This window comes from Malus domestica, chromosome 07 (assembly GCF_042453785.1).
Source record: "Malus domestica chromosome 07, GDT2T_hap1".
NCBI classification, from domain to species: Eukaryota; Viridiplantae; Streptophyta; class Magnoliopsida; order Rosales; family Rosaceae; genus Malus; species Malus domestica.
This window is the reverse complement of record NC_091667.1, coordinates 28,879,743-29,023,921: the sequence shown is the minus strand read 5'-3', so window position 1 is coordinate 29,023,921 and position 144,179 is coordinate 28,879,743. Positions and strand designations below refer to the sequence as shown.

The following is a 144,179-nucleotide window of genomic DNA, read 5'->3' as shown; positions in this document are numbered from 1 at the left end:
AGTTTAGCCGGAAATGTCAATGGCCTTCACCTCAGGCTTCTTCTCCACCTCTTTCGGCACAGTCACAGTCAGCACCCCATTCTCCATCGCCGCCTTCACCTGATCAATCTTCGCGTTCTCCGGCAGCCTGAACCTCCTTACGAACTTGCCGCTGCTCCTCTCCACCCTGTGCCACTTGTCGTTCTTATCCTCCTGCTCCCGGCTCCTCTCGCCGCTGATCTGGAGGACCCTCCCGTCCTCCACCTCCACTTTCACCTCCTCCTTTTTGATCCCCGGGAGGTCCGCCTTGAAGATGTGGGCCTCCGGGGTCTCCTTCCAGTCGATGTGGGTGTTGGCGATGGCGGTTGTTTCCCGGGCGGAGGAGGGGATGTTGGCCAGAGTGCTGAAGCCCTCGAACGGGTCCCAGATGTCGAGAGAGAAGGGGTCGAAAACGTTGCTTCGTCGGCCGTTTCCAAAGAGACTGAGAGCCATGCGTGCTGGGTTTTTGCCGGGTATAAAGTTAGAAGTATTTTAGTGACCGATTAGTTTGAGATGCTTTGGATGATCTTTATCTGATGAGGCTCGGTGCGGACCGGGTGTATTTGTAGGTTTCCAAAGAAGATTCAGGCGTTTTCGTGGTTCTTTGAGAATTACGGAAAGTTCCATACTTATCCAGAAAAGAGAGAAAAGAGAGAAAACAGAGAGTTCTACAAGCTTCCATTGACTTCCTGAAACGCCCTTTTTTTTTTTTGAAAAATAAAATAATAATAATTTCAAGAACGGCAGCCCAGTGCTCTTGTCCATGAATAAATTGGGTTAGTTCCTTTTGAGCCCACCAAAAATAATTGGTAGTTAAAAAATCCATTGGACATTGCATCGACTCTGACTCGAGGCAAGTTGGAATTGCCACCATTGAAATGGAACGGTTCTGTTTATGGGAAGCAATATTCATTAGGGTGGGCACGGTTCGATTCGATACGGTTTTGAGTGAAATCAAAATTAAAATTGTAATTTTTTACAGTTTGATTTAATACGGTTTTGAAACCAAATCGTTTGATTTGATTCAGTGCGGTTTCAAATAGTTTTTTTCAAACCATTTACGTACAAAATGAAAAAAAAATTCTCTTTGACCCCCTCTCTCACTCTCTCCCCTCCTTCTCACAAAAAATATTAAACAAAGCATACAAACCCTAAGAGAGAGGTGTTACTGCTAAATACTAATTAGACTGCCGTCACCCCCCCTCCCCCCCCCGAGGCAAAGTCTGCAAGTATTCGAAAAGGCCTAACCAAATCAAATAGAGTTTGAGTAAATAACAATGAAACAAATTGATATATTTCTATCATTTTGTAACAAAATATTGTCAACCAAAATAAACTAATTTTTACAAATTAAGGTACCCTAGTCAATATCCATTTCACATTCATCACCTAGAAAAACCAATATTGAAGCCTTCAGTACCTTACCCGTCATCGGCGCCTAAGAAAAGTAATAATCGCCCAAACAAAGCAATTGAAGACAAAAAACATACATAACTGAATCTGATTTACATGCATACACAGGAACCAATATAATGAAAATGTTTTGTCCCCAGTATTATGAAAAATGTTTTGTCCCTAGTATTATAAAAAATGTTTTGTCCCCAATGCCAAATGAGACCGAGAGCAACACTGAGCAGGAAACAACTAATTAAATGTATGGAATGTAACAAACACCTAATTAAAACATAACATCTAATATGGTTATTCAATTAAAGGTTATTTTTATATTTGTGGTGCGGTTTGGTTTCGGTGAAGTTTTCAAAAGCTAAAATAGAAACCAAATCATTTTCCTACATTGCGGTTCGGTTTCAAAACTGCAAAACCAAACTGTTCGGTGAGGTTCGATTTGGTTCGTGTTTCGGTTTCAGTTTTCGGTTCCAAATGCCCACCCGATTATCCACACATTTTTAGGGTTAAAATCTAAAATTTTTCAGCCAGAATATTTAGGTTTTAACTCAAAAATAGCTTTTCTCCTCCAATCTTTCTGGATTAAATTTTTAGTTCGAAATTATTAGAGAATAAATTTAGGTTTTTTTTTAAAAATAAAAAATAAAAAGTATGTAGACTATTTGACACACCCCGATCTGGGATGTCCACTTGGACTCCAAATCGAGCTATATTGGCACTGACACACCCCGTCCCGAAGGAGGGCATGCTGATTACGTCACGTGACCCACTGGGAAGTTGCTCGTGAGTTCCCAGAAACAAAACTGTGAGGACGTGGTCGGGGCCCAAAGCGTACAATATCGTGCTACGATGGTGGAACGGGCTCGGAAAGTGATCCGCCCCGGGCGGGGATGTGACAAGCGGACACCAGGAAAATGACGAAGCCATAAAGTATAGTGATGTGGAAAATGTGAATAAATTTGACCCTAAAAGTGTCTAAATATAAGAGTGCGCTTGTGAGTGGACATGAACCCATTTCACACATGATGTCAGAGCACAAGTAAAGTACAGTAAAATTAGAATAAGAACTATACCATCAGGAGTAATCTACGATATCAATGTTTGCCAAAAATCCTCGTCGACACAAACATTGCCACTAAATCCTAGAAGGGTGAAAAGCAAGAGTGAGTGGGCCTAAAAATAAAGCTTTGTAAAAACCTTTTTGAAAACTTAAAACCCTTCACTGTAAAATAAGTATAGTTTCCAAATACAACATACTACGTTTAGTATGAAAATACTTACCATAGCCTTCAATACCTCAAATATGCAATACTTCACAATAATTCGTAAATAAGTATATAACTAACAGTAATCACAATATCTCATAGAAATAAACATATCATATCGAGTGCTCATCGACATATGCTGACACACGAGTTCATGCAGAGATATTCTAACATGAACATGACTAGGTGTAATAATAATTTATGCTTTAGTACTACAATCACATGAAGACTGACGTTATGCTCATCACATATGAGTCCTATTGCCTATAGCAATATAGGATATGACTGGCACCTACAATGAAACCAAAGTGAGCATATGGTGCGATGTAAACATACACGTGAAGCCTGGCCCTAGCCCGGGCGAGTACAAACACCAGTGTAGCACATGATGAGTAGATAACGTGAATATGGTCATGCCACAGAAATGTCGTAAATATAATTAAAGCATCCCATAATAGTATACATACTTGTGCATCTAGTAGGATTTATAATAATTTTCTAATTCTCATCAATACAACATTTCTTATAAACGTTAATTTAATTATGGCATCATATATATACACACACACAACGCATCTGAGTTCACCCACAAACGTTTTTAACACTATAAATACCCACCAAAAAGTAAAAGGACTAGGAAAAGGAAAGCCTTAGACAACCCCAGCACTCCTCCCCACCACCAACACTACTCACCGTATATCATGATATTCATGGATTCAAACTCCAACCCAAATACCAATTTGAAATATTTTCAACTGCCAATATATATTTTAGCTTATTTCAAATTAACCGATTGGCAAGTAATTCCCTCCAACCACTACGAGTAGCAATGAGATTGTATCTGCAGTGGGAGAGAGACAGAGATGCATGAAGCGACAAAAAGGTTCAACATTTTATGTAATTACATCAGGTTCAATTTCAACAAAAGAGGGGTAGTCGATCCACCCTGTGTTGTTAGTTTTATGAGGGTAAAATAGGACTTTAATATTTATATTGCTGCTCGATCCACCCTATTGTCTTATTTCTCCACCTACATTCTAACACTATTATTCCTAAATATAGTTAAATTCATTTTTAATATGTTTTTTTTATCTATTAGAGTCATGTTAGTTTTTTATATAACTGTCTCAACGAATTTGTAGTATTTTTTCATTTTCTATAACATCCTAGCTTTGTAGTCGTTTATTTGTCTGTTAGTTATGTCTACTCAAATTTTCAACTTGGTGTCAGCGTGGTTTTAATCCTTCGAGATTTAATCTACTTCTTTTGTTTGGTATCAATTTGCCTGTCGCCTGCATTCGCTGCCCCACCACCACTGCTGCTCAACCCAAGAACCACAAACTCGGATCGAGTTTGTCCTCACCCTCTGCACTCTCTCCGTCTGCTTGTACCCAAATTCGTTCTACCACCATTGCAATCTGAGGAACTTCCGCATCGTCGCCGCTCTGATATGCACTTCACCAGCTGCATCACCACACTATTTCCCGCACTACATCTGCACCCTTTGCACACCGCTCGTTTTGCACTGGAGTTGCTTTGATGCTGCACTTGTAAACAGAAAAGAAAAGGCAACGAAAGGAAAAAAAAAACAGAAAAAAAAAAGAGGGAAAAAAAGGAGGAAAGAAAAAAAAGAAAAAAGAAAAGGAGTAATGCTAAGGATTAAACTTGCAAACTAAATGATGTGTTATCCACCAATAAGAAATAAACACATTAATCAACACTTAAGTAATAATCTAATCATTAACTTTCATGTCACTTAATTTACAAAATTTAATCTACACATTTAGTCTTTTTTACATTTCTCAAAGAAAAAAAAAGGAGGAGGAAAGGGAGGAAGAAAGGAGGAAAAAGACAAAATGAAAATAGAAAAATAGTTGTTTGTTTTTGAGGTTTTGAGACCCACACCGGCAAGGAGACAAGGTTGGCGTTTTTTTTAAGTCTTTTAAGGCCCGCACACGGGCTGTTAGTTTGTTTGAATGATTTGGTTGCTCATTTGCTTGAATTGTTTGAAGTTTGTTGTTGCTTTTCTAACACAATGATTGTTCGAATGTGGATTGTTGATCACTACGTTCTGTACATGGTGAATAAACGTTTTCTTTTGTTCGGTAGTTCGCACTTGGCTATAGGGAAGTTTGCACTGGTATTGGTATTGGAATTGGCAATGATACTTGCACTTGCACTGGTACTGGCATTAGAATTTTGCACTAGCACTGACGTTGGAATCTTGCATTGGTATTGGCGTTCGAATCTTGTAGTTGCACTGGCTTTCGTATGAGAATTAGCATCTAAAGTTAGCATAATGGAATTTGCATCCATATCTGTTTGTTGGCGAACTCATGTTGTGTATCGTTTTGAGTTTAACGGGAGTGTTGAAAAATATTAGTAATTCAATTTATTTTAATGTTTGGTTTTTTGGGCCTAACCCATTAGTATTAGGGTTTCATTTCCTTGCTTATTAGGGTTATATATATATATATATATATGTATATCATATTTTGTAACCCCATACAATAACAAGTCACTCAGAATGTTGTCCATTCGAGTTATGTAACCATTTCGGCGAATTTGGAGTATTCTTTCTTTTTCCATAATATTCTAGTTTTGTATTCTGTTTGTTCATCCGTTTGTTATGTGTACTCTGATTGTTAGCATACAACTCCGAAGGCCGAGTCAGGGTTTCCTTGCAGAGATTCTAGTTATTCTTGATTTTATCTCTGTTTATTTATTTATTTTTCTCATCATGTGATACAAAATGACATTGAACCAGTTACAAGATAAATTCTCTCCATTAATGACTCTGAGATTGAAAGACAACTGATTCTAACGATAAAATGTGTTTAACCAAGCCATCCAAGGATTGGTACGACGAGCCACCTTGTTTGAAGCAAAGATTAGCTTTCTCCTTTAGCTTCAAGGCTCTTTCTCTGATCTCTTCCCCTTCTTTTTCCACCACTAGCTTTCTAATTGTTCTTTCAATCTCACCTCTCTCCATCCCATTCTCTAACTGTAACCCTACCTTCCAACCATCACTTGCAAATCTTGCATTCACCATTTGATCAGTAAAACATGGCATACAAATCATAGGGACCCCCTCACAAACACTCTCCAGTGTCGAGTTCCAGCCGTTATGAGTCCAAAACGCTCCAATTGCTGGATGGGCGAGCACCTCCTTCTGAGGTACCCATTTGACAATGTGACCCCTCCCATTCAAAGTCTCGAGAAACCCGCTGGGAAACGGCTCTGATGTTTGGACTAACCCGGGCCGAACCACCCACAAGAAGGGCTGATTGCTGTTGGCTAGCCCCCAAGCTATCTCTGAAAATTCAGCTTCCTTCATTGCAGCAATGCTCCCAAAACTAACATAGACAACAGATTTTGGTGCTTGAGTGTCCAGCCACGAAATGCAACTGCGGTCTATTGAGAATAAATCACTTGAAGAAGATGTAGGGTAAAACTTGTGAAACGGGCCTATTGGGAAAACTGGAATGTTGGGGAGTTCTTGGTTTATTCTGGCCAGTGCATGTTCTTCAAGGTCTTCAAAAGTGTTGAAGATAACTCCACATGAAGCTTTGGCTCCGTTTGACAGGCCAGATACTAGTTTGCTATATTCCTCTGTGATGCATCTGTTGATCAATGGAAGGTCTTTGACTTTGATAGGTGGAAACTCTATCACCGGCTCTTCTAGTCGAGACTCTTAAGACAAATTAAAAATACTTAATTAGTTCGTTCGATATGATAATGTTAGTGAGAAACATTTAAAGATTCAAACTACAGAAGCATCCTTGACTTATATTATAACAAGTGGGTGCAATAACAATTGAGTTCACTAGTTATTTTCCTTCAAAATAGGGCTTTAAGTGGTTTTGCCCATGAACGGTAGATTTGAGGGGATTATTTGTGAAGAACACAGTTGAAAGGGAAAATTATTTGTCCTACTGTGATGGTAAATAAGTTATATATAATTAGATTTCTTTTGACAAGGCACAATGTTTTAAACTACTCTAATCTACAAGGAGATACATTGAGTTTGGGTGCAAGTGAGTATGTACACTGTCATGAATAATTGGTCTAACTGATTAGTTCAAGCAACATGTAAAAGGCTAATAGCATATAATCATGAAATTTTTTGTCGGACTCATGGGTTTTACTAGATCAGTTTTTACTAGTGTGGAAAGAGGGTTCAAACTTGATGCAAAGAAGAGCGCTCACACTGTTTCTAGTTAACTTGGCCGCGTCAGGTTCTACCATATCAACCTTAGGCCTGAGGCAATTTTAAGATGGTACAAATTTACCATTAAATCTGCATCTTACCAACCAATTACCAAGAAAGAAAGAAAAGCAAGAAAACCAAACCTTGAAGAGGGAGGTACCCCTTTTCCCTCAGAAGTGAAAAGGCAGCAAAAACAGCAAAAGAAGAAGCACCCCCCGTCCTCAACACAATCCTTGGGATCTTAAGGCTGTCAGCAACAGATTCAGTGAAGAAATGGATAACATCAGAGATCAAGCAAGCAACTGGCTCGTCCGATGCATCCGATAACAACCTAACCAAACACTCCCTAAAAGGCTCAATACATTTAGCATTCAGTAGAGAAAGAAGGAGAACAAGATCCTTCGTGGCGGCCTCGGATTCGGATAAGCCGTCGGGGATGGAGTGGAAGGTGAAATGTGGATAGGTTGAAGGGTTGAGGGAGTTGAAGTGGGTGTGTATGATGGTTATGGAGAAGCCTTTCAAGTGCAAAATATTGGCCAGCTCTAGCATAGGGTTTATATGGCCTTGCAATGGCAGTGGGAATAGTACCAATCTCCTGCCCTTTCTTTCCTCCATAGTTGTAAGTTTGTCACTCTCTTCGTTTCTCCTCAGTAGTTACTCACTTATATCTTTCTCACTGCTTATAAGGCGAGGAGGACGAATCTCTCATCCTTCTCTTACTTGAATAGTTACGATTATGTTACATTAATATTTTATATTTATTTTTAGGATAAATTACATAATAACCTTTTAAATTTGAGGTCTATTACAACTCCATACAACATCTTTAAAACATTTCACTTTTATACCCATATACTATTTTATTTCAAAATAATACCTCCGTTAGATTTTTCATCTATTGGACTGTTAAATGCTGACATGACTGCCACATTTGTACCGATGTGACTGTCACATGGTAAAAAATAATAATTTTGTATACATTAAAAGGTCGTACCCAGTGCACAAGGCTCCCGCTTTACACAGGGTCTGGGAGAGGTGAATATCGGCTAGCCTTACCCCCATTTATGGAGAGACTGCTCCTAAGTCTCGAACCCGAGACCTTACCCCCATTATAATATTAACCCTATTTAAAAATAAATAAATAAAATAAAAAAAATAAAAAAAACACCCGAACCCATTTCCCCTTCCTTCCCCCTCACCTCTTTGCAACCCCCATTTACAAAATCCACCGCTCAGACCGCGGTTCATCCCCATTGAAACCCTCCCCAATCCACGCCATTCATCTTCTCCCCTCCCTTTGGCTTTTTTCAACTAGTTTTCTTTTGCAATCGCTAGTCCCACACCGTGCTTCCTCTTCTTCTTGATTTTTCTCCTATCCAATTTTCTTTTCCAATTTCTCCCAGAGATCTGAAATCCACAAAATGCTAACAGAAATGGCAGCCATCACCACCTCAATAAAAGAAACTCAAACCCACCAAACCAATCCGTTGGTGACGTTCTGGCAAAGGCTAGCAACCTAGTGGCGCATGCGCTGTGCAAGGTGACGTAGCGGCAAGTAAGGAAGACAAAGAGTGTGGCGAGGTGGTTGCCGGAAAAGAGGATGTTGCTGGGAAGAAGACGAGGTAGTGCAGAAGACCGGTGAGGAAGTAGGCGACGTTGCAATTGAGGACGAAGTTCCGGAATTAGGTCTTGCGGACGGCGAATATGGTCAGGGTTGGAGAGAATAGTGAAGTGGAGAGGACGACGACGGACAGTACACCCCTGCATGTTCTTTTTCCGCAGTCGAGCGCTCTCTCACTCTCACACGCCTCTCCTCTTTCTTCCTCCCTTCATTTCTCTCACTCTCACATCTTCTTCTTCACCTGAGGGCTTGCCCTCCAGTTCCTTCTTCGCCACTGTTTTGGTGGGACCCGCGCTGAGGGGTGCGCGGGTGGAGGGGATGAAGGGGTGGAAGGGATGGATAAAGGGTTGGAGGGGATGGACAGACAAGAAGGAAGAGATGGGTAAAGGGGTGGGGGTGGGATGTGGGGTTGCGGGGAAGGATTTCTGGGTTTGTGTTTTTCTTTTTTTTTTTTTTAATTTTAAATAGGGTTAATATTATAATATTTATAAGGGTAAATTACATAGTAACCCTTTAGGTTTAAGGTCTATTACAACCCCATACAACATCTTTAAAACATTTCACTTTCATACCTCAAGTACTATTTTATTTCAAAATAATAAATCCGTTAGATTTTTTATCCATTGGTCTGTTAAATGCTAACGTGGCTGCCACATTTATGCTGACATGGCTACCACGTGGCAAAAAAAAGTTTTTACATTAAAAATATTATAATATTAACTCTATTATAAAAAAAATAAAATAAAATAAAAAAAGCCCATACCCAGGTCCCTTCCTTCCCCCTCACATCTCTGCAACCCTTGCCCTCTCTTCCCTCGACCCACTTCTCCCTCCACCTCTCCAATGGCTTCCTCCTCCCTATCCCTCCTCTCCCCCCCCACAATGCCTCAAAGAGCTCGCTGCCGACAAGGCCGTCGAGTACGTCAAATCCGAAATAGTCCTCGGCCTCGACACCGACTCCACCGCCGCATTTGTGGTCTCCAAGCTCGGCGAGCTCATCAAAAATGATGAATTGAAGGACATTATTGGAGTCCCGACTTCCAAGGGCACGGAGGACCAAGCTCGCCAGTTGGGTTGAAGGCGCCGATAAGGTCGACCCAAATCTCAATTTGGTCAAAGGGCGCGGCAGAGCTCTGCTGAGGGAGAAGATGGTGGAGGCGGAATAAAATGGATCAACTAGGAAGGTCTGGGAACAAACAAGCACTGATGTATTGTAGATTGTAGAAAATTAGGTGAGCCGAGTGTGGATGTTACTTAGTAATGGGCGGTTTTGGATGACGAGATGCCCTTCTAATTTTCTATCCGACGGTGTTAATTTGTAAGTTGTTGCTTGTGCAAACAAGGATAAGTGTGAGAAGTTTGTGGTGGGTTTTTTGGATGGGAAGGAGGTGAACAGCTGGGTTTTGGGTGAGGTGGGGTGGGGGAGGGGGTGTTTGGGTTGCAGGGAAGGAGATGGCTCGGGGAAGAATATGGTTTTGTTTTTTTGTTTTTGTTTTTAATAGGGTTAATATTATAATATTTTTAATGTATAAAAAATTATTTTTTGCCACGTGGCAGCCACATCAACAAAAATGTGGCAGCCACGTTAGCATTTAACAGACTAATAAATGAAAAATCTAATGGAGCTATTATTTTGAAATAAAATAGTACGTGAGGTATGAAACTAAAATGTTTTGAAAGTTATGTGCATCACATATGAGTCCTATTGCCTATAGCGATATAGGATATGATTTGCACCTACAATGGATCCAAAGTGAGTGTATGGTGCGATGTAAACATACACGTAAAGCCTAGCCCTGGCCCGGGCGAGTACAAACACCAGTGTAGCACATGATGAGTAGATAACGTGAATATGGTCATGCCACAGAAATGTCGTAAATATAATTAAAGCATCCCATAATAGTACACATACTTGTGCATCCAGTGGGATTTATAATAATTTTCTAATTCTCATCAATACGACATTTCTTATAAACGTTAATTTAATTATGGCATCATATATATATATACACACACACACACTATATAAAAGAAAAGACCCACTCATAGATACTTGTGAGGTCGAAGATATTCGATGGTAATCACACCTAAGTATAATATTGGGTCCCATTAGTAAAACTCAACTAAAAAGATAAAATTGGGAAAACAGAGTGCATATTTGGAATCAGAGCGTTGAAATACACTAAAAATGGTCCTGGGTAATTTTAGTAGAAAGTAAATGAAAAGTCAACCTAAAAAGTCAACTGAGCCGCCGAGCCAGTCAACTACGCTAAAACTTCGGAATTTCACTAAATGGATGTCAAAAACGGACTCGGGGCGTCAAAATTAGCCTAGGAAGGCTTTCGAGAAAATTTCGAAAAAATCAACACAGGGAATATTCCAAATTCGGTTTTGGGAGTGGGTTGGGTCAGACGGGTCAGATCCCCGAGTTTGGGCCCGGGTCGGATCCAGGTTTGGATCTATTTTTTTCCTATCGGGTCGGGTTGACTCGTTTGGGCTTGCGAGTTGAACCCGTCGGAGCAAAACGAAGAAGAAGGCCAAAATTGCAGAGGATTACTGGAAAACTTTAAATAGCTATAACGGGTTCAAAACTCAACTAAAACTAAAAAATTAAAAATCAAAATGAAGTTAGGGAGATAAGGATTCGAATTACCCATTCAAGGCCCAGCCGTGAACGAAGTTGGCTGGAAACGGCTCGAAGCAGTCGAGTTCTCACCTGAAAACAGGGGAGAGTTTACCCTGAATTGATATGCATCAAAACTTCAACATTTCTCTCAAATATGGCAAGAATCATATACAAAATAGTGATCTAAAATGATTGACATCGATTTTTAGGTTTACCTTAGCCTGAATCGTGAAGGATTTGTCAGATGTTATTATGAACAGTGACAATGGCCACTAAGCACAACAAGCTTAATTTCTAGTTTTAGTGTTTGGACAAGGAAAGATAGTAGGAGTTGGTGGCTTGGATGTCTTTAACTTTCGCAGGAGTTTGAGAGCTGGTGGTCTCAGTTCTTCCACGGAAATGATATAAGGGTGTCTAAGAGCAACTCCAGTGTAGGAGCCCTCCCCCCAGGCTATTCACTATTTAATCCACCTAGTGAAAAGTAACTGTCCTGAATGAATAGTGCATTCCCCTGGCAATTGTCTTTTGCATCTCCACCCCTGCACTGAATAGCCCTGGCAATTGGCAATAAAATATTAGTATTTTTTTATTTATAAAATAATACATTATAATTTTATTTGTAATTTCGGATAAGATTTTTAATTGTTCTCGTTTCGCCATGTGTCATTATCTGAAAAGCCAATAGCAATAAAATTTTTGTATTTTTGTATTTATAAAATAATTCAAAAGAATTTTATTTGTTATTTCGGATAAGATTTTTAATCGTTCTCGTTGCGCCACGTGTCATTATCTGAAAAGACAATTATTGGTGATGGATTTCTGATAAGATTTTTAACCAATCACGTCGTGCCATGTGTCACAATCCGATTATAATCTTTGAGGATAGATTTCCACCAGATTTTTAACGAATGACGGCATGCCATGTGGCATTATCTACAACCTAATCCTTTCTTAATCCTCCATATAATCCACCATCCATCCTCATAAATCTCACACCAATTTTCTCAAGATCTCTATCATTATTCATAGTTTCTGCTTCCTTCTTCGCCAAAATCCCTATCATTATTCATAGTTTTTGCTTCATTCTTCACCAAAATCTCTATCATTATTCATAGTTTTTGCTTCCTTCTTACAATGTCTTCTTCTTCTTCTTCAAAGATGATGTGGGAAATCGATCAAGAAGAGGAAGAATTGTTTAACCAATCAGAAGGAATGATCAATGTTGGGGATTGGGCCCAAAATGAGATGGAAGATGATGACGAGCGTAGACGGAGAGATGACGAATCAAGAATGGCAGGAGCCTCACAATCCCGTCGAGTCGTTCAAGCTGTGGCTCATATATGCAGGCCCAACCGTGCTATTTGAGTAGTCATTTTGTTGGAAAAAAATTGGATTGAAACTTTGAGAGAAAGATAGGATTGTGGTTGAAAATAGTTGAGAAAATATGAAATTGTGGTGTAGGGTAGAAGATGATAAGAAGGTATTTATAGAAAAGTAAAATCAAAATTTTTTTTTGGATTTTTAAGAATTCTTTACATTTTTTTAAATTTTTATTCACCTAATTAATCTCAGCCGTTGGATTTAAAAAAAATTTAATTCCAACACTCCAGATTGTGCCACGTGTCACAACGGTAACATTTTAGTTTTTTAAACTGTTTTTTTTTAATTTACAAAGCCTAATAACGTGGACCGTTGATCTTAGATCAAACAGATGAAATTAAATGAGATTTTTAAATGTTTTTTACCGTTGGAAATCCAACGGTCTATAAAATATGACCGTTTCAATCGAACGGACATGGGGAAGCCACGTGGCTTCCCCAACGGTAACAATTAAACTGAGCGTCGCGGGCCCCAGGCCTGTTTTTTTGTCGGAAGACGCGCGCCCACGTGCGCGTGACACGCATGGGCCTGACGCAGCCCTTGGGCTCTCGGGTTGGCAATCCTCGACGGGCCTACTCCTCGGGCCTCTCCTGTCGCTGGGGCTTCCTAACGCTGGAGGTCATCCCCCCAGCAATTTGTTACTGTTTGGAGGCCTGGCCCCCGAGCAACCTCTCCCGCTGGAGGTGCTCTAAGAGAATGAGAGCTAAGGGAGAGCGAGATAGATGAAGTGAGGGAGAGAGGAACACGCGACAAAGAATGAATGGTGAGTTTGTGATGTGTGGGCCCCACGGGCCAAAAATAAATTATTAAAATAATAAAATATCTCACTAATAATTGTTAAAATAAAAATATAAAAATATAATAATTATGAGAAATAATAAATAGTAATTTTTACATAAGTATTATTTAGATTTGTAGTTCTGTAAAACCTCCAACGTAATTTCGATTTCGATTTTGCCTGTGCTTATGCGTTCATACCATCAAGTACTTCGAGAATACGGTAAAACAATGGCTCACACGAGTCACAAAATAATGGTCAATGGAAGTCAATAATCTCACCTCTAGGGCATTTTCGTCAATTCACACTTTTAAAATTTATAAAGTTGTAAAATTATGGACGGGTTGTTACACTATCATAATTTAATTTTGTAAACATTTTAACCTAAAAAAATTTAGATTCCGATAAATATTAAAAAAATCACTAAATCGTCGAAACAAGGCATTGCACCTAGCCGTTGATTTAATTTTGGACCATTAGATTTTATCATATTCCGCCTCACTCGTTCGATTTAATGTATTTATAAATTTAAAATTTAAAATTATATATTTTTGAATCTGGATTGTTGGTGATCCACGGTTCAATAATCTATGCCATCTGATAGAAATAAAGGAGATGGGATTGCATATGGGTGGCCGACAACCCCATCAGGTTGGGCCCCACTTCCCCTTAAAGTTGTCCTCTTTTCCTTGCTTTTGGCGTGTTGCCCTGCTTTTAGCACGTCCACTAGCACGCTCTCTCTTTTTCTCAGCACATCTACGCACACAATGGACCAGGAATTTTGACTCTGACCGGTTTCTTGTGTTAAATTTGCTCCAAAAATAAGTTTTAACGCAAAACTCAATTTTGGCTCAAAGGTTTGAGTGAGTTGGGATGGATTTAGAAGCTAAATTTTGAGTTTTATTCTAGAATTAGAGTGAGTCTTAGAAATCAAGAGATAAAGTTAAATAGAAATATGAGAAAAAGGAATGTGTGTGTGAGCAAAGTAAAAGCAATTGAAAGGATATGTGAGCTAAGTATAAGCAAATACTAAAATAATAGTTTCTTACCCAGTTGCATTATCCTTTAGAGCTCTACCCCATTCCAATTGCCAAGGGAATTGGCAATTGAATCCCCCAAAACACAAAACACCCTCTCCACCCTAGTCCAAAAAGTCGGGCTATTCGTGCGCCCATCCATTCTTGACCACGCAATAGAGTAAGAATTGTCCGTGTTTGCGCCTGAGTCTATACGACATCAGGCTGACGTCAACCACATTATATAATTTTTTGCATCATGCACATGCGCTTCACATGCACTAATGGTGGTCAGTTGCCCAAAACCCAAGCGTTGAGGCCACATTGGCGCACTCACCCCAATTGCCGTTAGATTTGCAACGTGCCAACGGCTATGTATCCTATTGTCCATATTTTTTCAAAAAAAATAAAAAAATAAAAAAATTATCTTTTTACTATTGGGCTCACGTGGCACAATATGGGTTATTAGATTGCAAAAAGAAAAAAAAATCCAACAATCCATATTAATTAGGTTAGAAAATATTAAAAAAACTAAAAATTATAGAATCATGATACATGGCGCTATAGAATTTGTTAACAATCTAATTGAAAATCTAACCACAAAATTATTACTCCAGATAATGACATGTGGCATGACGAGATTGGTTAAAAATCATATATGAAATTAAACATAAAATTAGAGTTGTGTTAAGCCTTGACAAAAAAAAGTAAAAAATAAAAAAAGGAGTTGTGTTAAGCCACCCCATTGTCTTATCACTATACCCACTTTAAAATCTAAATGCCAATGACAAATATCTCCTCTTATAAAATTACATTTAAGGACTTAAAATAACCACTAACATTTTGCCACATCAGCATTAGTTGAAATAGCAGGAAAAAAAAAGAAAAAAATAATTTAAAAATCAACCCTACTGTACAAACCCAACCAGTCCATATCCGCACGCCTCACTAACAACAGCGTCGATGCCATATTCTCCCTCTTTAAATTCTATCTATTGTTTATGTAGAACTCTATTCTACTGTCTGAGTCTCATAGGTCGACGCCATTGACAGTGACTATGGGTAAAGACAGACACCCGTGCCTGTTAAACCCTTTTCCTGCCCTGATCTCTTGTGCAGTAGCCAAACTAACTTTGTGTCAACGGATATTAGTCATGCTTCCTAGAGAATCGGGTTCGATTTTTACTAAACTTGCACTTTCCTCTTCTTTGAAAATTGGTTTCATATCATGTTAGTAGCATAAGCCTCTTCCTATAAGTAAGATGGACTTTTTCTATCTAAGAACGAATAGGGGAAACAACATTAATGTATTCCTTCTTCAATCTTTGTTGCCCCAAGCCAAGGAGCTTGCTAGCTCATCCCATGGTGGATTTTTTCTTGAGATAAATATATTTACAGATATTTTTTTATGGGAAAAGGAAAATACATTAAAAAGAGAAGCCCCTCACACAATAAAACAAAAGGGCTAAGTTTGCTTCAACAGGAAGACAAGCATCTCAGATCCCAAGATTATCCATTTTCAGCCCATTAGACATCATAGCGTCTGCAACAAAATTCACTTCCCTAAAAACATGCCCCCACTTGATATCTTGGAAAAACGAGGCACACCACCTGATATCTTTAATGATAGACCTCAAGTTCCAATGCGCTTCGCAAGCTCCACGAACAACATCAATGATAAGCTTTGAGTCTCCCTCCACAAACACATATGTCATGTTTCTCCTCCTAGCCTAGATTAGGGCTTCATGTAAAGCCATGGCCTCAACAACGTTGACGGTGGAAGACCCAAAACTCATAGCACCACCAAGAATAGGCTTACTATTCCAGTTCCTGATAATGAAACCTTTTGCAGCCAAAGAATTTGACACTGACCCGTCGAAATTTATTTTAACGTATGGGCATGTTGGACAATTCCACTTAATCAAATTATTTTCACTTGTCACCTGTGTATTTTCCCGGCTTTAAACATTGTCCTTGAAGTAGTCATTAACCGTAGCCATAGCACGAAGAAAAGCTCTACTATGGACAAACTTTTTGTTTATGAAATTGCTTCCATTCCTATCATTCCAAATTTGCTCGCAAATAGAAAGAGCTTTGCTTAAATTGCTTACAACATTCAAATGGTGAGAGAGGTTCACAAGCCATTCACTTATCCTGACATTGATATCAAAATTTGATAACGACAAATCAGTGGAACAACTCCAAACCTGCTTAGCATACTGACAGTGGATGAACATGTGATCAATATCTTCCTCTTGGTCATTGCACATGGGGCACTGAGTATTTATATTAGGAATGAACCTACTTAGCTTCTTTCTAGTTTGCAGTTTACCTTTAATGAGACTCCAGGCAAATAACTTTAGTTTGGGAGGCAAGACTTGCTTCCAAACTCTATTAATAAGGTTTTGAGCTAGGGAAGGGCCAAGATCCTCCATTTGAAGTCAAGTCGCAGATTTTACTAAAAACTTACCATTATTACTAGGCCCCCAAACAACTACATCATCAGAGGAATGAATAGGAATATGAATATTACAGATTTTATTAGTTGCATAATTGTCTATTACCTGATTTAACCTATTCTTATCCCAGTGCCCATCAACAATAAACTCAGTAACCTTGATTCCCCATTGGATTTGATGTCTTTGATGTTGGAAATGTGCCCTAAAACCAATCATATGATGATACTTTACGGACATTTCAAATGTTAAACTAATCTAGTTTAACATATAAAGGGCAAAGATTATTGTTTGAGCCGTCTCATATAAATGTTATATGCTTAAACGATAAAGTCCAAGGAATATGTGATTGGGAGAATGCAATCTAATGAAGTTAGATTAATGAGACCATTCTTTCGTAGACACATCCTAAATGTTCCTGATCATAGGATTACTAATTGGGCATTGACAGTCCGTTAAGATCAGTACGTACTGTGTCTTCTCTCAGGGAGAGTGACTAGTCTCGAGTCATTGGTGTGTGTGACATCAAGACAAGTACGTAGGTGCTCAATAAGAGAATGAGTTCACTGAACGTGATCAACGAAGAGTTCTTATATTCCATGTCACATGAGAACTCATGGTTGGGATAATGCAAAGTAGTCCTTTGACCTGAGGCATCACAGTTGTCTTGTGGTTAAGTCCTTAATCTTTGATTATGTCTAATTCACCCCCTCGGGGTGTCACGGCATCGTTGGGGTTAAGCCACTTAGCTATGGAGACAAGTGAATGCGCAACAAGGGATCTCTAACCTTCAAACAGTTGAGGGAGAATACTCTATGATATGATTTGGAATCTCTGGCCAGAGTATGAATGAGATTGGGGAATGCGTTCCAAATCACATTCAAGGAAATCATATAAGCAAACGATTCACATTGGATAGTAGACATGAGTAAATAAACTATCATACCAAACAATGTGGTCAAGAGTATTAGATTAGAGAAGGACCGTATTGCATTTGTAATCCCGAACTGAATAGGTTCTCCACCTCTTCTGATTAGCTTGGGTAACCATGATATGCTGCTAGGTGTCACTCATGGTTTGTGGAAGCCCTAAACGTGTGTAATCACTAAAGGGAGAATTGAAAATAGTTTCAATTCACAATCGATGTAAAATGGTTTTAATCGCCCACTACCTCGCTAAAAGGAACCTAATGGATCGCACACCGTAAAAGGTAGAGATTGGAGATTAAACGGAAATGAGTAAGAATGATTAAATGGTTTAATCATTTATTTATGGCAAGGATTAATTAATATGTTAATTAATCAAACGAATAAGTTCGTTAAAGACTTCGGGATAGTTTTGGACCTTAAGGCCCAATGGGCTTCGAACGTCAAGCCCATTAACTTAAATTGTATGACAATTTAATGAATAAAGATTCATTAAAGCCCAAAAGCCCAAACATCCCTAAATGGCCGGCCATATTAGATGAATTAGGGTTTTGGTTGTTTAGGTTACTTAAAGAAGTGACTATATAAATGACTTTATAGCCAAAATTCATTAGGGAAAAATTAAGGGTTTATTTTGGGGGAAAATTGGTGAGAATTGTCTCTCCATTTTCTCTCTAAAGAGGCTAACACCTTGGAGGGTACATCTAGCAATCCTACTACTCCAAGGTCACTCATTTCTTCTACAATCAAACCTTGGTGAAGAGACTTAGAGGTTCCCTATTTTGGGAACTTGGAGAAACCTATTTTTCCATCCAAATCCATGGATCTAAGAAGCAAGGAATGAAGGCCCTATCTCTTTGGGTGATTAGCCTTTGCTTATGCAAAGAGGAATCTACAAAGGTAATAATTTCAACTCACTTTGTTTTGAGTTGATTATTGGTTCACCAATCTACTAGGCTTTGAATTTCATGGGTAATGTTTTGTTTTTGAATGCATACAAGCATGATTCCGCCTTTTAATTGTTAATTGCATGCTATATGATGTTGCTCAAATGAACATGTTTTTCAAAATAAATCCTTCCAGTGGTATCAGAGCCTAGGTCTAGTAGTTGGTGAATCCTTTTGGGTTTTGTAGTTCATAAGTTTATGATTTAAAAGTTGTAATTGTTACAAGCTTTATTCTTGCTTCTTTGAATGTAAATTTTGTTTGAAAATTTGCCATATCAAATGTTGTAGATGTAGTTCATATGAGGATGAATATTGGAGCTAAAATTTGGTGCCATGATTTTAGGGATTTTCGGCCAAATCCAAAGGGTGATTTTATGGGTTCATGTTTGTCTTGTTAAAATGGTTTTAAGGTGACTTTTGGAACCCCTAAGTACCCTAGGATGTTAGCCTCATTTTGAATGATAAAAATTTGAGTTTTATTGCATGAAAACATTCATGGAGCTCTTATGGGTTTTCATGGATGTTCTTCATATGTTCTTGATGTTTTTGCCAAGAACACAAAGGTTTGTGTTTTGATTCAAAGTTTTGATTTATTTCTTAAAGTTTATGATATATGTTTTTCAAATGATTTATCATGTATTTAAAGTGTTAAATATTTGTATAAATGATGATGGAAACATCAATCATCAAAACATATATTAATTTTATGAAAGTATTTAAAGTGTTAAATATTTGTATAAATGATGATGGAAACATCAATCATCAAAACATATATTATTTTTATGAAAGGTGAAAGCACTACTTGATTGTTTTTGACAAAACTAATAAATCAAAACACCCACCACTCCTTTTTATCCCTAAAAACCGGCCACCCTAATAAAATTGGGTAATTTTGGGGCTTTTATGCAATTACATAAAGTTTTGATACTTTTGTGTATTTGTACTTTGACCCGAAAGTTTACGTTTTGACGTTAAGGCCTAAAAACGCTAAAGGACAAATTGTTTTGCTCCTTTAATGAAGTTTTTGAATTTATTTAAATTTTGGGTTCTAGTTGTATTTACATGAAGTAGTGACTTTTGTGTTTTTACAAAGTGACCCCAAAAGTTTATGTTTTCGCAATATGGCCCAAAAAGTTGTGGTTATTGCATGATGACCCAAATAGGATGAGAACAAAATTGTTTTGTCTCTTTAAATGAGAATTGGATTTTCATTTTGTTTAGCTCCACTTAAATCAATTTTATGGATACAAAAACCAAATGAAAATGTTGCATTCAATTAATTAGTTAAAGCGTTAATTAATTAAAGGATGATTATGAACCTAAGCCTAATATAATTGAGCTATGTGAAAGGCGTTTCAAATTTGTTTGAACCATGGGAATGTGTAGATTAGATTTTGGTTGTAATTTGATTTGATCAAATGTTGTAAAAGGGCATAAGTCCTTCTTTACTTTAAGGTAATTTGTTTTATGCAAATGTTGTAATGAGCATAAGCTCATCCTTTACTTTGAAGTATTTCTTTCTTGCTTTATATGATATGCATGAAAATGAAGTAATTGGGTCCAACGCCCCTAAGACAACACGCCTTAATGTGATTAAACGCGTAACTAAAATCAATCTCCATCCCTAGACCAAGATTCAACACAAGGCTCGTGTTGAATCTAAACAAAGGTTCATAGTCATCCTAAGGCCCTAAGGCAACTATATAGTCCATCAAATGAATGCAAACCTTATGTTAGTAGTAACATATACTCTTGCTTTAAAAACCATTTTTAAAAGCATAGTGGGAGTATTATGTACAACTAAAACAATCATATGGACCAATAGTTGTAATAGGACCAAATTGTTTTAATAGAGATTAAAATGTATATTGATATGTGATGAGACCTAAAACCCTCAACCAAACCAATATTAAGTTGATAAGCGGAGAGTGCTTAGAACACTCTTTCGTGGCCTTCCACCGTGGTAGGCTCCGATCGTTTGTGACTCGTACACCGGCTTCACCCTATAATGGGGGAGTACAAAGTGCGTGCTTACACTCAGGAGGAGTTCTATATACATACATGATGAAGTGAGGTAGGTAACGAGTTTAGCCAACATGATATAATTCTGAGGCTATGCTTGAACACCTACACGAACTAGGCATGGTGGGAATGACTTAACTAAGTACAATGACGCCAACATGATATAATTCTGAGGCATCATTTTCTAGAGACCAAACTAGATGGGTACTTGCAAGAGGTTGTTGCAAATGAGTAAGCGTACTCTCTCATTATTATTAACGCTAGCCAACATGATATAATTCTGAGGTGGGCTTGGTAGTAGTGAGTCTCCCATAACCTACTAAGAGTTTCATCCAAAACTCTCGAATTCCAATGAGGGATATGGAATTTGCCAAAAATAGTGGGTGGTGCTATTTTGATTTAAAGACCCGAATCAAATGGCTTAAAATCAATCAATCTATATTCGTTATGTATTTGTTTACCAATATATTTGCAAACGCTATCCAACACTTGACAAAACCGAATGTTTTAGTTTCCGGACTTGGTACTACAAAACCATAGATTGTCTTTAATGGCTTGTAAAAGTACCTAAGTAGTCTCATCCTCACAATCTTCCTATTGATAATGTATCATTAGAAGAATATGTTAGAAAAGGTCTATCATAGAGAGGACAACACTTTTAATGTCATAATTCTTCAATTACAAATTGTTGTATGAAGAAATAAGAGTTGCTTTGAACAACCCTTAGTCAATACAAACACTTAGTGCTTATTTCTTTGTTAATTGAACAAAGAACTTGAGAAGTAAGCACAAGGGCATGGACACTTTATGTGCCATGATTCTTCACTTACAAATTGTTGTATGAAGAAATGAGAGTTGCCTTGTACAACTCTTGAAAGTTTGTAATTATGTTTAGAACATAATGGTTGGTTGACAAAAATAGTCCATTAACATGGACTTATGATGATTTTGAATCATTAAGTGTTGAAGTGTTAAACCACTTAACGAGACGGAAACTAGGCAAGGACTTCACCTTTGTTTCCCTATCCTAATGGTTCACTAAAGTTTATGGTAAACTATGTAGTGAACAATAACCACATACTCTCCAAATTGTTTGATGTGTATAACACAATTGAAAAAAGGTTTCAAGAGAGATAGTGGGAGTTTAGGGACCATGACTAATGTAGTCAAAGGTGAAAGTCAAATAAAGAAGATAAATAACTCCAAGGGAACAAACTTTCTTTATGAAATGATGGACATTGGAAGGGGTATTTGCAAGAAATGTCTTGCAAGTGTCAAGAACACACCTTTCGAAGGTGTTGTAAATTGTTCTTGAATAGTTCAAAACAGTTGGTTCTTCTACTTGAATGTATGATTCCGTATTAGTAACTATGTTTTACAAATCGTTGTAAAAGTGTGACTAATAAGAAGTAGAAGATATATGAGAGAAGAAAATGTGCTTCACATACGGAACGTGAATAAGATATAGATCTCTGCGAAAGCAGATAGTACTTACTTCCTCGTATGAACTACCAAAGAAATTGGATTATAGTAATCTAATTGATTGTCTCTATAGTAGAGATGATATGGTAGTGTTAACTGTTTAGAATATAATGATGCTTAAAACCCAAAAGGTTGCAAGGTAGTGACTAATCCCAACTAAATTGTGATACCTCTAAAACATAAGTTACGAGTTGGTGAAACAAGGATGTTTTGGATCGTTAGATCCGGATCCAATACCTTCTTGTTAAAATTGTATAGAGGCGAAATGTTCGAATCTTTATTCTTTTGGAAAGAAGAAAGAATTACAAAGTTGTTGAGGTTAATTCACTTAGATGTTAGTGGCACTTGTCCACAACATAATACTACTCATGTTATATGACATTCACCGAATATCACTCTCGGTTGGACTATAGTTTATTTTGAATAAACACAAGTCCGAATACTTTGCAAAAGGTTTCAAAGAATTCAAGAAATGTAAATAGATGAGTAAGATATCTAAAGTATTTACCTCCTTAGATTTGATCCAAGGAAAGGTAACACTTTAGATGAGTTTCCTTGAAAGATATCAAGGAAAATAGCATCATAAGATAATGTATTTCTCCATTAGGAGAAGAACGAACTTGAATAAGATTTAGTTCGTTAAATGTTATCTATTACCCATATATAGGATATATACTTCTAAAAACAATATGATTGTCGATGAGAAGATCTTCCAATATTTTCATGACTCCATAAGATGTAGTTGGAAAAGAAAGACAAATCTTAAGCATGTTAAAGATTTGGGGTTGTGTGCTAATAAGCAATATTTGTTTGATAACAATCTTGTAGGATATCCTTAAAATAACTTTTGGATATCGCTTCTATAAACCAACTAACAAATGTTGTTTTGTTGGGTAGTTCATTGTAATCCTACAATGTGATTTGCCTAAGAGCAAATGAACGAGAGATAGAACTCAAAGAATGGGTTCTTTGAGAGACAAGGAAGTAATCAACAAATATAACAACCTAGTTCCTATACCTCAAGCTCCAAGGTAGTCAATAAGGATTTATAAACCGTCTCAGTTGAATGGTTTTGAACTCTATGACTATGTCATAGAGTTGCACCTCTTAAATCGAAAGAAGTAAGAATGAAAATCCTTATACACTGAGTGCATATACGATATATACTCAAGGAAATGGTAAAGTACCATTTGACTCGAAATAATGAAACCTTCATAGCTAATTGGTAGCTTAAGGTGACTACAATCAAAGAAAATGGTTGACTTTGAAGAAACCATCTTTGAGATAGTCTTAGTTTCAATTAATTCGAAGATTGCTAGCTACAACTAAATGGTGATTCAATGTTTGGACATTATTAAGATAGTCTTGATAATATATGTCTAAAACTATGAATCACAAGACATGTAAGTTGTAGAGATCCATCCATCATGGATCTTAGCAAGCTAGTGGGAGCTATTTGCATCTTATGAGAAAAAGATCAAATCGTTTGATTGCTTATAAAGATGTAAATAAATCTTTTGTTTACTAGGTTTACAAAAGATTAGTGGGAGTTAATCATGTTCCTAAAATTTAAAATATATATGATATATTAATTTTGGAAATGAAATGAATTCTTCTTCGTTAAAGTTATGACTTTAAGCATTCTATAACGATAGAATGTATATGGGAGACATTGTCTATATACATGGGATGTAAATCTATAATGATAGATTTTAGGATATAATTGGATTATATCAATCCCTAATAATAGACAAGAGATGCTAGGAAGTTTCTCATATGATGATAAACTTCAATAAAAAGGACAACTCTAGTAAGACTAAGGAGTTGTTCTTCTCAAAGAGAGCGTACTCTTTGACTCCCAAAGAAATAATGCGTAAATAGAATCCTTTATGCATACGCAGAAAGGTGATTTATGTATTTCATATTGTATGAAAAACATTGATATAAGTTGTACCTAGAACGGTACAAGACGATATCAGTGCAATCCCAGGATCAGAACCATGGCAACTGTCAAGTGAGTCATTAAGTATTTAAGAAATACTAAAGGATAAATTCCTCAAAGATCGAGGAAGAATTAGAGTAACGTAATGGAAGCGTAAATGTATTAGATTATGAATCTAATCCATCATTAGATGTTTCTCCATTGTGAATGAAGAGATAAACAGATATCTCTTTATTATGACTAAAGAGATATTTGAATGGAAACATTAAAGTAATGACTTTAGTGTGTTCCATTATGAATGCAAAATATATTGCCATATAAGAAGTTTACAACAATGTTGTTTGGATGGGAAAGTTCATTTATGAACTCTCTATTCGATTCCAACCAGAAAGTGTATGACACTAATGGGGCGATAGCTCAAGCCTGGGAATCAAGGTCTCATCAAGATCCGAACACAAATGAGAGACTGAACCACATGATTGAGAATCATGTATAATGGTGACGTTGTTATTCTCAAACGTTGTTTCTATGGATAACATATAGATATCCATTGTCTAGGCCTACTTTTCAGCCATTTATGAAATGACTACAGAAGAGGTATCATCACTGATGACCAATGCTGATTGACTCTAGTGCAAGTGGGAGATTGTTGGAAATGTGCCCTAAAACCAATCATATGATGATACTTTACGGACATTTCAAATGTTAAACTAATCTAGTTTAACATATAAAGGGCAAAGATTATTGTTTGAGCCGTCTCATATAAATGTTATATGCTTAAACGATAAAGTCCAAGGAATATGTGATTGGGAGAATGCAATCTAATGAAGTTAGATTAATGAGACCATTCTTTCGTAGACACATCCTAAATGTTCCTGATCATAGGATTACTAATTGGGCATTGACAGTCCGTTAAGATCAGTACGTACTGTGTCTTCTCTCAGGGAGAGTGACTAGTCTCGAGTCATTGGTGTGTGTGACATCAAGACAAGTACGTAGGTGCTCAATAAGAGAATGAGTTCACTGAACGTGATCAACGAAGAGTTCTTATATTCCATGTCACATGAGAACTCATGGTTGGGATAATGCAAAGTAGTCCTTTGACCTGAGGCATCACAGTTGTCTTGTGGTTAAGTCCTTAATCTTTGATTATGTCTAATTCACCCCCTCGGGGTGTCACGGCATCGTTGGGGTTAAGCCACTTAGCTATGGAGACAAGTGAATGCGCAACAAGGGATCTCTAACCTTCAAACAGTTGAGGGAGAATACTCTATGATATGATTTGGAATCTCTGGCCAGAGTATGAATGAGATTGGGGAATGCGTTCCAAATCACATTCAAGGAAATCATATAAGCAAACGATTCACATTGGATAGTAGACATGAGTAAATAAACTATCATACCAAACAATGTGGTCAAGAGTATTAGATTAGAGAAGGACCGTATTGCATTTGTAATCCCGAACTGAATAGGTTCTCCACCTCTTCTGATTAGCTTGGGTAACCATGATATGCTGCTAGGTGTCACTCATGGTTTGTGGAAGCCCTAAACGTGTGTAATCACTAAAGGGAGAATTGAAAATAGTTTCAATTCACAATCGATGTAAAATGGTTTTAATCGCCCACTACCTCGCTAAAAGGAACCTAATGGATCGCACACCGTAAAAGGTAGAGATTGGAGATTAAACGGAAATGAGTAAGAATGATTAAATGGTTTAATCATTTATTTATGGCAAGGATTAATTAATATGTTAATTAATCAAACGAATAAGTTCGTTAAAGACTTCGGGATAGTTTTGGACCTTAAGGCCCAATGGGCTTCGAACGTCAAGCCCATTAACTTAAATTGTATGACAATTTAATGAATAAAGATTCATTAAAGCCCAAAAGCCCAAACATCCCTAAATGGCCGGCCATATTAGATGAATTAGGGTTTTGGTTGTTTAGGTTACTTAAAGAAGTGACTATATAAATGACTTTATAGCCAAAATTCATTAGGGAAAAATTAAGGGTTTATTTTGGGGGAAAATTGGTGAGAATTGTCTCTCCATTTTCTCTCTAAAGAGGCTAACACCTTGGAGGGTACATCTAGCAATCCTACTACTCCAAGGTCACTCATTTCTTCTACAATCAAACCTTGGTGAAGAGACTTAGAGGTTCCCTATTTTGGGAACTTGGAGAAACCTATTTTTCCATCCAAATCCATGGATCTAAGAAGCAAGGAATGAAGGCCCTATCTCTTTGGGTGATTAGCCTTTGCTTATGCAAAGAGGAATCTACAAAGGTAATAATTTCAACTCACTTTGTTTTGAGTTGATTATTGGTTCACCAATCTACTAGGCTTTGAATTTCATGGGTAATGTTTTGTTTTTGAATGCATACAAGCATGATTCCGCCTTTTAATTGTTAATTGCATGCTATATGATGTTGCTCAAATGAACATGTTTTTCAAAATAAATCCTTCATTTGATTCTCTGGGATGAGATGGAAGAAAGGGTGAGGAAAAACCTAGTTGTGAGTCCAGAACAAGATGTCCTTGCCACCACCCACCTCATACCCTTTCTGATAATGTCTTTAGACCCCAGGATTCCTTTCCAGGCAAGCGAGTGGTTTTGTTTAGCTTTAGTCTCTAGAAACCCATCATGTCTAAGGTATTTTCTCCTGACTATATTAGCCCACCAATTATCCTTATCGAAAAGCACTCTCCAACCTAGTTTAGCGAGACACGCCTTATTGAAATGGTCTAGGTTCCTGATGCCTAAACCACCCGCACTATTTGGTCTACAAATTTTCTTCCAACTCACAAGGTTACACTTATGACTATTGCCCCAGAAAAACTGTCTACATTCCCTATTTAATTGGCTTGTTAGTTTATAAGGGCATTTAAAACTAGACATTACATGTTTAGGCATACCTGAAAGGTTTAATTGGGCGATAGTAAGTCTTCCTGCCTTTGAAAGGGTGTGAGCTTTCCAACTTGCAAGTTCTGCTTGAACCTCCTGATCAACTCATTTCCATTTAAAGGGTCATTCCAGAACACAATGTTGTGTATACCGAGATATTTTCCAATGGTGGTCTTATGTTGTATCTGAAGAATGTTAACAATTTCACTTCTTATCTGGTTAGTTGTATTAGAAGAAAAATATAAAGAAGATTTGTTGAAATTTATTTGTTGACCCGAAGCATTTGCAAAACAATATAAAACTTCTAAGACCTTCTTGGCACCCTTGGGAGATGCCCTGGCAAAGATAAGACTGTAACATCCCACATCGACCAACGGAAAGGGGGTGATATGCCTTATATGTACATGCCCACCTCCATATAGCACGAGGCCTTTTGAGAGCTCATTGGCTTCGGGTTCCATCGGAACTTCGAAGTTAAACGAGTTCGGGCGAGAGCAATTTCAGAATGGGTGGCCCACTAAGAAGTTCTCGTGTGAGTTCCCAGAAACAAAACCCTGAGGGCGTGGTTGGGGCCCAAAGCGGACAATATCGTGCTACGGTGGAGTCGAGCCCGGGATGTGTGTAGGGGCCCGGGCTGGGATATAACAATTTGGTATTAGAGTCAATCCTTGGCTGGATGTGTGCCGACTAAGACGTCGGGCCCCTAAGGGGGTGGATTGTAAGATCCTACATCACCCAAAGGTGAGGATCCTATAAGCCTTATATATATATTCCCATCTCTACCTAGCACAAGACCTTTTGGGAGCTCACTAGCTTCGGGTTCCATTGGAACTCCAAAGTTAAGTGAGTTCGCGGGAAAGTATTCCTAGGATAGGTGACCCACTGGGAAGTTCTCGTGTGAGTTCCCAGAAACAAAACCGTGAGGGTGTGGTCGGGGCCTAAAGAGGATAATATTGTGCTACGGTGGAGTCGTGCCTGAGATACGACAATTTGGTATCAAAGCCAATCCCTGGCCGGAAGTGTGTCGACGAGGACGTCGGGCCCCTAAGGGGGGTGGATTGTAAGATCCCACATCTCCCAGGGATGAAGATCATGTAAGCCTTATATGTATATTCTCATCTCTACCTAGCACGAGGCTTTTTGGGACCTTACTGGCTTCGAGTTCCATCAGAACTCCGAAGTTAAGCGAGTTCCTGCGAGAGCAATCCCATGATGGGTGACCCACTGGGAAGTTCTCGTGTGAGTTCCCAGAAACAAAACCGTGATAGTGTGGTCGGGGCCCAAAGCGGACAATATCGTGCTATGGCGGAGTCGAGCCCGGGATGTGATAGGGGCCCGGGCCGGGGATGTGACAGAAGACAGTTATCTGCAAAGACTAGATTATATACTTTGTAGCAAAAAATGGAGGAGACTAGGCCAATATGGGATTTTGGGGTATACGCTAACTTATTCAACTTCCTAATCAAGGGTTCCATACAAAGAATGAAAATGTAAGGGGATAATTGGTCGCCTTGCCAAATATCTCTACTTGCACAGAAATATCCATGAGACTCAGCATTAATATTAATGGAGAATGAGGCAGAAGATATACATTCCTTAACTAGATTTATCCACTTATGACAAAACCCAAACCTTTCCAACACACATTTGATGTAGTCCCAGTTTAGAAAATCATACGCTTTCAACAAATCTAGTTTGATAGCAAGCTCCCCGGTTCTGCCTTTCTTCCTGTTAAAACTTAAGAACAATTCATGAGCAATAAGAATATTATCCTATATTGACCTACCCCGGGCAAAAACACCTTGGTTGGGCGAAATACACACCTGAAGAATGGGCTTTAACCTAGTAATCATGATTTTCATTATAATTTTGTAACTAACATTACAAAGGCTAATTGGGCGATAGTTATTGACGGTTTCTGGATTCTCCACTTTTGGAATTAGGGCAATATTTGTATGGTTGATTAACTTGAGACTTGTATTATTTACAAAAATGTCTTTCACCATATTGCACAATGAAGGTCCCACCTCATCCCAACATTCCTGAAAGAAACTTGCATGGATGTCATCCGACCCTGGGGCTTTAAGACCTCCAATGCTTTTAACAGCATTCCAAATCTCTTCATTTGAAGGTACATCAGTTAACATGATATTTTGATAATTTGAAATGCAAGGTTTTATTACCAGAGTGATCAAGTTGGTGCGATCAGCAATAGTATTAGATCAATTGGTGAATCGTATTTTGAATTCCTACACAAAAACTTGCTCCAAGCCCTCACCTCTATACCACCAAATGCCATTACCATCTCTGATTTTATTGATTTCATTTTGCTTTCTTCTAATCGTAGCACATAATTGGAAAAATCTTGTATTTTTATCTCCATGCTTTAACCAGTTAGACTGGGCTTTTTGCGCCCATATCAGTTCCTCCTTAAGGACGTGAGCGTGTTTTTCATTGATTTGAGCCTCTAAGTGAACTTTCTCATGGAAATTGTTAGTAGGGTTTAATTTAGAGACATAATTTCCTTCTAGACACGGTCCAGCTCACTCAAAATTTTATCCTTTTTCTCCCTAACATACCCAAAAACCGTACGATTCCAATTTTTTTAACAAGAAAAGGGAAGGTACCTAAGCAACCCTTAAAATGAAAGAGGGAGAAGCCCCTCCCCGCATTTCCACGCCTTTAGAAACTGTTTAAACTCAGGATGAAGATTCCACATGGCTTCAAATTTGAAGCACTTCCAACTTCGACTAACTTGAGTACCAACGGTATCTAGAAACAAAGGACTATGGTCAGACCCCAGGATAGGATAGTTGTGGAGAAAGCAGTTTTGGTGCAATTCAAGCCAATAGGAATTGGCAACAACCCTATCTAATCTCTCAAAAATAAGCGAATCATCCTTGTGCTTATTAGTCCAAGTGAAAGGAACACCCGAAGCTTGTAAAGAAATAAGCCCATCATTGTTTAAAAAATTCACAAATTTTGTCATATGAGTACTAACACTTTGATTCCCACCCATTTTTCCTGAATGCAAGTAATATTATTAAAGTCTCCAAGCAACATCCAGGTCTTATCAACAGGGTTTAATGATAAAAACTCATTCCTCAAATTATCTTGGAGATATTTCTGAGGATAGACATAGACAAAAGTAGCATAGTACTCAATATTTGCACACGCATCTTTAACTAAAGCATGAATATAACTAGGAGAAGCAACAACCACATTTAGATTAAGAGCATTAGCATTCCAACAAATAAAGATGCCCCAGATCTCCCCTCAGGGTTAAAACCAAAAGATTGATAAAAACCTTCTAAAACAACCAACAGGGGCCTTGTCTACAACAGTCTTAGTTTTGATAAAACAAAAGAAATCTAGCTTAACCAAGCTATTAAGAAATTAAAATTATTGGTAAAATCAGGTCTTCCCATTCCCCTACAATTCCAAACAATTCCCTTCATCAATCTAACTCCTCAAGATAAGTGGATGGACCAGCCTCATCAATATCCACCTCGCAGACACGTTTTCTTGGACTCATCATTCCAACAGTTGGCCTAGCACTCACGGAAGCCGCCTCAGCCGCAAGCATGGCAGCAACAAAACTTCTCAAGTTCTCCCTAGCTTCAGACTCAACTCTCCCCACGTTTGACATCATTACATCCTGATTTTTTTTATTTTTTATTTTTATCAAAATACATATAGCATCAAGGAAATTCACCTTGCCTAGCCTAAGATCATTATTGTAATAATACTCAAGAAGAAAAAATAACACAACCAAATCATCAAACAAATGTAAATCAGACATATTTCAATTAGTTATGAAATTCAGATCATTTTGAGAACTATGATTTGCATTGCCCCGGTAACCCTTCTTGCTTTCACTTACATGCTAATGCTTCTCCTTTGATTTTCCAGCCTTTCTCCAGTCCTGCACGATATGTGCCTTTGCTACCCATTTTGGCTTAGGGCTAGCAACCACTTCTCTATATGACCTATCATCTCTAGAGTTGTCACCCATTTTTCTCTTGTCCATTTTTTTCTTCCATCTTGGAACAACCGTAGTCCAACCATCCTCATCAAGGCCCATGTCCTCCACACGTTGTCCAAATTCTTCAACCTCATTGTAATCCTCATCGACAATTGTAGCATTAGGAAAATAGAGCATCACATTCTTTTGCAAACTCGCCTTAACATCATCATCTACAACCACGTCCTCCGGATAAACGGGCGGTTCATCCTAAAAAACTTTGTCAATCATGAAGCAACCATCATCTGCTTTAACTTCAGAGCACACATGCCCCTCAAGCCTCATTCTCCCGCAGTAAAAACACACTTCAAATATCTTTTTATAACTAATAAGGATTGGGTAGTCAACCTCATGGTTAACAATGAGGACACGCTTTAGAGGGAAGCGTAAGTCAACTTTTAAAAAAACTTTGACAAACAGGCCATTTAAACCGAAAGTTACCTCATCCACTCTGATCACACGACCTATAGGCTGAGTAATATCTTTGATAATATTCTTCTTTTTGTATTGAACAGGGACTCGAGGTAGATGAGCCCAGACAACCAGCTTGGTAATGACGTCTGTGTCCTTGAAGTTTGTTGTCTACTGTTCCAAGTGGAAAATTTGACCACGAACGTACCATGGTCGATTTCTTATGATGAATTTCAAATCATCCTCATCCATGAATTCAAGCACAAACTATTTCCTTCCGAAATGGTCCAAGAATAAGGTGTTCTTCACCTTATTCTTCCATAAGAGCCCCAACTTCTACTTGATCAAACGGGCAACAAAAGGTTGACCGAACATCTTCCCCCTGAAAACCCTAGAAAACATATGCTCAACATTGATGGAAGACCATAAGTGGGTGTTTACACGAGTCACACCACGCTCCATGGTAAAAGTGCTCATAACCTTTTCAACCATAACCGATTCTTGACCAGGTTGAGGAACAGGAAATGGATTCTCCCAACTATGGATGTAGCTCTCAGAGCAAATTCTAGGTCTACGAGGATTGCTAGAGGAAAAATCAGCCAATTGAGGGTTAGACATTCTAAGAGAACCAAGAAATGAGGGATAAGAAAGCAGAAGTTTGATAGGAAGGGGAGGTACCACCGAAACTAGAATATATAGAGACATTTAGGGGGAAACCAACCATCAAAGCACACCAAAAAAAATAAAGAAAAACAATAAAAAGGAAATCGAAGAACCTACACTATAGGTCATAATACCAAAACTTAGCCAATTACTGGAAGTGGCAGCCGTATGCGTTAACCCAAAGTCTAAAACATCTTAAAACACCAACCTATAGCCAATGAGAGAACATAAAAAGAGGATAGGGAAGGCCAAACGTCTCCACGACCAGTAGCCCTAAACGAAAGTTAACCAATTCCTACACCCCAAGTAACGCCAGTTATAATTAAAGTTGCAAACAACCACCCCCAAGGCAGCAAGACAAAAATAAAAAAGCATAGAACTTGAAGCATCACTCAACAGCCAAAACCAGCATCAAGAACCATACAACCAAAACAGTAGAAAGACCAACAAGTAGTCAGTAAGCAAAGCATAACGAGAAAACCAAGATAAGGAACCCTAAAGACTCACAATGATTAGACAAACACCACCGATTAGCTACCACAATCATCCAAGAAATCGTTGGAAACCCTAAGAATGGGTGGCTTCGATCCGTTACCTTTGGTGCTCCGCCACCCCTACAGTTGTTTGGGATTTGTTCCTGGGCTCAAGAGGATGCTATAGGTGGTGGTGATCGAAGAAAATTGTTTCAGAAATGGGAGGATCGACGCCAAGAACCCCCGCACCCACCGGTGCGGTTTTCACAATTTCAAAGCCATTTTCATCAATTTTTGGGTGGAATAGGTAGAGGGAAGGTCATAGAGTGTTTCTAGGTGGTTGTTTGACATGGTTTGCCTGAACAATCGATGAAAAACTGTCAGAGAAAGGCAAGAAAACCGGGTCGGGTCGAGGGAGGTTCGAGTTCCCTTCCTTCTCTCCCTCCTCATTTCCCTCATTTCTTCATTTTCTGATTGGTCCATTCCCTTCTCCTTTCCCTCATTTCCCTTCTTTCCCTTCCATCACAACCGTCTTTCTCATTTCTCTTCTTTTCCTTTCATCTCAACCACACATGTGGCACATCTCAGACTCCAGAAAATCTGGAGTCTTCTAGATGAGACCAAAATTACAAAAATGTCCCTAACTTTAAATGTTAATAGCTCTTTCGTTATAACTCTGTTTCTTCACGAACGGTTTGTGCCTACGCGTTCGTGAGATCAAGGTCTATTCGAAAATATAAAGTGTGACCTTAAACGGTCTATGAATTTTAAATAATTAATTTCCAAACTTCAAACTTTGTAACTATTTTAATTAAAATCTAAATTCAAATAAATTAATATAAATTCCTATAAAATAATGTAAAATCTCAATAATACAAATACGTAGATCATAATAGTGAAATCTAAGAATGGGATTTCACATTCTTCCCCCTTTAAAAAAAAATTTCGTCCTCAAAATTTCCCGTATCAATTCCATGAAACAATTTTCAACATCCAAAGGTATAGGTACCTGGACCTACTACCTAAGCTCTAATACCACTAAAAGTTGTCATGCCCTGATCCTGAACTACGTCCAAAATTGACACGTGACGTCACCAAATATCCGTATATCTAACATACCCCGCCTCTGGGATATGTACCAAGCATAACACATGCCTCGAATTGCGTAGTAATTTTTCATATGCTTTTTGGCTGCATCTAACCTCCTCGTTAGACTGCCTACGTACCCTAAACAGGATCAAGCCATTCGTAGTTCACCATTCACTATACTCGAACATTCATTACATAATTCACCATTCCTCAACAATATACAATTCGGCGCATACAACATTTCAAGGAACAATCGACGAAGCGTAATAATAATCTCTAACCACGTTGGTCAACGAGTCTAATCATAATCATAACAACTACATCTAACAACATGCAATACTCACACCAATCAATAACACATACAATACAACGAAATGCAGGGCTAGAGCGACACGGTTCGGTTGAAGCCTACATTCAATAAGCTGTCTCAATAAATCAAATCCAATGAACCAATGAGTCACATAATGCAATTTCGGACCACTTAATGAAACCCATCAACATCGGGTTTCAGACCACTCAACGGAACCAAGACACCAAAGGGGATTCTAGACCATTCAACAGAATCCAAACCAAGATACGATTTCGAACCACTCAATGAAATCGCAGAATAAAAGGGATTATGGACCTCTCAACGGAATCCGAGTGGATACGATTCCAGACCACTCAACGGAATCGAGGAGTACAATGCATATGGAACAATGCAATGAAATATAAGCTAGATACGATTTCGGACCACTCAACGGAATCACAGATTACGAGGGATTCCAGACTACTCAAAGAAATCCAAACGGAGCAGGAAACTGGACCACTCAACGGAATCGCGGATCACGAGGGATTCTGGACCACTTAACAAAATCCAGATGGAGCAGAGAACCGAACCACTCAACAAAACCCCAGCGGATACGCAGTTCTGGATCACTCAACAGAATCGAGCGGAAGTCCAAGGAATATAGCAATGGCTCAAAGAAACAATACAAGAACCAAATACTCAATTTAGAAGGGCTGAACGAAACAAAAAGTGAAATAAGGAAACAAGTGTCGAAGCAACAAACCCCATGACAATGGGTTAACGGTCCACTTCTAGCCCTCACATTTCATCACATCATACCAATCATGCAAATCAACCACATTTCAAGTATGTTTGTCAATCAAATTTCATAAATATTTCCATTCACAATCAAATCATATAAATCAATGGCTAAAAATAAAAATAACAATTCAATAGAAATCACATTTAATAACCAAGTATAGCACAATATGATGCCACTAGTATGTAAATCAAGACAATCATCAAATGAGGTGGACACGTCATCACACCGGGCCCAATAAGCTCCATGGAATCTCAACAACACTCTAAGATTAGCGACACGCTAGAAGAACTCAGGCTAGTTGACTAAAAAGTCAACCGTCGATCAGGGTCGAAAGTAGGGTCCACAACCCTAGAAATCTAAACTGAAAGATCTACTTATCAGATTTCTGATCCGTAACTTCACAAAGTCCACATTATGCTTTTAGAACAACATACTAAAACTTCATTACGATCCAACGGTTGGATCTCCACCAATCACGAATTCAAGTGGCGGTCAACATTTTATTTTACAAACCTAGAAATCCAATTTCGGGAAGATCCGTACGTTAGATTCCCGATCCGTCAGCTCCTAATGTCATCAAATATTACGTTCTATAACGTATTAAAGTTTGATGATGATCTAACCGTCGAATCATCGATTCAAATAATGGTCAAGCAGCGTATTATAATGAAAATAGGTTCAAACAATCAAATCACAGCAAGCTGATATCAAATCGAAAATCAAGACATCTAATTTAGTTTAAAATAGCTTCGTCGGCCCACTGCCACGCACCGCCAGTGACGGTCGGCCGTCCCGACTCGTCTGAAAATTCAACTATTTCAAAAAATTACCAAAATTCATAGAAATGTAGATCTCAATGAGTAGAACAAGTTTCATACCTGTGACCAAGGCCAATTTTTCCGGGATAAGCTCCAATTTGACTAAACCCGCTGGAAACCCTAAGAATGGGTGGCTTATATCCATCACCTCTGGTGCTCCGTTGCCCTTACAGTTGTTTGGGCTTTGTTCTTGGGCTCAAGAGGATGTTATAGGTGGTGGTGATTGAAGGAAATTGTTTCAGAAATGGGAGGATCGACACCAAGAACCCCCACACGTACCAGTGCGGTTTTCAAAATTTCAAAGCCATTTTCATCAATTTTTGGGGTGGAATAGGTAGAGTGAAGGTCATTGAGTGTTTCCCAGGTGGTTTTTTGACATGGTTTGCCTGAAAATTGATGAAAAATCATCGGAGAAGGGCAAGAAAACCGGGTCGGGTCGGCCGGGAAGAACCAGGTTGAGGGAGGTCTTGGTTCGCCTCTTGCTCTCCCCATCACAAACCATGGGTGAAATTGCTCTTAGAAACAAGGCTTTTAAACAAGGAAATGACTATGAAAATCACCACATCACAAACCATAGGATAATCACACTAAATTTGTCTAAACTTTAGACAAAGAAATTTGAACTTGTATAAAAAGTGAAACACATTGCTCTAATCAATTTTGTTACCCCTAAATTGACACCTTCAATTATCAAAGAAAAAATTCCATGTGGAGGTAACAGCTGCAACGTGTTAAATATTGGGGTGAAATTGCTCTTAGAGACAAGGCTTTTAAACAAGGAAATGACTATGCAAATCACCACATCATAAACCATAGGATAATCACACTAAATTTGTCTAAACTTTTGACAAAGAAATTTGAACTTGTATAAAAAGTGAAACACACTGCTCTAATCAATTTTGTTACACCCAAATTGACACCTTCAATTATCAAAGCAAAAATTCCATGTGGAGGTAATAGCTGCAACGTGTTAAATACTGGGGTGAAATTGCTCTTAGAGACAAGGCTTTTAAACAAGGAAATGACTATGCAAATCACCACATCACAAACCATAGGATAATCACGCTAAATTTGTCTAAACTTTGGACAGAGAAATTTGAACTTGTATAAAAAGTGAAACACACTGCTCTAATCAACTTTGTTACATCCAAATTGACACCTTCAATTATCAAAGCAAAAATTCCATGTGGAGGTAATAGCTGCAACGTGTTAATATTTTTTATATGGACCAACTTTTTTTGGTTTATATGAAGTAGGCGGTTTTTAATGTAGAATTCTATAGAAAAAGGGCCTAATCGGATAAATAGTCCTCGTGGTCATAAGTTATTCAGAAGGTAACATTTGTGGTAAAAAAAAATCGGATTTAAACTCTTGTGGTCTAAGTCTGTTAGGATTTATACCCAAAATTGAAACTTCCGTCGTTCTTTCGTTAGTTTCATGCATGTGAGTGTCACATGTGAGGATAAGATGGTCATTTCATCCCCGGTTTTGCTTTTTGCCACGAGAACGCAACCTTCGACCTTCAGTTGAACTGGTGCATGATGTTGCAGGCTCACTGCTTTCCTCACCTATAACTGAAAAATTAGGGAACTCAATTTATTATTTATATATATCATCAATTATAAAATAGTAATTCATCCCTCCTTCCCTTAAGATGATCCTCAATCAAATACAAAGTTTGAAAATTAAGAGAGAGAGAAACATATTTTTATCAAATTCTTCACCCAACTAATTTCAGAAGTTCAATCCGAGTCTTTTAAACAAAACAAAAACCCAATAGCTCAAATCTCCGAGTATCCTTCAATTCGCTAAATAATTTGCAATCCAATTATTAAAATTATAATCTATTATAATTATCATGAACTAATATTAACACTACTCATAAGTGCCATGATTGGGGGATTTTGATCTCATTCATGTATCATAGATCAGTAAGGGCTTTGCATTCCTTGTCCATTTTACTCTTCTTAGCAGAAATCGAAAAAGAAAAAAAAACTCTAACCCTAAAAATTAACCCAGAAGAACAAATTCCAGTTACTTTTCAGCTTGAGAATTGCGATTCTCTTCTTCTGTGAGCTGCATGGATATCCCAAACCGCTATGCAAGACGCATTTTCTTCTCAATGGCGGTGGTTGTGTTGGTACATACGATAACGGGGCACCTCAGATTTCTTCACAAACTGCTGTTTGACCAACGGGCCACCCCGATTCCATGAAACCAAATTGGGATTTCAGGGCTTCTTTGGATTTGGGATAAAATTTGGGGGTTTGGAGTAGCTTTTGGAGGCCGTGGGTTCAACCCTTTGTGGCTGAGAAGAGGATGAAGAGGAAGGGAGTGAAGGTGAATGATCTAAACGTAATTACAAAGTGAGTAAAGGGAAGGATGAGGGATTTGATGGATGGTATGAATCGGGGGATGAAATGACCATTTTATCCTCACATGTGACACCCACGTGCATGATACTAATGGAGGAATGACGGAAGTTTCAATTTTGAGTATAAATCCTAACAGACTTAGAACACAAAGGTTTAAATCTGAATTTTTTTTTTACCACAGAAGCTACCTTTCAAATACCTTATGATCTTAGGGACCATTTATCCAATTAGGTTTAGAAAAAGTGTGACTAGACGTATTGAGTACGTTGTTGGAGATTTTGTTTGTTTATCTATTTAATCATTGTCCAAATTGTGGTCTTGGTCCCAAATTGACACCACGTCAACTATCAAAGAAAAAATTCCATGCGGAGGCAGTGTTCTAAAAATCAGTCTAGGCGGCCGTCTAGGCGTTCCACGGTGGCCACCCATCGCAATTAACATAGTCGGAAGAAAAATCAGCAAAGAGATTAAGCGAGCGTCGAGGCTGCCTAGGCGGGTGATTGGATGGCCTAGGTGGTGGTCTGGGCGTTTCAGATATTTTTTGCGCATCAGCTAGTTCTCTTTATGGGTTCTGGTTTTGCATTTCAAACCACTTTCAACGAGAGGAAGAAGAAAGAGAAATAAGTTTATCTCTCTTCACATTCACAAGACATCAGACCACCCAACCTTTTTGTTTAATTGTTTTTTAAATTGATTCCAATGGAATTGGGAAATGCAACTAACATAAACATATATTAAATATTCATGTGGTGCGCCCCACCTTCCTTTTCTGTTGCATATTATCCTACTTAAAAAAATGTTTTCAACATACTACAAATTTACACTACATATTTTGTCTTTTCTTTTAAGTTCACTATATATTTATAATCTTTGAAAATATTTAGTAAGTACTACAAACTTATAGTTCCTTAAACTTTCATCTCATATTATCAAATTCACCAAAATATTAATAATATAAAATAATATACTCAAATCCGCCTTGTCCGCCTAGGCGCTAGGCTCCAGCTTACCGCCCAACTAGCCCCTAGCGTCTTTTAGAACTTTGCTTGTTGTATATGTGTCATCCTACAATACTCTTCACTATAGTTATATGGCATATATGTTTAATGTGTTTTTAAATTTTGCACTTGTTGGATACTCTTTTTACATTTTATCATTCTTTTATTATCTTATCCATGAATTTCATACAAGGATAATTTTTTGAAAGTGTCAAACAATGGACGGTCTCTCGATCTAGTGCTAAAGCGTAGTATTAGGCTCTTGCCTTTGCATGTGCTGATTCTATTTGGATAATGGGTCTTTTGCATGAGCTTCGTGTACTAGTCTTTGAGCTAGTACTGATGCATTGTGACAATTTGAGTGCCACATATATGGTTGTTAATCCGGTCTTTCATGCTTGCACGAAGCACATTGATTTGGATTATCATTTCGTCCGAGAACGTGTTGCTTCAGGGACTCACCGTGTTCACTTTGTTCCTTCTGTTTCACAACTATCTAATCTTTTTACGAAAGGCTTGTCGAAGACGCGTTTTCAGTCCTTGTGTTCCAAACTTGTCCCTTCTCCGGCGTCAAGTTTGCGGGAGAGTGTAGACAAGGGTAGTCAGGATGCGATTTCATCACAAGGCAGTTAGGATGAGTTGTTATCATTTAATTGTATAGCTGCTACAGGACCCCTATATTATGTAGACCTCTCGGTGTATAAAGCCTTGTAAAGTTTACCTAACATTTAATGAGAATCTGAAACTTCACACTCTCAACAATCAATATCTGTCTCCCCTATCCACCACCATACTCTCTCCTGATCCTTGCCTCTCATCCACTCAAAAACCCAGCCACCAAAACCCATGAAATGATAAACTATTGTCTGAAGCTTCCCTCATCTACGCCTGCAAATTTTGATAGGGCATTCACGATATACCATGCCTCAGACCACTAACCCATTGAAACCTGTCCCCCCTTCCACGCCATAACCAAATCCTTCTCCAACTAAATAGCCAACCTATAATCATTTCTCTAGCCGGCCCCCAACCCCATCCTCATCTAGGTTTTCAATCAATCTCATCCAACCTAAACCCTAAAACCCAATAATATTTTGGTGCCAATCTATGTGGATGACCGTGGGTGTCCATAAGTTTCTCCATTGAAGCGGTTATGGTAGCTGATGGTGGTGCGGCATGTACATGTCAGCTAGCCATATATAAATAGGGGTCTAAAAGTGTTCTTATAAAAGGATGTATACGTCATTAACATTTTTATTAAAAGGTGAGAGGGAAATAGGATAATGGGATAGGTTTGGTAGCACTCAATATTTAATATTACGAGGAGAACTCTCTTAGAAAAGGGTAATACTAGAGAGATTAAATTTGAAAACTAAATGATGTGTCACCAATAGAAATAAGCATGCTTATCAACGTTTAAGTAATAAATTAATCATCAACAAATTAACGTCATTTAGTTTACAAAATTCAGTCTACAAATTTAGTTTCCCTAGTATCATCATACTTGGATATTCACCGGGAGTACAAAAAAAAATGACTCTTTGAAGTGCCCAATTAAATTTTTACACCTGTCATGTCCCAAACATCAGATATGCTCACACACAAACACCCTTCTTCTTCATCAGTGTCAACCCCTCAGTTCTCTGTCCACTCTGACCGTTTCTCTCCGACTACCACAACCCTAATTCCTTTTATTTTCCAGCGACCACCTCCGATTCTAATTTCTCCGGCAACTGCGAATCGACAACCTCCCGCAATGTACGTTGTCGTTGCCCGCCGATCTTATCTTTTTGCAGCCCCCCGATGGACGCCCTTGATTTACTCAAATCTGATGTTGTTTGTGGTCATAATCACGATCTTCAAGCCATGGTCAGAAAACAAAATCGCTGGGGTCCTGGGGAGGAAGATGGGGATGTTTGGATGAGTCATTAGCTTTGTTCAAGATTCTAAAAGACGCTAGGTGCTAATCGGACGGTGAACTAGAACTTATCACCTAGACGGCCAGGAGGGGACTAAGCAGGCTAGATGGATTTAAGTAATTTATAAAATATCATATCAATAAGTGTCTATTACACTTAAAAAAACCTATACTTGTAGTTGTAATGTATTGAGAAAATGTAAATAAAGTGTAGTGACCCTATTGAGTTTATTGGGGAAAATAAGACATATAGATTGCATGCAAGCATGCAAAGCATAATAGTACATCAAATATGAGGTTTAATAATAATTTGGGCCCATCAGCTTAAAGCCTATATATCATCACATATTCACTTCTATATACTAAAACTAAAATATAAAAAATAGAAAGTAAAAAAACTGCTTCTTTGAAATTAAAAAAATGCTTCTTTGACTTTTCTACCCTGCTACTTATAGTCTAGCTAGCCCCACAAAAAATTGCAGTGCATTAGTTCTTTTCGTAAATATCGAATCTGAGATCTGGGTTTGAGAAGAAAAAAAAGTATTTTCTCAGGAAAATTCCCCTTTACTTCTATGTAAATTTGTAAAATTGGGTTCGAAATTATTGTTATCTGAGTTTTTTATTGTTGGGTTATGAATCTTTTTATTTGGGTCTATCTGTTTCGGCTTCATAAATTGTTGGGTCTTTTTTTTGATCTGGCGATCGATGAATGGGGAGTACGAAGCTTTTGGGTTTGGAGGATGCACAGAGCTTCTGGGTTTCAAGTCTAAGATGAGAGCCTTTGGGTTTGCGCACAACTTCTAGGTTTTTGGGTTTGCACAAAGCTTCTGGGTTTCTGGGTTCGCAGAGTTTCTGGTTCCGCCTTGCACCACCTAGTACCACCTAAACCCTCCTCGATTTTGTTGACGTTTTGCCCAAAATCGCTACGGAATCTCACCACCGTGCGCTTAGGTAGCTGCTTGGCCGATTTTTAGAACATTGGCTTTGTTTGGTTACAAGATTTATAAAACTTAAGCTTTAGCAAGTGTCTTACTTACATTGGGCCACTTCAAAGGGTAAGTATTTTGGGTACTCTCTAGCGAGTACTCAAGTATTGTGTAGTTTAGTTTGTTAAAAGCATTATTGTTCTTGCATTTGAGGTCTCGTGTTCGATTTCCTATCTATGTAGTAGTAGTTTAGATTATTCTATTTTGTAAAAAACAAAAGATACACACCTTTTTATTTTTCTCTACACACCATTGTTTAATTATGTCAAACATATATTTGCTTGATTTATTCAATTTGAGAGAGAGAGAGAGAGAGAGAGAGAGAGAGAGAGAGAGAGAGAGAGAGAGAGAGAGAGAGAGAGAGAGAGAGAGAGAGAGAGAGAGAGAGAGAGAGTCAAAGGGCCAAAAATAGTGTGTTAAGGTCATCTCCAACCGATAGCTGGCCAGATGGCTCGTTTTAGCCCTCTGGCCCTCCAAGATTCTCCAAGATATTAATATTTTAATGAACAGTACAGGGCCATATTTGCCTCCGTCTCCAACCGAGGGCCAGAGGGCCAGAGGGCTCGTTTTAGCCCTGTCACAAAAAACCGTCTCCAACCGAGGGCCAAAGGGTCATAGGGCCAAACATAATTTATTATTTAAAAACTACAATTTAAATTCAAATCTAACGGCTAGGTGACGTCAACATGATGTCAGCTAGCCGTTGGTAGTTGACATCATGCTGACGTCAGCTAGCCGTTGGATTTGAATTTTTTTTGCTATAAATAGGGTGGATATTGGGCTATAATTCACACAACTTTAAATTCAATCTATTTCAATTCAATCTCTTGCAATTCAATCTCTTTCAATTCAAGTTTGCAATGAATTCCAACTTTGGATCTTCATCCAATTCCAATTGGGGGTCCTCATCCAATTCCAAATTGGAAACAAAATGGGCGCAAAATGAGACGAGAAGATGAGGAGTCTGATGAAGAAGCTGAAGTAAGGCGTAACACACAAAACAGGTCAAGAAGGGTATATTGATGGAGAGTCCGATGATGACCAAGAAGATCCAAATAGGTCAAGAAGGGCTCTAGCAAAAATATATGATGGGCCTAATTTGCCTTTCAATCCAAGAACTGGTAGTATCTCTATAAATGAGTATATGAGGCGCTATAGAATGATACGTTCTCGTGCCACAAATACGTACCTACAACAGGATCTTGTTGCACATCTTTGGGCCAAAAGAAGCATGGAGTAGGCTTTTAAGTTTTATGTTGTTAAATGTTTTTAAAAATGTTGTTTAAGTTTCATGTTGTTAAATATTTTTTTATGTTGTATAATTTGTATGTTGGTTAATGCTATTTAATGTTATTTCATATTGTTTAATGTTGTTTCATGTTACTTAATTTAATTTAATGTTGTATAAATGGCCTAGGAAAAAAATAGAATTGAAAAAAATTATGAAACAAATTTTGTGAAAAATAGAAGTTATAGGAAATAAAATATGAATCAAATTTTGTAAAATAGAAGTTATAGGAAAAAAATTGAATTTAAAAAAAAATTGAAACAAATTTTGTAAAATAGAATTGAAAAAAAATATGAAACAAAATTTGATTAATATGAAAAGGAAAAAAAAAAGGGAAAATAAAAAGTTTAAAAAAAAAAAAAAGGCCTAATAATACAACGGCTACTAGCCGTTGTATTAAAAAACATTCAAACTATCTATTAGTGTCGGTTATAACCGACACTAATAGTAGAACTATTAAAAAAAAAAAACCTGTTTAATGCTGTCGGTTTTAACCGACAGCAATAGAAAACATTAAAAAAAAAAATAAGCCAGCCCGGGGCTGGCTGGCTGGCCGAAAGCAGCCAGCCCTCCAGCCCTCTCCGATCCCGTGGGGCCCTCCCAGATTCCAGAGCCCTCTGGCCTAGCCCTCGATTGGAGACGGTTTTAGGGATATTTTCGACCCTCTGGCCCTCTGGACCTTTCGGTTGGAGATGGCCTAAATCATCTCTCATATAATATATTTGTCCCTACAACACTGCTTTCGACTTAAATCGAAAGTAGAATTTCCTTCAAATTATATACAAGTGAGAGGGTTTAAATTCATAGATCACGTGTGATATCAAATTTGACATTTTGCACGAATTTTATAAATCTCTCTAGCCCTTTGTTCCTATATTAGAGAGAGTGTGTTTATGAGGCTTTTGCTTGTCTTTACCAACGTGCTTATTATACTTAGAAGTGGGCATAAAAATCATAAAACAGCTAAACTGAATCGAATTGTGACAAAATAAACCGTAAAATTTGTAATATTAATAATTAAGCGACACCAACCTAATATCACATCGCTTTGTTCAGTCAATTGATGCAAAAATTTCTTATGTAAGACTAAATAATTTTATAGTGCGACTAGACAAGAAATAATTGAATATTGTCACATCAGTTAATATTTATAAAGTGGGTGTCTCAAGTACTCGTATGAATGTTCACTTAGCTAATTTTTTTTTTCTTTGTTTTTGTTTTTTAGTAAAATGTATGATGATGTATATTAGAAAAAGTCAATTATTTTATGTAATCAGCTTAGTTTAAGTGCTATGGGTAGCTTTATTTATTGGCTTGAGCGTGTTCGTTGTTGCTTTTGTTGATACTTTGCATTTTGCACATGTTTTGTTTATAAAATTTGTGTTCACCAAAAAACAAAACCAAAAAAGATACCATACTTTGAACTATTCTTGGTAATCGTTAAACTGAGGCAGGGTCAATGTTAACTTTAACGATGCACATGCTTTGCTAGTTCTAATTTGAAACAGACCAATTTGTAGTACATGTTGCACTAATTTATGTAAATGTTGTTGGAAAATATTAGTTTTAGGTATTTTAATGTTTTTTTATTGGACTTATCATTTTAGCATTAAGGTTTCGTTTCCTTGTCTACTAGAGTTATTTTAGTTTTTTATATAACTGTCTCAACGAATTTGTAGTATTTTTTCATTAAGATGTGCTATCCACACACCTCTTTTTACTTCTCACACACCCCTTGTTGATTTTTGTCCTTTGATATTCTTCAATTCATCCGATCCGACGGTCGAAAATTAAAAAAATGTGTAAGAAGTAAAAGAGGGTGTGTGGATATCACACCCCTTTTTCATTTTCATTAACATCCTAGCTTTGTAGTCGTTTATTTGTCTGTTAGTTATGTCTACTCAAATTTTCAACTTGGTTTCAGCTTGGTTTTAATCCTTCTAGATTTAATCTGCTTCTTTTATTTGGTATCAATTTGCCTGTCGCCTGCATTCGCTGCCCCACCACCACTGCTGCTCAACCCAAGAACCACAAACTCGGATCGAGTTTGTCCTCACCCTCTGCACTCTCTCCGTCTGCTTGTACCCAAATTCGTTCTACCACCATTGCAATCTGATGAACTTCCGCATCGTCGCCGCTCTGATATGCACTTCACCAGCTGCATCACCACACTATTTCCCGCACTACATCTGCACCCTTTGCACCCCGCTGGTTTTGCACTGGAGTTGCTTTGATGCTGCACTTGTAAACGGAAAAGAAAAGGCAACGAAAGGAAAAGAAAAAAAAAAAGAAAAAAAAAGGGAAAAAAAGGAGGAAAGAAAAAAAAAGAAAAAAAAAAGAGTAATGTTAGGGATTAAACTTGCAAACTAAATGATGTGTTACCCACCAATAAGAAATAAATACGTTAATCAATACTTAAGTAATAGTTCAATCATCAACTTTCATGTCACTTAATTTACAAAATTTAATCTACACATTTAGTCTCTTTTACATTTCTCAAAGAAAAAAAAAGGAGGAGGAAAGGGAGGGAGAAAGTGTTGGAAAATTAGTTATTAGTTTATTTTTGTTTATGGTTTTCTTGTGGAACAATGATATTAGAATTTTCTATATCCTTTAAGGGTTAGGATTTAGGGTTTATTAGAGTTTTCTTAATTATCAACACTCAACAGTATGCAAACAAAATGGAACGAAGTGCAATAATTATTATGCTCTCACATGTTTACAGCTACACAACAAGACTAGCTACTAATTAGGTATGAGTAACATCTGAACATGTTAATTAAAGAAAAAAACTTTCATTACTTAATTAAAAGGGATAACTAAAAGTGAAATAGCTGGTAGCCAAAAATTTAGAAAAAGCAATGTACGCGTGGATTTGCTAGGTTGATGTAGTAAATGGTTGGACCTATTAACCATAGTCATTAATGATGACATGGTTACTTAGTAATGAAGAATATAGTTAGTTGAAATGTGTTGGTAGGTTGTCATAAGGATAAGATTGGTTAGTATAGTTAAAAGGGTATTATTATAATTAAGTTATATAGCTATATAAGGGATTGTATAGCTATCATTTCCTTAAGTTCATTTTGTATACATTTTCTCTAATCAATCAATACAATCTCTTTTGTTTCTCTCTACCAATTCTTTCCCTTCCTTTGTACCAATCTTCATCTTCTGCAACGTAGTTAATATGGTATCAGAGCCGCCAGGCTCACGCCATGGATTCTGGTGGTTACACTTCTCATTAGTTTCATCTATTTCTATTTTTACTCTGTTAGAGATTTCGTTAATTTCTTTGGTCTTCCGCAATCGTTCAGTTCGTTCTGTAGTTTCTGGGTAAATTTTTGTTCTGGGTTGTGATCAGAGATCATAAATTTTCGTTGAGACCTCCCTCTCTCTCAAGGCTCGCGCGATCGATGCGACCTCCTTCTCCGTCGTCTCATTCTTGAAGAAATCGCTCTCCTGAGCAAGAAATTCCAACACCTTCTCCACTAACCCTAGAGGGACGCCTGCGAAGGCTTCGTGGGCGAGCTCTGTTCCTCGTGGCGCCATGGATTCGATAAAAGTTTGAGAATTTGAGCGGAGTCTTTCGATCCTGATTTTTCCGCTGTTATCGTCTTCAAGGGTTGTTGCAGAGGTGCGAAATCAGAGTGTTGGATTCTTCTGGGTTGCTCAGTGTCTCTGTGATTGTTTCAGGTGTTGTTATTCCTTTAATTCGAAGATTATAGTCACTTTTTTATTTCTGGGTTGCTAAATTCTCAAGATGTTAAAGTGGGATCTTTCTGATTGATCTGGGATATATGTGTTGATTTGGGTGTTTGTGTTCATCTGCATATATTGTATTGGATATGGTGATGTGTTGAAATACGAAGTTTTGTAGTCAAGAAAGTGTCAATATTTCCAGAAAGTGTCATTCTTTCTGCATCAAGAACGTGTGGGTACAAGAAAGTGTTATTCTTTCTGCATCAACAACGTGTGGGAGTTTCTACGATTCTGATGATCTGGTGAAGACTTCCGCTGGTTTGGGTGCTGCTTGAAGATTGGGTGTTTGGTGATCTGAAACGGCGCTGTATGGTTGTTTGGAGATTTGGTGGTGCGATTTTGGTAAATCAGGTGAATTCGTTTACTGGTTTTGTTTGTTGCTTATTTCTTGAAGCTGTGGCCTTTGATGTACTTTTGAGATTTAATTGAAGTGAAGATTTGGAGCTTTTTTGGTAGAATCTTGATGTGTTGATCTCTGCAAGTATTAGTTTTTTTTTTTTTTCTTGTATCTTTCCTGCTAGTATCATTCTCTTTGGCTTGTCGATTTAAAGAAGGAAGTGTCATTCTTTCTATGAATCTTGGAGTTTCATTCTCCTAAGTTGCAGTATGATTTGGAGTTTTATTCTCCTTGGGTATTTTTCTATGAATCTTGGAAGAAAGTTATGTTCATGGAGTGTCAGTCTCCTTATTTGGTATCTTTAGTAGAAGTGTGAGATTTGTGTTGTGGTTTGGAGTGTTATTCTCCTTGGTAGATTTAGTTTCTTGGCAGTGTCAACTATGGCTTCTCAGTTCATAGTCGAAAATTTGTTGGGTATGTTCAGACCAAGACCACAAAGCACAGCTCTTTCTCCCGCAACCATCATGTACTTTGGAACATCCTGTGCCATCACAGAACCACCACCGATAAATGAGAAATAGCCAACATGGCAGAATTGATGAACGACAACAGCCCCTGCAGTGTGAGCATAATCTTCCACCACAACATGGCCTGCCAACAATGTATTATATGATGTTGTTTCTGATCTTGCAATCGTGGGCAATATGACAAGATCCCATGATAAGATTGTTATTCCCAACAGTTGTTATATCACTCGACTTCGAAGATCGGTGGATCGAAGTATAGTTTCTTGCATTATACAAGAGCCGTTGCATGAGTGATCGACAAAGAAGAAGAAGTTGGGTGTGGAGAGAAGAAGAGTTTTCTTATGGCTCAATTTTCAAGGGGAAAGGCGGTAATTGGCACCCGATGATATTCATTTGTTTGGGGTTTTCTGCAGTGTTCTTGAAGCATTGCAGACATCTTGGTCTTGCAGTTCCAGATCAGTTTCAACGTTCTAGCTCGTTCAACCTTCACTTGGCTACACCAAGTTCAGTTTGAGGGGGGAGTATTAACCATAGTCATTAGTGATGACATGGTTACTTAGTAATGAAGAATATAGTTAGTTGAAATGTGTTGGTAGGTTGTCATAAGGATAAGATTGGTTAGTATAGTTAGAAGGGTATTATTGTAATTAGGTTATATGGTTATATAAGGAATTGTATAGCTATCATTTCCTTAAGTTCATTTTGTATACATTTTCTCTAATCAATCAATACAATCTCTTTTGTTTCTCTCTACCAATTCTTTCCCTTCCTCTGTACCAATCTTCATCTTCTGCAATGTAGTTAATAGGACCGATACGCTTGATCCCCTTGAGCCAAAGAGTTGGATAACCCCCTTTTGTCCGAGAAACACTACTCATACAATAAGTAGGGTTTTGATATCATATATAAGAGATAGCAGTACTAGTGAAAACCTGTGCCATCTCTCTTCCATCCTCCTCTTCTTCTGTCTTGCCGTTGATCTTGATCAGCCGCTGTTTGTTGTTTTGGCAACAGTAGTAGCAGAAGTACAAGTAGGTTTCATGGATGTGACAAGTAATGTTGGAGATGATGACGGTGGTGGTAGGGTTGGTGGATGGTGGTGGTGGTAGTATGATGACGGCAATGATAAAAGTTGGAGGATTCAAAACTTTAAAATTACCGTTCATCTGTAAAAAAAAAACTTGTTTTTCTCTATGAGAGCATCTTATGATTTTTTCCACGATAGAACATAAGAGAAAGATTACGTAATGATTAGGGTTTAATTATTGAGAATGAGTTTATTGATAATTTTTTTATTATTAATTTTATTTTATACTTGATGGTAATTATGCAATATAATAATAAAGATATTTCATGTTTAAAGTTAAGCTGAGTATAGAAGTTATACGAGTTCATAGAACTTCATACTAAATTTTCCTTCATAGATCTATTAAGCCAGGATGACACATACCATGACAATGACATCATCTCAATTAGTATGTGCTATCTACCTTATTGAGCTTGACGAAAATATATGGTTCTTTATATACTATCTACCTTTTCGAGCTTTACGAAAATGGACAAGGATTGTCTGCCCTCCTTGTTCTCGTACCCTTCCATGCCCTCCTGTTTGTGTGCTCACGGTTAAGCCACGTCAACATTTTATATTACTATTCATTTTTGTCTTATTATCTTTATAAAAAAAAACAATATAAAATGTTGACGTGGCTTAACCATGACCACACAAAACATGAGGGCATGGGAGGGCACGGGAACAAGGAGGGCAGACAATCCTTGTCCTACGTAAATATATGATGCTTGATAAGAACTTACATAAACGTATTTATCATGACATTTTATTTTTGTTATATAATGTTATGTGTAAAATTTTAAAGATGTTTTGCATTATTGAATTGAAATATCACAATAACGATAAACACGTTCTACGCAAATTACTCTTTTATAAATATCACGTGTATTTGTCCAATGCCATTCCAGCCTCTTTGTTTCATTTCACAATTGCTTGAATTACATAACTTGTTTTGCCGGATCAATAACTATGGACAAAAAGTTTGAACTTAAATCTTTTCAAACACCAGAAATTAAGAGAAATAAATAAAGAAGGAAGACCTTATTGTAAATTATGCTCTATCACCGGCTACAAGGACTTCAGAGGAGCAATTCACTATTTTTTTTTTCCAATTCTCCCTTGTTATGTTGGATTGAAGAGTTTTACTTCTTCTTGTATTTCTTCTTACTTTACTAGGTAATCCTTATGCTCGAAGTGATGTATACAGATCCAACCTACCACTCCAAATCCAACCGAACAATATATCATAGTCGAATGATGTGAAATGCTTTCGCGTTACTTATAGCCCATTGAGTATGACATGTATTGAAGAAAGAGGTGTTGGTTGATCTTTTTCCTGAACTTGTAAAGAGCTGTCAATTTTTTATTGCCGATTACTTCCTTAAATTTTTAGAATTGACCAAATTACCCCCTAAGTTTTAACTTTAGCCGATTACCCCCTGAACTTTTATAATTGAAAATTTTCTCCTAAATTTTAAAATTCAAACAAAAAGTGTGCGGAGTGAATTAGCGGAAGAGAAGAAGAAGAAAAAAACAATTATGTTGTCTACATTAGGGATAAAAATATCTTTTTGCAATTATAAAATTAAAGTTCAGGCGAAAAATTTGTTAATTATAAAAGTTTAGGGCGCGTTTGGTACGCGGGACGGGACGGAACAGGGTGGAACGAGGCGTTCCGTCCCGCGTTTGGTACGCCTAAAATGAGTGGGACGAGGCGTTCCACGGGACAAGTTTTTCATGATTTTTGGTTCCACCTCCCACCCCTGGAACGGGTTGTTCCACGTCCGTGGGACAGAAAACTTTAACATTTTAGGACAAAAATGCCCCTTGTCTTTTTCAAAATTTACAGCATCAAAATCAAATAACAAACCCTAAAAACTATTTCTCTTCTTCTCAGCCGCTGTGAACACCTTTGCAACCTCCCTCCTCATCTTCTTCCGTGTAGCCTCTTCACCTCTGCATCTCCCCTTCGTAACCTTCCTCCTCGTCTTCTTCCGTGTAGCATCTTCACCTCTGCATCTCCCCTTCGCAACCTTCATCCTCGTCCTCTTCCGTGTAGCAGCTCTACATCTCCCATTCGCAACTCTTCCGTGTAGCAGCTTTCCCTATCTCTCTCTCCTAGGGCTTCCGATTCTTGATTTGAATTGAAAATATGTCGTTGAGGCCGAACGCGAGGGCGGAGGTCCGCCGGAACAGGTACAAGGTGGCTGTGGGCGGAGGAGGGGCGGCGTCGGAGGGAGGACAACATGGTGGAGATCAGGAAGAACCGTCGAGAAGAGAGCCTCCAGAAGAAGCGCCGCGAGGGGCTTCAACCTCAGCAGTTGTCCTCCAGTCTTCACTCCTCCGGTCTGGATAAGAAGGTGAAACCTAATGTTTGATTTTTGGCTGATTTGGGGGTTTGATTGAATTGATTTGTAGGGTTTGTTAAATTGGGATTTTACTGATTAAGATGAATGTACGCTCTTGGTCACTTTGTGTTTTATTGGATTTGGATTGATTAATTGGTTACTGTGTTTATCAAATACATTCAATTTTAATTCAGGCGTTTAGCTGAAATGGAAGCTAATTTTAGTGCATACGATCGAAATTTATTGCCCGAGTAACTGTCGGTTTTAGGTTTGATTCTTTGGAGAGTTCATCAGACTTAAGAGTTGTGGGTAGGCGATTGTGATCGGTGCGGAAATAGTTTTACTCCTTTGAGCGGTTGTTAGATGCATGCTGATTACTGTAGATGTTGACCGTCATTTATTCATTTCCTTTGTCTTCTTTAACTTGCAGGCTGTTTGGGCACTGGGAAATGTTGCTGGTGATTCCCCTAGATGCCGTGATCTTGTACTTGGTAATGGGGCTTTGCTTCCATTGCTTTCGCAGCTTAATGAGAATGCAAAGCTCTCTATGCTGAGAAACGCAACTTGGACACTGTCAAATTTTTGCAGGGGCAAACCACAGCCTCCATTTGATCAGGTTAGGGTTTTTTAGTTATGTTTAACTTGAAAGATTCTGAACTTAGTCATTTAGGTGTTATATGGCTTTGGTAGTACCGTCTGTTGTAATATGTTGGCAACATAGGTCCTATTGTAGGGAAGTCAATTCAGGTTGTGTCCATACCAAGAATGGCTGTTTGAGTTTTTTATTTTCTATTTTTGTTTCAGGTTAAGCCTGCCCTTCCAGCTCTTGCTCGTTTGATTCATTCAAACGATGAAGAAGTTTTGACTGATGCTTGTTGGGCTCTTTCTTATCTTTCTGATGGTACAAATGACAAGATCCAAGCTGTTATTGAATCTGGAGTGTGCCCCCGGCTTGTTGAGCTTTTAATGTGGGTGCTTACAGTTCCCTGTTCGTATTTCTTCCCTTATTGTTATGTTCTGAAAATTCTGACCTTCCTAAGCATTGTTCCAGGCATCCATCCCCTTCTGTTCTCATTCCTGCTCTCCGCACAGTTGGAAATATTGTTACTGGAGATGATATGCAAACTCAGGTTGTTTGCTCTTTGGCTTTTTAGTTGTCTTGTTTCCCACATAGATGTTTATAGATGATATGTGGCTCAGCATGTTATTCTCTCTTTGGTTGCCCCTATAGAGAATGGTGAACATCTTTGCTCTCTAGACAGATGAAATGGAGCTAAAGGGGGAACAATTGTAGTTGGGCATAACAGAATTTTAAGTTTACTTGAATAACAGACAGATTTTCCCTTTGCCGTTGTAACATTTCTGTTTCTGCATTTGGATTTAATGAGCTGTTGTTTCTTCCTAGGTTATCATCCAACATCAAGCTCTTCCTTGCCTGCTGAACCTAATCAATACAAATCAAACCCACATTTAAGAATAATGACGACAAGCATGTTAATGAATAATGAATTTAAGTAAAAATCAGCTATACAAAGTATTACCTGGGCATAAAGCTTATTTTGCGATACATAAAACAATTCCAATCCAAATTCAACAAGGGCAGTTACATCTTCCAAGGATACTTCACTTTTCGCCTTGACGAAACTGCATAACAAATTATATATCCAACTTGGCAACTTCAATATGATTTTACAGTAACACTAACACATTCATTGCTTACAAAGCTCGAGTATATTATTGAAATGATGAACAAAAGTAATTCGGATTTTCAAATTTAACAAAAAACCAATTTAAATAAGCAGAATTTAAAACAAACCCAACAGCAAAACAAGAAAATAGTTCAGAAAAACCATAAATTTAACGAAAATATACAGAAAGAGAGTAAATTGAGTGAACTCACAGGTCGATAACAGAAACCCATTTGAGAGTAGCATAGACGGATTCAGGGTCGTCGGGTTTGTACGAGTTCTTGACGGAGGAGACGACCCAGGAGAAGGACTCCTTCTCTTTCTTCGACTCCTCGGCCACCGGTGGAGGCAGCCATGCATTGTAGAGATGCATACTTTTGCAGGATTTGCTCTGCGATTGGTGATCCGAATAGAAGGGGTGGCGATGAGTGTGGTGGGTGAGAGAATAGAAGGGGTGGCGATGAGTGTTGGGTTTGGAGGGTGAGAGAAGAGAGTGGAACGAAGAAGAAGCAGCAGTGGCGATGTTCTGTGCGTAAGAAGGGTTTTGGGTATTTTAGTCATTTTAATCTTTTGGTTCCGTTCCGTCCATGTGTTACCAAACGCAAGATGGAACAACCGTCCTGTTCCGTCCCGCGCGTACCAAACATAACACAGAACATCCGTTCCGTCCCGTCCCGTCCCGTCCCGTCCCATCCCGTCCCGTCCCGTCCGCGTACCAAACGCTACCTATAGCCCATTGAGTATGACATGTATTGAAGAAAGAGGTGTTGGTTGATCTTTTTCCTGAACTTGTAAAGAGCTGTCAATTTTTTATTGCCGATTACTTCCTTAAATTTTTAGAATTGACCAAATTACCCCCTAAGTTTTAACTTTAGCTGATTACCCCCTGAACTTTTATAATTGAAAATTTTCTCCTAAATTTTAAAATTCAAACAAAAAGTGTGCGGAGTGAATTAGCGGAAGAGAAGAAGAAGAAAAAAACAATTATGTTGTCTACATTAGGGATAAAAATATCTTTTTGCAATTATAAAATTAAAGTTCAGGCGAAAAATTTGTTAATTATAAAAGTTTAGGGGGAGTAATTGGCTAAATTTAGTTTATAAAGAAATTGACAGCTCCATACAAATTCGAGAGAAAAATCAACAAATATCTCTCGAAGCAATTTTTGATAAGAAAGTTTGGATTTGTAAGTTATCATTAAATTTGTTCATATTTCTTTAAAAAATTAGTCTAAAAATTAAGAGTAATACTAGATAGACTAAATTTATAAATTAAATGATGTGTTACTAATAAAAAATAAACACATTAAGGGTAATGATAGAGAGACTAAATTTTTAGACAAAATTTTGTAAACTAAATTACTCAAGCGTTGGTAAATGTGTTCATTCATATTGATGATACATCATCTAGTTTGTAAATTTTCTTTACAAATTTAGTCTCTCTAACATTATCCGCACATTAATTAACACTTAACTGATAATTCAATTATCAACTTCTATGTCATTTAATTTACTAAATTGAATTTGAATATTTAGTTTTTCTAGCATTACACAAAAATTAATTTACCTAGCATTATCCTTTACTAACATGGTCTCTTTTGTTCACATTACTTTTGGCCAATTTGGTCGTGGGGACGGACATAATTGGAAATTGATCATTCTTGTCCGAGTTTTAAAAATTCTGAATGATTCTTCGGTGAAGCTGTTTAATTTGAGTGGGTGTGTTTGTGGTTAAATTTTGAGATTTATATTTATGATTAAACAGATTTAGAAATTTAATGGTAATAAAGTGGTGACTGTTATCGTCATTTTAAGGTGATTGAGCTAAAATACTTTGCAGTATGATTAGTTCAGTTTTAACGGAAGGCAGAAGACTCGAGAGGACGATGCCTAACTTTTTGACTATTTAGAGTGATTGGGATATAAACAGTCGACATATATTTCTTTCTTTGATCTTCAGGTAGGATAATAAATAGACGACATATACGTCGTACTCGAACAAGATTCGTAATAATGGATTGGTGATGACCGCTCACCTATTTTAGGATTGCCGCATAACCAAAATGAGTGGAAAGCTGGTACTAGGGGTGGGCAAATGGGTACAGGAATCGCGGGTTGGGACGGGTAATCAAGGTCCGGGACGAGTACGGGCCGAGTCTTAATTTTGTAAAAACAGAACGGGACGGGGCGGGGCGGGCCTTTGAAGTTTTAGGTTCGGGCCGGTTCCAAAAATATAAGAACCGCGGGTACTCAGACCGGCCCGTTTGTATTACAATGGACGAACGAGATTTAAGATATCATCTCTCAATCCAATCCCAATCGTTAGTTTCAACCCTAGCCAATTCCGCCTCCCGAGTTCCAGAATCACCCTCAGTCTCTCGGACTCTCAAACTCTCCATGTCCCTTCCATCGACTCCAACTCTCAGACTCTCACTCACACTCACAGTGCTCACTGCTTACCGCCGTCGGGACCAACACAACACCACCACCTCCGCCGTCGCGACCCAACCACCATCGAGCTCTAACTCTCAGACTCTCACAGCGCTGTCACGACCAACACAACGGCACCACCTCCGCCGTCGCGACCACACCACCATCGAGGAACACTGCTACCACCAGTGGTCTAGTACCACTACCAACCATCATCCCTCTAAAATTTTGGTAATTTTGAATTAGGTTTTATTATTAATGTGAAATTGTGAGTATCTGGTGTAGGGATTTTAGGGGTTTTAATTTAGAATTTGTAGATTGATGATTGAATCTTGTTGCCACCATTTCGGATTTTCTTAAAATTTGAATTGCATTGTGGATTGATGATTGATCTGTTGCCACCATTTAGGCAGTGTAGGATATAGATATATAGCTATACTCTTATTTCCAAGGACCCCAAAAGTCATAGCTTGCAAGCAGAAAACCCTAATCGCTCTGCGATTTTGCATTCTGGGTTTTGTTTTGCTTTGCTGGGTTTTGAGTTTCTCTCTCTTCTGGTGGGTATCTCTCTCCATCTTCTTCGTACTGTTTGTTCAGGTTTAGGCCTCTGATAGGCCTCAATGTGCTTGCTATATGAAATCCCACTTACTATGGAGCTCTGAAATGCTCGTTCTAGCAGTGGGTCTTCTTCTTTCTTTGATTTTTCTTAGTCTCTGTAAACTTATGGATTTTTGTGGGTTTCAGAGAACGATTGGCATTTTGCTTTTTTTAAGATTTTGGTTATGGTATTATTCCCACTAAAAAGCTCTGATATGCTCATTACACTACAAAGCGATTTTCAAAGCTCTGATTCTGATATGCTTATTGTCCTTCCCTTTCATTTCCTCTGCAAAAAATAACATCTAATCCATTGGTGGAGCAGCTATCCTGTTAGCTTGAACATTGACAAAACCTTAGCTAGTTTTCTCATACTGCATGAATTTGAAGGGTGACACTCACACACCCAAGCACAGATTAATTAACTTAATGTGTAGCAGATGAATTACACATTAAACTGGTTTGCTACTGCAGATTGTTACTTGTGCTCGAGAGTCAGACTCTTAACGAGTCGTAGCCATAAGCTGGACTTGATATTTGTACATTTTCAAACCTTGTATATAGGACTGCAAATATATTACCTATGTCCTTCAGTTACATGATAAATTTATCTTAAAGAGTTTGAGTTTTAACTCATAATTGATGTAAGGGGATCTTCCTCATTGCAGGAATAAGGGGATCTTCTTCATTGCAATTGATGTAAACAAGCCACTTTTAGATCAAGGACCCTTTAATGTTGTTTTGCAATCTCTTCAAATTTTATTTATTTTTTTCAAAAAAAAAAAAGAAAAGAAAAGGGACATGTGGACCCGGCCTGAACCGGCCCGTATCAATCGGGCCAGGTAAGGTTCGGTTCCTATATTAGACAATGTAATTCCCGACCCGGCTCGGCCCGTTTCCTTTGAACCCAGGTCCGGTCCCTTCAAAATTAAGCCCGGCCCGGCCCGTGCCCACCCTTAGCTGGTACCACCTCACCAACCACACCAGTGTTTCACTATGAAAAAGTTTCTTTCTTATAATATTTTTCGAATGTTCTAAAAATTCTCATTGCCTCATATGCGACTTGACACTAAGCAGTTAGTCATCATTCTCAATTAATCTCAAAAAATTTGAAAATTAAGAAATTGCATTTAGACATGTTAATGCACTCGTTTAGCCCACCCAGACCTCGCCTGATTAGCGTTTAACGCTTTTTAGAACTTTAACTCTATGTTTTAACTATTCTATTCTTCCATAAGGCGCCGATATGAGTTAGGTAAATTTGCTAGAGGCGAAATTTAAATCCCTTCCTCCATCATTTTCATAAAAACGCCGGAAATGAAATTGTAGTGTAAGAAAGGAAACTACTTTGCTAAATGACATAATCCACATGAATAAAATAATTATTTTAACAAGCCCATAGCATTTGGAAATGGATCTTCTTCGGATCCCTTCCTCCTAATCCATCAAATCAGAGAATCCATGCTGTTGAAAATTGATCAAACAATTACAAACAGAGGTCTACTTTAAAAGTTATAATAACTTCAACCGTTTGATCAATTTTCAACGACACAAATTCTCTGATTTGGTGGATTAGGAGGAAGGGATCCGGGAGGATCCCTTTCCATAGCATTTGATGCTTGTGAGTTAAGCGGGTCACATATGAGCCATGACCATATGACTGTTCAAAGGACGTGTCGTTCATCATTTTACACATAATGTATGCTTTGGTTGTGAGACTGACATGTGTGCTTGTTTTGGGTTTATGCATGTACCACTCGAAAGATGCAGTTCTTGAAGGAGGAATTCTATTCAACAAGGCCTATGGAATGACTGCTTTCGAGTACCATGGTACTGACCCTAGATTCATCAAGGCCTTCAACCGGGGAATGGCTAACCACTCTACCCTTACCATGAAGAAACTTTTGAGATCTCCAAAGGCTTTGAGGGCCTCACATCCATTGTTGATGTTGGTGGTGGCACCCACGCTGTCGTTAACATGATCATTTCTAAGTACCCCTCGATTAAGGGTATTAATTTCGATTTGCCTCATATCATGGAAGATGCTCCCTAATATTTTGGTATGTTCTTCAATTCTAATAATGTTTGTAGTACAATTACTTAAAAAACATTCACCTTTACCTCGATCTTTCTCAACTTTGATTTCTCCTCCTCAAATATTGCTTATGTTTGTACTATTTATCCTTTATCCTGATGAATATGAGATCTATGGATGTTTGATATAGGTGAAGAGCATGTTGGAGGAGACATGAGCATGTTGGAGGAGACATGTTTGTAAGTGTTCTAAAGGGAGATGCAATTTTCGTGAAGGTGAGTTATTATGTATCAAAAAGAGAGTCGATGACTATTTTGTAGTAATATCAATTTCTTATTGAAGAAAGTTGAGGTTCCACCATAATATCAATTGGCAATATAGGGAGTAGTCTAAACTCTTATAAGTCTGTGTCATGTCTCTCCTCCCATTAATGTGAGACTTATTCTCAACACGTCCCCTCACATGTGGTGAATTTTCAAGTCTAACACGTGAACAACACATTGGCATGACGTGGGCCGCATGTCCCTCCTCCCATTAATGTGAGACTCATTCTCAACACGCCCCCTCACGTGTAGCGAATTTTTAAGTCTAACACGTGGACAACACATCAGCGTGATGTGGGCCGTGTGTGGCTATTAGGCTTTAGCCGTGGGACAACATGCTCTAATAACATAAAAAAAAGTTGAGGTTCTACCATAAAACCAATTGGCAATATAGAAAGTAGCACAACCCTTTATAAGCCCGTGTAAGATCCCTCCTCCTATCAATGTGTGACTCATTCTCAACACTTAAGCTTAGTTTCTTAATATATTTGGAACTACTATCAAATTGCGTATGCAATCTCACAGTGGATATGTCACGAATGGAGTGACGAGCATTATTTGAAATTTTGAAGAACTGCTATACCGCGCTACCCGACAATGGGAAGGTGATTCTTGCTGAATGTGCTGTCTTCCAGTAGCTCCGGACAGCAGCCTTGCCATCAAGGGAGTTGTCCATATCGACGTGATCTTGTTAGCTCACAACCCCGGCGGAAAAGAGAGGACGGAAAAGGAGTTTGAGGCCTTGGCTAAGGGATCTGGATACCAAGGCTTCCGAGTCATCCGCTCCGCTTTCAACACCTATGTCATTGAGTTTCTTAAGAAGAATTGAGTATAACTTTGCCAGTGGTATGCTGCTATCTCCATCCATATTGTTTGGTTTCTGATATGGTGATCGCATCTGGAATTTTCACCATAAGTAGATTTTCATATGTTACGAAAAAATAGTTATAATAAAGTGATTTTATGTTGCTTGTATGTCATAAATTTGGATTCATACCCATCCAATGGGGTCTAAAACATGAGAAATCTGGTGTACAGTAGACTGATCACGTGTAAGTGCTGCCACGAACACAAAATATTCAGGACCTTATGTATTTCTCATCACCCAAGCTTACCTGTCAATAGAGATCAAAATGTAAATTAAATTGATCGTGAGTGAGATTTTCTCAAAACGTAAGTTCGTTCAAAAGAAAAAACGTTGTGCTTACAATGTAATTGTAAATTCAAAATTATTGGATGATGCATGCCCTAAGTAATGGGATTTACAAAGTGTGTGGCATCGAGCCGTTACCCATATTGATAGAGCAAGGCTTTCAGTAGCTTCATTCTTCTGCCCTGAAGACGATGCTCTGATAAGCCCAGCAAAAACTCTCACAGAGAATGGATATGTAGCCATATATAGAGGCTACACTTACACTGAGTATTATAAGAAGTTTTGGACTCGGGACTCCAAGAAAGGACATTGTTTGGACATTTCAAGACCCATGGTTGATATTCATGTAAAGAATCAGCTTTTACGGTTTCAATTTTAAGGTATGATATGATAATTATTATGTGAATATGATTAAAGAATCGATGAAAAAACCTCATTTCTTCAATTTTCTTTAGCTTTGTTTGAATTTCAACAATTGGATAGTATTCGAGTTTGAATTCACTATCTGATACTTATAACCTAAAGTCAAAGATCCAAAATGCTATTTTTTTTACTTAAGTAATCAACCCTCAACAAAAAAGATTAAAGTTAATAAAATTGATGGCGAGTGTATGGTTTTTCAAAACATTGCACTTTAAAAAATAGAAGTCATACATAATAATATTTTTGTATTATATGTGTCTGGAGAAGATAACTTTCTTCCAAAAAAAAGAGACTAGGTTCCCATAGCTGTATCTGATCGCCCGTCTGCATGTTCAAAATATTAGATGAGACGTGATCGGTGACGTGATCCCCCTCGATTTCTCAAACCAAAGCCAATGTATAATGAATTAGGATTCTCTCTCATCATTTTTTTCATCTATTTTCATCATTTCCTCTCACGTTATCTTTTTTTATCTTTCTCTTAATATAAAAATGCACCCATTGACATTAATATATAGTAATATTTGATGTCAAGAAATGTTCAACCTTTTCACTGGATCATTGAAATGTGAATTTTCATTTGGTGTGATCAATGGGCGGAGCTAGAAATTTTTCACCGGATGGGCTAGCTTAAAGATTTAAATCTTTATAAACAAAGAAACTTGATACAATATTTTTTACAATATCAGCTAGCTTAAGAAATTTTTCACAAGATGAGCCAAGAACTTTCGTTATTCAAACAAATTCAAACTTGTACATGTATAAGAAGCGATGAGAAAAAAGATGTGAGAAAAAAAGATAGTTTGTAAACTGTATTATATAATTAAACCGAAATAATTTGAATCAGTTACTAAATATATGATGAACTACATTCGAAAATCAATAAAAATTACATGTAGAATTTTATTTTCTAACAAAAGCTACCTAGGCTACAGCCTAGGATAGCCCTTAATGTGGCTCCTTGTTTGGGTTTGATCCGGATTATGGAATAAAAGCCAACTCACAGGCTCCTTGACTTCTTTTTTTTTCAAATATCTTACATAGGAAAATGCCAAGATAATTCCAATAAATTGTTAATAGATAATTATCATGATAAAAAATGACAATATTATCTGTCAACAATAATTTGAAGTTATCTTAAGCTTCTCCATCCAACAACTTAGACTGCATAAGACAATGGTGTTTACATACGAGTAATGTTATACTTATCATCTATTTGTTGGTATCCACTAGTGTAAATATTTTAAATTGAAGATCGAATTCATTCATCCTATTCATATAGGATCAAGGAGTGTAGCTGTAAAGAATCATCAAAATCGGAGTTAAAATAACCGTTAAATCGTGATTTTTCTTTTTATAACCGTCGAAAGGTTTTGTCCCGTTACTTGATCTCTATATGTTTGTTTTTTACAATTTTTGGCGTATGCGATCTCAAAGTTTATACAAACATGTTTAACGGTTGGATCGTTGAAACTAGTTTTGTAGAATGTGTATCCCATAAAAACAATAGATTCACTAACACTTAGGAGTTTATTCCTACTTTCATTAAGTATAACAAGATTTTGTGGTATCCACTAGTGTAAATATTTTAAATTGAAGATCAAATTTATTCATCATATTCATATAGGGTCAAAGAGTGTAGCTGTAAAAAATCATCAAAATCGGAGTTAAAATAACCGTTAAATCGTGATTTTTCTTTTTATAACCGTCAAAAAGTTTTGTCCCTTTACTTGATCTCTGAATGTTTGTTTTTTGTAATTTTTGGCGTATGCGATCTCGAAGTATATACAAACATGTTTGACGGTTGGATAGTTGAAACTAGTTTTGTAGAATGCGTATCCCATCAAAACAATAGATTCACTAACATTTAAGAGTTTATTTATACTTTCATTAAGTATAACATAAGATTTTGTGGTATCCACTAGTGTAAATATTTTAAATTGAAGATCGAATTCATTCATTGTATTCATATAGGGTCAAGGAGTGTAGTTGTAAAAAATCATCAAAATCGGAGTTAAAATAACCATTAAATCGTGATTTTTCGTTTTATAACCGTCAAAAAGTTTTGTTTGGTTACTTAATCTCTGAATGTTTTTTTTTTTTTTGCAATTTTTGGCATATGCGATCTCGAAGTATATACAAACATGTTTGACGGTTGGATCGTTGAAACTAGTTTCGTAGAATGCGTATCCCATCAAAACAATAGATTCACTAACACTTAAGAGTTTATTCATACTTTCATTAAGTATAACATAAGATATCCACTAGTGTAAATATTTTAAATTGAAGATCGAATTCATTCATTGTATTCATATAAGGTCAAGGAGTGTAGCTGTAAAAAATCATCAAAATCCGAGTTAAAATAACAGTTAAATCATGATTTTTCGTTTTATAACCTTTGAAAAGTTTTGTTCGGTTACTTGAATTCTCTGAATGTTTTTTTTTTTGCGATTTTTTAATGATGCAATCTCGAAGCATATACAAACAAGTTTGACGGTTGGATCGTTGAAATTAGTTTCGTATAATTCGTATCCCATCAAGTTCAATGGTGTGTGTATATATATATATATATATATATATTTATTAAGTAGATTTAAATCTATTTATTATGTTCGTATAATTATTATACTTTTTAGGGGTATAAAATTTAATTTAAAATTATATATGTATATATATATATAATTATGGGAAAAAGACTGTTTACTACCCTCATGTTTCGTGGTTTTCAACATTTAGTACATCAAATTTTTTTTCATCCCAGAGTCATACCTAAAGTGTTAATTTTGGGACAGTTTCATACATCCATTAGTCAAACTGTTAGTTCTCCCGTTAAATGATGACGTGGCGCCCATGTGGACAATGATTGGGCGCCACGTGTCATTAAAAAATATTTATATTAAAAAAAAAAAAAACCATAATCCCCTTCTTCTTCCCTGCAACCCGCACCCTCCCCAGATTTTTCTTCTTCTTCTTCCCAGATTCGGTTTTTTTTTCCTTTTCTTTCTTCTATTCTTCTTCTTCTTCTTTCTTATCTTCAGGATTTAAAAATTAAAAAAAAAAATATGGGCTTTCACCCATCCCGACACCCTTCCTCCTTCTCCCTCCCCTCTCTTCCTTGCACCCATCATCCCCGCACACCCACCCATTCCCCTCCTTCTCCCTCCCTTCTCTCCTCTACAATCCACACCGAGCCCTCCCACCCCTCCCTCCGAAGCCACTGGGAGGAGGTCAAGCACCGTCGACACGGTGGTTATGGCGGAGATCGAAGGCTCCTTGAGGACCCATCAAGTCCGACGACCTGCAATTCCAGATTTTAATTTTTTTATACCAGATCAATGTTAGGGTTAAGGATTGGAGGGAGGGTGAGAGAGCTTCGTGTGGACTGCAGATGAGAGAAGGGAGGGAGAAGGAGGGGAATGGGTGAGTGTGTGGGGAGGATGGGTGCAGGGAAGAGAAGGGAGGGAGAAAGAGGGAGGGGGTCGGGATGGGTTTGCCCAGATTTTTTATTTTTTTTGTTTTAAATTTTTAAATCTTGAAGATAAGGGAGGGAGAAGGAGGGAGGGGGGGTCGGGATGGGTAGAATTTTATTTTTTAAATTTTTTTAAATCCTAAAGATAAGAAAGAAGAAGAAGAAGAAGAAGAAAGAAGAAAAAGAAGAAGAAGAACATAAGAAAGAAAAAGCTGGGAGGGTGCGGGTTGCAGGGAAGAAGAAGGGAATTATGTTTTTTTTTTTTTTTAATATAAATATTTTTAATATTTTTAATGACATGCGGCGCCCAATCATTGTCCACATGGGCGCCACGTCATCACTTAACGGGAGAACTAACAGTTTGACTAACAGATGTATGAAACTGTCCCAAAATTAACACTTTAGGTATGACTCTGGAATGAAAAAAATTTGATGTACTAAATGTTGAAAACCACGAAACATGAGGGTAGTAAACAGTCTTTTGCCCTACAATTATTATAGTTAATATTTTGGGGTATAATTAGTATAGTATATATAATTATTATAGTATATATAATTATTATATATATATAATTATAGTATTTTTTAGGGTTATAAAATTATTAAATTAATATTCTGCTTATCGTGTATCGTGTTACTCACGTGTATACCCGAACCAACCCGTTATCTTAACAGGTGTTTATCAGGTTACCCGATAACAACTCGATTCGTTATCGTGTCGACCCGAATACCTGTTAATTTCGTGTCGTATTGTATCGAATTATCGGATCGTGTCAGGAATTGTCAAGCACAGTACAACAGAAGTAATTTTTTTTTTTAAAACCAGTCCTTAAAAGGTAAGACCTGTGGGAGGCATGTGGGAGGCATGTGGGTGGGAGGCATGTGGGAGGCATGTGGGGTCCTGCATGGTGGTCGACACCTTGGTACCACATCAAAGGTGCTGGGTGAGCAAACAAATCCCTATATATTGCCAGTTAGTACACCCATCTCTTCTACCCTCATTCCTCCTTCTCCTCCTCTCTCTCTCTCCCCTCCAACACCAAATCCAAAAAATGGGTTCGACCGTAGAGACTCAGATGACTCCAACCCAAGTCTCCGACGAAGAAGCAAACCTCTTCGCCATGCAGCTAGCCAGCGCCTCTGTTCTCCCCATGGTGCTCAAGGCAGCCCTTGAGCTCGACCTCCTCGAGATCATGGCGAGAGCAGGGCCTGGCGCTTTCGTTTCTCCGGCGGACTTAGCTTCGCAGCTGCCGACCAAGAACCCTGACGCCCCCGTCATGCTGGACCGCATGCTGCGCCTCCTGGCCAGCTACTCCATCCTCACTTCCTCCCTCCGCACGCTTCGCGACGGCAATGTCGAGCAGCTGTACGGCCTCGGCCCCGTCTGCAAGTTCTTGACAAAGAACGAGGATGGTGTTTCCATTGCTCCTCTCTGCCTCATGAGTCAGGACAAGGTCTTTATGGAGAGCTGGTAATTACCATTCTTCTTAATTTATCATCCTAATTTGATCGTAAACAAACATTAATAATGGGTTTTAAATAGGTTGATCAGAATAAATTCATAAAAATGTTACTTACTGTGAGTTGGGCCTTGAGTATGTGATTGTAATCTATATTTTTAGGGGGTTATTAAGGAGACTAATTTGTTAAACTAAATTTGCAAATTAAATTATATATTATCAATAACAAATAACGGTAATCAATATTTAAATAATAATTCAATCATCACAATTATATCATTTAATTTACAACATTTAGTTTAAAAATTTAATCTTCCTAGCATTACCTTTATTAATAGAGTAGAGTAATGTTATAGATACTATCTATTTAATACATATTTTATTAGAGAAATGCTAAAATGACTCTCAAAGTGACACTTTCCATGTACTCCTTGCCATTTTACAGTTAACATTAATTTTTCTGTCAGCATTATAAAAATATTTTGTAAAAAACATAAGGTGACAAAGAGTAGAGTTGCCTTAACATTTCTCACTTAACAAACTATATAATGTGTTTATTGATATCTTGATTAACATGTTTATTTTTACTGGTGACACATCAAATCAATTATAAATTTTGTCTAAAAAGCTTATCAACCCAATATTATCCTTTTTACTAAGAGATATGACACGGAGATTCTATCAAAGTGAGATTTTTTATAAACTCTTTACCACCTCAATTTCCATTCATTTTTCGTACCAATATTATAAAATTTATGTCAAAAACATAAGTTATCAGAGAGTCCGTGGACAGTCTGCTTAACATTTCTTTTTGGGAAAGGCTAAAGAGAGTCTTCATAAACTCTTCGTTTTCTCATATTTTTTGATATTTTTTATATCAATATTATAAAATATTATGTCAAAAAATAATATGACGAAGATTTTGTAAGTAATTCCACGGTTAAAACATTCTACTTAACCTTTCTCTTTCTCAACTATTTTCTTCTTTGTTCGTATTACTTTTGCCCAATTTGAAGATATTTTTCAATGTGATTGGTACACGATGTGGTACACCAAGTGTCGCTATACAAATAGTAGAATATATGTGTTAAAAAGTTAATAACTTAAAAAGCAAAATTTTTCACCACTTACATAAAAACACGTGATGTATCATCTGTGTTTCCGTCACAATTAAAAATTTCTCCCCAATTTGGTTGTTGGGGACGAGAGATTTTTCAGTGTAATCGGCACACAAGATGGTATATTACATGTTATTATATAAATAATAGGATATATGTGTTAAAAAGTTAATAACTTAAAAAATAAAATTTCTCATCACGTGATGTACCACTCGTTCCTGTCACAATAAAAAATTTCTACAACACTGGAAATAGATCATTCTTGTCACAGTTTTCGAAAGATTCTTCTGTGAAGCCGTTTAATTTGACTTGCTGTTGCTCATTATTTTATTATTAATTTAAGTTTTGAAATTTATATTTATTTTAGACAAGATTTAAAAATTTAAATTCTTCTAATAAAATAGTGAGTATTATTATCGGTGCTATTCAACCTTAACATTTTAGAATAGTAGTTGGTCCAATCTTAATGAAAGGCAGAAGACTCGAGAGGACGATGCCAAACTTGTTGACAGACGACATATTTTTCTTTCTTTCTTCGATCTTCAGGTAAGATTAGTAAATGGACGACATATGCGTCGTACTCGAACAAGATCCGAACAACGGTTTGATGATGACTGGGCCACTTGTTTTAGGATTGCCACTTACCAAATTAGGAGTGGAAACCATCACTTCACCAACCATACCATAGTGTTTCAATGTCAAACGTTTCTGTTTTTGTTAATCTTTGAGGTGTTTGATAAAAAAGTCTCGTTTTTCAATTTTGGTGATTAAATATTTATTTATTTTAAAATTTTAATTAAACATTTTTTTTACAAGTTTTTTTTTTTGTCGAAATTTTTTTTACAAGTTTATCAGAAGTACGATTGATTATATTGATACGTTTGATTACCTATAATATAGATATATTTGCTTTTATGGTACATTTTGTTCCTTAGTATATTTAGAATCTAAACATAAAAAATCAATATGTTTATTTGCAAAATGTACTATAAGTTTTAAATATATTATTTTATAACTTACTAAAATTTTAACAAATTAATGAAGTTATTTTTCTAAAATTATTAATGACTTTTTTAAATAGAAGAAGAGGCTAATTAAATATAATAACAAAAATAAAAGGTTTCTCTTTTTTTAGTGACATTGAGAAATTAGTTAAATTAATAATTCTAATAAAGCCACGACTTTAAAATTCTTAAATTGTAGGAAATTAGTTGTTGGCTAGTTTAAGTAGATATATATTAAAAAATTAAAAAATGCTTAGTTGGCAATTGACCAAAACATCTCAATCGAATTTTGTAAAGGAACATATGTTTAATTTAAACAAGTTAGAAAAAAAATGTAGGATATTCTAATTACATCTTAACATTTTTCCTTTGTATGACTCCATTGTTTAACACTTTAATTATTCTATTCTTTCATAAAGCTCGAATGTGAGTTAGGTCAATTTGTTAGAGGTGATTTAAATCCCCTCCTCCATCATTTTCATAAGATGGTCGGAACAAAACTGTATACGCGAATATAAGAGGATACTGCTTTGCTAAATAACGTAATCCACATCAATACAATAATTATGTCAACAATCCCTTATTATTTGATGCTTGTGAGTTATGCGGGCATTGAAACATGTGATAGGTGGCTTGGCGTAGGTCACATATGAGCCATGCCCATATGACTGATCAAACGACGTGTAGTTTCGTTATTTTACACATACTATATGCTTTTGGTTGTGAGAGTGACATGTATGCTTGTTTTGGGTTTGTGCAGGTACCACTTGAAAGACGCAGTTCTTGAAGGAGGAATTCCATTCAACAAGGCCTATGGAATGACTGCTTTTGAGTACTATGGCACTGACCCTAGATTCAACAAGGTCTTCAACAGAGGAATGGCTGCCCACTCTACCATTACCATGAAAAAACTTCTAGAGACCTACAAGGGCTTTGAGGGCCTCACATCCGTCGTAGATGTTGGCGGTGGCACTGGCGCTATTACTAACATGATCGTTTCTAAGTACCCCTCGATTAAGGGTATTAACTTCGACCTGCCTCATGTCATAAAAGATGCTCCCCAATATCCTGGTATATTCTTCATTTTTGATAATGCTTGTAGTTCAATAACTTAAAAGCATTCACCTTTACCTCGATCTTTCTCAAGTTCGATTTCTCCTCCTCTAATATTGCTTATGTTTGTACTATTTATCATTTTCCTAAATGAATATGAGATCTATGGATGTTGGATGTAGGTGTGGAGCATGTTGGAGGAGACATGTTTGTAAGTGTTCCAAAGGGAGATGCAATTTTCATGAAGGTTAGTCATTATTTATCAAAAAGAGAGTCGATGACTATTTTGTAGTGCTAATATCAATTTCTTATAAGAGCTTAGTTGCATAATAATTTGGAACTACTCTCAAATCATGTATTCAACCTTACAGTTTATATGTCACGACTGGAGTGACGATCATTGCTTGAAATTTTTGAAGAACTGTTATACCGCGGTCCCTGACAATGGGAAGGTGATTCTTGCTGAGTGCATTCTTCCAGTAGCTCCAGACAGCAGCCTTGCCACCAAGGGAGTTGTCCATATCGACGTGATCATGTTAGCTCACTACCCCGGAGGAAAAGAGCGGACGGAGAAGGAGTTTGAGGCCTTGGCTAAGGGATCTGGATTCAAAGGTTTCCGCGTCATCTGCTCCGCTTTCAACACCTATGTCATTGAGTTTCTTAAGAAGATTTGAGTATAACTTTGGCACTGGTATGCTGCCGTCTGCATTCATATTGCTTTTATTTTGATATGGTGGTCGTATATTTTTCACCATAACTAGGTTTATATGTTACAAAAAAAAAAAAAAAGGTAATAAGAAAGTGATTTTATGTTCGTTGTATGTTATAAATTTGGATTCATACGCTTGCAATGGGGTGTAAAACATGAAAAAACCTGGTGTACAACGGACAAAGCATGTGTCTGTGCTGCCATAAAGAAAAAATAAAGACCTATCCTCTGTGAGAGTTTTTTTGTGGCCGTATCAGAGCATCGTCTTGTGGGCAGATGAATGAAGCTATTGTGAGCCTCGCTCTAACAGTGTTGTTAACGGCTCGACGCTAAATCCCATTACTTAGAGCATGCACCAACCAATAATTTTGATTTTACAATTACATGTACAAATTGACAATTTGAGATTCTCTCTATGCACAATGTTTTTTCTTTGTAAAAGAACTTGGGTTTTGAGAAAATCTCAGCCACAATCAATATTATTTAACTTTGATATCATTTATGGGAATGATTGATATTCATGTAAAGAATCACTTTTTTTTACGGTTTCAATTTTAAGGTATAATACGATCATTATTATGTGGATTTGCTTAAAGAATCGACTCGATGACAAAATCTCATTTCTTCAATTTTCTTTACCTTTGATTGAACTTATCACTATGGTTGATTGTTTTAGGGTGTCTATCAACCATTGGATAGAATTCGAGTTTGTATACACAATTTGATACTTATAACCTAAAATCAACGCTCTAGCGCAATTTTTTACCTAAGTAATCAACTCTCTCAATGGATAGATTTAAAGTTAATTAATAAAATTGATCGCGAGTGAGATTTCTTCAAAACATTCCACCTTTAAAGAAGCATAGACGTCGCACATGGAATTTTTTACCTCATGTTTTAATGTTAATTTTCGTGCCAACATTATAAAATATTGTGTAATAAACATGAGGTTGCAGAGAGTCTATGGAGAGTCCTACTTTTGAGAGAGTCTCCTTAACATTTCTCTTACAATAATTAAGGAGATGGGGGCTTCGAACTTGGCACGCATATAGAAAAAAATCTAACTCTATTCACTAAGATATTAGACCACATGCTTGCACACCTACTTGATACTTCATGGAGTTTGTATTTCAATTTTCAACAAACTGGTTGTTTCATACTGTTTTGAGTAATTAATTTGAGCAAACATTAAGATATAGTAATATTCGATGTCTAGTAATGTTCAACACTTTTGTTTGGATCATTGAAATGTGAGTTTTCATAGAATTACCTAATTTGGTGTGGCTAGGATTAATTTTGAAATTGATTCTAATTGTTCATGCGTATGAGATTCATAAAATAAAAAAGGCAAGAGAAATGTTATAGGGGTTATCTTAAAAGTGAGACTCTTTATGGACTCTCTGTCACCTCATGTTTTTTGCACAACATTTTATAATGTTGACATGAAAATTGACGTTAAATTGTAAGTTAACAAAAAGTCTCACTTATAAAATAATCTTCTTAGCATTTATCAAACGGCAATAATCAACTCACCTGCACAACTTGTATGTGAGAATGATGGTCCAAGCAGTCTTCTAGAAGATTGTCCCAATTAAGCATGAAAACCAAACTTGTTCAGTTTAAGTGGAGTCGAAGAAATCAATACAGTACCTGAATTATTATGGAGACTAAGTTACGCCACCACATTTATATAAATTAGGTTAACTTTCGGATATGGACAGGTTCCACTCACCAATTGATTTGATCTTTCAGGGAATCTTAGGTGAAAAAATGCATACCTGCTCCATATTAAATAGTCACATCTTTTTTTTATGCATGGGAAATTTTATTTGAAGCCTATATAACTTTTTTTCGGCACAGAACATACTTTTTAGATCTGTATTATTTTTAATTAAATTATTAATATCTTTTTAAATCGTAATTTATTATCTAAACTACTGTCACATCCCGGCCCGGGTCCACCATATCCTAGGCCCGTTCCATCACCATAGCACAATATTGTCCGCTTTGAGCTTACCATTCCCTCACGGTTTTGTTTTTGGGAACTTACGAGTAACTTCCCAGTGGGTCACCTATCCTGGAAGTGCTCTGGACTCCTTCTCGCTTAACTTCGGAGTTCCTACGGAACTTGAAGCCAATGAGCTTCCAAAAGACCTCGTGCTAGGTAGGGATGAGAATATACATTTAAGGATCACTCTCCTGGGCGATGTGGGATGTCACAATCCATCTCCCTTAGGGGTCCGACGTCCTTGTCGACACACTTCCGGCTAGGGATTGGCTCTGATACCATTTGTCACATCCCGGCCCGGGTCCACCACATCCCGGGTCCGTTCCACCACTGTAGCACAATATTGTTCGCTTTGGGCTTACCATTCCCTCACGGTTTTGTTATTGGGAACTCATGAGCTACTTCCCAGTGGGTCACCCATCATGGAAGGGCTTTGGCCTCCTTCTCGCTTAACTTCGAAGTCCTACGGAACCCGAAGCCAGTGAGCTCCCAAAAGGCCTCGTGCTAGGTAGGGATGAGAATATACATTTAAGGATCACTCCCCTTGGCGATGTGTGATGTCACAACTACCCTCACAAACTCAATTCAACATGTAAGTTTATCTTTACAATCATTATTTTTCACATTAGAAAATACCCGGATCAATTTGGTAAATATCCATATTAATTAAATTCATTAATCTAATTAAACATAGTTGCCGTGAGACTACGAGAGTCAAACCAAATTAACCAAACCCTAGCTAGTTTTATAAATGCATGCGTATTTTGTAGGTTGACTTGTCGTACTAGGAATAACAGCTAGCAAAGTCATGCACGGAAGTTAGAAATTGAGAAATGTAATCTCTTTCACAATATATAAATAAATTAGTAATAAGATTGCATCATTAATTATATCCTTTAAGGATTAGGATTTTGCTTTACTTTTCACTATATATAGTAATGCTTGTATTAGTTAGTTTAAAAATCAATAAACAGTGTTTTGCCGGTATACTATTCAACTTGGTATCAAGAGCAGGTTCGTGAGGACCTGTCTCTTAGATTATTTGTTCATCTGATAGCTTGTTTGTTCAGTTTGATTCGTTTGTCTTGCACCGTCCGTTATCGCTGCTGCTTGAACCACCAACTTTCACCCTACCACCATCTTCCGCTACTCCACCGTGAACCCAACCCGTAACCTGCTACCCATAATCAAATTTGCTTGCATCAGTCTACAACCTACACCAAACTATTGTTGGTATTGTGCACCTTGTCTTTGTTTTTTTTTTTTGGTTCACGGAATATGACAACTAAGGATGACTCATTGCAAGCGATTGGTGTGAGATTAAATGGTAATAATTATGTGTATTTGGCATATGTCATGAAGAATTTCTTGATTGGAAAAGGTTTGTGAGGCTATGTATCTGGAACGGTTTCCACTCCGAATAACCCCAAAGATGAAAAACATGTTGACCTGCTTGCTATTTGGGAGATGAACAATTCAAAGATTATTACTTGGATTAATATCTCTGTTGATTTGAAGATTGGAATGCAACTTGCCAAGTTCTCAACATCTAAAGAGGTTTGGGATCACTTAGCAAAGTTGTATACCAAGTCAAATTTTGCTAAGCGTTATCAGTTAGAGATGGAGATTCGTCCCAACCAGCAAAGTGATAAAAGTATCTAAGATTTTTATAATGACATGACCTGTCTTTGGGACCAGCTTGCACTGACAGAACCTGACGGACTTGGCAATGTTGAGCTCTATTGTAAACATAGAGAAGAACAACGCCTTGTTCAGTTTCTAATGCCTCTTCGAAGTGAGTTTGAGACTCTCTGTAGCTCTATCCTACACCGGACTCCACTTCCCTCCGTTGATTCTGTGCTTCATGAATTGCAAGTCGAAGAAGTTCGGGTACAATTGCATAGTCTTTCTTTGGTGAACCCATCGGCTTTGGCAACGTCATTTAGACCTCAAAACCAGTAGCATGGTAAAAATATTGCTCATAATCAATGTAGCTACTGCAAAGAACAAGGGCATTGGAAAAACCAATGTCCTTGGATAGCTCGGAAAAGGTTAAAAGAACCACCACCTAAGGCCACATTTGTTGAATTGCATCCACCCGCTTCTTCGACGGTTGAAGAAGATGCCCGCAAGGATTGGAGTTGGTAGTATGGAAATTGCTTACTTGGTTGTTCGTTGCTCGCATGCTTGTTTGTTCGTTCACTTATTTGCTCGCTTGTCTTGCCTTGTCGTGTCCGCCTAACGGAGCTTGTTGTGTCTTGTCCGCCTAACAGAGCTTGCATCCGCATCTGTTTATTGGCAAACTTATGACGTGTACCACCATGAGTTTGACGAGGGGTGTTGGAAAATTAGTTATTAGTTTATTTTTGTTTATGGTTTTCTTGTGGGACAAGGATATTAGAATTTTCTCTATCCTTTAAGGGTTAGGATTTAGGGTTTATTAGAGTTTTCTATATCCTTTAAGGATTAGGATTTTGTTTTAGTTTTCACTATATATAGTAGTGCTTGTATTAGTTAGTTTAAAAATCAATAAACAATGTTTTGCTGGTATACTATTCAACTGAAAGGAGGAAAAAGACAAAATGAAAATAGAAAAATAGTTGTTTGTTTTTTAGGTTTTGAGACCCACACCGGCGAGGAGACAAGGTTGGCGTTTTTTTTGAAGTCTTTAAGGCCCGCACACGGGCTGTTAGTTTGTTTGAATGATTTGGTTGCTCATTTGCTTGAATTGTTTGAAGTTTGTTGTTGCTTTTCTAACACAATGATTGTTCGAACGTGGATTGTTGATCACTACGTTCTGTACATGGTGAATAAACGTTTTCTTTTGTTCGGTAGTTCGCACTTGGCTATAGGGAAGTTTGCACTAGTATTGGTATTGGAATTGGCAATGATACTTGCACTTGCACTGGTACTGGCATTAGAATTTTGCACTAGCACTGACGTCGGAATCTTGCATTGGTATTGGCGTCGGAATCTTGTAGTTGCACTGGCTTTCGTATGAGAATTAGCATCTGAAGTTAGCATAATGGAATTTGCATCCATATCTGTTTGTTGGTGAACTCATGTTGTGTATCGTTTTGAGTTTAACAGGGGTGTTGGAAAATATTAGTAATTCGATTTATTTTAATGGTTGGTTTTTTGGGCCTAACTCATGAGTATTAGGGTTTCATTTCCTTGCTTATTAGGGTTATATTATATATATATATATATATATATATATATATATATATCATATTTTGTAACCCCATACAATAACAAGTCACTCAGAATGTTGTCCATTCGAGTTATGTAACCATTTCGGCGAATTTGTAGTATTCTTTCGTTTTCCATAATATTCTAGTTTTGTAATCTGTTTGTTCATCCGTTTGTTATGTGTACTTTGATTTTTAGCATACAACTCCGAAGGCCGAGTCAGGGTTTCCTTGCAGAGATTCTAGTTATTCTTGATTTTATGTATTTTTATTTATTTATTTTTCTCATCATGTGATACAAAATGACATTGAACCAGTTACAAGATAAATTCTCTCCATTAATGACTCTGAGATTGAAAGACAACTGATTCTAACGATAAAATGTGTTTAACCAAGCCATCCAAGGATTGGTACGACGAGCCACCTTGTTTGAAGCAAAGATTAGCTTTCTCCTTTAGCTTCAAGGCTCTTTCTCTAATCTCTTCCCCTTCTTTTTCCACCACTAGCTTTCTAATTGTTCTTTCAATCTCACCTCTCTCCATCCCATTCTCTAACTGTAACCCTACCTTCCAACCATCACTTGCAAATCTTGCATTCACCATTTGATCAGTAAAACATGGCATACAAATCATAGGGACCCCCTCACAAACACTCTCCAGTGTCGAGTTCCAGCCGTTATGAGTCCAAAACGCTCCAATTGCTGGATGGGCGAGCACCTCCTTCTGAGGTGCCCATTTGACAATGTGACCCCTCCCATTCAAAGTCTCGAGAAACCCGCTCGGAAACGGCTCTGATGTTTGGACTAACCCGGGCCGAACCACCCACAAGAAGGGCTGATTGCTGTTGGCTAGCCCCCAAGCTATCTCTGAAAATTCAGCTTCCTTCATTGCAGCAATGCTCCCAAAACTAACATAGACAACAGATTTTGGTGCTTGAGTGTCCAGCCACGAAATGCAACTGCTGTCTATTGAGAATAAATCACTTGAAGAAGATGTAGGGTAAAACTTGTGAAACGGGCCTATTGGGAAAACTGGAATGTTGGGGAGTTCTTGGTTTATTTTGGCCAGTGCATGTTCTTCAAGGTCTTCAAAAGTGTTGAAGATAACTCCACATGAAGCTTTGGCTCCGTTTGACAGGCCAGATACTAGTTTGCTATATTCCTCTGTGATGCATCTGTTGATCAATGGAAGGTCTTTGACTTTGATAGGTGGAAACTCTATCACCGGCTCTTCTAGTCGAGACTCTTAAGACAAATTAAAAATACTTAATTAGTTCGTTCGATATGATAATGTTAGTGAGAAACATTTAAAGATTCAAACTACAGAAGCATCCTTGACTTATATTATAACAAGTGGGTGCAATAACAATTGAGTTCACTAGTTATTTTCCTTCAAAACAGGGCTTTAAGTGGTTTTGCCCATGAACGGTAGATTTGAGGGGATTATTTGTGAAGAACACAGTTGAAAGGGAAAAAAAAAAAATTATTTTTCCTACTGTGATGGTAAATAAGTTATATATAATTAGATTTCTTTTGACAAGGCGCAATGTTTTAAACTACTCTAATCTACAAGGAGATACATTGAGTTTGGGTGCAAGTGAGTATGTACACTGTCATGAATAACTGGTCTAACTGATTAGTTCAAGCAACATGTAAAAGGCTAATAGCATATAATCATGAAATTTTTTGTCGGACTCATGGGTTTTACTCAGCCTCTCCATAAATGGGGGTAAGGCTAGCCGACATTCACCTCTCCCAGACCCTGCGTAAAGCGGGAGCCTTGTGCACTGGGTACGACTCATGGGTTTTACTAGATCAGTTTTTACTAGTGTGGAAAGAGGGTTCAAACTTGATGCAAAGAAAAGCGCTCACACTGTTTCTAGTTAACTTGGCCGCATCAGGTTCTACCATATCAACCTTAGGCCTGAGGCAATTTTAAGATGGTACAAATTTACCATTAAATCTGCATCTTACCAACCAATTACCAAGAAAGAAAGAAAAGCAAGAAAACCAAACCTTGAAGAGGGAGGTACCCCTTTTCCCTCAGAAGCGAAAAGGCAGCAAAAACAGCAAAAGAAGAAGCACCCCCCGTCCTCAACACAATCTTTGGGATCTTAAGGCTGTCAGCAACAGATTCAGTGAAGAAATGGATAACATCAGAGATCAAGCAAGCAACTGGCTCGTCCGATGCATCCGATAACAACCTAACCAAACACTCCCTAAAAGGCTCAATACATTTAGCATTCAGTAGAGAAAGAAGGAGAACAAGATCCTTCGTGGCAGCCTCGGATTCGGATAAGCCGTCGGGGATGGAGTGGAAGGTGAAATGTGGATAGGTTGAAGGGTTGAGGGAGTTGAAGTGGGTGTGTATGATGGTTATGGAGAAGCCTTTCAAGTGCAGAATATTGGCCAGCTCTAGCATAGGGTTTATATGGCCTTGCAAGGGCAGTGGGAATAGTACCAATCTCCTGCCCTTCCTTTCCTCTATAGTTGTAAGTTTGTCACTCTCTTCGTTTCTCCTCAGTAGTTACTCACTTATATCTTTCTCACTGCTTATAAGGCGAGGAGGACGAATCTCTCCTCCTTCTCCTACTTGAATAGTTACGATTATGTTACATTAATATTTTATATTTATTTTTAGGATAAATTACATAATAACCTTTTAAATTTGAGGTCTATTACAACTACATACAACATCTTTAAAACATTTCACTTTCATACCCCACATACTATTTTATTTCAAAATAATACCTCCGTTAGATTTTTCATCTATTGGACTGTTAAATGCTGACATGACTGCCACATTTATACCGATGTGACTGCCACGTGGTAAAAATAATAATTTTGTATACATTGAAAATATTATAATATTAACCCTATTTAAAAATAAATAAATAAAATAAATAAATAAAAAAAACACCCGAACCCATTTCCCCTTCCTTCCCCCTCACCTCTTTGCAACCCCCATTTACAAAATCCACCGCTCAGACCGCGATTCATCCCCATTGAAACCCTCCCCAATCCACACCATTCATCTTCTCCCCTCCCTTTGGTTTTTTTCAACTAGTTTTCTTTTGCAATCGCCAGTCCCACACCGTGCTTCCTCTTCTTCTTGATTTTTCTCCTATCCAATTTTCTTTTCCAATTTCTCCCAAAGATCTGAAATCCACAAAATGCTAACAGAAATGGCAGCCATCACCACCTTAATAAAAGAAACTCAAACCCACCAAACCAATCCGTTGGTGACGTTCTGGCAAAGGCTAGCAACCTAGTGGCGCATGCGTTGTGCAAGGTGACGTAGTGGCAAGTAAGGAAGACAAAGAGTGTGGCAAGGTGGTTGCCGAAGAAGAGGATGTTGCTGGGAAGAAGACGAGGTAGTGCAGAAGACCGTTGAGGAAGTAGGCGACGTTGCAATCGAGGACGAAGTTCCGGAATTAAGTCTTGCGGACAGCGAATATGGTCAGGGTCGGAGAGAATAGTGAAGTGGAGAGGACGACGACGGACAGTACACCTCTGCATGTTCTTTTTCCGCAGTCGAGCGCTCTCTCACTCTTACACGCCTCTCCTCTTTCTTCCTCCCTTCATTTCTCTCACTCTCACATCTTCTTCTTCACCTGAGGGCTTGCCCTCCAGTTCCTTCTTCGCCATTGTTTTGGTGGGACCCGTGCTGAGGGGTGCGCGGGTGGAGGGGATGAAGGGGTGGAAGGGATGGATAAAGGGTTGGAGGGGATGGACAGACAAGAAGGAAGAGATGGGTAAGGGGGTGGGGGTGGGATGTGGGGTTGCGGGGAAGGATTTCTGGGTTTGTGTTTTTCTTGTTTTTTTTTTTAAATTTTAAATAGGGTTAATATTATAATATTTTTAAGGGTAAATTACATAGTAGCCCTTTAGGTTTAAGGTCTATTACAACCCCATACAACATCTTTAAAACATTTCACTTTCATACCTCAAGTACTATTTTATTTCAAAATAATACATCCGTTAGATTTTTCATCCATTGGTTTGTTAAATGTTGACGTGGCTGCCACATTTATGCTGACATGGCTACCACATGGCAAAAAAAAGTTTTTACATTAAAAATATTATAATATTAACTCTATTATAATAAAAATAAAAATAAAAATAAAAAAAGCCCATACCCAGGTCCCTTCCTTCCCCCTCACATCTCTGCAACCCTTCCCTTCTCTTCCCTCGACCCACTTCTCCTTCCACCTCTCCAATGGCTTCCTCCTCCCTATCCCTCCTCTCCCCCCCCCCCACAATGCCTCAAGGAGCTCGCTGCCGACAAGGCCGTCGAGTACGTCAAATCCGAAATAGTCCTCGGCCTCGACACCGGCTCCACCGCCGTATTCGTGGTCTCCAAGCTCGGCGAGCTCCTCAAATATGATGAATTGAAGGACATTATTGGAGTCTCGACTTCCAAGGGCACAGAGGACCAAGCTCGCCAGTTGGGTTGACAGCGCCGATAAGGTCGACCCAAATCTCAATTTGGTCAAAGGGCACAACAGAGCTCTGCTGAGGGAGAAGATGGTGGAGGCGGAATAAAATGGACCAACTAGGAAGGTCTGGGAACAAACAAGCACTGATGTATTGTAGATTGTAGAAAATTAGGTGAGCCGAGTGTGGATGTTACTTAGTAATGGGCAGTTTTGGATGACGAGATGCCCTTCTAATTTTCTATCCGACGGTGTTAATTTGTAAGTTGTTGCTTGTGTAAACAAGGATAAGTGTGAGAAGTTTGTTGTGGGTTTTTTGGATGGGAAGGGGAGGTGAACAACTGGGTTTTGGGTGAGGTAGGGTGGGGGATGGGGTGTTTGGGTTACAGGGAAGGAGATGGCTCGGGGAAGAAGATGGTTTTGTTTTTTTGTTTTTTGTTTTTTGTTTTTAATAGGGTTAATATTATAATATTTTTAATGTATAAAAATTTATTTTTTTGCCACGTGGCAGCCACATCAGCAAAAATGTGACAGCCACGTTAGCATTTAACAGACCAATGAATGAAAAATCTAATGGAGCTATTATTTTAAAATAAAATAGTACGTGAGGTATGAAACTAAAATGTTTTAAAAGTGTTGTATGGGGTTGTAATAGACCTCAAACCTGAGGGCCTACTATGTAATTTACCCTATTTTTAATGTATAAATTTTTTTTTTTTGCCACGTGGCAGCCACATCAGTATAAATGTGGTAGCCACATCATCATAAATGTGGTAGCTACATCATCATTTAACAGACCAATAGATGAAAAATATAACGGAGATATTATTTTGAAATAAAATAGTACGTGAGGTATGAAAGTGAAATGTTTTAAAGATGTTGTATGAGGTTGTAATAGATCTCAAACCTAAGGGGTTACTATGTAATTTACCCTTATTTTTATGTAGAGACAATAAACAAAGTGTGAGAGGAGGAGAGAAAAGAGAATGAGAATAGAGGGGAGAAAATCCTACTTCATGAGAGATTTTTCAGTGTGATCAACACACAAGATGATACAAGACAAACCCCATATGTCGATGTGTGTGTGTGTGTGTGTATTTAATAAAAACACTAGCACGAGTAGCATAAGATTTGTCAAGTAGAACTACATACGACACAAAACGATAAAATATATCAATATTAGATCATCTATAAATGAGATGTCAAATCCTACGTAGAATGTCAAGTAATCAAATTTAAAGGTAGAAATAAGTTACAACCGATATATCAATCCTATGTGGATTGACATATGAGTTTTCATATGTCAAATTTGACATAATGAGAAAATGTGATGTCAAATAAATTATAATTATTTTATTATGTGTGTCCCATTAATGCATCAATTATAAATCTTAACAAATTATTTTAATTAATTTTTTTTTAAATGGGTTCTATAAATATCATTTATAACAAAAAAAAACATATAGGTTGAAAAAAGAGAAAATCTAACATTGCCTCAGTCATCAAATTAACATTTGACATTTATCATTTGACATCTTTGAAGATGCTCTTAGCTCCTTTAATATTAAGGGTGTGCTATCCACACACCCCATTTTACTTCTCACACACCTCTTGATAATTTATGTTCGTTGATCTTCTTTAATTCATCCGATCCGACGGCCGAAAATTAAAAAGATGTGTGAGAAGTAAAATGGGGTGTGTGGATATCACACCCCTAATATTATTGTAATTTTCATGCAGGACTGAGAAGTTGTAGTCTCATATTTAATTTGGCAGCATGTATTAGGTGGTTGATAATGAGATTATGACTTTGGTAACATAAGATTAATTGTAGAAGGGATCATTCAAATCGTTTTTTATCGATATAACAAAAATAAAGAGGTAGATGAAGACTTGGAAAGAGATTTTAAGAAATGATGTGGAGTACTTGGAGCAAACGAAAAACTTTGCATAAAATCAAGCGCAATGTCGTTTTAAAATATACACAGCCAACCTCACATAATGAAGTAAGGTTTTATTATTAATGGAGTATGATTCTCTTCCCTCTTGTTTCCCCTCCCCTTCTCTCTCCTCCTAGTTGAACGGTCACGATTAAACCACGTTAACATCTTATATTAATTTTTTTTTATAGAAAGATAAAGACAAAATAAAGAATGTGAGAGGAGGGGATGAAAGGGGATGAAAAGAGGAGGGAAGAGAATCCTAGTTCATTATTAATTGTTATCCTATTAGGTGGTCGTACGCCCCTAACCAACAATTGCAGGCACAACCCACGAATATATTTTCGATTGGAGGGGAAGTGATGAAGTGTTTACACGATAAATCATGCTGATAACCCATAGATTAAAGGATTCATTGGACAAGGATTGTCTGCCCTCATTGTTCCCGTGCCTTCTCATGCCTTCCTGTTTGTGTGGTCACTGTTAAGCCACGTTAACATTTTATATTACTATTCATTTTTGTCTTATTATCTCTATAAAAAAACAATATAAAATGTTGACGTGGCTTAACCGTGACCATACAAAACAGGAGGGCACAGGAACAAGGAAGGCAGACAATCCTTGTCTGGATTCATTACGTAATTGTAAGTATCTTTGCTAAGCCCAAGGTACTTAATTGTAAGTATCTTTGCTAAGCCCAATGGTTTACTGTTTATAGTAGGTTTAAATGTTTAAATGATCTTTGTGTTTTAACTCTTTAGTCAATTTAATCCATGTGTTTTAGTTTAGTCTTTGGATTTTATACGTTAGCCAATGTAATCTATTTTGTAATCTTAGCGTTAAAAATCCATTTTAAAACATTAAAAACTCTAATTATTTAAAGAAATATACTCCAATTAAAAAATGATAAGATTTTTGCCAAAAAAATAAAAATTCAGATATGCAACAATCCAAAAATCATCATACCCATGACAGGTACGGGGGAAGGGAGATCGGAAAAGTGGTGCAGATTGAAGCTATGAAGATGGCACAGATAGGGGCAGGTGATCGACGTGACGTCGTTTTGGGAACCGTTGGGTGAAGATTTAAGAGAGGGAGTGTGGTGGTTGCTAGGATAATTCATGGTGATTAGGGTGTTGTCTTGGGTGTTTTCGATGGTGTAGTACTGGGAGTTTCAAATTTTCCTTTTATTTTCTTATCTTTTATTCTTATATGTTAATAATTCGTAATATATTTATAAATTTTTTAAGTTAACCGAATGGAAAGTACTAAATTGATGGGTAAATTACACTGTACTACCTTAGGTTTGTGGTATATTACAATCGCATACAATATTTTCAAAACATTTCACTTTCATACCTTCTATTTTATTTCAATATAGTACATTCATTATATTTAACACAATACGTTGAAATGAAGGAAAACTTATTTATTGATATCCCCGATAAGCTACAAATGTGTACATATACATGAGTCAAAATAAACAAACAAGAGGGAGCCTTCACAAGGGTTGCTTAGGAGAAGTCTCAGCAGTCGGTAGAGCCCCAGAAAGAGAAGGCACCGGAGGGGGATCATTCGGAACCTCAGTACTGGACAGAACCCTAGAAGGAGGAGGCATCAGAGGTTGATTATTTGGAGCTTCATTACGCGGTACAGCCCCAGAAGACGAAGGCAATAAATGCCTTTGGAACAAACCCACAAATCTCTGATGATCAAGTAAAACCTGACCATCAGTTTCCTTCATCTGGTCAAGCTTCCTCTTCATGTTTGTAGCATAGTCATGTGCGAGCCGGTGCAACTGTTTATTCTCATGCTTGAGCCCTCTAATCTCCTGTTTGAGACTCATCACCTCAGCCGCCAATGATTCAACTTGGCGGGTTCGAGCAAATAGGCGTTGGGCCATATTAGACACAGAACCTGCACACTGAACACTGAGAGCCAGCGAATCCTTAACAGCTAACTCATCAGACCGTTTGGAAAGTAGTCTGTTATCTTTGGGAGTGAGAAGGTTCCTGGCCACCACCGCAGCAGTCATATCATTCTTCATCACGGAATCCCCAACGGTAAGAGGACCAGTAGGGGAGACGAAGGATGGGCGCCATATGTTGTCTGGAGAAGGCGGGGTTGCCTCTTCAACAAGGTTCAAGTCAAAACGACGGTCGGAGGGGCCAGACATTTTCAAAGGTGTTGAAGAGAGAAGAGGTTGGACAAATCAAGATCTTAGAAGTGCAAGAATGGAGCTTCTACTGGTGGAGATTCAAGTGTGCTTTGGAACTTAATGCCAGCCCCTATAAAAATCTGCACTCGACGGATCTTCAGAAATCGAAGAGGCGCCTGCTCAGAAATCGAAGAGGCGTTTGCTTTCTCAAAAGCTGGGCTGCTTAGAGACCACGAGGGTTGATCTCAGAAATCGAAGAGGCGTTTGCTTTCTCAAAAGTTAGGCTGCTCAAAGACCACGAAGGCCGATCTCAGAAATCGAAGAGGCGCTCGCTTTCTCAAAAGCTGGGCTCCTCAGAGACCACGAGGGCCGATCTCAGAAATCGAAGAGGCACCTACTTTTCCAGCCTTGTCAGCACCTGTCACACGCACACTCAGCTTTGCGGAAATTATGGGCATTCTGTCGAAGACTTCTGAGGAAGTAGAAAACACATGAATCTTACTGTTCAATCACCCACTTCCCACACGCAACACTAGCTCATGGGTACCACAGATAACTTTGCCAAAGTTCTCTGCCAAAATTGAGCACGTAAAGCTTGCAGCTCCCACTACATCGCTCTGACCAAGAAAGGTAAAAGAATAGCAAAGAAACAGCACTAACAAAGTTTAGACCCATAAATTTTGAAGGTCTAGCTACCATATTATTACCCACAAGGGTAAAGGAACAGTACCACTGCTGGATAATTGGAAAGTCCCTGTGTGTCAACCTCTGTGCTTCGTGGCAAGGTAGACTAGCAAACATGCCCAACCTTTACTCACACTCGAGAAAACACTACCAATAAGATTGCTTGCTCCAAAATCGAAGAGGCACCGTCCTCCGAATCTCGAGAGCCAGACTCCCAACATGACTACTTTCTCAAAAATCGAAGAGAGGGTAAAGGAACAGTACCATTGCTGGATAATTGGAAAATCCCTGTGTGTCAACCTCTGTGCTTCGTGGCAAGGTAGACTAGCAAACATGCCCAACCTTTACTCACATTCGAGAAAACACTCCCAACAAGATTGCTTGCTCCAAAATCGAAGAGGCCCTCCGAATCTCGAGAGCCAGACTCCCAACATGATTACTTTCTCAAAAATCGAAGTGACACTGCTCTCCGAATCTCGAGAGCCAGACCCCCATCATGATTGCTTTCTTAAAAATCGAAGATGCATCGTTCTCCGAATCAATCGAAGAGACGCTCGCTTTCTCAAAAGCTGGGCTGCTCAGAGACCACGAGGGCCGATCTCAGAAATCGAAGAGGCCCCTACTTTTCTAGCCTTGTCAGCACCTGTCACACGCACACTCAGCTTTGCGGAAATTATGGGCATTCTGTCGAAGACTTCTCGAGAGCACAGACCACTTTTTCAAAGTGCTCTGACAGAGTTAAAACATGTGAAGCTGGCAGCTCCCACTACCGTGCTATGACCAAGCAGGGTAAAGGAATAGCATTACTACTTGTTGTTAGGGAGACTCCTATATATGTCGACCTCCATCCCCAACGGACAGGCAGACCTGCAAAAATGTTCAACCCTTCCTCATATTTGAGAGGGCACTCCCAACGAAGCCTTTCGAAATATTCAGCTTTCTTTCCCCCCGATAATACCTTTGCAAACAAGCTATACTAGAGCAAGAATATCTCATATCATCAGGGTTAAAAGCAAGAGTATCCCATATCATGCTTTTTCCCTGTCTTTTCCTTTGGCCTTGTTGTTACCTGCAAGACAAGGAGAAAGAGAGCAATCAGTCAGCACTTGGAATCAAGCTTCCAGCCAGGAACTGATTGCCTGGAACCCCTTACCTGATTACTTACCTGGCATTGCTCTCGAGTACTCATCTTCAACATCTTATGTTTCCAGGGAAGATACCGCATCTGCTTGAGGAACAGATAGGGCAAGTGCGAAGGATACAAGGAAGCATGTGGAGACAAGCGTAACAGCACACGTGCCGATACATCCATTACTCTGTCAAAAGCAAAAGTATCCCATATCAGCAGGGTCGAACGTACTCTAGATTTGATGGACTTGTTTTGACCCTCAAATTCTTCAGTCGGCTCTGGAGGAAACCAGAAAACCCTCCAGCTCAGTTCAAGAATAAGCCTGTGGAAAGTTACTTCTTCAAAAGCAAAAGTATCCCATATCATCTCTTCTCATCTTTCTTCTCTTTATCCTTCATGCTGCTGCAAGATGGGGAGAAGGTGAACAATCAGCCGGAGCTCTGATTGCTTACCTTGTCTGTCACCTCTTTCAGCAAATCCCCTAGCTCGGCGACTTGGGAGACTCCTACTACATGGTTTGTATCGCGCTTGACCAAGCCTGAAACTACAAGTAAGCTTCAAGTGAAATTGATACATTACCTTGTGCATCTCCACCAGTTAAAGATACCACCCCTGGATGGAGGAAGAGTACTTCCAGAGAAGATGCCACATCTACCTATGAGACAGATAAGGCAAGTCAAGACGATACCACACTCCGATACTTAGAAGTTTCGTGATTACGAGATCATTCTCTCACAATATTTCCTAATGTCATTTGTACTAAATCATTCACTTGTACTCACTAAAGGAGAGCTTGAACCTATGTATTTGTGTAAACCCTTCACAATTAATGAGAACTCTTCTATTCCGTGGACGTAGCCAATCTGGGTGAACCACGTACATCTTGTGTTTGCTCTCCTATCTCTATTCATTTATATACTTATCCACACTAATGACCGGAGCAATCTAGCGAAGATCACAAAAAGCGACCGTTTTTGCTGCCTAGGATCTATCTTGCAAGAGAACGGAGAATTAGATGGAGATCTCAACCATAGAATACGACCTGGACGGATGAAGTGTAAGAGTGCATCCGGCGTGTTATGTGACCGTCGTAGGCCACTGAAGCTCAAGGGAAAATTTTATAGGACGACAATAAGGCCAACGATGTTGTATGGCACAGAATGTTGGACGGTGAAGCATCAACACGTACACAAAATGGGTGTAGCGGAGATGAGGATGCTTCGTGGGATGTGTGGGCACACGAGAAAGGATAAGATTGGGCATGAGGATATCCAAGGTAAAGTAGGAGTAGCCGAAATTGAAGGAAAGATGAGAGAAAATCGGTTCCGGTGATTTGGACATGGGCAAAGAAGGCCGACTGACGCTCCGGTTCGAAGATGTGACTACGGGACAGAGGTTCAGGGCCGAAGGGGTAGAGGAAGACCTAGGAAAACTTTAGAAGAGACTCTAAGAAAAGACTTAGAGTACTTGGATCGAACGGAGGACATGACACAAAACCGAGCGCAATGGCGTTCTAGGATTCATATAGCCGACCCCACTTAGTGGGAAAAGGCTTTGTTGTTGTTGTTGTTGTTGTTGTTGATTCGTTAAAAGCTGACGTGGTTGTCACAGTTGTGTCATGTGGCAGCCAAATTTGTGCCACGTGGTAAAAACATAATTTTTTATTCATTTAAAATTAATTAATTAATGAAAAGTTAAAAAAACAAATAATAAAAAAAAACCCTAACCCATTTTCTTCCCCGACACCCCCTCTTTCCTTGCAACCTAAACCCCTTATCCCACCCCCACCCCACCCCATCCCTACCTCCCCCGCAACCCCCCCCCACAGAGACAAGGAGAAGAAGACGGGTTGGGTCTTGTAGCTGCTTTCTCCTTCTCAATCCACTTATCTTTTTTCTCTCTCTCTCTTTCTCTCTCTCTCTCTCTCTCAGTCCCTTTGCTTTGCCCTTCCCAAAACCCCAACTCCCTCATTTCGTCTCGGGAATTCAATTTCGCCTTTTGATTTGGGGGTTTTGGGTGAGGCAAGGTTGGGAGGGTTGTGAGGGAGGTGGGGGTGGGGTAGGGTTGGGGGGGGGTTGCGGGGGAGGTGAGGGTGGGGTGGGATAAGGGTTTAGGTTGCAGGGAGGGGGGTCTGGGGGAAGAAGATGGGTTATGGTTTTTTTTTTTAATTAATTATTTTTAAATGAATAAAAAATTATTTTTTTTGTCACGTGAGGTAAATTTGGCAGCCACGTTAGCTCTTAACGGATCAATGGATGAAAAAATTAATGGAGGTATTATATTGAAATAAAATAGTAGGTGAGGTATGAAAGTGAAATGTTTTGAAGATGTTGTATGTGATTGTAATAGATCCCAAACCTGAGGTGGTACAGTGTAATTTATCCTAAATTGATTAACTGAGTGAAACACAAAGACTAAATTGATCAAAATTAAAAATATAAATCAAATCAACTAAATAGATTTAGCTTATGCAAGATCTATTATCTCATCAATGTGAGACTTATTCTCAACAAACTCATTCACATGTGTGTGAGGGCGTGTTGAGAATGAGTTCCACATTGATGAGAAAATGGACCTTGCATGAGCTTATAAGTAAATTAAGAGAAAAGACTTTGCATGGCCTTATAAATAAATTGAAAAGGGCATTTCATACGTAGTGAACATATTGAAAATGGAAAACTAATGAAAATAGTTTGAAAACTTTGAGTTTTAACGATAAGGACAAAATAATGGGTAAAGTGAATAGTATAAGGATTGACTTTTTAGTATAAAAATATGGTTTTTCGTTAAAGTGAACAGTATCGCGGACTTTTCGTTAAAACTCCCTATTGAAAATGAGTTCTACATTAATAAGAGAATAGCTTTGTATTGACCTATAAGTAAGTTGAGCTGCGAATTTACTCACGCAACCTTCTATGATTGATGGGTCGAGGGAAGTCGTTTTCTTCTGAACCCACATGCTGGTTAGATAAGGAGGTGAATTGTCTGCCCTCCCATTTCCATACTCTACCCATCCCCTCTTGTGATGTATGGTCACAGTTAAGTCACGTCAACATTTTATATTAATTTTTTATATAAATAATAAAACAAAAAATAATAAGAATATAAAATGTTGACGTGGCTTAACCGTGATCACACAAATAGAAATGGATAGGAAGAGTACAAAAATGGGAGAGCAGACAATCCACCTCCGTTAGACAGGGCTACCTCATCAAGCGAGAATCATATCTCACATCCAGATGTCACCGTCTGGAACAAGGCCAAAATAGAATACATGAAGTTTCGTGTTTGTCGTCCATCTTATGGAATGGTTTTATTTCCTCTTAAAATGACGTCGTACTATCACAGGATTGTTTGTTTCCCTTCAATGGAAGGAGGGTGAGCTTTGCATCAGTTTTGGTTTGTTTGCGTATTACGTTTTTTGTTTCTTATACAAGCAAAATTTTGATTAAGGGGAAATGGAACATAAGAATTCGAGTACAAGAGCATATGCTCTTAATCAATTGATTTGCAATTTTGCAGCAATTTTTTTAATTTTTAGTTTTCTTTCTCTTCAAGTGCAAATGCTAAGCGACTGCTATATGTCTCTTTCCACATTCATTACAATTACGATTACTACTTATGATTATATATGTGTAGTTTCTCAGTAGTTTCATTGATCTTTCAATTAAGGTTTGTCTTCTCCATCAACTTCAGGCTTTATCTTTCATCTTTTCTCCTTCTTTCTCCACCATTACTTTTCTAACCGTCCCTTCAACCTCACATCTTTCAATCCCCAATCCCCTGCTCCAACTGTACCCCCAACCTCCAACCTTCCAAACATCACTTTTAGAGCAAGTCCACTCCTAAGGACTTTGTGCCAGCACTCAGCTCATTTATCCACTCCAGTGAACAATAATAGACTTCAATGAACAGTAATAGGCCAATGCATCTCCACCCCTAAAAAAATGCGCTGGCACCTAGTGAAAAAATGCGCTGGCACAAACGATCTCTACCCCTATAAAATGCGCTGGCACCTAGTGAAAAAATACGCTGGCACAAACGATCTCTACCCCTATAAAATGCGCTGGCACCCAGCCCATTTAAAATATTTTTAATTTTTTTCTAAAAGAATAAAAAAATAAAATAGTTTTAATTTCGGATAGGATTTTTAACGAATCTTGTCACGCCACGTGTCATTATCTGAACGTACTATTTTGTGAATAGATTTCTACTAAGATTTTCAACCAATCCCGACACGTCACGTGTCACTTCTGTTTTACAATAATTTAGCCAAGATTTTGATAAGATTTTCAACCAATCATGTCATACTACGTGTCATTATCCGAACGTACTATTTTGTGGATAGATTTCCGATAATATTTTCGACCAATCCCAACACGCCACGTGTCACTTCCGGTTTACAATAATTTAGCCCAGATTTCGATAAAATTTTCAACCAATCACGATGACGTGTTGGGCAATTATCAAGGCTGCAGCTAGAATGTTTGATGTCGAGGCTCTTCGATCCATGACGTGTATTATTCTCCACAACATGATTGTTGAAGATGAGTATGATTATGATGCCGTCGATGAATATGAGCCGGATCCGATGAACAACTCAAGAACACGTATCTACTGTGCTCCTGATCGGACCGAAGATCCAGTGTAACACGAGCCGTTGGAATGCGATGGACGTTACAATGAATTGATCGTTCAACGGTACACTGATGTGCAAGAGCCATACTAGCACATAACCCGCCAGAATGACTTGATTGAGCACCAGTGGGGATTGCATGAAAACGAAGATAATTAAAATGAGGCTTGTGGTTGAAGAATAAATTGTATTTTTTTTTAAGTTTATGTAATTCTATGTCGTGTGTTTTGTTTTTAAGTTTAATTGGTGAGTTTATGTAATCTTATTTCATGTGTTTAAATAAAGTACAAAAATAAATAAATAATTACATTAAAATTGCATAATAAATTAAATAAAAATAAATAAGAAATAACATAAAAATTACATAAGAAATTAAACAAAGTTCAAACCTTAAAAAAAAACATAAGAAATTACATAAGAAATTAAATAAAGTTCAAAAGAAAAAAGAAAGAAAAAACATAAGAAATTACATAAGAAATTAAATAAAATTCTAAAAAAATAAGAAATTACATAAAAATTATACAAAGTCTCTTGAGTTAGGATATGTGGTGCTAGGATCTTGGTTGCCATGTGGTGTAAAGGTGGAAGATGAGGGTTAGGTATTGAAATGTAGATAGTATAGAAAATATTGAAATGTAGATAGTATAGAAAGTGTAGAAAATATTGAAATGTGGTGTAAAGGTGGAAGATGAGGGTTAGGTATTTAAAGAAAAAAAAATAACTTTTTGAAAAATTTTCTGTTTTTTTTTTTTTCTGTATTTTTTAATAATTTTAATGTATTTAATTAATCTCGACCGTTGGATTTGAAAATTTTTCAAATCCAAGAGCCAAGGAGCTGCCACGTGACCAACGGTAATAAATCTTACCGTTGGGCCTTTTTTTTAATTTTTAATTTATTTTTGGGGGAATTAACGTGGACCGTTGATTTGTGATCGGACGATCCAGTTTAAAAGTAAAATTTAAATTTTTTTTACCATTGGAAATCCAACGGTCTAGAAAAACTAGCCGTTGGAAATCCAACGACACATAGCGTGCCACGTCGCCTCCCTGGTGAGAAGTCAGTGCGCCTGCGCCGCGGGCCCAACCTGTCAGCCACTCGCGCGTCAACTGCACGCGCTTGGTGCAAAAAAAATTTAATATGCCGTCTGACACCACGCTGGCGTCAGATGGACCGGGCCACACCTCAGTCAATTTTGGACTGGGCTAGAGACTGGCATGGGCTGGGTGCCAGTCAATTGGGTCAACTGGAGGGGATTCACTGGGGGTTGGCCTATTTTTTCGGCTGGGTGCTGGGCAAAAAGCCCTCTGGTGGACTTACTCTTATATTTTGCCCTCACTGTTTGATCATTAAAACATGCGTACAAATCATAGGACTCCACCCCACCACCCCCCCCCCCCAAAAAAAAACCTCTCTCTCTCGCTCGCTCTCACTAATGCTCCCTCCAATGTAGAATCCAACGGCCAGGCAAAAAAAAAAAAAAGACGACACATACTCAAAAAGCAAAATGTAAGTCTTCTAGCAAGTGGTTTTCTCCTTTTTTTTTGTTAAGAAAAAAAAAAGACGATACATACTTACACCAAATCCCTCTAGAGCCCGAACTTCCATTTCTCCTATCCGTTGTCCCCTTTACTTGACCCTTCCTCTAATAAGGGGTTGTTGTGTAGCAAGTGCATGGTGTCCACTGGGACGTCCATGTATTTTATCATCAACTTGATGAATTAATTTGAAGATATAAGGCCTTCCTATTATAACAAGTTGTTCAAAAGGATCTCCTATTCTTCTATCAAATATTCTGCTTTTTCCCGGATACTCCGGGTCAAATACCCGAACTTCCAATTTTTAAATGTGGGGGATTCAAATTTGAGCATGGTGCAAAAACACTTTCTTATCCAACTGGCATAACCTATATTGTAGAAGTTATTAAGGTTTTCTAGAGCCAAAAAGTGTTTTATGATAATCAAAAGCGTTTTTTGGGTCTAGAAGCAACTTTTTAAGAAGAATAAGAAGAAGCGCTTCAAAGTGTTATTTCAAAAAGCATTTAATTTTAATTGAAATTTCGACTTGTTTATATTACTTCTTCGGCTCTTCCATAAGATTTTATAAGCAGCATTGTTCACTTACGTTATGACTTGTGAAATTATAAGATTGTACAATTATGGATTAGATAAAAGGGAAACATTTGATAATAGGGTTTTGTTGCTTTGAGACTATACCTTGTATTGGATGTAACCCTTTTACTTGAGAAGTGGAAATGGGGCACCGTGAAGGAAGCGGCACCCCCGGTCCTTAATGTGATCCTCAGAAGCTTAAATATCCGCAACCGATCGAGTGAAGTCAAAGATAGTGTCGGAGATCAAGCAAGAGACCGGCTCCTCCTAATTAATATCTTAGATAAAAATCCGACCAAGCATTCTGTTCGGGCAGGAATATCGTCTGTGATCGTTCCTGGCTCGAGCACACAGCTCTCCGTAGAGTTGGCACTTTGGTTGACTGTCGGGTTCTTGCTTTGTTCGTCAGGCTGCAAGAAAAGGACAGGATTAATTCTGAAAGGTGTCTTTGTCGGGCCTTAGATATAGGTCGTGAGGCTCACAGTCAAAACTAACTTAAGTGCTGAGGCGTGCCACTGCCATCTCAATATGGCAGATGTGAAATGAGTGGATTTAAGTCAATTACTTGTGCCCCAAGTTACTCTAACTTCTCATTATCTAAGGATTGTCGTGGATGGGTTAAGTCCAGATTAGGTTATTTTCTATGCCTTGAGATCAAGGACTTTTGTATATCTTGTATGGTAAAGGGGCAGAGGTTCAGGTCTAATCACATCATTAAGTGGATCCACTCTTAAGATAGTGAAACCCTTTAATTAAAACCAGATCCGAGAGTAAGCTGAACTTTGGATCATTAAAAGACCTAAAATGATTTGAATACATACTATGGAATTCATTACAACACTAGATCTATTAAGTAAAAGACAAAATAAAGGGAATTGGGCAAGATTGAACCTTGTCGGGTAAGGCTGGACCTTTCACCGTTTCTTTTCTTTGCCACTACAGGGGTTTGAGGGTTTCAAAGGAGAATGGATGACAAATAAAGTTACAAGAGAAATCAATACTACTTGGTGAGCAGCAGAGCTATTAAACTAGACAAAAGATGGCTTTTGTGAGGGTTGATCCTGAAAATGATTGAGGTTGGGGGCTGACTACAGCTTCGTATGCAAATCTGGCTTGAGCAAAGTTTGTGTATTTGTTTGTTTGATTGGTTGAGTGTCCTTGTCTCTGGGCCCTCTTCCTCCTTTTATAGGCGAATTAGCCTAACTGCTTGTAGCTTGGTTCCTGCTCGAAAGCAACTTAGGGGTAGTGACTCATCAGTAATTTACGTACTCTGCCATCCAGAAAGTGCTTTTGAGTTGAGAGTAGGTTGATTTCCATCAAGTGTCACTTCTTTCAAGCCACTAGTCTTTGCATTAAATGTGGAATCATCATTTTGCCTTGGGCTAGGCGAATGGGTTTGATGTTGGGCCTTCGGGCAGAGTCATGCCTTCTTGGTTCTTGTTAGGCTTCTGTTCCTTCGCCCCAAAGTTCAAATATTAACCCAAACACATTCTTTGAAAGGCTCGACACATTTAGCATTTCGGGTAGAACGAAGAAGTGGGATTCTTTGTGGAGGCCTTGGATTCGGATAAGTCGACAAGGATTGAACGGTAGGCGAAGTGTGGGTTTAGGGTTGAAGGTTGAGAGAGTTGAATCGGGTGTGGATATATAATGGTTATGGAGAAGCCTTTGGTGTTTAGAATGTTGGCCAGTTCTAGCATAGGGCTTATGTACCCTTGGAATGGCAGTGAGAAGAGTATCACTCTCCGGCCTTTGCTTTGCTCCATTTGAAATTCTAAGAACGACTGTTACTTAGTTTGTGAGCTTATGAATTTCGTATATACACTACATGTTAGATGGAAAGCTTTTGAAGAAACATTTAGTCCCCCCATCCATCAAGTTCCACTCAAGATTTTATTTTAACTCTCATCCCCTGGTCTGATTACAATATTTAGTTTTTTCAGATCTCTGCAAACCCTTTTTGCACCTTTTCCCCAAAGGAAATCCACCAAATTAAATCCAAGATTGATCTGGAAATGCAGATGGACTTAGTGCGTTTCTGGATCCAAATCAGGAGCATGCCTTTGAACTCATGCAATGAAGAAAATATTGAAAAGTTGGGAATCCATATTATCTATATCATTGGTAAGTCGATTACATGCATGTCGATGTGCTTGTAGCAAACTTACGTAGAAATGAACTGACGATGTGATGTCATTTTATCTTATCAATTGACTTGATAAGTTATAATGTCTAAAACAAGTTTTTCCAACATGAAAATGACAAATTTGAATATGACGTTGCCTATATGGACAAGAGAAATATTTTCATGTCTGTAAAGATGGATAATACAATTAGCAATATTTGGCAGATATTTTACCTATACATCATGAAAATATGTTTTTGTATGATACAAGCAATATTATAAGTATTATAATTAAATTTAGGACCTCAAGTGTAAAGATATTACAAGTTTGGAGCAATTTTAAATTTATGATATCTTTAACACAATTGGCTGCCATACGTCTCTTTCCACGTTCAATCAATCAACTTTATTAAAAAAATGTAAAAAAACTTGTTGAACCAAGCCAACTAAAGATTGGTATGAAGAGCCATCTTCTTTGAGGCAAAGATTTGCCTCCTCCATCAACTTTAAAGCTCTGTCTTGGATCTCTTCCCCTTCTTCCTCCACCATTAGTCTTCTAATTGTTCTTTCAACCTCACCTCTCTCAATCCCATGCTCCAACTGCAACCCTACCCTCCAAACATCGCTCACATATCTTGCATTAACCATTTGATCACTGAAACATGGCATACAAATCATAGGCACTCCTTCACAAATACTCTCTAACGTAGAATTCCAATCACAGTGACTCCAAAAGGCTCCAACTGCTGGGTGGGCCAATACTTCTCTTTGTGGAGCCCATTTCACAACATTTACCCTCTTGTTCAATGCTTCTAGAAACCCATCAGGTAACGTTGCAACCCAGTTCGACTCTTGAACTAATCAGGGTCGAACCACCCACAAAAAGGGTTGGCCACTATTGGCCGAACCCCAAGCAATCTCCAAAAATTGAGCTTGATCTATCTTGGCAACGCTCCCAAAGCTAACATAGGCAACGGATTTTGGCGCTTGAGTGTTTAGCCATGAAATGCAACTTTGGTCTTGTGCTAATAAACTACTTGAAGAAGAAGAGGTTATAGGGCAACACTTGTGGGATGGACCCTGTGAGAAAATTGGAATATTGGGTAAGTATTCTTGGCGAATTGTGGCAAGTGCATGTCCTTCAAGATCTTCAAAAGTATTGAAAATGAGTCCATAAGAAGCCTTGGTTTCATTTGCTATGTTGGTTATCAGTTGATTGAAATCCTCAAGGTCGCAATTGGCTATCATGGGTAGGTCTTTAACTTAGATAAGTGGAAGCTCCATCACTGGCTCTTCTAGTCGAGAATCTTGTTATTGTCAAATATAAGTTTTCTAGTAAATACAAACATAGTTTTCCTTTTAACAAGATAATGGATATTCTAAAACTAATGCTAATTTATTAGGAGGGAGAGCAAGGGATAAACATGCTAACCTGGCTATTTAGCTTAATCCAAATTGGCATAAGTTGTTTATGTACCAATTTGAGGACGTTTTAAAATAGTTAAAAGTGTTTTCTGGTAAACAAAAATATGATTGGATCTATAGAGTGATTTCTAAAGAAGAAGAAGAATCACTATGAAGTTTTTGTTCCAAAAAGCACTTGGGTTTTTAAAGGGAGATTTTGGATGCGGTCTTTAGTTATGAATATTCTTTGATTAAAACCTTATTGGTTTTTAATTTTTGATCGAGGTCCCTGAAATTAATGTGATAATTTATTTCTATGTACGTTACTATATTTTTTGAATTAAAAATTAGAAATTTTAGTTGTTTATATAAATGAGATTTTAAATATAAAAAAACCATAATTTGTGGGATTAAAAAATTTAAAATATAAACATACTATTGTGTGTGTGTGTGTATAAACATGGGTACATTCATCAAAATTAACCAAAAAATTTATTGTATCAAAACATGGGTACATTCTTCAAAATCACAAAAAAAAAGAGAAGATATTAGGCTTAATAACATTAGTAAATTTCTTCGATTAAACTTGACATGAATACATTTTAAAATCAAAGAAAAAAGAATGTACCCATATAAGTTTAAAAATGGATTAGAAAAAAACTGAATAGATTTTATATATAAAAAAAGGTACATTTTACATATAACAAATTGGTATATTTAAAAATGAGTACATTTTAAGATTAAAAAGTTTTACATGAATGGGTACATATAATTAGCATGGGTACATTTAGCAAAATAAAAAGTACAAATAAAAAAAATATGGGTACAAATACAAATAAACTTTAAAAAATATGGGCACAAAAAGAAATTAATATATGGGTACAAATTAAAATTGAAAAGAAAATTGGTACAAGTTAAAAAAGAATTACAAATTAAAAATGGGTACAAACCAAAACTAAAAATATATGATAAAAAATATAGTCATAAATATAAATATACTAATTGTAACATTTTTAACATTAAATGAATATATCTATAAATAAAAAAATATTTTATTATTGAAATAATTAATGATGTTATTAATACCCAAGGACCTTGATAAAAATTTGAAAAGGTATAGGATTTTAATCAATTGAGTAACAAAATGAAGGATGAAAACCTAATTTCTCTTTAATAAAATTTTGTGACATGTTTATAATAAAAGTACAAATTGCATTTTCTTTTACGAACAGAAATGCTACTTACACAAAGAAAATGTCAGTATGGTGTTTTCAGTGTACTCATATTACGTGGATTAGTAACAATGATCAGATAAAAACACATTTAATAATAGGGTTTTGTTGGCTTGAGATTGTACCTGGTATTGGTACGTAACCCTTTTCCTTGAGCGGTGGAAATGCCGCATAAACAGCGAAGGAAGTGGCACCCCCGGTCCTTAAACATGATCCTCGGAAGCTTAAAGATATCGGCAACCGATCGAGTGAAATCAAAGAAAGTGTCGGAGATCAAGCAAGCGACAGGCTCCTCCGAAGTAACATCATCGGATAACAACACGGCCAAGCATTCTCTGAAAGGTTCGACACATTTAGCATTTAGGGTAGAACGAAGAAGTGGGAAATTCTTTGTGGAGGCCTCGGTTTTGGACAGGTCGACAGGGATTGTATGGTTGGTGAAGTGTAGGTTTAGGGTTGAAGGGTTGAGAGAGTTGAAGCGGGTGTGGATAATGGTTATAGAGAAGCCTTTGGTGTGTAGAATGTTGGCCAGTTCTAGCATAGGGTATATGTGCACTTGGAATGGCAGTGGGAGAGTATCACTCTCCGGGCTTTGCTCTGCTCCATTTGAATTTCTAAGAACGACTGTCTTGCTTAGCTTGTGAGGCTGTGAGCCTATGAATTCCGTTGTATAATACACGTTAGATGGAAAAGATTTTGAATAAATATTTAGTCCCCCTATCCGTCAAGTTAAAAAGTGTTTTGTAGTTACCAAAACATTTTTGGATCTGTAGTTATTTCTAAAGAAGAAGAAGAATCACTTCGAAGTTTTTGCCAAGAAGCACTTGAGTTTTTAATAAAATTTTTGACATGTTTATAACAAAAGCATTTTATAATCTCTTACGAATAAAAAACAACAATATTACTTATAGAAAGAATTCTAAACGAGACATTAGTCTTGGTATAGTGTCCTCATTCTACTCATATTATTTAGATGTGCAATGATGAAATTAAAACACATGTAATAACAGGTTTTGTTGGCTTGAGATTTTACCTGATATTGGTAGGTAACCCTTTTCCTTGAGTAGTGGAAATGCAGCATAAACAGCCAAGGAAGCGGCACCCCCAGTCTTTAACATGATCGTCGGCAGTTCAAAGCTCTCCGCAACCGATCGAGTGAAGTCAAAGAAAGGGTCGGAGATCAAGGATGCAATGGGGTTCCCCGAATGAACGCCATCGGATAACAACCCGGCCAAACATTCTCTGAAAGGCTCAACACATTTAGCATTTAGAATAGAAAGAACAACGGTAAGATCCTTGATGGAGGCCTCGGTTTCTGTCAAGTCAACAGGGGTTGAATGGTAGCTGAAGTGTGGGTTTCGGGTTGAAGGATTGAGGGAGTTGAAGTTGGTGTGGATGATGGCTACGGAGAAGCCTTTGGAATGGAGAATGTTGGCCAGTTCCAGCATAGGGTTTATATGCCCTTGCAATGGCAGTGGGCAAAGGATCAGTCTCCTGCCTTTGCTTTGCTCCATTTTTGAATCGAGATTGTTTTTTGTTTGCATAGCATATGAATTTGGTATTAATAAAGCTTGGTTACATAAAAAAACAAGCAGGAGCTCTCATCCAATAACAACTTGATGAGTGTCCAAAATCATTGAAAATTAAGAGCTTGAACAAACAACTCGGATACTAGTTAAGCTATTATTGGTGAGAAAATTTTCATTGTAATCGGAATACAAATGGTACATCACGTATTTTTATATAAGTGATGGAAAATTGTGTTTTTTTAATTATTAACTTTTTAATATATATATCCCACTATTTTTATAGTGATACGTGGTGTACTATCCCGTATTTCGTTCTCATTAAAAAATTTCTCGTTATTGAGTGAGAGCAGAAACTCCTGTATTTTTTAAGCAACTTTGTTCATTTGGTATTATCCTTAAAAAAATATTAAAAAAAAATCCGAACCGAAGACGAACTTTTTACATAAGCTAGAGCAGCCGTCTCAAATTTAATCACGCAACTCCTAAAACTTTTTCTGACTGAATGGGTCCCTGATGTTGATTTTTTTTCTTTTCTGAACTACAGGCTCACGATAAGACTCGCAAATAAGATAGTGGAGGAAATCTTGAATCCCATTTGCATAAAGTAATTCTGATAATGGAATGAGGATAGGATAGGTCCTCTATTTTAGGATTCCGGTGACTCTTTAATTGTATATATTTATCGTATATCATGCAATCATAAATTATTTTAAATATTTTATTTAAAATTTAACACAAATAACATCTCACAAAAATTGACCACAAGATTTATGATAAATAAACACGATTAAATAATCTCCTAGATTTTCACAAAGTAAATCTGAAGATGATCCTCATTCCTGATAATGCATTATCATACTGGTTCGATCTATACCGATTTTCTTCACATTTTAACAACCAATAATTTGACCTATTACTGCTATCGTTGTCTAATATATATATATATATATATATATATATATATATATATATATATATATATATATATATATATACAAAGAGCTTAAGGGGAGGGATCCCTATTTTTTGAAAAAAATGGGGATTAGGTGTGGGGCCCACTTCACATCAAATTTCAACGATCCGAACTGTCTATTTTGTTAGTCTCGATTCATAGATCATCCTTGCAAAAATTCAATTCAATCCGAAATCATTTGCCTATTTAATTATCAATATCAAATTTCATATTTTCTTATATAACAAAGTATTCGTTCATTTCCTTGAACCCAATTAGATGTCTTAAACATTTCCAATTTAGCTAATATTTTGCAAGGATGATATATGAATCGAGACTAACAAAATAGACGGTTCGGATCGTTGAAATTAGATGTGAAGTGGGCCCCACACCTAATCCCCATTTTTTTCAAAAAATGGGGATCCCTCCCCTTAAGCTCTCTGTGTGTGTGTATATATATATATATATTCATAGTTTGTTAGAATACACACTTTTTTGGGCTTATTGAGCTGGGCTCTGTCTACTTGGATTTCCTTAATCTCTGTTGGGTTTTTGCCTTTTTTGGATTGGCCCCGTGTTTTAAATAAATGTTAATTTGTGATAAAAAAATAAAATAAAAAATGTCAAAATAAAAGAACAATAATGGTGGAAATGTATTGAGCCCTTATATGACGATGTAGGTTCAAATCCCGTTAATGATTAATCTAACAAAATATATCGTTTGACAAAAAAACAGGAACAAAACAGTTTTGATGAACTATTTATATGTTATTCTTGTAGAACACCAAATGGTTTGAATGATTAAATATGTTTAACCAACCCATCCAAAGATTGGTTTGAGGAGCCACCTTGCTTGAGGCAAAGATTTGCCTTCTCCATTAGCTTCAAGGCTCTGTCTCTCATCTCTTCCCCTTCCTTCTCCACCATTACTTTCCTAATTGTTTTTTCAATCACACCTCTCTCAATCCCATCTTCAATCTGCAACCCGACCTTCCAAACTTCACTCGCATATCTTGCAAGAACCATTTGATTGGCGAAACTTGGCGTACAAATCATGGGGACCCCCTCACAAACACTCTCGAATGTAGAATTCCAACCTTGTGGGTCTAAAAGGCTCCAACTGCCGGATGGGTCAACACTTCATTTTGTGGCGCCCATTTCACAATGTGTCCCCTCCCGTTCAAAGGCTCAACCAACCCACTAGGTAATTGTTCGAGCCAATTCGATCCATGGACTAAATTAGGTCGAACCACCCATAAGAAGGGTTGGTCGCTATTGCATAGTCTCCAAGCTATCTCCAAAAATTGAGCTTCTTCCATTTTGGCAACGGTCCCAAAACTCACATAAACAACTGACTTTGGTGCTTGAGTGTTTAGCCATGAAATGCAACTTTGGTCTTGTGACAATAGGCTATTTGAAGAAGGGGAAGGGGAATACTTGTGAAATGGGCCTATTGGGAAAATTGGAGTATTGGGTAGATACTCGTGGCGTATTTTGGCCAGTGAAGTTTCTTCAAGGTCTTCAAAAGTATTGAAAATCAGTCCATCTGAGGCCTGAGCTAACATAAGCAACAGATTTTGGAGCTTGAGTGTCTAACCATGAAATGCAACTTTGGTCTTGTGCTAATAAACTACTTGAAGAAGAACAGGTTGTAGGACCACACTTGTGAAATGGACTAGTGAGAAAATTGGAATATTGGGGTAATATTCTTGGCGAATTGTGGCAAGTGCATGTCCTTCAAGATCTTCAAAAGTATTTAAAATTAGTCCGTAAGAAGCCATGGGTTCATTTGCCATGTTGGTCATCACCTTATAAAAAACCTCAGGGTCGCAGTTCGTCATCATTGGTAGATCTTTAACTTTGAGAGGTGAAAGCTCTGTCACTGGTTTTTCTAAGCGAGAATCTAACTATTGTCAAAATAAAAGGTCAAAAATAAATTGTCTAAATCTTTGTAGCAATAATATTTCGGCAATATAATCACTACAAGAAAGTTACGACTAGCACTTTATATCCTTACTCAATTATGTGCGCTAATAATTAATACACATAGTCAGCCATGTATTATATATTCAGGCAATTAAAGGGTGATGCTATACACACGCCTATTTTTATTTCTCACATACTCCTCTTAATATTTGATCGTTAAATCAAATTAATTGAAGAAAATCAATAGACAAAAACTAATAAGGATGTGTGAGAGGGAAAAAAGAGTGAATAACACTACTCCAATTAAAACACTTTTAGCAAGTATATATATTCTGTCAAAATAGAAAGCCAAATACAAGTTTTCTAGTAAGTACATATATTTTGTCTTTTAACAAGATTGTGCATATTCTAAAATGTTAATTTATGAGGAGGGAAAGCAAGGGATAAGAGTATCATCAATGTGGCTTTATCGTCCTTGAGGCTACTATATTTGTAGCTCTAATAAAAAAAAATTCATCTCTAATGGGCTAGAAAATGAAGCTACTTCCATTACATGGGCTAGCAATTTCATTCTTTGGATAGTAAAAAAAAATAGGCTACATCTAGCACCAAAAACCACAAAGACCCACACCAAATTGAGGGCCCGACCTTGGTTTTTTTTTTTTTTTTTTTTTTTTTTTTTTTTTAAGTTTAGAAATGGAGTCCATTTCTAATTCAAAACATGATTTTAAGAATTTATTTTTCAACCATTTGTTTAATTAAGAAAACATAAACAAACAACGGCTATATTCTGTGCGTTATTAATTAAGAAAAAAATATTGTGCTCTCTCATTAATCTTCTAGATTGAAAAGTTCATAAAAAAAAAGTGATGAAATTTAACATTGGTAGTTTAGAGACCTAAACCGAAACATAAACCAATAGCTGAGGTTAAGATAAGAGAGCCTAATCCAACGGTGAGAACCTAATCTAACAGTGCATAGGTGATCAAATTAATCTAACTTTGTTAGAATTTGAATTTTTTTTTAGGTTGAAATGTGACATCTCACATCACCCAGGGGAGTGATCCTTAAATGTATATTCTCATCCCTACCTAGCACGAGGCCTTTTGGGAGCTCACTGGCTTCGGGTTCCGTAGGAACTCCGAAGTTAAGCAAGAAGGAGGTCAAAGCACTCCCAGAATGGGTGACCCACTGGGAAGTTGCTCGTGAGTTCCCAAAAACAAAACCGTGAGGGAATGGTAAGCCCAAAGCGGACAATATCGTGTTACGGTGGTAAAGAGGGCCCGGGATGTGGTGGACCTGGGCCGGGATGTGACATGAAAAGTTCCTAAAAATATTTAAGATAACATGTCCAAAAATTAACTTAAGAAAAGTTAAGATAACAATAAATTTACAGCATAATCAAATTATTACATAAATAAATATATACCCCATACAGAGCCAGAAATATATTTAGCCTCATATAGAGCCAAAAAGGTATATAGTCACTCATTGGGAGGGATTCATTTTTAGAGTCCTAAAGATTTCTTAGAGCTCTAAATTGGGCCATATGTACCACTTTTTCAGCCTCATATAAAGTCCATCATTGAAGATGCTCTAAACATGCTAACCTGGCTAGTTATCTTAGTCCAAATAAAAATACTACATTTACCATCTGTTTATATTATCATTTGTACCATCTATCTAATAGAGATGGGACTACATGTATTAGTATGTTATACATCTATTAAAGAGATGACACTAATAGATGATAAGGATAGCACTACTCTAATCCAAATCAACATAAGTTGTTTATGTACCAATTTGGGATCCCTTTTAGAAAAGTCAAAAAGTATTTTGTGGTACATTTTTGGATCTATAGTTATTTCTAAAGAAGAAGGAGAAGAATCACTTTGAAGTTTTTGCCAAGAAGCACTTAGAGTTTTTAATAAAATTTTAGACATGTTTATAACAAAAGCATTGTACAATCTCTTACGAACAAAAAATAAAAATGTTACTTATAGAAAGAATTATAAACGAGTCATTAGTCTTGGTACAGTGTCCTCATTCTACTCATTATATGGATGTACAATGATGAAATTAAAACAGATTTAATAACAGGGTTTTGTTGGCTTGAGAGTTTACCTGATATTGGTAGGTAACCATTTTCCTTGAGTAGTGAAAATGCAGCATAAACAGCCAAGGAAGCGGCACCCCCGGTCCTTAACATGATCGTCGACAGCTTAAAGCTCTCCGCAACCGATCGAGTGAAATCGAAGAAAGGGTCGGAGATCAAGCATGCAAATGGGGTTCTCCGAATTAACGCCATCGGACAACAACCCGACTAAGCATTCTCTGAAAGGCTCAACACATTTAGCATTTAGAATAGAAAGAACAACGGTGAGATCCTTGATGGAGGCCTCGGTTTCTGTCAAGTCAACAGGGATTGAATGGTAGCTGAAGTGTGGGTTTCGGGTTGAAGGATTGAGGGAGTTGAAGTTGGTGTGGATGATGGCTACGGAGAAGCCTTTGGAATGGAGAATGTTGGCCAGTTCCAGCATAGGGTTTATATGCCCTTTCATAGCATATGAATGTTGGTATTATCCTTTAAAAAACGAACCTAGGACAAATTTTTATATAAACTAGAGCAGCCGTCTCAAATTTACTCACGCAACTCATAAAACTTTTTCAGACTGAATGGATCACTGATGTTGAATTTTTTTTTTTCATAATCACGGGCTCACGACTTTTAGACTCGCAGATAAGACGGTGGACGAAATCTTGATCCTATTTGCATAATGTAATTCTGATAATGCATTGTGATGTTCGTTGGATCCCTACCAATTTTCTTCACATTTTAACAAATAACAATTTAATTTATTACAACTATTGCTTTTCAAAAATAAAAAATAAATATTCATAGTTTGTTAGAGTGCACACTTTTTTTTGCTTATTGAGCTGGGCTCTGTCTACTTGGATTTCCCCAACATATGTTATTCTTTTTTTGGCCAAAAAACAAATCTATATTAATTAATAAAACACTTATTGTCAACTAAAATTCTATAAAATTATCAATTTAACCATCTAATTAAAAAAAATATATGAATAAGAAATATGAGGCAACAATTTTACTGTTTTTTTTCTTCAAAACATCACTTACATGTGATCCTAATATATCTCTAATAAAAATAAAAAAATTCACACCTCCACATTCTCTATCACTCTCTTCCTCTCTCCTTCTATTTCAAAAACACAAAATAAAAAAATTCTCACACACTTTGTGTGTGCCCATTGTTGGAAAATATTTGTATTTTGGTTTATTTGAATGTTTGGTTTTATGGGCTTAGCCCGTTAGCATTAGGGTTTCGGTTTCTTACCTTTTTAGGATTAGGGTTAGTTTATTATAAATAACATGCTTGTTATTCAGTTGAGAAATAAGTTAGTCACAATGTAGTCTCTTAGGGTTTTGTAGCCATTCCGGCATTCTCGTTTGTTTAATAATATTTCTATTATTTTGTAGTCTTGTTCGTTTCACACTCTGATATTCAATTTGGTATCATAGTAGGTTTGATCCTTCGGGATTTAATCTACTTCTGTTTGCTCGTATCAGTTTATTTGTTTTTAGATTTCGATATTAATTGTTGGTAGTCTAAACCGCATCTGGAGCATCTGCACCCTTCACGAACCTGCATCTCATAGCTTGATCTGCACTTTGACTCGGGTCGTACCCACATCGACTTCTACGATTCGAATCTGTCGCAACCGGTATAAAGTCCTGCATTTTGACTTTGCACTGGAGTTGTTTTGTTTGTTGCAATCCCTTTCCTTTTGCTCGACTTGGTTGCTGCATGAATTGAAAAAAGGCCCAGCAGGAGGAAAGAAGGAAAGGAAGAAAATTAAAAAAAAAAAAGGAAACAGAAGAAAAAAAGAGGAAGAAGGAGAAAGAAAAAGGAATAAGAAAAAAGAGGGGGATTTAAAAAATAAATAAAATAAAATAAATAAAAGGAGAAAAAAAAGGTAGAAAAGAATAAAGACAAAAAACGTTGGTTCTTTGTTTGAAGGCCCACACGGGCAAAAAGAAATATATGGTCTGTTTGATTGGATTTTTTTATTGTTTGTTTGGAAGTTGGTATTGGTATCGTTATCGACATCGGCATCAGCATTGGAATTTGGAGGCTTACATCTACATCTGCTTGTTGGCAAACTCATATTGTGTACCGCTATGAGTTTGACAGGGGGTGTTGAAAAATATTTGTATTTTGGTTTATTTGAATGTTTGGTTTTCTGGGCTTAACCCGTTAGTATTAGGGTTTCGGTTTCTTACCTTTTAGGATTAGGATTAGTTTATTATAAATAGCATGCTTGTTATTCAGTTGAGAAATAAGTTAGTCACAATGTAGCCTTTTAGGGTTTTGTAGTTATTCTGGCATTCTTGTTTGTTTAATAATATTTCTATTATTTTGTAGTTTTATTCGTTGCGCACTCTGATATTCAACTCCCATATGCTAATATTTCATTAAAAAGAGAGAAAATTACACACAAAAAAAAATGTCCAAGCCAAAGCAGAGCAGTAACTCAAAGTCTCAAAATATCAAGAGGCTCACACAAGCAAAGACTCAACAACAGACAAAAAAAGGACCCTAATCTCCAACAACAAACAGCTACCAGCGACTGTAGCCGCACCGACAGGAACTGCAGCCGCGGAGACAACGCCAAGTTGAGTCCTGCAAAAGCCGTGTAGCACCACGCAAACCCATACCCAAAAACACACCCAAACCGTAAATCAGATCTTGAAATGCCGAAACAAATTGAACCACCGAGATCCCAACCTTTCATAGCCGCACCTGCACAGAGATCCATGAAACCAGACAAGCAAACGAACAGGGGCAGGGCAAAAGGGGGTGTGTAAAACACCCTTGTTATGATGCGAATCGTACCACACCTCGCCCAAATTTTCCGGTAAACAGGTACGGCAAGGGGCTATGAGGTGTGGATCTAGAGAGTCAAGTAGGTGAAGCACTTCCAGGTCTAATTTATGGCTGGGTGAGGAGATGAATATGGGGAAGCATGAGGGGGGGGGGGGGGGGGGATGGGTTTGCAGCGAAGGGGAGCCAAACTTGATATCAGGATTTGGAAGATAGGGAGAAAAAAAGGATGGAAAGAAAGAAAACCAGAAAATTGGCAATAAACACCAAGAAAACGACTATGTACGTCGGGAAAACACCGTCCGTCTCTCAAAACGGCAGTCGGAATCAACTACGGTTGGGAGCGGAGCAAGGGGAGGTTATATATGTTATTCTTGTGGAACACCAAATGGTTTGAATGATAAAATGTGTTTAACCAACCCATCCAAAGATTGGTTTGAGGAGCCACCTTGCTTGAGGCAAAGATTTGCCTTCTCCATTAGCTTCAAGGCTCTGTCTCTCATCTCTTCCCCTTCCTTCTCCACCATTACTTTCCTAATTGCTTTTTCAATCAAACCTCTCTCAATCCCATCTTCAATCTGCAACCCGACCTTCCAAACTTCACTCGCATATCTTGCAAGAACCATTTGATCGGCGAAACTTGGCGTACAAATCATGGGGACCCCCTCACAAACACTCTCGAATGTAGAATTCCAACCATTGTGGGTCCAAAAGGCTCCAACTGCCGGATGGGCCAACACATCATTTTGTGACGCCCATTTCACAATGTGTCCCCTCCCGTTCAAAGTCTCGACAAACCCACTAGGTAATTGTTCGAGGCAATTCGATCCATGGACTAAATCAGGTCGAACCACCCACAAGAAGGGTTGGTTGCTATTGCATAGTCCCCAAGCTATCTCCAAAAATTGAGCTTCTTCCATTTTGGCAACGGTCCCAAAACTCACATAAACAACTGACTTTGGTGCTTGAGTGTTTAGCCATGAAATGCAACTTTGGTCTTGTGACAATAGGCTATTTGAAGAAGGGGAAGGGGAATACTTGTGAAATGGGCCTATTGGGAAAATTGGAGTATTGGGTAGATATTCGTGGCGTATTTTGGCCAGTGAAGTTTCTTCAAAGTCTTCAAAAGTATTGAAAATCAGTCCATCTGAGGCCTGAGTTATACTTAACAAGTAAACAATGAACTCAAAATATTTATCGGCATCGCACCCTTTAACCACCGGAAGGTCTTTGACTTTGAGAGGTGGAAGCTCCTTTACCAGCTCTTCTAGTCGATAATCTATTGGGAAAACAATTAACTAAATATTAGTTGTCACATTAGTATACATGAATTAGTAATATCACGTGACCGTGCTACACATAAATTTTTCGAATTAACTGATATGCAATGTTAAGAATGAAATTGCTTGTAGGGTTGTACCTTGTATGGGAAGGTAACCCCTTTCACGCAGAAGAGGAAATGCATAATAAACAGCAGTGGAAGTGGCACCCATGGTCTCTAGCACAAGCCTTGGGAGCTTGAGGCTCTCAGCAACAGGTTGTGTGAAGTGAAAGATAGCATCAGAAATTAAGCAAGCAATAGGCTCCTCTGAGTTAGCGTCAGCAGATAACAAGCTAGCCAAGCATTCGCGGAACTGTTCAACACATTTGACATTCAGAAGAGAAAAAAGATGGAGAATGTTATTGGTGGCCGCCTCGGATTCAGATAAGCCGTCAGGGATTGAGATAAACGTGAAGTGTGGATGGGCTGATGGGTTGAAGTTATGAGAGTTGAAGTTGGTGTGGATAATGGTTATGGAGAAGCCTTTGGTGTGTAGAATGTTGGCCAGTTGCAGCATTGGGTTTATATGTGATGCAGGAAAAGGCAAGGGGAAGAGTATCACTCTCCGGTGTTTGCTCTGCTCCATTAGAGGGATTATGTGGTTGCTTGGCTTGAAAATGTTGTGACTAATCAATCACAAAAGTTCTTTATTTATACTAGCTAATTGGAAGCTAGGGCATATGTCACAATCTCTGTGCCTAATTTTATAAGGGGAAGGGGTTTTTGAACATTAGTCCTTGCAAAATATTAGAATTAAAAAAAAAAAAAAAAAAAACCTTGATGCTAGATTACATATTTAATTTAATCTCTGTACTTTTATTAAGATTTATATTCTATTTTTGTTATTTAATGTCTTCACATTAAAATTTTAATTTTATTGATATGCACATATTAGTTCTTTCAATTATAAATGAACATAAACGAGAAAATATTAAAAGAAATTAGTGACACATAAATATGTAAATATATGTGTACATAAATGACTGTATCGAAATGTTTGTACTTACATATATTATAATGAATCTAAATGTATGTACCAAAATGTATTATATTGAATTACTGTACTTAAATATCAATACCGAAATGTATGTACTAAAATATATTATATTGAATTAGTGTACCAAAATTTACGTACCGAAATGCATTATATTGAATTAATGTACCTATATATTTGTATCGATGGATATACTGAAATATATCAAATGAATTAATGTATCTAAATGAAAGATTATACAAATTGTATTCGAATATATTATATAAAAAATTAGTTTACCTAAATGGAGACATCAAAATATATTATGATGACTGAAATGAAAATGAAAATTAAATGTAATTAATACATTTAAAATAGGAAAGAAAGAAAAAAGAAATAAAACATCAAAATGTAATTAATAAATGAGATGATTAAATGTATCATAGATTAAAATTAGATTTTAATCTTATATAAGGTTATAATTTAAAACTCATCTTTTTTAAGGATTAAAATAAAGTTTTCTATTTTATAAATCAATCTCTGACCTTTTCTCTCCAACCATTACAGGGAGTGTGTGTGTGTTAGGCACTTAGGGCACGTTTACGTAAGGATAATCGGCATCAAGAAACAGAATTGAATTCTAATTACGGAATACTCCGGTGTTTACCAAATCTAAGGGAATAAAAAATTAGTGGGTCCCACACAAATTTTGGAATCCAATTCCGAAATTTGGAGCAATTGGACTCCTAACTATGGGATGGTATTTGGATTCCGGAGGAATGATGTGACATCCCACATCGCCCAGGGGAGTGGATCATGTAAGTCTTATATGTATATTCTCATCTCTACCTAGCACGAGACCTTTTGGAAGCTCACTGGCTTCGGGTTCTAACGGAACTCTGAAGTTAAACGAGTTCGCACGAGAGCAATCCCATGATAGGTGACCCATTGGGAAGTTCTCGTGTGAGTTCCCAGAAACAAAACCGTGAGGGCGTGGTAAAGGCCCAAAGTGGACAATATCGTGCTACGACAGAGTCGAGTCCGAGATGTGGTGGGGGCCCAGGCCGGGATGTGACAATTTGGTATCAGAGCCAATCCTTGGCCGGAAGTGTGCCGACGAGGACGTCGGGCCTTTAAGGGGGGTGGATTGTGACATCCCACATCTCTCAGGGGAGTGAATCATGTAAGCCTTATATGTATATTCTCATCTCTACCTAACGCGAGGCCTTATGAGAGCTCACTGGCTTCGGGTTCCATTAGAACTTCGAAGTTAAGCTAGTTCGTGCGAGAGCAATCCCATGATGGGTGACCCACTGGGAAGTTCTCGTGTGAGTTCCCAGAAACAAAACCGTGAGGGCATGGTCGGGGCCCAAAGTGGACAATATTGTGCTACGGCAAAGTCGAGTCCGGGATGTGGTGAGGCCTCGGGCTGGGATGTGACAATTGAGGGGGCGAGGAATCCATTTTTCTTACCCATTGTGCCCTCGCATAAAAGTGGAAATTCCAAAGAAACCCAAGCTCTCGTCCATAGTGTTATCCCTCTCCTTCTCCATCACCACCGTCGCACATCCATTGCCTTTCCCAGGACATAAACTCGGCCACCATCATCTTCCACAACAATTAAATTACAAATGTAGATCAAACCAAAAACCAAGAAGAACCTTGCTGCAATTTTATTAGGTATTTTATGAACAAAATGTCAAAAACCAAGCCTCCACACCAAGCCAACATGAAATCACAGCCCTGTAAACTAATCCTTCAACATCATCGCCACCACCACCACTGCCCATCGGCCACAAACCCACCTTCAATTTCAAACTGTTGAAAGATGAGAAAGGAGGAGAAGGAGAGGAACAATTAGGTTGGGGTTTGGTAATTGGTTAGTTTGCTTTTTAATTTTATTTTATATCATTTGACTTTCTTTTAATCGGCATATAAAAATAATTTAATATAACAAGGGTATTTTAGTAATCATATTAGTTTATATTCCGATTCATGTGAACTAGTAAACAGTTTATATAGATAAATGTCATTCTTACTCTGATTCCAGAAAGTTTTAGTAAACATTTTTAATAAGAATCTGATTCTAACTCATCTTCAATCCAATTCCTCCTCAATCTGATTCATCCTCAATTCAATTCCCTTCAATCTGATTACGGATTAGTAAACGCGTCCTAAGGCTTGTGCTTTTCTTTACCAACCTGCTGCATATATAGTTCAATTTCATAAATAATGTAACTGATAAATTAGTTCTTCTCCTGTTATGTGTCTTTGGAGGGTGTTTTTAAGGTATGTTTATAAAATCTTAAGCTTTTCAAGGAGCTTTCCGAAAGGGAAAATCCTTTGTAAAACTCTGTATGTAATTTTTGTTATAAATAAAAAAGTTAGTGAGATAGCCTTCGCGAGGGACGGGAGAGAAGCGGATGCAAGATATCACACTATTTAGTTTCATAACCATAACACAAAAGATTGCAGGAAAGAAGAAAAGAGGGATACTGATATTATTGTTTTTACTTCTTTTATTTCAATCGTGTGTTGTAATTACACACAAAGTGCTTTTTACGTGGAGTCACATCCGTGATAAAAATCAAAAAGTGGAGTGATCGCTCTTTTTGAAAATTTCATATAATGAAAAGCTATTACTGTAGCCTTTTTGAAATATTCAGATACTAACAAACTAATGTGGGCATCGACTTTCATAATTGAAAAATAATTTTCTTGTTTAATGAATTGACGTACCAAACTCTCAAACTTAAATCTTAAACCTACCTTAATGAAGAAGCCGTTGGTACACACAACAGTATATAAATAAATTAAGGGCATTGGTACCTAACTGCTTTTCAAATAAAATCTTACACCTAACTTTCTCAAGAGCCGTTGTTCCGCACAGACAATGATTGATTAAGGTCCCAAATCCTCGTACTTAAATCTTACACTTAACATAATTGGAGAAGCCGCTGATCCACACAGCCAATGACGGAGTTACTAACAAGGTTAAGCTGGGCTTTAGGATAGGGAGTTTTAGTTCTTTAAACTTAAAAATACTAATTGTTTGAGTAATTTTTTATTTTATTTTTAATTGTTTTAGCTAACTCAATATATCAAACACAGGTCAGTCAAATAATAAAATATTATTTTAAAATTATTTTAATCAATTCAAAATCCGTACGATTACTAGATCCTAGAAATAATAATTTACTTTAATATTTTAATATTTTATTCTATTCAAAACCATACGGTTTTAGATTTTCTAGGAGTACGTAATGATTAGTTTTCATTATTTTATTGTTTTACTAGCATCTCTGCATGCTTTCACGCTCATGCGAGAGATATTTTTACATTACGGACGCTACGTGCCCCAAAAATGTTTTCCTTTAGATATTCTTATATTTCTTAAGTGATAACTAAAAATAGATAGGATGTCATTGCCAATAGAGGTGGGTTCGGTTGAAATCGGTTCGGTTTTTTGCCAAAACCGAAACCGAACCGAAATTTCGGTTCGGTTCAATTTTTTTCGGTTTTATTTTTTATTTTTTCCGGTTTGGTTTCGGTTTTTTTTTTCAAAAAATGAAAAATTTTGAAATCTTAAATTTTAGGGTAAATTACATAATAGCCCCTCAGGTTTGAGGTCTATTGCAATCTTATACAACATCTTTAAAACATTTCACTTTCATACCTCAAGTACTATTTTATTTCAATTTCATACAACCGTTACATTTCAATTTCTAGGAGTACGTAATGATTAGTTTTCATTATTTTATTGTTTTACTAGCATCTCTGCATGCTTTCACGCTCATGCGAGAGATATTTTTACATTACGGGCGCTACGTGCCCCAAAAATGTTTTCCTTTAGATATTCTTATATTTCTTAAGTGATAACTAAAAATAGATAGGATGTCATTGCCAATAGAGGTGGGTTCGGTTGAAATCGGTTCGGTTTTTTGCCAAAACCGAAACCGAACCGAAATTTCGGTTCGGTTCAATTTTTTTTCGGTTTTATTTTTTATTTTTTCCGGTTTGGTTTCGGTTTTTTTTTTCAAAAAATGAAAAATTTTGAAATCTTAAATTTTAGGGTAAATTACATAATAGCCCCTCAGGTTTGAGGTCTATTGCAATCTTATACAACATCTTTAAAACATTTCACTTTCATACCTCAAGTACTATTTTATTTCAATTTCATACAACCGTTACATTTTCCATCTATGGATCTATTAAATGCTGACGTGGCTGCCAAATGTCTGCCATGTGGCAAATAAAAATAATTTTTTAATTTTTTTTAATAAACCTGTCTGCCATTTTTTTTTTCTCTCTTTCTTCTTCTTCTTCTTCTTCTGGGGTTTTTTTTTTCTTCTTCTTCTTCTTCCTCCTCCTCCTCCTCCTCATTCTTCTTCCTTCTTCTTCTGGGTTGCAAGGGATTCGATCATTTTTGTTTTTTGTTTTTTTTCTTCTTCTTCCTCCTCCTCCTCTTTCTTCTTCTCTTCTTCTTCTTCCTCCTTCTGGTTCGGTCCCTTCTTTTTTTCTTTTCTTCTTCTTCTTCCTCCTCCTCCTCTTTCTTCTTCTCATCCTCCTCTTTCTTCTTCTCTTCTGGGCTCGGTCCCTTTCTTTTTTTTTTCTTTTCTTCTTCTTCTTCTCTTCCTCCTCTTTCTTCTTCTCTTCTGGGTTCGGTCCCTTTCTTTTTTTTTTCTTTTTTCTTCTTCTTCTTCTTTTTCTTCTTCCTCCTGCTCGTCTTTCTTCTTCTCTTCCTCCTCTTTCTTCTTCTCTTCTAGGTTCGGTCCCTTTCTTCTTCTTTTTTCTTCTTCTTCTTCTTCTTCTTCCTCCTCCTCCTCTTTCTTCTTCTCTTCTTCTTCTTCCTGCTTCTTCTTCTGGGTTCGGTCCCTTTCTTCTTCTTTTTTTTTCCTTCCAATTTCCGGTTTTTTTAAAAAAAAATTATTTTATTTGCCACGTGGCAGACATTTGGTAGCCACATGGCATATATGTGGCAGCTACGTCAGCATTTAACAGATCCATGGATGAAAAATGTAACGGTTGTATGAAATTGAAATAAAATAGTACTTGAGGTATAAAAGTGAAATGTTTTAAAGATGTTGTATAAGATTGCAAATAGACCTCAAACCTGATGGGCTACTATGTAATTTACCCTAAATTTTAACATATCCAACACAATCATAACATAAATATTCCGACTAGACTTAAAGATAATGAAAATAAACATTTAAAGTTCAACTAGAATTATAACATAAAGTTTTTTTTTAATATTTTGGGTTTAAAGTTTAACTGTAAATAGATTTCTTTTTAGACGATGATGATGGAGTATGACCTTATTCATTCCTCTCTTTCTCTCAATCTCTCTCTCTCTCTCTCTCTCTCTCTCTCTCTCTATATATATATATATATATATATATATATATATATATACATGTATTCTTCTTCATCATCATCTATCATCTATATATATAAAGGGAGAAGACCAGTTTGGTGAAGCATTCAGAAATGCCAAGAATGCCCTCACTTCGTACACAAAAAACCAAAAAATAATTGTCTAAAAAATAGGGTTAAAAACGTAATAATTCTGAATTCTCAACGACATTAATTCACAACCATTGGATAAGATACTCACACTTTAAGTTCATTTTCAGCCTTTAGATCAATTATTCCACAACTGCTAGAAAGACATCAGAAACCATGTATTGCACGATCAAAGCAGCAACTGCTGCGGTTGACAGACCCGACATGGAACCGCCATTTATCACACGTTCTCGATCCCCACAGAGCATACAAAAGGGAAAATTGGATGATTTTCTCAAACTCATTTTTGTCTTCCGTACAAAACACCCTCCTCCACGCCTTTTATGTATGATTTCTTCATCTGAAACTGGCAATCCTGAAAATAAATGTTAGGATTTACACAAATTGGTTAGTATTATCCCTCTTTATTCAATATCCATTTTTTTTTGTCCCATCGTCTGCACACTGTTTTTTCTATCTATTCATTCTGTGGTATTTTTCTAGCTATTCATTTTGTGGCCTTAGGTACCTTCCATCACTCTCTCTCTCAAACATTGCACTGAGGAAGAATGCGCACTCATTCTTTTAGACTAAAAACCCAGAAATCCTAACTTTCAAGGACGATCCGGTAAGCATTTTCTCTAATACTCACTCTCGTATTTTCTGTGCTTTCCTTGGTTTTTTGCTTTTGTTTAAGTTTTTTATGGGTTTTAAGTTTATTGTAGTCAATTTCGGGTTTTGTGGAGTCGGAAAATCGAAGACTAAGAAGCAGAGGAGGAGATCAGTGAAGAAAAAAGGAGAGAAAGTAAAAGGAAAAAATGTGAGTTATTTTTTATTATTCTCTTTTTCCAAAAAGCAATTTTTGGATATTTTATCATTATTGTTTGGTTGCTAGGAAATTGGGTTACTGAGTAGCAAATAAATTTGATTGTTTTGTGGTTTTTGAGTAGTTGCAGGAAGTAAATTTAATTATATTGTGTCTACTGGAAGGTTGGAAGAACTGATATGCTTATGTATATGTATACATATGTTCTGATTCCTGTTAAACTTTGTATTATTTTTGTGTTTGTCATTGGCAGGTAGCTTTGAAAACATTAGATAAATTGGATAATTTTCTCGAACAATATTATCCTTATCTTGGCCAGATTTTTGAAATGGGTTTTCGCTAGAGATTTTCACTTTCTGCTTCAATCTAGGTACTCTATGCTTAATTGAATTGTTCATCACGACCTTATTTTCATATATATAGTAATTTGGAGTATTTAACTCGATTGTCATTTGAACTATTCGAAATTATTTATATTTACCAGATTTTTTAAATGGGTTTTGGACCAATTTGTAGAAACCTCTCTGTTTTGTGTAATGTACTACTACGATTAGTAGTTTGTTTTTGGGTGGTGAATTTATAAGATTTGGAATCTTTATGGAAGAACAAGGAAAGAAAATCTGCAAAAAAGACAAGATTAGTCAAATTCTCCCACCGTTTCATTTTAAAGATGTTTATAGCTTTAGGAACCTACTTTTCATCCTGAGTTTTCATCCCACCGGAGATTGGCGGCTTCAGCTTCATTGTCGCTGAGACTGGTGGCCCGTTGGTGTCGGGTACGGTTTATTGATACGTAGGAGTTTTACAGGTAGGTTGGTTTTTGTATACCTCTGTGTCGAAAGAAATATGTGTATGTTGTTTGCTGCAAATGAATTGATTTCATTACATTTCAGGCTTCATGACTTGAATCAACTTGGTGAGTTTTATGCTCTTCGTTCGATTATAGTATATTCTTTTACAATGACTTTAAGTATTTACATAGACAGTTTTGCAATCTGATTTTTTTTTTTTTAAGTTTTTGCTAAAGATGCACGATTCAATGTGGATGTGGCCTTACAATTTTTTTATTAGAATATGATATATTTTAATTGTTCTCTTATTGAGTAAAGTTTTGGACGGTTTGGCAATGTGTAATTGAAGTTCTGTTTGTCATTGTATCGATGTTGCAGTTTGCTTACTTGCCAAAGCTTTTAACATGTTTCGGGAGTGATACACATGGAGAATACCAGTGGTTACACATTCCAGGTTTGAGCATTCGCTTGCTATCTATTTGCCATACATGACGATAAAGAAAGCCAGCAAATTTTCAAGTCATGTTCGCTAATTAGGATTGGATTAGTCTTGGGTTAAGTAGAATTTGATTGAAGAGGCTAGCATTAAGTATTTGTGGATTAATTTTCCCATCGTTAGATTTTTTTGTATGTAGAGAAAGGTTTCTAGCTCGTATATACCTAACTATTAGCCATTTATTCGTATTATTGCTTTGTTCCAAATAAGTAATGCTTTCAATGCCATTTACAGATAATAAACAATTAAATTACAAGCATCTATTTGCATTTTTGGACATATATTATGCACTGAATTTACTATGTCATTTTGGTTTTGGCTTTTACTTTGCCTTACTAAATTACATTAATTTTAGAGCATATTAAGCAACTTTTACCTATCACAATAGTTAATTAAATAGATGAAGACCTATCCAGAAAAATGCACATTTTGACATAAAACCGTGAACATCATTAAGGTATCTTATCCATGAATATTTATTCTATCTATATCCTCATGAACTTAGTTTATCTTTTCCACTTTCTTCATAACACTACATTAGGGGAGCCTCATGTTCCTTATTATCATTAAAAACATATGTGTGATACATGTAATGATCCTTATTATCAATAAGACTTAGATCTTATCCAACAATTATACATTCAAATTCCAGCCAAAAATTGGAATCCCCAATCTAACCAACTCAACATACAGGTCTACAAAAATAGAACAAATTATAGTTTTAATCAACTCATCTTTAACAGATTTTGGTAAAATAAAGTGTTCAAAGAGAATCCAATATGTAGTGAGCTGTATTTTGTGGTATTGTGAGGATAAGATGATATATATGCCTCCGTTTTTTCTCAATAGGAAACTGAGATTGTATGATGCTGTTGAAGATGCCAACATAAATGCAAAGAAAGAAGAGGGACAAATAAAGAATAGAGGGTAAATACATTAGCTCCCTTCGATTCTGTTAGTTGGTACTTTTCTCCTATTTTTCATTTTTTTTTATGGACGAATACATATTCATCATTCCTATATACAATCAGAATAACTATGTATTTCATGTATCACCATTCTCTTTACCTGAAATCTTATTTGGATGGTCTTGCTTATGTACGAAGTTCTTTCTTATATGATGAATGATTTCCTAGCCTATTTTGTGTTTCATTGCACTTTAGCGTTAGGTGTAAGAAAACACACAACTTTTTTTTTTCTTTCCACCTCAAGTGACAAATTTGTGAACAACCATTAATTGAAAAAAAAGAGGCTATTTTCATGGCCTGACCTCAAATGAATTTGTATTAAATTAAAAGCCAAAATTTGCACACCACTTAAATTGGCACAAATTCAGCATTTGTACTTGGCTCCAAGAACCTACTTTGGCCTAATTTTTTAGAAATACCCCGTGTTTTTACATACGCAAAACATCTTAAAGCAAAACCATTTTTAGGGGCGCGTACCAAACATCTTAACAATAGATAAGATCCCAATATATTTTAACTATCACAATAGTTAGGTAAATAGATGAAGACCTATACACGAAATGTAGTATACAAAGAAATCTTGCTTCATTCCAGCTAATTATGGTGATTCCTAATAGGTAACAACTTTATTAATGATAACCTTTCAATATGCATTTCTCACTTATGAATTAACTCTTTTTATTTGATTTTTAATTTTCTCACAATTGTTTGTAGATTGGCAATGAAAATTTGAAGCGTCAATCAGGAACAAATGGGTGGAAATTGCAGGATTGATGTCAATTTTCTTTTCAAAATAAACAATGACATATAGACTTTATGGGTATTGTGAATAACATAAATATTGTGATCTAGGTTTTATATTTTGACATTTAAGTTGTTTTGTATTTTGCTACGAGTACTTAATGTTTTCATATACTCTTTTTTTATTCACATCTACTTACTATTGTTCATGAACTTTAGGTAGGAACTTGCATCCAAAATCCCATGTTGTTTGACAATTACATGAATAACATTTAAATCATTACTTTACGCAAAGTGAAAACGAAAAACATGACAACTTTTTAGGACGTGCATGATAAAAAAAAAAGTTCCTCTTTGCACAATACATTTAAAATATATCTTGACAATTACAATGGAAAAAAATAACACAATATACCTTTAGGGGCGCGTAGCGCCCGTGATGCAAAAATGCCTCTCGCATGCACGTTAGTGCATGCGGAGAGGCTAGTATATATAGAGGGAGAAGGCCAAATAGGTGAAGCATTTCAAAATGCCAAGAAAGTCCCTTTTTTGTATTCACAACCAAACCCAAAAAATTTCAAAAAATGAGGATAAACTGGTAAAAAAACAATAACCACACAGAAATATGTATTGAAAACCCACCACGTTCAGGACGTTCAGTTTTCTGCGTAGCAGTTTTCAAACCCCCCACAACCTTTTATCATAACTTCTCCACTTCATTTGTTCAGTTACAAAATTTTGATCTCCGTACATCGATCAACCTCCTCTCCCAATTCGAGCACTACTTCTCTATTCTTTCTAATGCTTCGTCTTCGTTTCGGATCAGCTTGCTCTGACTCAGCCACTCCCGCTGGTTCGGAACCACCACCACGGTTGCGTACCGGAAGGACGGAGGAGATACGTTTTTCATTGAAGAAAGCATTTCGTGGACGCCCCTCAGTGTATTCGATAAGGTTTCTCAAGCTCTTTACAACGCCGGCCTCGGCTAACTGTCTCTGGTTCAAGTACCAAGTTCAATCCTAAACCTAACTTTTTTTCTTTCATTTCTCAATTTTCTCCATCCAAGCAATAAAAAATTGAACTATGTTTTCAGATTATTGATCCCAATTTGTGAAATCGCTTCAAATTTTGAATTTTTTATTATGTGTTTTTGGGATTTTAGGCTGCTAGCATAGGGTCTATAATTTCAGGGAAGGATTGTTGCAGCTGAAACTGAATCATCACGTTCAGGGATGGATGTTGTTTTGATCAGGGATTCCCCTCATTGGGTTTTCATTACAGTTTGGATTTACAGTAAATGCAATTCCGGTTCCTAAAGCTCAAAGAGAAGGTCTGCAAAGGTACGTTTACAGCTATATATGTCGTGTTCCTTTCGAGTATGTGATCGGGCTTTTGTCTTTCTTCCATTTCAGTCATCCGTTTTCCTTTCAATTTTCACGAATAAGAAAATTTAGATGTTAAATTTTTCAGTGCACAGGTTCATATGTAATCCCTCCTATCTGTAATGGAAGTTTGTAGGGTTTATGCTTTGGTTTATAGTGATGGAAATAAAGTTGTTGCGATGAAGACCTCTCTCACTCTCTGAGGCCAGAACGGAGTGAAACGGTAATTCTCCGCGCCTTCTCCTTTTCCATTGAAGAGTTTGAATACTTACTTTTCCTACGTTTTTCTCATTGAAATTTCTTCAAGTGTATTTATTCAAATGGGTTTGACACATTTACCAGACACATGGAATTAGAAAGAAGACTAAACTTTGGGACCGTGTGGCACAATAGCCAGTAGACAAAAGGGAATAGATTGGATTAGTTGGATTCATTTTTTACTGCCTCACTGCAGAGTTATCACTTCCCTCCCCAACTTTTTTCTGATCTATGTCCACTTCGTCTAATTTTTTAAATGCCTTAATCTCTTGAATGCTTCTTCTTTGCTTTTTCGTCCATTTTCGGTTTTTAACACAGTTTGTAATTGTGAAACAGGTATTGGATTGATTTTAGCGAGTGGGTTTTTTTGTTAACGTGGATCAGATTCGGACCTTTGTGTCAATCGAAGTCATTGCTGGTTGGTTAGCCGAGGTATGGTTGCTAGGTTTCTGTCTTGGTGCAATTCAAAATGTTTTCAGTTGTTATATGGACTTAAGATTTAGTAAGTACTTGCCGAAAGTCATGGGATTTCGAAATATCGATGTCTTGGTTGCTTATTAGCTTAAACATCTAATCTAAGAACCAAGGTAGTCTTTTTTTCACTGCCTCACTACATACAATGTGATGATGATTTAGACAACAGAGTCGTGTGACAGGATCTGTGCGTGCAACCTCATTGGTTAGACAGGCCTTGGTGTTTGCTGTTTTGGGCAATGTTTAATCCATTGCCAGTGGTGCACTACTTTGTGATACCATGGATGAGCAGGAAAGTAAATGCAAGAGTTTGATTGCATAATTACACGGAAAAATAAGTTTATATAATTTTAACTATTCTGAAGTGAATCTTCTACTGGTCCGGTTCAATGTTGTCCCAGTTTACATGGGACAATGCAACACTTTATGACACTCTTCTTATCGGCTGTATATGGATCATCGTTGACTTATGGATTAATATGCTTATGTAGATGTATACATATGTTTTGATTCCTGTTAAACTTTGTTTGTATTATTTTTGTGGTTGGCATTGATAGTAGCTTTGAAAACATTCATATTTATCCATAGGACCTTGAGGGAGGGTGATCCAATTTTCAGAGAAGAACTAAGTTTTTCTCAGAGAGGACGAATTCTACAGCTTTTTAATTTCAAAGACAATTCCAGCCCCATTGGTGCATTTCCAATGCCTTAATCTCTTGAATTCTTTCACCTCTTTGGCATGTCAATTGTCATTATTAGCTATTAGATGAAGGACTTGAAATTATGACGTTCATTTTGAACTCAAAATTGAAGAAACACAAACACATTTGTAACTTCTACACATGTTATATTATGCAACATATACGTGCAAATATATTCTAACCCTTGCACTATGTTGTTGCCCGTACAAAAAATGAAAAAAGACTAATGTGTTGCTCACTATAGTTTAATTAAATTGATGATACACATTTGAGGACATGATTTTCAAGGATAGTATCACTTTCATATGTTAGTTAACTGTTACAGTAATTTTTTCCCTTATGTGCTCATTTCCTTTGTCAAATAAATTATTGTGTTTATTTATTTATTTATTTTTATGTAGGAATACAAAAAGTTTTCAACTGGAGTTCAACATATCAAGTATGGAGAGAAATGATAGGAGCAATATAGCCAAAGTTGTCATCTTCTTAAATAAATTGTTCTCAATGTTAGGATGTCTTTTTCCTCCGTTTGGGGTTTTGTCCTACCTGGTATGAACAATGTTTTAACTCTATCAAATATTCTCCCTCAACTTTTGTAAACTTTGAATTGCTCTCTGTATTATGTGACATGATGATCGCTTTTCTTTAATGTTTCTAATATGTCTCATAAAGAAAGAAAATAATGAAATACAAAACAAGTGAAGCAATTCACGCAGATAAATATGTTTAAAATGTGAGTCGCGTGCAGCATGCCGTGATTAAAAAAAGGCATTTCGCAATTATTTTGTGTCAAGGCCTTGAAATTGTATAATTGTACAAGATTATTGTGTTACCGTACGAGGCCTCGACATTACAGGGCCTTGAAATTCTCTCTTTCCCTTTTGGTTTTTGACAGATTGTATTAGATTGATTGTTGTTCGTTTGATGAAGTTCTCGATTCAAGAGCATATATATATTCAGTTTCTACTATTTGGTGTTTGTTGAGTTTTAAGTCTGAGTTGTTGTGATGTTTGTGTGTTTCTAAATTTCTTTCAATAGCTTACTTTTAGTTTGCTTTTGTTTGTATATATTTCTTCCGAGCAATTTTTCGAGTTGCATTCATACGAGCTATACGAAAATGATAGTTATTTGAGAAAATTTGGAGAGAAGAGCGTCCTAAATTATTAGTACAACATCTACTATTGTAAAGTAAGCAGACATATTTGAGCTTTCTATTTTTTCCTGTTATAGGCTGCATAATGAAAGGGATTGACTGCCTTTGTTGCTAATATTTATGGTGTCGGTGTTGTGGTGTAAACAAAAAAAAAATTCTCTCTACCAAATACTATGATGAATCCTATGTCAAATGATGTATATGGTTTTGAGATATGTAAAAGATCTATTGTGGTACACATCTGTATTTGACTATTTTGCCTGGTAGGTAACTGTGATCTTCATGCTTATTGTTTTGTGTGGGTTGTTAGAAAATACTCCAAACAGTGAGCAAGTTTTATTCGATATTGAATTTGTTAAAAGAAGAAGAGAACGCATTTTTCTCAATAGAATGCAAATTTCATTCAACTTGGAGAAATACTATTTGACCACTCAGACTTAATTAGTTTGTTTGTAACTTAAAACAACAGTGACACTATTAATATCTAAACCAAATGAACAATGAGCAATGACTTTTTGAGTAATCTGAGGGCTCAGATTACACATTTTAGTTCATCTTTTGGTGTCCTGCAAGTGGCCCCTTTACCACAATGGTGGAAAGGTGTTGACCCATTGTATGAAGGCATGAGTTCAAATTCCGTTGGTGACTAATCTAACAAAATCTATCATTTGACAAAAAAAAAAAAAGAGCAATACAGTCCGAGGCAGAAACAATGAGAGTTGTTGCACGCACTTCATTTGCGATTTAGGGGAAAGAATCTAATCCCCTTTTGAGGGAGTCTCTCGATTTCGATTATGTTGATGCACAAAATCAGCGAAGACTTTGGTACAACAGAAAGTGTCAGGTTTTGTGACCTTCGCTTGGTTGCTTCCGTCACTAGTGAGGATAAGTACGTAAATGAATAGAGACAGAGAAGCAAACACAGGATGTACGTGGTTCACCCAGATTGGCTACGTCCACGGAGTAGAGGAGTTCTTATTAGTAGTGAAGGGCTTACACAAGTACAAAGGATCAAGCTCTCAATTTAGTGAGTTCTTGTGAATGATTTAACACAAAATGGCATTAGGCAATATTGTGGGGGAATGACCCCTATTTATAGAAAAACTTGTAGCTTTGTCACATTGACATGTGTCATGTTATGATTGGTTCTTGATGTCGACACGTGCTGCGCTCTGATTGGCTTCTAATCTTGACACGTGTCGAGTAGTGATTGGCCTCCTGGTCGGAGGGGAACTCTTCTGGGTCCTTGACAGTATAGCGTTGGCCGGTGCTCGGTAGTTTCGGGATTGGTCAAGTATGGTACAAACAGATTACATTTTAAGTTTTTTCCTAAATAGTTGGACGAGGCCATCTCCTTTGGCAATTAGGGGTGGGTTCAAAAAACCGAAAACCGAACCGAACCGAAACCGAAAAAATCGAACCGAACGAAAAAACCGAACCGAATTGAAAAAACCGAACCGAACCGAACTCTTTTGGTTCGGTTCGGTTTTGGTGGTCTAGAAACCGAACCAAACCGAACCGAAATAATTAAATTAGTATTTTTTAAATTTTATTTATTTAATTATTTGATTTTATTATATTAGAATATGATACTTCGGACTGCTGCTTTGGTAGGACTTGTTTGCTTTCCAATTCAAATTGTCTTCTCAGCTTCTCCATCTACAACAAAAATTAGAACTTATACCATTACATGCAATATTTCTAGTTTATATCATTAAGTGCAACACATATATAAGAACACATATCTCAACTGCACTGCAATTGATTAGGGAAAGCAAACAGCGTATAAAAGTCTCATGAATTTATTAAACACTACAAGATCAAAAACAAAATTCAAACTTTCTCACCTATGGCCAAGTATAGTAGCTTCCGTGGCCTAACAATTTTGAAAAGTATATCAATATATTCAAAAATATTGATGAACACCTCTTCAAAATTTGCTGGTGGTAGAAGGTGAACACAGAATGTAAAAATTATATTATGTAACTACATATATGGATTAAAAAAATTCGGACCATAAAGATAAAGAAAATATCAAAAATTGTTACCTAGACAATAATAAAAATAAATAGTATATTATAGAATGTTTATCAGAAATTAAGCAAGCAATAGGCTCCTCTGAGTTAGCGTCAGCAGATAACAAGCTAGCCAAGCATTCGCGGAACTGTTCAACACATTTGACATTCAGAAGAGAGAAAAGATGGAGAATGTTATTGGTGGCCGCCTCGGATTCAGATAAGCCGTCAGGGATTGAGATAAACGTGAAGTGTGGATGGGCTGATGGGTTGAAGTTATGAGAGTTGAAGTTGGTGTGGATAATGGTTATGGAGAAGCCTTTGGTGTGTAGAATGTTGGCCAGTTGCAGCATTGGGTTTATATGTGATGCAGGAAAAGGCAAGGGGAAGAGTATCACTCTCCGGTGTTTGCTCTGCTCCATTAGAGGGATTATGTGGTTGCTTGGCTTGAAAATGTTGTGACTAATCAATCACAAAAGTTCTTTATTTATACTAGCTAATTGGAAGCTAGGGCATATGTCACAATCTCTGTGCCTAATTTTATAAGGGGAAGGGGTTTTTGAACATTAGTCCTTGCAAAATATTAGAATTAAAAAAAAAAAAAACCTTGATGCTAGATTACATATTTAATTTAATCTCTGTACTTTTATTAAGATTTATATTCTATTTTTGTTATTTAATGTCTTCACATTAAAATTTTAATTTTATTGATATGCACATATTAGTTCTTTCAATTATAAATGAACATAAACGAGAAAATATTAAAAGAAATTAGTGACACATAAATATGTAAATATATGTGTACATAAATGACTGTACTGAAATGTTTGTACCTACATATATTATAATGAACCTAAATGTATGTACCAAAATGTATTATATTGAATTACTGTACTTAAATATCAATACCGAAATGTATGTACTAAAATATATTATATTGAATTAGTGTACCAAAATTTACGTACCGAAATGTATTATATTGAATTAATGTACCTATATATTTGTATTGATGGATATACTGAAATATATCAAATGAATTAATGTATCTAAATGAAAGATTATACAAATTGTATTCGAATATATTATATAAAAAATTAGTTTACCTAAATGGAGACATCAAAATATATTATGATGACTGAAATGAAAATGAAAATTAAATGTAATTAATACATTTAAAATAGGAAAGAAAGAAAAAAGAAATAAAACATCAAAATGTAATTAATAAATGAGATGATTAAATGTATCATAGATTAAAATTAGATTTTAATCTTACATAAGGTTATAATTTAAAACTCATCTTTTTTAAGGATTAAAATAAAGTTTTCTATTTTATAAATCAATCTCTGACCTTTTCTCTCCTACCATTACAGGGAGTCTGTGTGTGTTAGGCACTTAGGGCACGTTTACGTAAGGATAATCGGCATCAAGAAACAGAATTGAATTCTAATTACGGAATACTCCGGTGTTTACCAAATCTAAGGGAATAAAAAATTAGTGGGTCCCACATAAATTTTGGAATCCAATTCCGAAATTTGGAGCAATTGGACTCCTAACTATGGGATGGTATTTGGATTCTGAAGGAATGATGTGACATCCCACATCGCCCAGGGGAGTGGATCATGTTAGTCTTATATGTATATTCTCATCTCTACCTAGCACGAGACCTTTTGGGAGCTCACTGGCTTCGGGTTCTATCGGAACTCTGAAGTTAAACGAGTTCGCATGAGAGCAATCCCATGATAGGTGACCCATTGGGAAGTTCTCGTGTGAGTTCCCAGAAACAAAACCGTGAGGGCGTGGTAAAGGCCCAAAGTGGACAATATTGTGCTACGGTAGAGTCGAGTCCGGGATGTGGTGGGGGCCCAGGCCGGGATGTGACAATTTGGTATCAGAGCCAATCCTTGGCCGGAAGTGTGGTTAATATCAACATCCTATTAATAATATCCACGATATATATATGGTTTTTAAAAAAGTGTGGTTAATCTTTGAAAAATCCATTGCTAAAAGCCCCAATTTATGTACACACATACACATGTTGCAGACGCCGGATCCTTTCCACCAAGTTTACCAAGGCACAAAATCCGGACCTTTGAAATTTGATCCAATGACTAAAGTTATTATAATTTTTAAAGTAAGCCTTTATTTGTAACTGTTTGATCAAATTTCAAAAATCTGGATTGTGTGTCTTGGTGGAAAAGATCCGGAGAGTGCAGACCAACAATATTTTTTATTTTATTCAATAACAATGCTGAGTTTTAGAAACAAACGATTTATAATGATAAAATATGTTGAATTAACCCATCCAAAGACTGGTATGAAGAGCCACCACCTTTGAGGCAAAGATTTGCCTCCTCCATCAACTTTAAGGCTCTGTCTTTGATCTCTTCCCCTTCTTCCTCCACCATGAGTCTTCTAATTGTTCTTTCAACCTCACCTCTCTCAATCCCATGCTCCAACTGCAACCCTACCTTCCAAACATCGCTCACATATCTTGCATTTACCATTTGATCACCAAAACATGGCGTACAAATCATAGGGATCCCTTCACAAATGCTCTCCAATGTAGAATTCCAACCACAGTGAGTCCAAAAGGCTCCAACTGCTGGGTGGGCCAACACTTCTTTTTGTGGAGCCCATTTCACAACATGGGCCCTCTTGTTCAACGCTTCTGTAAACTCGTTAGGCAACTTTTCAAGCCAGTTCGACTCTTGAACTAATCCAAGTCGAACCACCCACAAAAAAGGTTGGCCACTATTGACCAACCCCCAAGCAATCTCCAAAAATTGAGCTTGATCTATACTAGCAATGCTCCCAAAGCTAACATAAACAACAGATTTTGGCGCTTGAGTGTCTAGCCATGAAATGCAACTTTGGTCTTGTGCTAATAAACTACTTGAAGAAGAAGAGGTTGTGGGACCACACTTGTGAAATGGACCTAGTGAGAAAATTGGAATATTGGGGTAATATTTTTGGCGAATTGTGGCAAGTGCATGTCCTTCAAGATCTTCAAAAGTATTGAAAATTAGTCCATAAGAAGCCTTGGGTTCATTTGCCATGTTGGTTATCACTTGATAAAAAACCTCAGGGTCGCAATTCGTCATCGTTGGTAGGTCTTTAACTTTGAGAGGTGAAAGCTCTGCCACTGGTATTTCTAGCCGAGAATCTAATTATTGTCAAAATAAAAAGTCAAAAATAAATTGTCTAAATCTTGGTACATTCTTTCTATAATACGTGAGTAAGTAATATTATGTAAAAAAGATTAATAAAAAGACTAATATTTCGGCAAAGTAATCACTACGAGAAAGTTACGACTAGCACTTCATATCCTTACTCAGTTATTTGGACTAATAAATAATACACATAGACATAGTCAAGTCAACCATGTATTATAAATTTAGGCAATTAAAGGGTGCCATACACACATCTATTTTATCTCTCATATACCCCTCTTAATATCTGACTGTCGAATCAAATGAATTGAAGAAAATCAATAAATATAAACTAATATAGATATGTGGAAAGTAAAAAATACTAATAGTGTATGAATAGCACTACTCCAATTAAAACACTTTGAGCAAGTGTATATATATATATATATATATATATATATATATATATATATATATATATATATTCTGTCAAAATAGAAAGCCAAACACAAGTTTTCTAGTAAGTACATATATTTTGTCTTTTAACAAGATAGTGCATATTCTAAAATGTTAATTTATGAGGGAGAGCATAGGATAAGAGTATCATCAATAGGAACTTTATCCTCAACGAGGCTACCATATTTGTAGCTTTAATGAAAAATTTCATCTCCAATGAACTGGAAAATAAGGCTAATTCTGTCACATGGGCTAGCAATTTCATTATTTTGGTAGCAAAAAAAAAAGGCTACATCTAGCACCAAAAAGCAAGAGACCCCACACCAAATTAAGAGCGCAATCTTGGTTTCTTTTTTGTTTTTTAGTTTAGAAATGGGGTCCATTTCTAATCCTGCCAAAACATGATTTCAGAATTTATTTTCAACTTTGTTTAATCAAGAAAACATAAACAAACAATGGCTATATTCTGTGTTATTAATTAAGAAAAAAATGTTGTGCTTTTTGCTTAATCTTCTAGATTGAAAAGTTCACAAAAAAAGTGATGAAATTTAACATTGGTAGTTTAGAGACCTAAACCGATACATAAATCAACGGATGAGATTAAGATAAGAAAACCTAATCTAACGGTGCATAGGTGATGAAATCTAATTTTGTCAGAATTTGAAATGTTTTTTGGTTGAAAAGTTCATAAAATATTTAAGGTAACACGTCCAAAACCAACTTAAGAAAAGTTAAGATAACAATAAATTTACAGCGTTATCAAATTATTAATCAAATTATTACATACATAAATATATAGCCTATATAGAGCTTGAAAGGTATTTAGCCTCGTATAGAGCCAAAAGGGTATATAGCCCCTCATTGTAAGAGATTCATTTTTAGAGTCTTAAAGATTCCTTGAAGCTCTAAATTGAGCTATATCCACCACTTTTCTAGCTTCATATAGAGTCCCTCATTGGAAATGCTCTAAACATGCTAACCTAGCTAGTTATCTTAATCCAAACAAAAATACTACGTTTACGATCTATTTATATCATCATTTGTATCATCTCTCTAATAGAGATAAGACCACATGTGTTGGTACGTTCTACCTTTATTAGAGCGATGACACAAATAGATGGTAAGGGTATCATTGCTCAACTCCAAATCTGCATAAGTTGTTTATGTACCAATTTGGGATCGCTTCTAGAAAAGTTAAAAAGTGTTTTGTAGTTACCAAAACATTTTTGGATCTGTAGTTATTTCTAAAGAAGAAGAAGAATCACTTCGAAGTTTTTGCCAAGAAGCACTTGAGTTTTTAATAAAATTTTTGACATGTTTATAACAAAAGCATTTTATAATCTCTTACGAATAAAAAACAACAATATTACTTATAGAAAGAATTCTAAACGAGACATTAGTCTCGGTACAGTGTCCTCATTCTACTCATATTATTTAGATGTGCAATGATGAAATTAAAACACATGTAATAACAGGGTTTTGTTGGCTTGAGATTTTACCTGATATTGGTAGGTAACCCTTTTCCTTGAGTAGTGGAAATGCAGCATAAACAGCCAAGGAAGCGGCACTCCCAGTCCTTAACATGATCGTCGGCAGTTCAAAGCTCTCCGCAACCGATCGAGTGAAGTCAAAGAAAGGGTCGGAGATCAAGCATGCAATGGGGTTCCCCGAATGAACGCCATCGGATAACAACCCGGCCAAGCATTCTCTGAAAGGCTCAACACATTTAGCATTTAGAATAGAAAGAACAACGGTGAGATCCTTGATGGAGGCCTCGGTTTCTGTCAAGTCAACAGGGATTGAATGGTAGGTGAAGTGTGGGTTTCGGGTTGAAGGATTGAGGGAGTTGAAGTTGGTGTGGATGATGGCTATGGAGAAGCCTTTGGAATGGAGAATTTTGGCCAGTTCCAGCATAGGGTTTATATGCCCTTGCAATGGCAGTGGGCAAAGGATCAGTCTCCTGCCTTTGCTTTGCTCCATTTTTGAATCGAGATTGTTTTTTGTTTGCTTAGCATATGAATTTGGTATTAATAAAGCTTGGTTACTTAAAAAAACAAGCAGGAGCTCTCACCCAGTAACAACTTGATGAGTGTCCAAAATCATTGAAAATTTAGAGCTTGAACAAACAACTCGGATACTAGTTAAGCTATTATTGGAGAAAATTTTCATTGTAACCGGAATACGGATGGTACATCACTTATTTTTATATAAGTTATGGAAAATTGTAATTTTTAAATTATTAACTTTTTAATATATATATTCCATCATTTCTATAGTGATACGTGGTGTACCATCCCATATTTCGATCACATTAAAAAATTTCTCGTTATTGAGTGAGAGCATGAACTTCTGTATTTTTTAAGCAACTTTGTTCATTGGACTTGGATTGTCTGCCCTCCAATTTTGGTACCCTCCTCGTGCCCTCTTGTTTTTGTGATCACGGTTAAGCCATGTCAACATTTTATATTAATATTTCTTTTTGTTTTATTATTTTTATAAAAAAATAATATAAAATATTAACGTGGCTTAACCGTGACCACACAAAACAGGAGGGTACGGGGAGGGCACTAAAATGGGAGGCAGAGAATCCAAGTCCTTGTTCATTTGGTATTATCCTTAAAAAAAAATAAAAAATAAAAAAATCCGAACCGAAGACGAACTTTTTAGCAGCCGTCTCAAATTTACTCACGCTACTCCTAAAACTTTTTCTGACTGAATGGGTCACTGATGTTGATGTTTTTTTTCTTTTCTGAACTACAGGCTCACGACTTTTAAGAATCGCGCATAAAGTAATTCTGATAATGGAATGAGGATAGGATAGGTCCTCTTTTTAAGAATCGAGAGCATTCAGTGGTTGTGCAAGAAACTTGGCGTTGAGGATAAGATAGTGGAGGAAATCTTGGATCCCATTTGCATAAAGTAATTCTGATAATGGAATGAGGATAGGATAGGTCCTGTTTTTTAGGATTTCGGTGACTCGTTAATTTATATATTTATCGTATATCATGTAATCATAAATTATTTTAAATATTTTATTTAAAATTTAACACAAATAGTATCTCATAAAAATTGACTACAAGATTTATGATAAACAGACACGATTAAATAATCTCCTAGATTTTCACAAAGTAGATCCAAAGATGATCCTCATTCCTGATAATGCATTATCATACTGGTTCGATCTATACCGATTTTCTTCACATTTTAACAACTAATAATTTGACCTATTACTGCTATCGTTGTCTAAATATATATATATATATATATATATATATATATATATATTCATAGTTTGTTAGAATAAACACTTTTTTGGGCTTATTGAGCTGGGCTCTGTCTACTTGGATTTCCTTAATCTATGTTGGGTTTTTGCCTTTTTTGGATTGGCCCGTGTTTTAAATAAATGTTAATTTGTGATAAAAAATAAAATAAAAATTGTTGTTAGAAATGTCAAATTAAAAGAGCAATAGTGGTGGAAATGTATTGAGTCCTTACATGACGACGTAGATTTAAATCCCGTCAGTGATTAATCTAACAAAATATATCGTTTGACAAAAAAATAGGAACAAAACAGTTTTGATGCACTATTTATATGTTATTCTTGTAGAACACCAAATGGTTTGAATGATAAAATGTGTTTAACCAACCCATCCAAAGATTGGTTTGAGGAGCCACCTTGCTTGAGGCAAAGATTTGCCTTCTCCATTAGCTTCAAGGCTCTGTGTCTCATCTCTTCCCCTTCCTTCTCCACCATTACTCTCCTAATTGCTTTTTCAATCACACCTCTCTCAATCCCATCTTCAATCTGCAACCCGACCTTCCAAACTTCACTCGCATATCTTGCAAGAACCATTTGATCGGCGAAACTTGGCGTACAAATCATGGGGACCCCCTCACAAACACTCTCGAATGTAGAATTCCAACCATTGTGGGTCCAAAAGGCTCCAACTGCCAGATGGGCCAACACTTCTTTTTGTGGCGCCCATTTCACAATGTGTCCCCTCCCATTCAAAGTCTCGACAAACCCACTAGGTAATTGTTCGAGGCAATTCAATCCATGGACTAAATCAGGTCGAACCACCCACAAGAAAGGTTGGTTGCTATTGCATAGTCCCCAAGCTATCTCCAAAAATTGAGCTTCTTCCATTTTGGCAACGGTCCCAAAACTCACATAAACAACTGACTTTGGTGCTTGAGTGTTTAGCCATGAAATGCAACTTTGGTCTTGTGACAATAGGCTATTTGAAGAAGGGGAAGGGGAATACTTGTGAAATGGGCCTATTGGGAAAATTGGAGTATTGGGTAGATATTCGTGGCGTATTTTGGCCAGTGGAGTTTCTTCAAAGTCTTCAAAAGTATTGAAAATCAGTCCATCTGAGGCCTGAGTTATACTTAACAAGTAAACAATGAACTCAAAATATTTATCGGCATCGCACCCTTTAACCACCGGAAGGTCTTTGACTTTGAGAGGTGGAAGCTCCTTTACCAGCTCTTCTAGTCGATAATCTATTTGGAAAACAATTAACTAAATATTAGTTGTCACATTAGTATACATGAATTAGTAATATCACGTGACCGTGCTACACATAAATTTTTCGAATTGAGTGATATGCAATGTTAAGAATGAAATTGCTTGTAGGGTTGTACCTTGTATGGGAAGGTAACCCCTTTCACGCAGAAGAGGAAATGCATAATAAACAGCAGTGCAAGTGGCACCCATGGTCTCTAGCGCAAGCCTTGGGAGCTTGAGGCTCTCAGCAACAGGTTGTGTGAAGTGAAAGATAGCATCAGAAATTAAGCAAGCAATAGGCTCCTCTGAGTTAGCGTCAGCAGATAACAAGCTAGCCAAGCATTCGCGGAACTGTTCAACACATTTGACATTCAGAAGAGAGAAAAGATGGAGAATGTTATTGGTGGCCGCCTCGGATTCAGATAAGCCGTCAGGGATTGAGATAAACGTGAAGTGTGGATGGGCTGATGGGTTGAAGTTATGAGAGTTGAAGTTGGTGTGGATAATGGTTATGGAGAAGCCTTTGGTGTGTAGAATGTTGGCCAGTTGCAGCATTGGGTTTATATGTGATGCAGGAAAAGGCAAGGGGAAGAGTATTGTGGAGCCAAAAATATTCACTAAGCGACACGTGGACTTTTGAACGAAAGAGGACAAAAATACCCTTGAGGCATACCAGGATTCCTACGCGCAAGTAGAGGGTAATCATCCTCAACCAAATCAAAAATGCTCTAGAAGAGGTAACCAATTCCAAATTATCTTATTTTAGGTAATTATTTCCAAAATTTAATTTTCCTAATATATTATTTATCTAAAATAATATATTCTTCCCATATCTCCTAAAATCATCCTTTAATATCAATTTGAAACATCCATTCAAACCTAAAAAATAGAATAAGGCCGGCTACCCCATTCAAAACCTAATACATCACCTTTTTTCTACCTTTTCCATCATCTCTTCCCTTTTATTAGCCAATTAACACCATAAAGCACAAAAACATTTCCTTTCATATTTAATTAGCCAATTAATTGGCTAATTAAACCTAAAATAAACCCTAAAATCCCACCTAGTAGACCGGCCACATTCCCTCTCTTTGCTCCACACCTTTTCAAATTTCTTCCACTATATTAGCCAAATAATGCTAGTCATTCAATTGGGTAACTTCCCATTTATTTCTATTATATTTTATTAGCCAATAAAGTGGCTAATAAAACCACAAAATTCATCCCAAAGCACATGAAAAGGGCCGGCCATTTCTTGAAGATGTGGACCAATTTGGTCCTATAAATAGTCACCCATTTTTACCAAACACTCAGGCCAAACCTCTTGCAAAAATTCCAAAACACTCTAAACACTATTTCTCTCTAAATTTCTAACTTTGGCATCGGAGGTTCTTCGGCCAAAGCCCCCCCCATTCATCGTGGGCGCGTGAGGCTTTTGGCCTTAACCTAAGGTGCTAGTTGTTTTGTAGGTGCAAAATCGTCCAAGATCGAAGAGGAGAAAATTTGCATCCACAAATTGGTGCTTTCATTGAGAGTTGAAATCCATATTCGTAGAAGACTCTCGCACAAAAAAGGTTTTTTCTTTATTTTCTAGTCCATTTGAATATTTTTCATACGTTCTTATTATTAGAATTTTTTACTTGCAAAGGATCTTTGATAAAACGTATAAGCAAAATATAATGGCTAGAAATTTAGAAAATTCCACAAGTGAAAATTCTAATGTTCAAGAAATGGGATTGCGGAGATCCGTGAGGCTAAATGCGACAATAAGGGGAGCGGCATCATCATCACGAGCTTCCACCATGGGAACCACCGTGGTGGCTACTTCGGTAGCTACCCGCGGCGAGGTCCATGGTGCCTTCACCACGGCCACCATGGGAACCACCGCGGTGGCTACTTCGGTAGCCACTCGTGGCGAGGTCCATGGAGCCTTCACCACGACCCGGAGATCCGTAAGGCAAAATGCGACAATAAGGGGAACTGTATCATCACCACGAGCTTCCACCATGGGAACCACCGTGGTGGCTACCTCGGTAGCCACCCACGGTGAGGTCCATGATGCCTTCACCACGGCCACCATGGGAACCACCACGATGGCTACTTCGGTAGCCACTCGTGGCGAGGTCCATGGAGCCTTCACCAAGGCTCACGGTACCAAGACCACGATCTAAGCCGTGCCATCCAAGTTCACGTGGACCCAAGCCCAAGCTTCGCATTCACATGCACCGCGCATTGAGCAGCCTGCTCCCGTGATCCAGCCTGCTCCCGTCGAGCAACCCACTCCCGTGGCCCAGCCTGCTCCTGCCAAGCAGCCCACTCCCGTGGCCCAGCCTGCTCCTGCCAAGCAGCCTACTTCTGTGGCCCAGCCTGCTCCCGCCAAGCAACCTGCTCCTGCCAAGCAGCCCACTCCCGTGGCCCAGCCTGCTCCTGCCAAGCAGCCTGCTCTCGTGACCCAGCCTGCTCCCGACGAGCAACCCACTCCCGTGGTCCAGCCTGCTTCTTTCGAGCAGCCCACTCTCACAGCCCAGCCTGCTCCCGTGGCTTTCCAAGCAGCCCAAGTCGGCCCAAGACTATCTCAACCATCCGGACCTACCATCGAGCCGGGGGCATTCTCACCACATTTTTTCGCGGATTTGACATTTCCCAACTCAAATCTCGCGCCCGGAGTCTACCACATTTCCACTACCCAAGGAGGCGCATTCCTTCCAAGCTCTTCAAATCCAAATGGCGAACAACACTTGTCTCGACAAGTCATAGAGTTGACGAGTGCCCTTACACAACAGACAACTTTGGTGAATCAACTTTTGCAACGCATCGGGATCCAACGTGCCCCGGACGAGGTATCCCGAAGTAGGACAAGGGCAGATGAACCTTTCCAGCAGCATCCCGGCAAGCAGCCATTCGACCAGCCACGAGCCGAACGTTCAGGCAGTGTACATTCCCGATTGGGCCCCCGAGATAGCGTATACTCCCGTCTTAGCGCGCGGAGGAGCGTGTACTCTCGATTAGGCCCACGGATGAGCATACATTCATGGTTGGGGTCACACTCCGATAGTCAACATGAGCAACCTTCCGGACAAAGTGTTCATTCGCGGCTAAGCCCACAAGGAGCATCATCCACCTCACATCAGAGTAGGCAGCACGACGGACGGAGAGAAGCAGTCACTCAATCCAGCTCAAGTTCAACCAGCAGCCTGCGAAGAACTCGCTCGCCTGCTAGAAACGCACCACATGCACTGCATCTGCGGCGTAGACGAGCCAAACACATGGAAGAGCAGCCTAGACCAGCAAGTCATGGCTGGGGGCAGCCGAGAGCTCCGCTACCCCAACAAAGGCAAATTCAGGAAGAAGTAGAGAGACTCTTGACCAAGCGATTGCATGATTTCCAACGCAACGAGGTCACCGACGAGGCACTACGACGGAACATGACCAACATAAGCAGGTCACCCTTCACGGACGAGATCGAGCAGGCAGAGCCTCCACGAGAGTTCAGCATGCCACATTTCACATCTTTCAAAGGGGATGAAGACCCGGAGAGACACTTAAAGCGCTACCGAAGCGTAATGATCCTTTATCGAAACAACGATGAGCTCATGTGCAAGATATTCGCCACCACTCTACAAGGCGAGGCGCAAGATTGGTTCTACACCCTGCCGCCACAATCCATCCGAGATTTCTACGAACTTTCTTTGGTTTTCACCAAAGAATATTCATCCTATCGCTCAATAAAAAAGAAGTCTGATCATTTGTTCAACGTCAAGAAGAACCCAAAGGAGTCGCTTCGCGACTATGTGAGGAGGTTCAAAGTAGAGAAGGCAAAAATAGTCGGATGCAACGACTCGATAGCTAGAGCAGCCTTCCAAAAAGGACTTCCAGCAGACCACCCGCTATTCGGAAAATTGATCATGAAAGAAGATCTAACTCTGGCAGACTCTTTTGCTTTGGCAGAGAAGTATGCACTTTGGGATGAGGCTCGCCAATGCACATTCAAGGACTTGAAGAAGTACCCGACATCACCTCCCTAGAAGCAGCGGAGGACTTATTCACATGTTTGACGTTATCTAAAGTAGCAATAAGCTCTACCATCATGCGAGAAGAGATGGGGCCCGACTACCTGTATTCTACAGTTCAAAAGCTCTAATCGATGTTATTAAAAATTCAAAAGTTAACTTTGGCGATAGTTGTGCAACCTAGAAGCACAAATTTTACTTTCAAACGCATGCAATCATCTTAATGACGTACTATTCTGCCCAATCCAGACGCGCGACGATAAAGGCGTAGACCCTGGCGGATGTAAAGTTTTCTGACGAACGTAACACTGGAAAGACACACTTGAAAGCAAGTTTTGTCCTCGTCACCCTGAAAGATTCTACATAGGAGCAACATGTAACGGTAGTTGAGTACCATTTCTTGCTGCGCATCACACGGCCCTAGCTGACCCTTGCTCAAAGATTCAACTCTAGAGTGGCCCAATACCGGCAGTTGAGCATCTCCTGTTGCGTATGACATGGCCCCATCTCCACAGCTCCCTACTGCGCCTTCACGCCGAGCTTAGGTGACGCAACAGAGCGGCCCAACGATGCCTCAGAAGTAGCCGAGCACACTCTAGCTGCGCCTACTCCACCCGATGGAGACTTCTGGCATTTGCATGTCGACGGCGCAGAAAAGCCTTCATCACTGCCGGCAGAGAAGGCTCCAAAAAGATGGATCCCATCTGGGAAGGTCCGTACAAGATCAGCAGAGTAGGGGGCAAGAGTAATTACACCCTCACCACCATGAAGCGGCAAAAAGATTGAAAAAAAAATGGATGGCCTACAATCTGAAGAAGTACCATGTGTGACCTCCCGCTACATCAAAACCCGAAGACTCAATAAGCTCGACGGGCACCACCTCACAAGCTGAGGACTATCCAGTTGTTATGCAGTTCCTACCTTACAGCTAAAGTTCTCGTTCGTTTCACTCGTTTTTCAATGAGGAATTTAGAAGTAATCACACCTTGGCTTGGCTGCATGCTTACAACAACTAATCACTCTTGCACTTCAAAAGAAGACTGCACCCTTCTTAGGGACTCATCGCAGGAATTGCGCCCCCCGAGGGACCAACCATGCTCTCCAGTGCGAGAGGGTAAACCAATTCTCCGACACCCATATGGGTCAGCTCTCCAAGACGGAAGGATAAACTTTACACTCTGAATATCCAGACGTGGATGAGCCTGGCTGCCCTAGTATAACTAGATGCACGATGGCTTGCGCCGGGATTCCTAGAAGTAGCCGCAATGGTCTTTTTCAAGGTTTAGCTAACTGAAGGATTTTGGGTCTCTTGGCCTAATCCGTGGGGAACCGGGCCCTAGAGACGGAGAGGGCACATTACGCAGTACATCCGATGGACGGCTGCCCTGGAATCCTAAAGCTGTTACCGAGTGCACTAAGGTAGCCTACGGATTCCGGAAGACTGCCTACGGCTTGCCCTTCGAGCAGTGAAGCCGCACTAGACTTATACAACCGCACATTCTTGTGAAAGGTTAGACAAGCTAGCGCGCATATACGAAGTTTTATCCACTGCCGACATGCTACGTAGTCGATAAGCTTCACCTCTGCCAAGCGCGGAACAACCTACACCAAGTCCTAAAGTGTTGTGATACTTGCTACGCAACCTACGGAATTGAAAAAAGTCAAAGTTAACAGCCTAGTGGTTATGCGGACTTGTCTGCTTCTGTAAGTAAGGCATCTGGCTGCCAACCCTATGGCTAACAACTTTGCAAAGTTCTACACCAACACCTACGGCTGCATAGGCTACGCGAGTTTGTCTGCTTATAAAAAAGTAGCATGCCTGCCACTGGTCTATCAAGTCTAAAGGTTAGGGCATGAACAAAAGAAGTGAAGATGAAGAAAAACGAAGGAAAACATGTTTATAAACAACTAGCAAAGGTTGAAGGAGTTCAAGCAAAACAAAAGCTACAAGGAAAAACAAAGAAAATCCTAAAGGCTACCTAAAATACTACACTACAGCAGCTTGGACATTCCACGACTACTCGGTCGCCACACCTTCAACAGCCGTAACGCTCTTAGCAGCGACATCATCCGGCGCTTCACCCCCGGCTGCCCCAGTCTGGGCACTAACTTCTCCAACTACTTCACCAATGGAAGCCTTAAAAGTAAAAGCAAGCAAGTCTTCCGGAGAAATAGAGAAGCTCATCCACTCTCTTCTTAGCATAAGTAGCGAAACGAAGCTCAGAAATTGCAAGCTTAAGATCTTGAATCTGAGGCGAATCAATCTCAGCAGCAAAGGGAGCAGGCTTTGGCGCCACTTTAGCAGCAGAGTCCACCTTACCACTCTTCATAATAGCAAGTCTCTACAAAGGTGAACCGGACTTGGCTCCCAAAGAACGTCCTGGTACAGACTTCGGCACTGGGGGCATGATAAAACCTTTACGCTAAGTAATCTTATCCACAATTGTACTAGCCATTCTCAACATGGAAGACGCCACATGCTCAGATCTAGCAGCCTTACATTTCTTCCCATTGGAAAATCATGTCAATCACATACCTCTCGGTAGCAAGCGGACCCTCATGAGCAGCAGAAGAAGTCTTCAGTTTTTTCTTAATTGGCATCTCATGAGCAGGCGGGGAAGATCTCTTCTTTCCATCTTCATTCATAGTAAGCTCCACGACAGCGATCAGACGAGCCAATGCATCCGCCTTGATCCTCTTTACCTCCTCTTTCTGGAGCAGCCCACCTTTCTTTCGGCAAAGAGGACTAAGCAGCCAACGACATTCATGGTACTCAGCAGGGGAGCTCAACCCAGCATTCCAACAGGCAGGAGGCCTGCATGCCCAACATTCCAGCAGCCCATGAGACCCGCAATCTCTTTATTTCTCTCAATCACCAGCCTGGCCCGAGTCAGGTCCAAGAGCCCAAAGGACATGAGCCATGCGGCTCGCCTAGCACTGCGCCCCAGCGCCACAATCCGCGACCCTAGTTGCACAAGCTGCCTTTTGGCTCAAGCCAAGCCAAGCTGCCCAAGCAGTGGTCCCTGCCACAACATCTCCTCGGCCCATGCCGAGCCAACTCCTGGCCCCTGCCAGCCGATGTGCCACACCACCCCGACGGCTGCCCCGCAATAGCACTATCCAAGAATAAGGTAAGAAAAATTAAATTTTTCTTACATCGGTGCGGCACGAAGAAGACGAAGAAAGCAACGAAAGACGGTCCTTTGCACGGGCAAGATGTAGATGATTGCTAGAGGAGGGGGAACAAATATCCTCTAAGCTATCTCTCTCTTGTAGGGTAGAATAAATCGCTCTCCAAAGTTAATTTAATAACCCACTTAAGGACTTAAATAGGCTTTGAGAGAAATTTATTTCCCTTTCCTAGAAGGATCTAATTTCCTATTAAAGAGAGAATCAACATCAAAATAGGAAGCAGTCTTAAGTTTCCTAAAGCAAGAAGATCTCTACACCTATTGCCCTTTTCTACAAGCAGCTCAACAGGTGTGGGGGCATTTGTGGAGCCAAAAATATTCACTAAGCGACACGTGGACTTTTGAACGAAAGAGGACAAAAATACCCTTGAGGCATACCAGGATTCCTACGCGCAAGTAGAGGGTAATCATCCTCAACCAAATCAAAAATGCTCTAGAAGAGGTAACCAATTCCAAATTATCTTATTTTAGGTAATTATTTCCAAAATTTAATTTTCCTAATATATTATTTATCTAAAATAATATATTCTTCCCATATCTCCTAAAATCATCCTTTAATATCAATTTGAAACATCCATTCAAACCTAAAAAATAGAATAGGGCCGGCTACCCCATTCAAAACCTAATACATCACCTTTTTTCTACCTTTTCCATCATCTCTTCCCTTTTATTAGCCAATTAACACCATAAAGCACAAAAACATTTCCTTTCATATTTAATTAGCCAATTAATTGGCTAATTAAACCTAAAATAAACCCTAAAATCCCACCTAGTAGACCGGCCACATTCCCTCTCTTTGCTCCACACCTTTTCAAATTTCTTCCACTATATTAGCCAAATAATGCTAGTCATTCAATTGGGTAACTTCCCATTTATTTCTATTATATTTTATTAGCCAATAAAGTGGCTAATAAAACCACAAAATTCATCCCAAAGCACATGAAAAGGGCCGGCCATTTCTTGAAGATGTGGACCAATTTGGTCCTATAAATAGTCACCCATTTTTACCAAACACTCAGGCCAAACCTCTTGCAAAAATTCCAAAACACTCTAAACACTATTTCTCTCTAAATTTCTAACTTTGGCATCGGAGGTTCTTCGGCCAAAGCCCCCCCCATTCATCGTGGGCGCGTGAGGCTTTTGGCCTTAACCTAAGGTGCTAGTTGTTTTGTAGGTGCAAAATCGTCCAAGATCGAAGAGGAGAAAATTTGCATCCACAAGTATCACTCTCCGGTGTTTGCTCTGCTCCATTAGAGGGATTATGTGGTTGCTTGGCTTGAAAATGTTGTGACTAATCAATCACAAAAGTTCTTTATTTATACTAGCTAATTGGAAGCTAGGGCATATGTCACAATCTCTGTGCCTAATTTTATAAGGGGAAGGGGTTTTTGAACATTAGTCCTTGCAAAATATTAGAATTAAAAAAAAAAAAAAAAAACCTTGATGCTAGATTACATATTTAATTTAATCTCTTAAAGTGTACTTTTATTAAGATTTATATTCTATTTTTTTTATTTAATGTCTTCACATTAAAATTTTAATTTTATTGATATGCACATATTAGTTCTTTCAATTATAAATGAACATAAACGAGAAAATATTAAAAGAAATTAGTGACACATAAATATGTAAATATATGTGTACATAAATGACTGTACCGAAATGTTTGTACCTACATATATTATAATGAACCTAATTGTATGTACCAAAATGTATTATATTGAACTACTGTACTTAAATATCAATACCGAAATGTATGTACTAAAATATATTATATTGAATTAGTGTACCAAAATTTACGTACCAAAATGTATTATATTGAATTAATGTACCTATATATTTGTATCAATGGATATACTGAAATATATCAAATGAATTAATGTATCTAAATGAAAGATTATACAAATTGTATTCGAATATATTATATAAAAAATTAGTTTACCTAAATGGAGAAATCAAAATATATTATGATGACTGAAATGAAAATGAAAATTAAATGTAATTAATACATTTAAAATAGGAAAGAAAGAAAAAAGAAATAAAACATCAAAATGTAATTAATAAATGAGATGATTAAATGTATCATAGATTAAAAATTAGATTTTAATCTTACATAAGGTTATAATTTAAAACTCATCTTTTTAAGGATTAAAATAAAGTTTTCTATTTTATAAATCAATCTCTGACCTTTTCTCTCCTACCATTACAGGGAGTGTGTGTGTGTTAGGCACGTAAGGATAATCGGCATCAAGAAACAGAATTGAATTCTAATTACGGAATACTCCGGTATTTACCAAATCTGAGGGAATAAAAAATTAGTGGGTCCCACACAAATTTTGGAATCCAATTCTGAAATTTGGAGCAATTGGACTCCTAACTATGGGATGGTATTTGGATTCCGGAGGATTGCTGTGACATCCCACATCGCCCAGGGGAGTGGATCATGTAAGCCTTATATGTATATTCTCATCTCTACCTAGCACGAGACCTTTTGGGAGCTCACTGGCTTCAGGTTCTATCGGAACTCTGAAGTTAAACGAGTTCGCACGAGAGCAATCCCATGATAGGTGACCCATTGGGAAGTTCTCGTGTGAGTTCCCAGAAACAAAACCGTGAGGGCGTGGTAAAGGCCCAAAGTGGACAATATCGTGCTACGGCAGAGTCGAGTCCGGGATGTGGTGGGGGCCCAGGCCGGGATGTGACAATTTGGTATCAGAGCCAATCCTTGGTCGGAAGTGTGCCGACGAGGACGTCGGGCCCTTAAAGGGGGTGGATTATGACATCCCACATCTCTCAGGGGAGTGGATCATGTAAGCCTTATATGTATATTCTCATCTCTACCTAGCGCGAGGCCTTTTGAGAGCTCACTGGCTTCGGGTTCCATTAGAACTCCGAAGTTAAGCTAGTTCGTGCGAGAGCAATCCCATGATGGGTGACCCACTGGGAAGTTCTCGTGTGAGTTCCCAGAAACAAAACCGTGAGGGCATGGTCAGGGCCCAAAGCGGACAATATAGTGCTACGGCGAAGTAGAGCCCGGGATGTGGTGAGGCCTCGGGCCGGGATGTGACAATTGAGGGGGCGAGGAATCCATTTCTCTTACCCATTGTGCCCTCGAATAAAAGTGGAAATTCCAAAGAAACCCAAGCTCTCGTCCATAGTGTTATCCCTCTCCTTCTCCCTCACCACCGTCGCACATCCATTGCCTTTCCCAGGACATAAACCCAGCCACCATTATCTTCCACAACAATTAAATTACAAATGTAGATCAAACCACAAACCAAGAAGAACCTTGTTGCAATTTTATTAGGTATTTTATGAACAAAATGTCAAAAACCAAGCCTCCACACCAAGCCAACAACTAATCCTTCAACATCATCGCCACCACCACCACTGCCCATCGGCCACAAACCCACCTTCAATTTCAAATTGTTGAAAGATGAGAAAGGCTGAGAAGGAGAGGAACAATTAGGTTGGGGTTTGGTAATTGGTTAGTTTGCTTTTTAATTTTATTTTATATCATTTGACTTTCTTTTAATCGGCATATAAAAATAATTTAATATAACAAAGGTATTTTAGTAATCATATTAGTTTATATTCTGATTCATGTGAACTAGTAAATAGTTTATATAGATAAATGTCATTCTTACTCCGATTCCATAAAGTTTTAGTAAACATTTTTAATAAGAATCTAATTCTAACTCTTCTTCAATCCAATTCCTCCTCAATCTGATTCATCCTCAATTCAATTCCCTTCAATCTGATTACGGATTAGTAAACGCATCCTTAGGCATGTGCTTTTCTTTACCAACCTGCTGCATATATAGTTCAATTTCACAAATAATGTAACTGATAAATTAGTTCTTCTCCTGTTACGTGTCTTTGGAGAGTGTTTTTAAGGTATGTTTATAAAATCTTAAGCTTTTCAAGGAGCTTTCCGAAAGGGAAAATCCTTTGTAGAACTCTGTATGTAATTTTTGTTATAAATAGAAAAGTTAGTGAGATAGCCTTCACGAGGGACGGGAGAGAAACGGATGCAAGATATCACACTATTCAGTTTCATAACTATAACACAAAAGATTGCAGGAAAGAAGAAAAGAGGGATACTGATATTATTGTTTTTACTTCTTTTATTTCAGTCGTGTGTTGTAATTACACACAAAGTGCTTTTTATGTAAAGTCACATCCGTGATAAAAATCAAAAGTGAAATGATCGCTCTTTTTTAAAATTTCATATAATGACAAGCTATTACTGTAGCCTTTTTGAAATCTTCGGATACTAACAAACTAATGTGGGCATCCACTTTCATAATTGAACAATAATTTTCATGTTTAATGAATTGACGTACCAAACTCTCAAACTTAAATCTTAAACCTACCTTAATGAAGAAGCCGTTAGTCCACACAACAGTCTATAAATTAAGGGCATTGGTACCTAACTGCTTTTCAAATAAAATCTTACACCTAACTTTCTCAAGAGCCGCTGTTCCGCACAGACAATGATTGATTAAGGTCCCAAACTCTCGTACTTAAATCTTACACTTAACATAATTGGAGAAGCCGCTGATCCGCACAGCCAATGATGGAGTTACTAACAAGGTTAAGGTGGGCTTTAGGATAGGGAGTTTTAGTTCTTTAAACTTAAAAATACTAATTGTTTGAGTAATTTTTTTTATTTTTAATTGTTATGGCTAACTCAATATATCAAACACAGGTCAGTCAAAGAATAAAATGTTATTTTAAAATTATTTTAATCAATTCAAAATCCGTACGATTACTAGATCCTAGAAATAATAATTGACTTTAATATTTTATTCTATTCAAAACCATACGGTTTTAGATTTTCTAAGAGTACGTAATGATTAGTTTTCATTATTTTATTGTTTTACTAGCCTCTCCGCACGCGATCACGTGCATGCGAGAGGCATTTTTACATCACAGGCGCTACATGCCCTAAAAATGTTTTCCTTTAGATATTCTTATATTTCTTAAGTGATGACTAAAAATAGATAGGATGTCATTGCCAAAGGAGATGGCCTCGTCCAATTATTTAGGGAAAAACTTAAAATGTAATCAAAATCGAGAGACTCTCTCAAAAGGGGATTAGATTCTTTCCCCTAAATCGCAAATGAAGTGCGTGCAGCAACTCTCATTGTTTCTGCCTCGAACTGTATTGCTCTTTATTTTTTTTTGGTCAAATGATAGATTTTGTTAGATTAGTCACCAACGGAATTCGAACTCATGCCTTCATGCAAGAAGTCAGCACCTTTCCACTATTGTGGTAAAGGGGCCACTTGCATGACTGTATTGCTCATTGCCAAAAGATGAACTAAAATGTGTAATCTGAGCCCTCAGATTACTCAAAAAGTCATTGCTCATTGTTCATTTGGTTTAGATATTAATAGTGTCACTGTTGTTTTAAGTTACAAACAAACTAATTAAGTCTGAATGGTCAAATAGTATTTCTCCAAGTTGAATGAAATTTGCATTCTATTGAGAAAAATGCGTTCTCTTCTTCTTTTAACAAATTCAGTATCGAATAAAACTTGCTCACTGTTTGGAGTATTTTCTAACAACCCACACAAAACAATAAGCATGAAGATCACAGTTACCTACCAGGCAAAATAGTCAAATACAGATATGTACCACAATAGATCTTTTACATATCTCAAAACCATTTACATCATTTGACATAGGATTCATCATAGTATTTGGTAGAGAAAATTAATTTTTTTTTTTTGTTTACACCACAACACCGACACCATAAATATTAGCAACAAAGGCAGTCAGTCCCTTTCATTATGCAGCCTATAATAGGAAAAAATAGAAAGCTCAAATATGTCAGCTTACTTTACGATAGCAGATGTTGTACTAATAATTTAAGACGCTCTTCTCTCCAAATTTTCTCAAATAACTATCATTTTCGTATAGCTCCTATGAATCCAACTCGAAAAATTGCTCGGAAGAAATATATACAAACAAAAGCAAACTAAAAGTAAGCTATTGAAAGAAATTTAGAAACACACAAATATCACAACTCAGACTTAAAACTCAACAAACGCCAAATAGTAGAAATTGAAAATATATATGCTCTTGAATCGAGAACTTCATCAAACGAACAACAATAAATCTAATACAATCTGTCAAAAACCAAAAGGGAAAGAGAGAATTTCAAGGCCCTGTAATGTCGAGGCCTCATACGGTAACACAATAATCTTGTACAATTATACAATTTCAAGGCCTTGACACAAAATAATTGCGAAAT

The 144,179-nt window shown here is 37.5% G+C and overlaps 9 protein-coding genes, 5 long non-coding RNA genes and 3 pseudogenes across 17 annotated transcripts in view; 5 read left to right on the top strand and 12 right to left on the bottom strand.

Moving 5' to 3' along the window:
• LOC114826121 (17.8 kDa class I heat shock protein-like) overlaps window positions 1–712 on the bottom strand; it is a 922-nt gene extending 210 nt beyond the window's left edge. Inside the window, exon 1 of the mRNA XM_029105919.2 lies at window positions 1–712. This exon is cut by the window's left edge and continues 210 nt beyond it. Coding sequence (XP_028961752.1) covers window positions 4–471 — 468 coding nt within the window. The 5' untranslated portion in view covers window positions 472–712 and the 3' untranslated portion in view covers window positions 1–3.
• A 4,654-nt stretch (window positions 713–5,366) lies between these two features.
• Window positions 5,367–7,515, bottom strand: LOC103426231 (UDP-glycosyltransferase 76F1-like). Its single transcript, XM_029104809.2, has 2 exons — window positions 7,044–7,515; window positions 5,367–6,383 (listed from the first exon to the last, which is right to left on the bottom strand). The coding sequence occupies exons 1-2, from the start codon at window positions 7,513–7,515 to the stop codon at window positions 5,479–5,481; spliced, it is 1,377 nt and encodes a 458-aa protein (XP_028960642.2). The 3' UTR covers window positions 5,367–5,478.
• Window positions 7,516–30,197: 22,682 nt separating this feature from the next.
• LOC139197453 (uncharacterized) lies at window positions 30,198–32,915 on the bottom strand. Its single transcript, XR_011582887.1, has 2 exons — window positions 32,604–32,915; window positions 30,198–30,656 (listed from the first exon to the last, which is right to left on the bottom strand). It is a non-coding gene; the product is annotated as an uncharacterized lncRNA (long non-coding RNA).
• Window positions 32,916–50,829: 17,914 nt separating this feature from the next.
• LOC114826120 (importin subunit alpha-1a-like) lies at window positions 50,830–52,730 on the top strand (annotated as a pseudogene).
• A 2,246-nt stretch (window positions 52,731–54,976) lies between these two features.
• Window positions 54,977–58,287, top strand: LOC103410395 (uncharacterized). Its single transcript, XR_011582884.1, has 3 exons — window positions 54,977–55,523; window positions 57,654–57,949; window positions 58,115–58,287. It is a non-coding gene; the product is annotated as an uncharacterized lncRNA (long non-coding RNA).
• Window positions 58,288–58,787: 500 nt separating this feature from the next.
• LOC139197452 (uncharacterized) lies at window positions 58,788–59,721 on the bottom strand. 2 transcript variants are annotated; one of them, XR_011582885.1, is made up of 3 exons: window positions 59,456–59,721; window positions 59,245–59,362; window positions 58,788–59,145 (listed from the first exon to the last, which is right to left on the bottom strand). It is a non-coding gene; the product is annotated as an uncharacterized lncRNA (long non-coding RNA). The 2 variants fall into 2 exon arrangements; XR_011582886.1 differs by having other exon boundaries at window positions 59,539–59,721.
• A 4,557-nt stretch (window positions 59,722–64,278) lies between these two features.
• Window positions 64,279–68,889, top strand: LOC103439955 (caffeic acid 3-O-methyltransferase). Its single transcript, XM_008378602.4, has 4 exons — window positions 64,279–64,763; window positions 67,635–67,945; window positions 68,110–68,174; window positions 68,299–68,889. Exons 1-4 carry the CDS (start codon window positions 64,345–64,347, stop codon window positions 68,599–68,601), a joined length of 1,098 nt encoding a protein of 365 aa, XP_008376824.2. The 5' UTR covers window positions 64,279–64,344; the 3' UTR covers window positions 68,602–68,889.
• A 5,219-nt stretch (window positions 68,890–74,108) lies between these two features.
• LOC103440159 (UDP-glycosyltransferase 76F1-like) lies at window positions 74,109–77,481 on the bottom strand. Its single transcript, XM_070825785.1, has 3 exons — window positions 77,390–77,481; window positions 75,850–76,349; window positions 74,109–75,078 (listed from the first exon to the last, which is right to left on the bottom strand). Exons 1-3 carry the CDS (start codon window positions 77,479–77,481, stop codon window positions 74,174–74,176), a joined length of 1,497 nt encoding a protein of 498 aa, XP_070681886.1. The 3' UTR covers window positions 74,109–74,173.
• A 15,843-nt stretch (window positions 77,482–93,324) lies between these two features.
• Window positions 93,325–98,129, bottom strand: LOC103453302 (UDP-glycosyltransferase 76E4-like). Its single transcript, XM_029105916.2, has 3 exons — window positions 96,720–98,129; window positions 95,812–96,340; window positions 93,325–94,130 (listed from the first exon to the last, which is right to left on the bottom strand). Exons 1-3 carry the CDS (start codon window positions 97,228–97,230, stop codon window positions 94,103–94,105), a joined length of 1,068 nt encoding a protein of 355 aa, XP_028961749.1. The 5' UTR covers window positions 97,231–98,129; the 3' UTR covers window positions 93,325–94,102.
• LOC139197451 (UDP-glycosyltransferase 76B1-like) lies at window positions 93,369–95,026 on the bottom strand (annotated as a pseudogene).
• A 773-nt stretch (window positions 98,130–98,902) lies between the features above and the next one.
• LOC103453283 (UDP-glycosyltransferase 76B1-like) lies at window positions 98,903–99,732 on the bottom strand. Its single transcript, XM_029105918.2, is given in 2 exon segments — window positions 98,903–99,267; window positions 99,270–99,732. Coding segments are annotated over 2 exon segments (762 nt in total). The 3' UTR covers window positions 98,903–98,968.
• Window positions 98,903–102,744, bottom strand: LOC139197450 (UDP-glycosyltransferase 76F1-like; annotated as a pseudogene).
• Window positions 102,745–104,560: 1,816 nt separating this feature from the next.
• On the bottom strand, window positions 104,561–107,108 carry LOC103453280 (UDP-glycosyltransferase 76B1-like). The gene is made up of 2 exons (XM_008392822.4): window positions 106,418–107,108; window positions 104,561–106,276 (listed from the first exon to the last, which is right to left on the bottom strand). The coding sequence occupies exons 1-2, from the start codon at window positions 106,902–106,904 to the stop codon at window positions 105,366–105,368; spliced, it is 1,398 nt and encodes a 465-aa protein (XP_008391044.3). The 5' UTR covers window positions 106,905–107,108; the 3' UTR covers window positions 104,561–105,365.
• A 5,956-nt stretch (window positions 107,109–113,064) lies between these two features.
• On the top strand, window positions 113,065–116,831 carry LOC103425845 (uncharacterized). Of its 2 annotated transcripts, none has more exons than XR_011582883.1 (6): window positions 113,065–113,204; window positions 113,322–113,424; window positions 113,522–113,616; window positions 114,792–114,867; window positions 115,759–115,836; window positions 116,592–116,831. It is a non-coding gene; the product is annotated as an uncharacterized lncRNA (long non-coding RNA). The 2 variants fall into 2 exon arrangements; XR_528011.4 differs by having other exon boundaries at window positions 113,301–113,424.
• A 436-nt stretch (window positions 116,832–117,267) lies between these two features.
• Window positions 117,268–120,082, top strand: LOC103425852 (uncharacterized). Of its 2 annotated transcripts, none has more exons than XR_528013.4 (5): window positions 117,268–117,622; window positions 117,781–117,958; window positions 118,089–118,223; window positions 118,595–118,690; window positions 119,835–120,082. It is a non-coding gene; the product is annotated as an uncharacterized lncRNA (long non-coding RNA). The 2 variants fall into 2 exon arrangements; XR_528014.4 differs by having other exon boundaries at window positions 117,325–117,629.
• A 4,497-nt stretch (window positions 120,083–124,579) lies between these two features.
• LOC103453281 (UDP-glycosyltransferase 76F1-like) lies at window positions 124,580–128,526 on the bottom strand. The gene is made up of 2 exons (XM_008392823.4): window positions 127,706–128,526; window positions 124,580–125,764 (listed from the first exon to the last, which is right to left on the bottom strand). Exons 1-2 carry the CDS (start codon window positions 128,184–128,186, stop codon window positions 124,872–124,874), a joined length of 1,374 nt encoding a protein of 457 aa, XP_008391045.1. The 5' UTR covers window positions 128,187–128,526; the 3' UTR covers window positions 124,580–124,871.
• Window positions 128,527–129,795: 1,269 nt separating this feature from the next.
• Window positions 129,796–132,845, bottom strand: LOC139197808 (UDP-glycosyltransferase 76B1-like). The gene is made up of 3 exons (XM_070825784.1): window positions 132,746–132,845; window positions 130,854–131,333; window positions 129,796–130,712 (listed from the first exon to the last, which is right to left on the bottom strand). Exons 1-3 carry the CDS (start codon window positions 132,843–132,845, stop codon window positions 129,802–129,804), a joined length of 1,491 nt encoding a protein of 496 aa, XP_070681885.1. The 3' UTR covers window positions 129,796–129,801.
• Between the last annotated feature and the right edge of the window lie 11,334 nt (window positions 132,846–144,179).

Coding starts and splice junctions, on each gene's coding strand:
- LOC103426231 (XM_029104809.2), bottom strand. CDS start 7,515: ATGGAGGAAAGAAAGGGCAGGAGATTGGTACTATTCCCACTGCCATTG. Junction 6,384..7,043: donor GGGGTACCTCCCTCTTCAAG/GTTTGGTTTTCT, acceptor ATTTGTCTTAAG/AGTCTCGACTAGAAGAGCCG.
- LOC103439955 (XM_008378602.4), top strand. CDS start 64,345: ATGGGTTCGACCGTAGAGACTCAGATGACTCCAACCCAAGTCTCCGAC. Junction 64,764..67,634: donor AAGGTCTTTATGGAGAGCTG/GTAATTACCATT, acceptor GGGTTTGTGCAG/GTACCACTTGAAAGACGCAG. Junction 67,946..68,109: donor AGATGCTCCCCAATATCCTG/GTATATTCTTCA, acceptor TGTTGGATGTAG/GTGTGGAGCATGTTGGAGGA.
- LOC103440159 (XM_070825785.1), bottom strand. CDS start 77,481: ATGGCGAAGAAGGAACTGGAGGGCAAGCCCTCAGGTGAAGAAGAAGAT. Junction 76,350..77,389: donor GGAAGAAAGAGGAGAGGCGT/GTAAGAGTGAGA, acceptor ACTACTGAGGAG/AAACGAAGAGAGTGACAAAC. Junction 75,079..75,849: donor GGGGTACCTCCCTCTTCAAG/GTTTGGTTTTCT, acceptor ATTTGTCTTAAG/AGTCTCGACTAGAAGAGCCG.
- LOC103453302 (XM_029105916.2), bottom strand. CDS start 97,230: ATGCAAACAAAAAACAATCTCGATTCAAAAATGGAGCAAAGCAAAGGC. Junction 96,341..96,719: donor GGGTTACCTACCAATATCAG/GTAAAATCTCAA, acceptor CGGAATTCATAG/GCTCACAGCCTCACAAGCTA. Junction 94,131..95,811: donor GGGTTACGTACCAATACCAG/GTACAATCTCAA, acceptor ATTTTCTCACAG/GGTCCATCCCACAAGTGTTG.
- LOC103453280 (XM_008392822.4), bottom strand. CDS start 106,904: ATGGAGCAGAGCAAACACCGGAGAGTGATACTCTTCCCCTTGCCTTTT. Junction 106,277..106,417: donor GGGTTACCTTCCCATACAAG/GTACAACCCTAC, acceptor TTTTCCCAATAG/ATTATCGACTAGAAGAGCTG.
- LOC103453281 (XM_008392823.4), bottom strand. CDS start 128,186: ATGGAGCAAAGCAAAGGCAGGAGACTGATCCTTTGCCCACTGCCATTG. Junction 125,765..127,705: donor GGGTTACCTACCAATATCAG/GTAAAATCTCAA, acceptor GACAATAATTAG/ATTCTCGGCTAGAAATACCA.
- LOC139197808 (XM_070825784.1), bottom strand. CDS start 132,845: ATGGACCTCGCCACGAGTGGCTACCGAAGTAGCCATCGTGGTGGTTCC. Junction 131,334..132,745: donor CACCGTGGGTGGCTACCGAG/GTAGCCACCACG, acceptor CGTGTCGCTTAG/TGAATATTTTTGGCTCCACA. Junction 130,713..130,853: donor GGGTTACCTTCCCATACAAG/GTACAACCCTAC, acceptor TTTTCCAAATAG/ATTATCGACTAGAAGAGCTG.